This window comes from Sphaerodactylus townsendi, linkage group LG02 (genome assembly GCF_021028975.2).
Source record: "Sphaerodactylus townsendi isolate TG3544 linkage group LG02, MPM_Stown_v2.3, whole genome shotgun sequence".
In the NCBI taxonomy this organism is placed as follows: Eukaryota; Metazoa; Chordata; class Lepidosauria; order Squamata; family Sphaerodactylidae; genus Sphaerodactylus; species Sphaerodactylus townsendi.
The window spans coordinates 115,938,540-116,076,038 of NC_059426.1; the positions used below are offsets into that span (position 1 = coordinate 115,938,540).

Below are 137,499 nucleotides of genomic sequence, written 5' to 3' on the forward strand. Positions count from 1 at the left end.
GACAGTTTCTAACAATGTCTGCTCGTCCCTGAGGCAGGAAGAAAACTGGAGGACAAAGGGGACAAAGACCAACGGTCAAGAAGATGGAAATCAATCTATTTTTTCTCTCCCTCCCTGATTGGTGGATGAAGAATCACCCAGATATCCTCTTGCTCAATGGAGAACAGGTCATGCAAGCTCTGAACTCTGCACTGAATTACTGATGGGCAAGATGAGGGGCGACAGTGCAACAAATAGGTTGTAACAGCAGTTAGTGGGATGTGGTTTTATTTAACTCATTAAGAAATAGCACAGTAGCATTTCTGAAAGCAAAGCAACGGATTCTGCTATTTTAACAGCTGTAGCCGAGTCTTTTCTACAGCAGAAATCATCCCTCCACTGAGTGAGTGAGGCACCATTAAAAAGAAAATCTGAATGTCAAATTCTATAAATATTGACAGTTACAATCATTTGTTTACACTCATTAAAAATAGATGTTCTTCTCTATACAATCCACAGTTACACAGAGGAAATGTTGTCCTCAGTCACTGGCAAAGAGAGAAACTGGTTACCTTTCTCTGGGAGTACTTTTCATAGTTATATTGCCAAGATTCAGGGAGTACAGAGAAATTTAGTAGTAAAATGTAACATTTATTCAAACGTTCTGTAGAAACATTTCCACTGCCTTTTTGTTAAGCTAAATAGACCTAAATAGGGCATTTCTGAAATCAGTATTGAAAGGGAAACCATGTACCACAAAACCAAACCTGCACTGCTGCACTGAGGAGTGGGAGAGCTGTTGTAGACAAAGCAGAAAGTTTGTCACAAAAGCTTCATTGCATTTCCAAGTCTCATTTATGACACTATTTTACCAGTTGCATCCAACAACCACTAGCCCATCATTATTAGTGCATTTATTATATCACTGAAGTGACCCAGTAGGCCATAGTGTAATGCTTTTCTATAGAATGAAATTAAGATTAGGGCATCAGTTACAAAAGGGATTGTGCTCTGAAACCGCACAAGAAAAATATAGCTTAGTAAAAACCACAAGCATTTTGCATCATTTCAAGGCACAGCACAGTGCAAGCAAATGATGATTTGCAGCTTTAAAATATTCAGCCCATTTTCTCTCTGGTTTGACAGGGATGCTAATTCACTCGTTACAGCCCTACTTGCAATAAGTGTTTGCAAAGGAATAAACTGAAATAACCCAGGATTGGGGGTGGGGGGGGGGGAGACTGCAGAGCACATGGACAAAATTCTCTCATGTACAATAGCGCTCTATGGTGGGCTACATTTATAAAGCAGTGCACACACAAAACAGTGGTCTGTGAGGTTTCTATATAAATTAAATTGGTAGTTTGGGTACAGTTGAAAGGTTTGTTACAGACAGCACTATCATCATTGTGAAGAAATGAAAATGAGATGAAGCCTCTGTCAGTCATGGGAAAGCACTAAGATTTGAAGGATTACCACTATGAAGCTGCAAAATGACTTAGTTCAAAATAACCAAAAGTGGTGCATCAGGGAAGACCTAGAAAACACAAAAGAAAAAACCCTTTAAATTCTAAGGAGGTTCTGTGAATCAGAACATAACAGGTACACAGATGTTACACTGCATAATACATACATAAAAACAGCAATAGTTTCCAGAAATCTCCTGACCTTCATCTTTCACCAAAGCATCACCCACTTCACCAGCGATCAGGAAACAGTGTCCTAAGGAGACATTCTCAATCTTCAGGAGCAATCACAAGTCATACAAAGTCCCTAACTGCTTATGATTGGCAACTAAACTGGGAATTTGCTAGATCAAATCAGCACATTTAAATATTTAAGGTTCTAGCATGTACATAATGACAAAATGAGGAACAAAAAGTCATCAGAAGAATTCAGTCCAGTCTTGAAGGTGCGATGTTGAATTCATCTTTCAAGTTAAAAGTTAATATCAAAAGAGATGAAACGGCGTCCTCAGAGCAGATAGTCAGGAAAAGCCTTCTCCCCAAACCATTCAGGAGGCTCTGGCAATAGCAACCTGCAGTGTGCTTGCCCTTTTAATGACTCTGCTTTCAAAAAAAGCCTCAATGTGTACCAATCCACTGCGACTGCTGTGACTTCAGCCATTCACTCCGATCAAGGAATGCCAAAATGCTGGCATCTAGAAACACTGACAGACTTTTCCCACCAACAGTCACTGTTGCTCCCAGAGAGTTAATTCAAACTTTATTTACAAAAAGACACTTAAATTAGTTACTTCATGCCATGCGTCCATACAGAAACGGTTCAAGGATTATATGGAGAAATGCACAAAATAAAAAGAGAATCCACTGGAGAGCTTCAAAGAGTTAATAGCTAGGAAACATAGGACAACTTTACAAATAAAAACAAGTTATGAGAAACTGGGCTGACCCAGAGGATGTTTGTTTACAGGCCTGTACACTAAAACTAATACACAGACAAGTTTTCTACAGTTAAGAGATGCTCACAAAGAAGCAAAATATGTACAAAGACTTGTGCCACAATGACTTGGATCTTCCTCCAAGATCCACGATATTATACACATAAACCAGTTTGTATACATGAGGCCTACATGAGGCCACTTTAGCTATGAAGACTTCTAGTTTAGTAAACTAAGGCTGAACAGCTCTGCAACAGCCGTGCTCGCACACCCTTTCACTTGCGGCTGCTTTTTATTCTCTCCAGTCTTTTTTTCAGGTCATCAATATTGGATGCTGTGGAGGAAGAAGTGGTAGTTCCAGAAGAGTGGGTCTGATTGGAGTCCATATCAATGTGCTGGTATTGTTCTCGTGACTCACGGAGCTGCGAAAGCTTACTGTGGAGCATATCTGTGGAGGATGCAACTGTAGGAACCGATGGCTTGGAGAGCTGGGAAGTCAGGGGTGGTCTGTCTTCCTGCTGGGAATGGAGACACAATAACGAAAACTCATTCAAATGCAACAGTTATGCAAAACCAGGGAGGCTTCTGCTGCAACATGGGTTTCTTTTTCAAGGTTGGACTGATCCTTTTTAAGTATCACGAAATACAAACTGAATTTCACATTCCTATATTTATTATGACTTATGGCAAGGACGTAGGTAAGGGGGGGGGGGTTCTCGGGTTCAACCCCCCCATTACATGACCGAAGCTCCATCCCCCATTTGTGGGGTTTTTGTATTTTTTTTAGTGGTTTTTAGTTTTGGCCTGCAGGGGGCACTGATTTTAGGCTAGCAGCACCACAATTTCAAGGATTTGTTGGGAGACTCTCCTGATGATATCACCCAGGTTTGGTGAGGTTTGGTTCAGGGGGTCCAAGGTTATGTACTCCCAAAGGGGGTGCCCCATCCCCCATTGTTTCCAATGGGAGCTAATATGAGATGGGGGCTACACATTTGAGGGTCCATAACTTCGGCTCCTATGAACCAAACTTCTCCAAACCTGGGTGGTATCACCAGGAGAGTCTCCTACTGATACCACCCAGGTTTTGTGAAGTTTGGTCAAGGGTGCCCAAAGCTATGAACTCCCAAAGGGGGTGCCCTCATCCCGCATTGTTTCCAATGGGAGCTAATAGGAGATGAGGGCTACACATTTTATGGTCCATAACTTTGGCCCCCATGAACCAAACTTCACCAAACCTGGGTGGTATAAGCAGGAGGGTGTCCGGAAGATACCCTGAAATTTTGGTGCTGCTAGCTTAACAATTGCACCCCTGACAGCAGGCACCCCCCAAATTTCCCCAGATTCTCCTTTTAAATCCACCCCCTTCGGCATGGATTTAAAGGGAGAATCTGAGGACCCCAGTTTAAACATTGAAAGTGATGCTGTTTCGGGGTGGGGGATAATCCACCCTCAAAATAGCATCACTTTCAATGTTGTTTTAAGTGGGGACCCTAGATTCTCCCTTTAAGGTGGATTTAAAAGGAGAATCTGGGCTCTCTAGTTTAAACACCATTGAAAGTGATGCTGTTTGGGGTGGATTCCAGCATCACAGCAGCTGCCCATGGGGGGGGGGGCAGGGGTGCAAAACTCAGATTTTGCACCGGGCTCCATTTTTCCTAGCTACGCCTCTGCCTGGAGTGGAGGGCAGAAGGAACTGCTGGCTGGGAGTTCAGCCAGTGGGGGTGGAGGCGGGGAGTCTGCTGCCCCTGGCCTCGGAAAGCTGATTTTATAAGCACTGAGGCTAGGGGGCGGGGCTTGGGTAGGCGTGGCCACACCCCCAGGGTGGGTGGGGGCGTGGCCCTGCCCTGTACCCCCCCATAAAAAAATCTATACCTATGTCCCTGACTTGGCAACCCTGTAGGATTTTCAAGGTATGAGACCTTGGGAGATTTGCCATTGCCTGCCTCTGTGTCATGACTCTGGTATTCCTTGGAGATCTTCCATCCAAATACTAGTCAGGGTGAGAGGGTGTTTCTGGCCCAAGGTCACCCAGCAAACTTCTATGGCACGACTGGGGATCTGAACCTGGGTTTCCCCAGTCCTAAGCTGACATTTTAATCATTACACCATGCTGGTTCTCATCCCAGTACTTATAATATAATTCAAATTATGGAATAGTCAACTTGCTTGATACTCGTTCACAAATTGTTTTTTGTTTTAGTCCACAATTGTTTTTTCATCCCATACAACCTGCAACCATGTCCAATGAGAGAAGTCTGTTTGTACAAGCATATGATTAATAGCCTATGTATGCTAAACAGAATCTGAACAAAGACTGCAGTTGCGATACACTTCGTGCCTTTGATCCTACTGCGACGGTCACAAAACTTGCACTTCTCAGCTGACAATATCTTACTAAATGAATCAAACATACTCAACAAACATGTAATTCATTCAAAAAGTACTAAAATAATCAAGAAACAACAGCTTTCTCGATGTTTCTACTTTCACATGTTAAATACTCAATGGTGACTGCATCATGAAACCTTAGATTAAAAAGCATTCAGAGCCTGAGCTAAGGGAACAAACTACTCTTGCAGCAAGGCCAGAGTACAGTCACTGGGTACCAGGGACCAATTCCCCTGTAGGCAGACTTTCAGTGCAGCATCTCCCTTAGAACAGCTTGCAGCAGCTTTGCTCTTAAGGCCTATCCCATTACCACCAACATGTGTTTGCATTTATTTACTAACTTCAGACAGATGGAAGATCTGATTTTTTTGGCCACTGTACACACTTTGCCCATTACTCCCTCCTGTTCTAGAACAGAACAGTACTCTGAAAACCCTCATGTACAAATGAAACAATCAACGATTGTATTTATTATGGATGTCATGTGAACCACCCTGAGTCCCTTGAGAGATGGTGGGATGTAAGTGTAACAATAAACAAACAAACAGCAGTACAGGAGCCTAAGACAAGAAGCTTGACACAATTCAGTCACTAGTAGGAGACAATCATCCCACGGGCCCCTTCCCTCAAGTGCCAATTTATGGGATGTTTAGATACAGGGAAAGTAGTAAGAGTTACTGCAAGATCTGTGATCATCGACTGAGGCTCATGGGTTTCATAGAAGTAGAAATCAGCAAGCAAAAGTTAGCTAAATAGGAATGTTACAGGGGAAGCATGAAAAGCACCAGTTCAAGTCATAGGTCACTTGTGTTTCCTCCTTTCCCACTTCTTTGTAACATCAGAAGTGGCTTTCAGTCTAGCAAAAGCAAGTAGCCTAAAAGCAAGAGTAAAGGTCTCTATACCAACAGCAAACATGCCAGGAGGAAACAGTAGCCAGCACAGAACGGTTGGAGAGCCCACTGAAATGCTGTCACACTTGTAATACCTTTGCATTGTCAAGGCCACATCGTTGCCTGAGGATTTTTAGCCTTTCTAGGTAGACAGAAGGCCCCACCTCTTCACCATTTGAATTTCCTATTGATGAAGATACTGTATTGGTGGGAGCAGGGATACACGTTACCTCCATCTGTGGAGAAACCCCTGGAAAAAAGAAAATACAATAGCTTTAATCTAAGCAGACACCAAAGTGTTTCTTCAGGTCTGTACTGACACTGTCTTATTAACACGGGGACCACCGCTGAGTGACTCTTCCCACACTAATGATAGTAGCTCCAAACCAGGTGAGATGAATGGCTTCTTCTCCTACTTGCAATGTTTTATTTTCAGGAAGACATATGGCAGGGACACTTCCCACATATCCTGTGGTTTCTGACATTATGCTAGCAGTGATTCCCATGCCACCTGGGGTAATGCCAGAACAAATCCTTGTTAGCAGAAAGGTCTTTACACAAGTTTGTATTTAAGAACAGTTACATGTCTACTACTGTAGACATGTAGAACTGCAGCAATTCTGACTGTTTTCAGCTGCTGCACTTTTGGAGTCTACTTGCTTTCAATAGAAAGTTTTCATGAAGAGTTAATGAGAACTATTTCATATATTATATAGAAATAGTGAAAGAAAGCACCAACGACCTATTATTTAACGTTGTGTTTTCCTTGCTTCCCTGTAATTAGGATTCCCAACAGGCCTTGAGAGATATCTTGTGCTCTTGTAGAAACTAAATGTGTGGAAATAGGCAGCTGAAGCTTGCCATGATATGGGGGTAAATAACATCACCTGGAAAGTAACTACAGCTGTAAAATTTCTGGTAATTTTAAAAGTCAGGGTAAAAAACAATTATTAAAAAAAGATTTTTTGTGGGGGAAGAACTGAAATATATGTAACACTTAATGTTGTATCAAATCTAAATTTTGTACTAGTTTAACATAATTAAAGGATTATTCATAACTGGCATATAAAACTGCACACTTTTGGCATATTTATGGAATTTCTTGAAAAAAGAGTTACAATCTGCTGTACCCTATGTTACCATGGCACATTTTTGTCATCTGAGAGAGGTAGGAAAAACAAAAGTTGAAGGCAGAAAGCAAAGTCTGTAGTAAACAAAACAAAGTTGTATTTCAATAGAAACGATCATAGGGTAACAAAAAGTATGATTACTGGCACATTTGGAAATCATTAAACTTCCTAATACTAAAAGACTGTACTTTTTAATAATGTATTATCATTAAATACATTAATTGCCACAATTTACATTTAACCATACATGTGCATAGAATATATGCACTGTATGCATAGGAACAGCAGTCAAATATGAGGATACCCAAATCCAGAGGCTGGAATGGACAAGACCTGAAAACCTGAAAAGTGGCGAAAGTTTGCAGAAAAATCTGAAATTTTAAGAATACATTGGGAGATTTAAAAAACCCAAAAATGATAAAAGGAGTCTGCAGCTTTAAGCAAGAGATTCCCCTCAGTGGCCATTGCTAGGCAACCACAGATTCCAGGCTTGGTTCTGACAGTAAAAGGAAGGAACAGGGTACTTTCCAGGCCTATTTTAGCCACACTGGTGTCAAACCTGGCTACGGTTGCCAGCGCCAGGTTGAGACATTCCTGGAGATTTTGGGGTCAAGTCTGAGGAGAACAGAGTCTGAGAGAGAAGGTATGGGGGTTTTCCCAGGCAAAGGCTGTTTGGGGAGAGTGAAAGGAAAACCTGAAGGCAGAAGGTGAGATAAAGTTAGGGGGACTGTTGTGTGGGATGGAGATAGGGTTGCCTACTCCAGGTTAGAAAATTCCTGGAGCTTAGGAGGTGAAATCTGGGAAGGTTGGGGTTTGAGGAGGGGAGGGATTCCAGATGGGCATAATGGCATAGATTCCATCCCAAGGTTCCATCCCCAAATCTCCAGGAATTTCCCAACTTGGAGTGGTAATCTCTAAGGGAGAACTGATCTCTGTAATTCATAGATCTATTCCGATTCCTGGAAGATTGCCATACTCCACCTGGAGATTGGCAACCCTAGAAGAAGATAAGGAAGCAGAAGAGGAAAGGCTTTGGGGGCTTTCAGGAAAGGGAAAGAATAAATAGTGGAGGAGGAAGAAATTAAATGCCTCTTGTAAGCCCTTATGGGATCCTGCTTGTATATTCTAATAGTCAACTTGACTAAATCTTTGGACACAACTGCAGAGACTGGAGCTGTAAATGGACAAAACAGACCTTTATATAAACAAGAAAAAATCTCTAAGTTTGCAGAAATATTTGAAATCTAAAAATAAATGGCAAGTGAGTGGGCACAGCCCTTCTCAGTGACCTTCTAGCATTTGAGGGACCACCCCTCCTCCTCGTTATTATTTATTACATTTGATAAACCGCTCACCCCCAAAGGGCTCTGAGTGGTATACAAGGGCCACATAGCTCGATAAAACAATAAATTATAAATAACAACTATAATATTAAATCCTTAAAATAACAAAGCAGAATCATAGAACCTTAGCTTAAAAAAATTATATATTAGCGGCGTCCAGTCCCAAGGCTGGCGGGGGAGGGACCGCACTGCCGAAGATGGAACTACAATGCCAGCAGTGCTGGAGATGGCAATAATAACACGGTATAGGGCATCAGAGGGGAGCGTGAGAACTAAGCTCTCTCTATCCAGATAGCTAAAATTAAATAACGTGTGTAAGAGTATAAGGTGTATCAGCTTGAAGTTTTCTCTCAAGTACTGGGTATATTTGTAATTTTGCTTGCACAAAACTACACCATTTATAACTTTTAAATCCTATTATGTCAAACACTACAATTTTATATGCTAAGTTACAAATGATGCATTTCATGTTGTTAAAGCAGCAAAATTAGTTTAGTTTTGATAAAGGTAGCAAGCACTGCATGTATTTAAATTTTCCCCCAAATCCTGTCTTCCTCCTTCCCAATTTAAAATCCCTGTTTTTTTCCTCTGGCTTCAAAATTTCTGGAAAGTTTACATCTGTAGTTAGAGGAAGAGAATGGTCCATTGGATACTCACTGTGAAGGGCCCTTCTCCTGGTAGGCTAGGAGGTCATCTTGTATGAGTGTTTCCATACTCTTCTCTTAGGGAGGCAGGAACTAAAATTTCTTCACTTCCTGTCCCAGGTTCCAACTCCATTTTGACTCCAGTAATCAGACTCACAGAGCCATTAACTAGCAAACAACAACAAAAAACACCTGTGGAACAGGAAGTAACATGGAACAATATAATGTATAATATCTAACATGTCAACAAGAAAATAGTGAAGACTGAAAGTTTTAAGAGCAAGAACTGTGTCCTGAGGATGACGAGGAGAAGACCAAGATGGCCTCCTAGCCTACCAGGAGAAGGGCCCTTCACAGTGAGTATCCAATGGACCATTCTCCTGAAGGCAGAGGCCATCTTGTGAGGGACCTCCCAGAGCAGTATCCCAAATTAGGTGGGATCATCATCAGTCTCCCAGAACGTGCTCCAAGACCCTTTTACCAAAAGCTGTTTTGGCAGCAGCCCAGGAATGTAACCTGTAATTTCTGGTAAAGGATGAAGTAGAGGACCAGATCGCTGTCCTGCAAATCTCTTCTACTGACACATGCTTCCTGAGTGCCGCGTTAGTGGCTGAGCTGCAGATGGAATATGCTGTAATACCCGCCATGATACCTGCTGGAACTGGAAGATTTGAGCTTTATGCACCTCTATAATGCAGGCTTTCAAGGTAGAACTAATGGCCGCCTTGGACATCTGATATCCTATGTTCGGGGATGTTGCATTTATGAACAGTCTTTCCGTTTTACGTATTTCCTCAGTTCTGATGATGAAAGCCTTGAGTGCCCGACGGATGTCCAAGTTGTGCCAGAGTCTTTCTCTGAGGGGGGATGGCTGAGGGCAGAAGTTGGGAATGATGATCTCCTGTCGTAGGTGGAAAGACGATGAGACCTGAGGTTTGAAGGTTGGGTCTGTAAGCAGTACCACCCCATCTTGAGGGAAAATGCAAAAATTGAAATTAAGGACTGAGTGTAATCTCCATGAGGGGAATTGGTGTATCTGGGGAGATTGCATTTGGCTGATGCCCTTAAGGATCCATGTGATGTCTGGATGCCTGGAGGCTCGTATTCCCTGGAACAGGGGCCAGATGGTGGTGAGTGCAGCAATCTGTTGTTTGAGGGTGGAGCAGCGGAGTCCCACTTCTAGACCTTCCTGTAAGAACTCCAAGATCGTTGGAATGGAAAGAGACTGAGGCTTGTGCTTCTTCCCCTATACCAGCGCATGAAGGCCTTCCAGGAATAACTGTAAATTCTGGTTGTTGCCTGATGTCTAGATGCAAAGAGTGTCATGGTGACTCTGTCTGAATAGCCCTAAGCTGTTAACCTGCTCCGCTCAAACGCCCGGCGGTCAAGTGGAACCACTCTGGGTTCTGGGGCTAAAATGGCCCCTGAATCAGCAGGTCTGGAATCAGTGGTAGTGTGAGAGCTGGACCTGTTGCAAGTTCTTGAATGACAGAACCACAGACATCTGGCCAGTGAGGCATCACCAGGATCATTTTCACCCTTAAAAGGAATGGAGGAACCACATAGAGCAGTGCCAGAGGCCAGGTGGCATTGAGGGTGTCCACGGCATACGCCCTATGGTGGTAGTACCTTATCATAAAGGTCGGTAGTTGTGCATTCTTGTCCGTCGTGAAGAGATCTATCTCTGGTAATTCGAACCTGTTGATTATCATTTGGAAGACCTCCTGGTTTAATGACCAATTGGACTCCAGGACAGTCTGTCTGCTCAGCCAGTCCGCCATGATATTCAACTAGCCCTGAATGTGGTCTGCCTGAATGGACAGGAAATGTTTTTCTGCCCAGGAAAGGATTGTATACACTTCTTGGTGCAACTGGGAGAATCTGGACTCTTCCTCCCAGTTGTTGAGATAGATCTTGGCTGAGATGTTGTCCGTGCGTTTGAGAATGAGCTGGCAAACTATCTGACCTTTGAAATGTTGAAGTGCTAGGACGTTAGTGCAAGTTTCCAAGTTGTTGATTGGAAGAGTAGCTTCTTGTTTGGACCACTTGCCTTAGATAAATTGGATGTCAAGGGTGGCTCCGCACCTGCATACTCGCTTCTGTAAAGATGTGGATGAGTTCCAGAAACAGATAAGTTTTTCCTTACACCAGGTTCTCTCAGGATATCCACCATCGAATGCTGGCCTTCAGGGATGCTGGAACTGATATCACCTGGTCTCTCTTCTCCATAATTTTGGACCGGTATGGTCGCAAGAAATTTTGAAAATGTCTGGCATGCAGGTGACTCCACTGAACCATGTCCATGGCTGCAATGAACTGTCCCAAGAGGCTGGCATGTCTCAGTAGAGAGGAGTATTTGGAAGAGATTATAGCTGATATGTTCCTCTGGATGCCTAGAATCTTTTCCCTTTATAGAAATATGGAATTTTTGGAGATTGCAATCACTAGGTGCTCCATCTTTTGGGCCAGAACCACGGAGCTCTTCTCTTGATTCACAAAGAAGCCATGCTGTTGTAGGACCTGTAGAATGTGGTTCACATCAAGAATGAGACCATATGAGGATATCATCCAGGTAGGGATGGACGTATATTCCCTGTTGGCGAAGTAGAGTGAAAGATGCTGGAAGCACCTTTGAAAAGACTCTTGGTGCTGTAGCTAGGCCGAACGAAAGCACCCATAATTGGAAGTGATAGAGGCTTATTGCGAATTGGAGATAACGTCTGTTGGAAGGATGAATGGGAATATGGAGGTACACCTCTGTTAGGGTCCAGCAAGGTCAGGAAGTTCCCTGGTCTGAGGGATTCTGGATAGTGCACAGAATCTCCATTGAAAACGCCATAGTTGGATGAATTTGTTGACATATTTCAAGTTGCAAAAATTGCCACAGCAACTAAAGGAGTCCCATTGTCTCCAGGGAGTACGAGGACCATCCCTAGGTGCTCTGAGTAGTGTCCTTTGAGATCAGAAGGTAGTTCTACCGAAGGGAAGGATGTTGGTCTCTTGGATTTAACGAAACAGGGCATGGATTTTTTTGTTTTTTGGATTCTACTAGAACCTGATCTAGGTTATTTCCAAACAGCAAGCCCCCCTGGAACGGGTAACTGGCCACTACCACCTTGGAATGGGGATCAGTCTGCCAAGCTCAAAGCCAGGTATTACGCCAAGCTACTATTGTAGATACCATGGCCTGGGCTGTTAATAGGAGGGCATCAAAAGTGGAATCGGCTAGGAAGGATACCCCAGTCAGGATTCATTATATTTTTTCCCTAACTTCCTGTTCCTTGGGGGGAATCATGTCCAACATGCGTGTGATCCAGAAAATCACTGCCCTAGCCACCGTGGCAGATGGAGCTAAGGCTGTCATGGCTGTGGACAGCCATTCATGCGTCCTCCTAAGTGTGGCATTGTACCATTTATCCGACAAATCCTTAATGGTTCCATCCCCATTCTTGGACACCAACCTCCCGGTCTGCAGGGCTGCTACTGGCGCATCTACTAAGGACACCTGCAGCATTGTGCTGACATAATCAGGTACTACGTAAAGCTTCCAGGTGTTAGATGGCAAACCTTTGCTGGTAGCAGATTGAAGCCATTCCCTCTGAATGCACCGTTCAAAGAATTCAGGTAGGGGAAAGTATTGGGGCTTGTCCTCACTATGGGGGGAAAATGTATTCCCTTTGGGACATCCCTTGATGGGTTTGGAAGGGGGGGCAATAGTCCTCTACCAGTGAGCAGCAGTGCGTGTAGTGGTTAAGAGCACTCTAATCTGGAGGTGTACTCTAATCTGGGTTTGATTCCCCACTCTGCCACTTGAACTATGGAGGCTTATCTGGGTATTTCAGATTAGCTTGTGCACCCCAACACACGACAGCTGGGTGGCCTTGGGCTAGTCACAGTTCTTCTGAGCTCTCACAGGGTGTTTGTTGTGGGGAAGGGAAAGGAGATTGTCAGCCCCTTTGAGTCACCTTACAGGAGAGAAAGGGGGATATAAATCCAACTCTTCTTCCTTCCTTCCTTCTTCCCTCTTCATCATGTAAATCCAAAACAGCTATTGTTTTATATATCAAAAAGGACAGATCTTCAAACTTAAAAAACCTGGTGAATTCTCTCTCATCACCCTCACTGTAATCCTTATCGCCTGGAAAATGGAGGGGGTCCTGATCTGGAACTCTAGCTTGGTTCTCTTGGGTTGGCAAGGGAGAAGCCAATCTAGATCTAGGGGAAATGGGAGGCTGGTCAACCTGGGTCTACGTTCTCCCCCCGCCCCCCCCCCCGGCCGCATGTTGATGATAGTTCTCCACTTCATGCCAATCAAAGGGGCTACTCATGAGTAAAGGAGCCACAGCACCCATCTCAGCGCCCCTTCCGCTTCCCCTTTCCCTGGGAGGATCTTGCCTGACCAGAAGAGGAGCAGCTGACACAGTCTGCTAGGTGGTGACAGCAGGAGATGAAGCGTGGGCCATTGCCTCACTCTGGGAGTGTGAGCACTCCTGAGGGGCCGGCTGGCAATGGTCTTCCATGTGCTGCTTTTTTCTACATTTGTTTGGTGCTTGCTCCCTCTTGGCTGGCCCCTGATCCTCTGGGCGAACCTTGAGCCAACTGGCTGGCTGTGGGATGAGAGGTGCCTCTGCCCGTTGCTGCCCTTGTGCGTTTGGTAGGACTTGGCAAATCTCTCCCTTGGAGGGGAGAAGGAGCCGTCTGCCATCTTAGGAGATGCAAAAAAGGTGGGAAAAAGTAACATCATCGTTGCTCAAGCCGAATCCCCTCTCTTCCTAATGCCAGCGTTCTAAGCACCCTGGAGGATCCGAACAGGCAGGAAAGGAGGGGGGAGAGATGGAAGGATGAAACACACACAACTCACGAAAACACACGAAGACAATAAGTAGCTAAACACACAAGCGGAGCCCATGCTAAAGATTGCTCTTCCTTGGGAGGCAGGAAAAAATACTGGAGTCAAAGTGGAGTTGAAGCCTGGGACAGGAAGTGAAGAAATTTTAGTTCCTGCCTTCCTAAAACAAGGGTATGGAAACATTCACACAAGATGGCCTCCAGGAGAAGTTGCTGTCACTTCCCACACTCCTCAAGAGGGTCACTGAAAGGCAGCAATAGGAGAGCCAGCCTGCCCAGTCCCCCCCTCCCCAAAATCAGGCTATGCAAGCACGTGCCTTTCATCCTCCCATCACCTACTCTCCCCCCACTGCCCAACAGAGGCATAGCTAGGAAAAATTGAGCCTGGGGCAAAATCTGAGTCCCCGTCCCCCAATATGGGCAGCCGTCCTCTTCCACCATGGCCAAACAAAGTTTTTTTTTTTGTAACATAAGAACATAAGAACTAGCCTGCTGGATCAGACCAGAGTCCATCTAGTCCAGCATTCTGCTACTCGCAGTGGCCCACCAGGTGCCTTTGGGAGCTCACAGGCAGGAGGTGAAAGCAATGGCCTTCTGCTGCTGCTGCTGCTCCCAAGCACCTGGTCTGTTAAGGTATTTGCAATCTCAGATCAAGGAGGATCAAGATTGGTAGCCATACATCGACTTCTCCTCCATAAATCTGTCCAAGCCCCTTTTAAAGCTATCCGGGTTAGTGGCCATCACCACCTCCTGTGGCAGCATATTCCAAACACCAATCACACGTTGCGTGAAGAAGTGTTTCCTTTTATTAGTCCTAATTCTTCCCCCCAGCATTTTCAATGAATGCCCCCTGGTTCTAGTATTGTGAGAAAGAGAGAAAAATTTCTCTCTGTCAACATTTTCTACCCCATGCATAATTTTATAGACTTCAATCATATCCCCCTTCAGACGTCTCCTCTCCAAACTAAAGAGTCCCAAACGCTGCAGCCTCTCCTCATAAGGAAGGTGCTCCAATCCTTCAATCATCCTCGTTGCCCTTCTCTGCACTTTTTCTATCTCTTCAATATCCTTTTTGAGATGTGGCGACCAGAACTGTACTCCAAGTGCGGTCGCACCACTGCTTTATATAAGGGTCATCTCAAAGTCACCATCACATTATGAAACATGCCCCAACTCACAAATCTGGGTAAAAGCCAGATCCAGATGATTTTAAACAGATCCTCATGAATTCATATGATTTTTGCATTGGAATGAAATTAAACCACCTTGAAACTATAGAGCATGCCTTAATCTACAGGCAGCACCAAAACAATCATGCATCCCACGGTTCTGTGGCGCCGCAGTGGCACAAAAACCTGCTTAAAAACATGGATCCTCATGATTTTTGCAATGTCATCCCAAAATCACCAGCATATCACAAATCCAGCCATTAGCCACATGTCTGAACACAACAATCACACACCCCACGCTTTGTGGTGCCACTGTGGTACAAAAATCTGTTTGAAAAACATGGATCCTCATGATTTTCCCACTTGGTCACCCAAAAATCACCAGCACATCACAGCTCATGTCCCTGGCAACATGTATGAACACAACGATCACACATCTGATGCTCTGTGGCACCGCAGTGGTGCAAAAACTATGCTTGGAATACACGGATCCTCATGATTTTTGCACTAAGTCACCTCAAAATCATCAGCACATCACAGCTGAAGCCCCATGTCATATTCCTGAACACAACAATCCCACATCCCATGCTAGGGGTGGGGTGAGGGTGGCAAGGGGTGGCAGACGGTGGCAAGGGGAGCAGTCTGGCATGGCTGGACAAGGCCGAGGGGAAAGGAGGAGGGGTATGGGGGCGATTTTACGCCTCCTACGTGATGCAACGGCGGGTTGCCCAGGGCATTTGTCCCTACCCATCCCCATTATAGTTACACCTATGCTGCCCAATCACACCTCTTGTTTTTTCTTTATTCCTCTGCAGGATGGCGGGGGGGGGGGTAGGCTTGGGAGGACAAGTGCTTAGGAGCAGGTAGGAGTGGGAGGTATTTTTCTCCAAGACTGCTGGCAACCCCACATAAAACAGGGCAAGCTGACAGTGTAGTATAATTGCTAGAGCCTTCAATTGTACTTGGGGAAATCCAGGTTCAATTTTTTGCTTGCTATGAAATTCACTGGCTGTTCTTGTTAATGTGAACTGCACATTACTTTCGAAGCTCACAAGTGCCTATTCTTACATTACATTACAGCAAAAGTACAAGTTGCTAGCTTCCATGATAAACTATTATCCAGGACATTATCTTTTATTAGATTAATAAGCAGGCAGCCTCATCATATTGCTACACCATCTTTAGGTGAACAGTATTGGTGAGAGTACAACATGAGAACTGTTTGAGAAATCTGCTATTGGGAAATCCTATTTAAAACGAATCTACAATACAGATCTGCTTGAGAATACTGCCATGACAATGATACCATAAAAATATACAGTTCTCTCCTGCAAGAATAACTTGAGATAAATTAATCGGCCTAATAGGAAGTGAAACTTTATATATGGAGCAAAACTAATCCAGAAAACTGCATCATTTCATTAATACATTTTTTCCTATTAAAAATGGTTGATTGTAAAGATAACGAATTGAAGTATACTTTATTTTCTTAAATGACAGTTTATACAAGTAATTATGATCCACTAACAAATCCTGACCTACCCTTAAAATAACAATTTAAACTTTGCTACTCAGACTGGCCAGCCAATCAAAAATCCACTGCTCTCTGAACACCTTCCTCACCAGTTACTAGGCTATTTCCTGCCATGAACCGCTCACCTTGTGAGAACAAAAACAAGGATGGTCCTCTTGTGCACGCAATCTGTCAGTCAACAAACAACGTTCTTTATTACCATTTTGTAGCTCTGAGATAACAGTTTGCAGCTATTCCATAATATTATTTCATGCCTTGCATTTCAGAACACCAATCTGACTCCTTTCCTAAGAACTGTATTGCTACTTCTGTCAGTCACTATACTTGATTTTAGCCTACTAAGCTGAAGAAATTCTTAAAAAGTTGCACCAGAGCTGCAACAGGTCACTCCCCTGAAGTCCAAGCTGTCACACTGCTGTGAAGTTACCTGTAGAAGAAGGAATGCGTCCTTTGCCTTCCCTTTCCAGTTCAATCAGCCGGAGCCCTCTTTCCACATAGCTCTGGAAGAACTGGGAAGAGTTCTTGAGAAACGGCTCAATATCTGCATCAGAATATTTCTTTTTGTATTCGTATAACTCTGCCAGGCCCTGTCCAAAGAAAAGTTTCTGAGTTATCTATGCATACGTACAGAAAAGACAAGCTTACCTGATGTTTTCCAAGTAATCATCTGTAGATGTATATTTACCATCATTTCCCACTCCACCATTGTCACTTGGTACAAAAGCTCTTACCTCTTTAGTATTCTCCTTAGAGCCAATTTTCTTAAATATCTCTGCTAAAATATCATTCACTTTGGCCTTTGGTGACTTTTCATCCTATAAAACAAATTGGAGACAAGTTAATATGCATGTACCACTCAGAAGGACAAAAATGTAAGCAGCAGAAGCATTTGATGAGTAATGTTGGAAGGAAACATCCTTCAGACCTTCCACAATTTAAGACCAGAACACCTAAAGCAACACCTGTTTCTACATTAAAAATAGTATGTTAGTAAAAATAGTAGAGATGATATTGACGATTAAATTTACACAACATGAATATGAACCGGACAAGTGTGCACTGTGGGAACACACACAAAAGCTCTTTAATGTGTTAGGCCCTGACTCTAGAACGTTCTCTGGCTGACTGCTGTGAACTAAGGCTGCTTCACACAGACCATTTGCTCTGCCTGTCTGTCAAACTTCATCAGGGCTTTCTGGAACACCAATAAAATGTTATGTGCCTCCTGTTTCCTTTCCATTCACTCCATTAGTTTCCCTCCTTTATTTTAATTTTATTTTACTATATATATACCCTGCCCATCCCCGACAATAGCCAGGCTCAGGGCGACCCTGCCTTGATGTCTCTGGAACCAGGTTTGATCTAATTTTTCTGGATGGAAAGGTCTGGAGTGCTGAACTTCACTATCCCCACTGTCATGATTTCTGCTCCCCGTTTCTTCACATCTGACATTCCCCTCTCCATTTCTTCATGCTTGACATTCCCTGGCCAATGTTGCTGCTGGAAGGCTTTTTGCTAACCTTTTTCCTTTTAAAATAAAACATTGATTTTAAAAAGATCTCTGACAGGTAGGAATGGCAGGTACAACAGAATGGGGTTTGAAAACCCAAGAATCACCCAGTGTGAATGTTCCATTGCCACTGCAAATGCCTCTGCGTTTCCAGTTATAGTGAGTCCACAAGACTCATCCCTGTGTGGAAGTAGCTTGAGCAATTCCTTTCGTTAGTATGTTTAATGCAACTGTCTTGTTTTCACATTGCTGTATGTCATTGTCTCTCACCTACTCTAAAAATTCCTCTTGCTCCCATCTATCAAGAGACTGAATCTGAATTTCTGAACTACTTTCAGCCACATTTAGTTTGATAATTACATTTCCAGGAGGCAGCAAGGTAAATACAGAGACAGAATAATCAGGACATGCGGAAACACCACAAGCCAGAAGATGATGCTCTGAAAGAGATAAGCCCCTTAAACCCCTTACTCCTGAGTTTGAGAAACAATGAGGCAAGAAGAGTTTGTTCATTGCTAGAAAGCAGAACAATCTGGACCCCTCCTGCACATGCAGAGTAATGCACTTTCAATCTACTTTCACAATTGTTTGCAAGTGGATTTTGCTATTTCGCACAGTAAAATCCAGGAGCAAAGTGCATTGAAAGTGAATTGAAAGTGCATTATTCTGCATGTGCAGAAGGGGCCTTGGGGACTGCAAGGTGACTGTTTAAGTGGACTGCATTTATTAATGCATTCTGAGCATTCTACACCACTAGGAATGACCTGTAATACCAGAGGGACTGGTGCTATGCAATGACAGGAGGCAGTTCAGCCAAAAGACAGCAGGCACCGTGGCAAGCCTTGAGTAGTGGAGATCCTATCCATCAATAAATGTTTGCTATCATTCAATGAGAAAGTCTGCAGTCAGAAGTCTGCAGTCAGCAAGTAGGCTGTGCTGGAAACCCAGAAAGCTAGGTTAGATTTTCTATTTTAAAAGGTTTTTTTATATTCTGTACATTGGTGAAGGTTCAGAAACAACAGTTTACTACAGCAAAGGAGGTAAGCATCATAAATGACAATGAGCTTGATCCAAGGCTTCCAAAACAGAAGCTCACAGAATAAAGTTTATATCCTTCTCCTGCTGCTACCTCATTTATTTCTTAGCAACTTTTGTTCCAGCTTGCCTAGGGCCCACAAAAATGAGGGAGCAATTTCAGCAACCCCCCTGCCTTTACTGTAGCTTATTTGTGTCAGATTGCATGTCATTCTAGATGGTCCTTCAACCATCAGCAATGAGGAAGGAGGGGATCTCACAAGGAACAGCTGAAGGAAAGGGGAGCAGTAAAAATTGATTCCATGAGCAAATATTTGAAATCAAACCAATACATGGAGATAAGAAAACTCTACTATATTCAAGGGTTTTGACAGAATCGTTTAGAAATTAAGCAAAAACAAATCTAATAAAGCCAGTACATAAGAGAGATAAATAGGTTATTTGTCTCAGTACCTCTGGGTAGAAAGGTGGCCTACAGTAAAACAAACAAAACAAAAAACAGCTGCATCAGTGTTCTGAAATTTTTGTATTGGTTTTGAAGGAACCCTTAGTACGTGCAAATATCTGTGATGTACTAAAAACAGCAGAAAGTTGTTAACAATCTTCCTGGAAAAGTTTCAAACTATTATTAATATGCATCTACAATAGTCTAAAAAGAAATGTGTTAATGCTGGACAAATTAGGAAATGAAAATCATATCACAAGCTTTGACTTGCTTTCTTCACAGTATTTTTTTAGGATACAATTTCACTAAAAAGTATTCAATTATTTTATGTAAACTTAATTTTATAACTAGTGACTTAATTTCATCAGTTTCTGCAGAGACTAACAGAAGCAAATTAAAATATCCCACTGTGGGATCTGGTTTAGGCTCTAATTCCTGGCTGGAGCTCATAACAGATTCTGGCCTTTTTAGCATATGTGCACTATAATCATAGCATCCGGTTGGCTACAGACCCAGCTGGCATAAAGAAAGCTCAGTGATAACGAGAACTCTTCAGTCTACAAAAACCAACCTATCAGAAAAGAAGGAAGCAAATGTTTTAATTAAGGAGACACGAGATGCCTCACAAATAAGAACAGGCCTTCCTAGTAATTCATAGTAATATCACTGTGCCAGGTTTTCTTGGGAGTTTAATTTTACACAAAATTTGCCATTTTAAACGGCGAACTACTGAAAAGCAAATTACAAGCCACAAGCAACTGCACTCTAAGCAATTTCCCTGTCCCCATATCTGAAGGCTACAAATCACGTGAATAAATTAAGATGAGATTAAACTATGATTCAGAAACATTGTGCCTAATAGACAAACCTAATTTACATCTGGGGCCATATTAAATAAATATTACTTACTATCCGAGAAGCTCCTTTTTCTGTGCCTTTATCTGTTTTACTTCCAGTTTGGTCCAGGGAGTGCTTCATCACTCTGCACAAGTGAGCCTCCAATTCAGACTCATTCTTATTATCGATCATTGTCAGATGATCTAGGATCTAAGAGACAACGTCAACCTTTAGCAAAGAAATCTTAGATATCCCAGAGGAGCAACAGAGTGTGTGTGTTGGGGAGGGGGAAGGCGCTCTCACCTTGGGTCCTTTCAGCTTGCACAAGGTGTGAATCAAGGTCTTTAATGTCCGAATGGGAAATTCGCTCTTGCACTGCTTCAGCTTCTCTTTTGGAAATACTTTCATGAAAATATGGATGTCCAACATAATTCGGTCCAGATTGATGGTGTTGATAGTTTCAGGGAGAAGTCTCACCATCCTCCATAAACACTGAAAGGAGGGAAGAGAATATTTATAACAAAAACCAACTATTTAAGCCAAAGCAGTTCCTTCTCCTAGCCTGGGATTGTTGATGCTGAATTTGTTTCTTAGTATAAAATGAACGTTTCTGAGCAAACTTGGTATATACTCACAGTCCACTCAAACTGCACTGCACTTCTTTATAAAAGAGCCATTCAGATTGAAAAGTCTAATGCTTCTATTTGTGCAACAAAACAAAGCTACCCATATTAGGCTATAACACCATGAAGATTTATATTGAAGCATGTAGCCAGCAGCTACGTTCTCTTGAGGAGAGCTTAGACTGCCTTTGTACAGCGTGTGCTCATGTTTCACCAGCACAGAATTGTTATGCTAAACATCTGAGTTCATTTTTATCACAGTTTATCATAGAGACATGTGGACTCTTTTCACTCATGTGGCAGAAAATTTAAAGAAAGCCTCAGACAAAATAAGATCTAGTATGCACACTCACCTTCATGACAAGTTCTGAGAATTTCGGAGAGCTTGCTGTTGCTAGAAGACTGTCTTGGAGCAGAACAAGTAGGGCACTGCAGGGAACACACACAGCAGCATTAACTAGACCATCTCCACAGATACACTGAACAAAACAGAACTGCTTTGGTCAGGACTAATTCAGTTTCTTTCAAACTACAGAATATTTTGCACATTATCAGCCACGATTTTTTGGCAAGCGGGGGATCTTTCAGATAACATCTCATTTCCCTTTCATTTCCTCTTCTCCTTCCTTCTGTCCTTCCCACCCACCAGCCCTACATTCATCTTCAGTTTTCCCTTCTTCCCAATCCCGGTAGCCTCTTCCTGGGAAAAGTCTGGCCAAGTAGTGCAGTGCCATCCACTGAGCCGAGTCCAGTTTTGTGGTGGAGACCCTGCTTGATTGGCAGAAAGAAAAGATCCATAAAGGATTTATGGATTGTTATATTTGCAATTTTTAAAGTTTGGGAAGAATACAGAAGTAAGATGATAATAAAAACAGCAAAATGGATTTTCCCTCATGAAGCGGTGGTTTTGGAATCCAGTCGGAAAGGAGACTATTTGAGGCATGAAGATGGGACAGTGGGAACCACCCACAAGATGTCCTCCAACCCAGGGGAGAACAGATATAGAAACAGAAAGGCTCAAAGAAAATATGTTAAAATGGGCTCAAGATTCAGGTATGGTAATTAATTAAATGACTGGGATAAGATTTGAAAGGAAAAAACTGAAATTTACATGCTGTACAAATTTAAGAGAAAAAAATTATAAGATGTTTTATTGATGGTGCTTATATCATAAAGGATTGGTTAAGATGTATAAAAAGTTGTCTGAGATATGATGGAAATGTAAACAAGAAAAAGGAACATTTATGCACACGTGGCAGGACTTCAAGATAATTTAAAAATGGTGTAAAGTTTACAAATTAATGAAATATATCTTGGGCTATAATTGCAAATTTAAACCAGAAACTTTGCTATGGAATCTATTAGACTCAACCATGGATAAGGGAAATAAAAATTAATCTCTGCCTATAGTTGAGCAAGCCAAGCCAGGGTGGCAACAACAAACTCCCAGTCAATCCCCAACCAGGCTCCAGGAAACAAACTGGTTGAATTTGTGGCAACTAACAAATTATCAGTGTTAATTAAATACCAAAATCTGGAAAAAATGTTAAAGATTGGGATCTAGAAGTTAATTTTTTTTAAAGGGGAAAGAGAATACCAATATCTGTCACTTATCTAACAATATTAAATATAGAGAATGGGTGGTTGCTGCCAGATCTCCTGCCTCCCTCAAAAGCCAAAACAACCCAGGAAAGAGCCCTGCCTCTCCACCTTTTACTGACAGAAACCAAGCCTAGATTGCTGGCAACAGTGTTGCGGGTGCCTAGAAACAGTCACTGAGGGCATTTTCTTAAAGCTATAAGTGGTTCATGTATTATTTTGGATCCCCACCCCCAAAGATTTCAGCACTTACTCCAAACCTGCATTTTTCAGGTTTGTAGAAATATCTGTCTTGTCTGTTCGCAGTTCCACTCTCCAGATTTAAGAACCTTCAGATTTGGCTGGGTTGACAATTAGATATATTGACACACCAAACTTAGTTGACCATTCCAGGCTAACCACTTACAGCTGTAAGAAAGCACTAGTCAGACCTCTGATATTAGCATTTACCTCAGTATGTTGGTTTGGTCAGATTTCTCCAGGACTTTAACCACCAAGAGGTTTACAGATCTGATAACCTGCTGGCCTTCCTCTAGGTCTTCAATCCTCGAATCCAGCATTAAGGTAATAAGACCATGCATCAAGTCCTTCAGCACTCCAGCAGAGGCCTCCCTTGCCAAACTTTCAATCTGGAACAGCTACAAATTAAATTCAAGGGTTGCATATCAGTCTCTTTGAGATAAGCCATTAAAGTTTACCCCAAACTCCATTTTCAAAATGCTCTTTTTCCTATTCCTCTTAATAGCCATTAGCTATTGTTCATGAACACTGAACTGGCAAAGATGTTACATACCACCTCAATTCAAATCCTGTGCTGTCAAAGGAATGGATGGGTAATTAGCCATTGAGTGAGATCATTGTGTCTAGCTGGTACTATCATTTCTTGTTACCTAAGCCCTAAGGCAATGTAAAATGATATATCGTAGTGTTGGGTGTTAAATACCAAATAATATATTATTAAATAACTAATAATTAATACAGAACTATAATTTGCTTTTTTTGTCTCACTGAAGTCTCTTTCCCAAGAATTATGAAAAGCTGTTTAATATCCTGCAGTTGTCTCTCCACAAAAACACCATGCAGTGTTTATATCTGAACAGCTCACGTCACTCCCACAATATAAAATCACTAAGATTAACATTAATGGATTTATCTTCAATTGTAGATGCTAGAGATAACATAAACAAATATTATTTTATACCAGCAATTTATCTCCTTGCCAGAATCCCATGTCTGTCCATGGGAGAAAATTTATTGGCACATATTGGCTTTCTCAACAGAACCATGGAATTATCCAAAGTACTTAAGACATCAAAAAACTGGCCTGTTCCTAATGCTTGGATGAAGTTACACCACTTTAAAAAACTGACACAGCCCACAGAGGCCCTTGTCGGGAAGAGCTGCCTCCACAAACCACCTTTCATGTCCAAGCACTTGCACAGCAATCTATCCCACAGCCAAAGTATCCTACAGCCAATTATATACCTCCAATAGTGGACAATCATAGCCCCCTATAACACCACACAACTCCCCTGTCCCCAAACACTTATAACTATAATTATAGAGAACACAGTCCAGAACTTTATGACTCTAGCAAACTTTCATAAAGAGAATAACACCAAACAAGTACCTTGTCAACTGCAAGCACAGTTAGTGTTGGCTCTCTCCCTTGGCTGTTTGTACTAAGACTGATCACAACACTTACAGGTACTCTGCAGGTACTCTGTCAACAAGATGGTGCTGCCACTCACCCCACAGGTGAGGGGCAAAGAAAGCAAATCTGCAGTTCTGAGTGACTATCAGCCACTTCACTGTGGTCCACATTACCAGTGACCAAATACAGATGATGCCTATTGACTTGCAGGATTGGAGTCCCATGGAGCAGCTCCAAAAGACAGTTCCATTGCAACTCCCACAAAGAGGAAAATGTTGGCTCAATAGTTCTGATATACCCTCCCAGCATGCCCCATCTGAGCACCATTTGCAGAACTCTGGTGGCCCTCTGCTATCAATATGTGTACAGAAATGCATGTGCAGACGTTTTCTTTTTAATAAATGCTTTGTAACTTTTAATGCTGGTAGTGGTTCTCTGTACCACAGACTTGCATCTTTCCAGGCATGCTGTCTTAAAGGGCCCATCAAGAAGAAAAGGAGGAGCAGTCAGTTGGCAAGTGGCATACAAGTGCATTAAACTGTCCCCATTGTAAGCAGATTCTGAGAAGCCAGAGACACAAGCACAAGGTCAGGCCTTAGAAAGGTAACACTGGGAAGGGAACATGAGAGCCCTGCTCCTCTCAGCAGGTAGTTCCTATAAAGGCCAGAAGAACATAAGAAGAGTCATGCTGGATCAGGCCAACAGTAGCCATTGATAGTCCAGCCCTCCATTATTTTATCCACTCCTCTTTAAAAACCTTTCAAGTTTTTTGTCATGACTACATCTCTTGGCCGAATCCCCAAATGAACTATATACTTGCTTTTGTCTGTCATGAATCCCCCACCTTTCACTTTAGTAGATGACCCTCAGTTCTAGTATTATGGGAGAAGGGGAAAAAATTCTCCCTGACCACTTTATCTGCTCCATGCATAATTTTATAAACTTCTATCACTTCTCTTAAACTGTCCTAAGTGTTTCTGCCAATCCACATGGGGCAGCTGCTCTAGTTCCCTGATCATTGTATTTGCTCTTCTCTGCATCTTTTCAAGTTGTATAACAGGGTGGCCAAACTTGCTTAAGGTAAGAGCCATAAAACAAGAACAAATATTACATAAACATTTTCATCACTACATGTACATTTTGTTACAAACCTTTTATAGAAATATTAAGAAATGCACATACATTAACATTAAATGAAACTGCCAAAAATAGAAACAAAGGGTGTAAAAACAGATATTGCTAATGGTTCTCGTTTTTGGCTAAGACTCTAGATATCCGGTCAAAACATGGAGAAAAATACATAAATTAGAGATAGTTACTGGCTATTACTGCTAGTAGGAATATTGTGAGTCTCTGTCTTTGCTGTGAGCCTCCATCTCTGCTGTGAGCAAAGCTTCTCATTGACTACTGGAGATTTAATTGTGCAGATTTTTTAAAATGTTGCTTTGGCAGCAGTTGCCACCACAGCACAGGGATCTGCACTGGGTCACTGAAGTGCAGCACTGGCAATTATTTTCTGACTGACTACCTCTTGCAGCAGCCATTTTGTAGCAGCCATTCTGTTGTTGTAAAGATTAGTGAAACAAGACCTACCTTTGCAGAAATCATGTTGGTTTTTATTCAGCTGGGCTTGTCCTTCTATGTTTGACAATTTTATCTTTAATAATGCTTTTCATTAATTTACTTGGAAAATATTTTAGGCTAACCGGCTTGTAACTTCCCAGATCCCCCCAGAACCTTTTTTTAAAACTGGAAGTTACACTGGCCACACTCCAGACCTCTGGTACACGGCTGATCATAGGGACATGTTAGAAGATCAGCAGATTCATATTTGAATTCTTTGAGAACTCTGGGATAGACACCATCTGGTACAGGTGATTTGTTAATTTGCAATTTGTCTTTAAGTTATAGAACAGTGGTGGCGAACCTATGGCACAGGTACCAGAGGTGGCACTCAGAGCCCTCTCTGTGGGCATGTGCAAACAGAGTTGCCCCCTCCCCCCCCAGGCTGGCCTGGGCCGTTGGGCTCGATTATTAGCATTAAACCGAAGACCTAGTTTTGGGGAAGCAGTGTAGGTAACCCTGTTAAGCGCTGTTAAACTCCACTGATTTTCATGCAAAGAACTAAAGCACGACCTGGGAGTAAGCTCGGTTGCTGGTAATGGGGCTTGCTTCTGAGTAAACCCTCCTAGGGTCGTGATTCACCCATTGGAAGAGTTGCACGGTTGCTTCAAAGCAAAGCCACCGACTACCACCAAGCTTACTCCCAAGTAACACACGCCTCGGAGCCAACCGTTTTTTCTAAACTAAAACCTCAGTATTCAGGTTAAATTGCCGTGTTGGCACTTTGCGATAAATAAGTGGGTCTTGGGTTGCCATTTGGGCACTCGGTCTCGAAAAGGTTCGCCATCACTGTTATAGAACTTCCTCTCTTATCACTGCCTAAATTCTACATACCTGAAAATTCTACCCTCCTGAAAACATTCATTCAGGAACTGTATTTGCCTTATACCTTCAGCAGTGTAGACAGGTAAGGAGAATTAATTTAGCTTCTCAGAAATCACATTACCCGTCAGTATTTTAATTCCATTGTCACCCAACCGCTGAACTGCCTGCTTAGCCAGTTTTCTGTTCCTAATGTATGTAAAGAATTCCTTATTGTTGGTCTCTGTGCTTTTTGCAATATGTTCCTCAAATCCTGGATAAGCCTTCCTATTTCTGAAGGAAGCCTTTTTCACTCTAACAGCTTCTCACACTCTGCTTATTAGCCACACTGGTTACCTCCTAGACTTTGTTGTGCTTTTCCTGACCTGACTTGTAGTATACATTCTAACTGAGCCCCGATTTTGATGCTCCAAGTAACCCCCAAGCCTTTTCAAAAGATCTGACCCTCTTGATTGTGCCTTTCAACTTTTTAAAATCAGATTTCTCATCTTAGAGAAGTTTCCTCTTTGGAAGTCAAGCATGACTGTGCTGAAGTTCCCTGGTATATGTAAATTAAATCTGATGCAATTATGATCTGTTTTCAATCGGTTCAATCAACTTAACATCTTTCTAGGTCCTGAGCAGCACCACTGGGAATTAAGGCCAGGGCTGTTTCCCCTCTGGTCATTTCTCTGACCAGTTGTTCTAAAGAACAGTCACTGGACAATGGTTCAATGTTAATGTGCATTTTGCCATTTTGATGAGCATTTTTATCACTTGTATTAGGTCATCTATTTTTGCATCATGAGGGTATATGTATGTATGAACTAATATGTTGAATGCAATCCTTTTTATACTTTATTGCGGTATTTGTATTAAATTTCTAGTATGTGAATTATAATACTTAATCAAAAGATTTGCTGGACAGGAGTGTTAGAGGCATTTTTAAGACACAGAAAGGCTCAAACATGTCATAAAAATCTAAACTAATGCAGAATGAATTAGACGATCACTGGTTAAGGCCTTTGCCCACACAAAAAGCCTTACCGAAATCATGTTTCCAATTATGCAACTGTACAACTTGACTATCTCATCTTTATCAAGTTTCTCGTCAGCCATGTGTGTATTATAAATGAGCCTCAGTTGCATGAATGTTGCTATTAAAAACTGGTCAATGTGTCCAGACATAGCTTCCGCTTTATCTTCTTGTCTCAGGACTTCATCAATCTGCAAACAAAATCCCAAACAGTTATTTTTAAGCTCATCAGATACAGTACCTTGGCATATGTAAATGATAGCAGTTGCTGTACAGAGTTTTAATTAAAAGCCCATTGGTGATTCTGAATTATCTTGCTGTATTTCATTTTCTTCACAAATAAAAGTTGTTATACAGTTGGTACAGATGGTACTTTATTTAGTTTGTTTATAGACCACCTTCCTCAATGAGACTCAAGGCTGATTATAAAATGCGATAGTATGCGGCCACCTCAGTGGGAGTCTCAGTTTCCAAAATAACTTTCTACTGGCTTGAAAGTGATTGCATGACACTACCTAATGCCTCGGGATGATGGTTCAAAAAAGAAAGAAAAAAAAGAAAAAAGGTGACTGTCAAATGATTTAGGAGATGGGGTTGTTCAGTGACTTTCTGTGACCTTTTATCTTTACATTTCCATTAAGTGTTATATAATTACACCAATGTTATATTAGCTTGAAATAAAATTCCCAGAAAACTTGACTTCTTGGTAATGTTGCTATCAATCAGCTTCATAATACAAGCTGAATTTAACTCTCTCCCTATTAGGAAGAGTAGGCAGCATTATACCAATTGGGATTTGGTACCTTGTTGCCGAGCAGAAAGTTCATTACCAATTATTTCCCAATACTGACACCAATAGAAGGACAATGTTGCATCTGACTTAACGCCAAATACCTTCCAAGTATCAAGCAGAAAAGTAAAAACAGCTTCAATAAATGCAAGGAGAAAGAGGGAGGGGGCTAGATCTTTTAAAGCTAATATTCTGAAACATCAGAATATTAAGTAAACTAATCTGAAGAACTAAGGCACTTAAACTGCATCCTCAAGAGGCAAGGAGAGTCTTCTCTCCTAGCAAGTTGCTGGGTGTGATGGGAAAAAAGGGGAAACACCAGACGTCTACACAGATATTGAAGATATTTTTCTTTTGCCAGCACTTAACACTCTCCTTGTGGAGAACAGCGAGTCAGATGGCCCCTGTGCACTTGGCTTTGTCAACAGGGAGGTTCTGGGTGATGCTTGTGCCACCTGACACTTCAGCTCCACCTAAGGTGCAACTCATCATTCTCGCAAACTACTTGCTGGTCTTGTCACTGTTATGAGTTTGCCAACCAGAAGAACCTCCGCTCACCTGAGCTAAAGCTTGGATGCTTGTATTGATATCACCACTGGCTACCTGGGAGATAACAAAGTTGATGGTGGATGCTGTGTTACTGTGCATATCATCAAAATGTGGGGACACAGCAAGGATCCTGGATAACAGGAGGCAAAAAAGTGTTAGTGTCCTTCAGAGGTAACAGCTTCAATATGCGTTTCTCTAGTGCTTTTGAATCCAACTGAAATATTAGGCTCATTTAGATGACCAAAAGTCATTTTCAGTTCTTTCAGATCTAAGTCTTGACCCTACTTTTTACACAGAACAGCGGATCAGTAATTTGTGGCAAAACCAGCACACACCACAGATCAGACCAAATGAACAACTCAAGGACTGGGAATAAAAGCAGATTTCTCACTGCAACAGGATATTCAGGTCTCATCTGTGGCACATAATGCCAACTCCATCACTTCTTGGGAAACCAATGTTCTGTCCACACAGAGATTAGATTCACCTGAGAAAAATCGCTTGAATGCTTCAACTGGTGAAGTGTGGAGCTGCAAGACTACAAACTTATTGTTACTGAATAATATTTTTGGTAATATTTTTCCTTAATTTTACTAATTTGCTGTCCCGCCCTTTCCTGACTAACGCCAGTCTCAGAGCAGCTTACACACTCAGTTTAACTGCTTGTTTCACTTTAGTTTTTATTGTTTCTGTTTTGATATTATGTGAGGTGCAGGAAGCGTAGGAAATAGAATTGCAATATTCCCGATTGCCTCACCCTTGAGGAGTCCCATTTTTGGCAATGCTTGTTTCCCCATTTTGTACACATGGACACTTCAGTGTGGGCCTATGTTTGATAGGAGCCTGAATTAAGTGAATATCAAATAGCAGTAAGTCATGCCAAGAGAGGAATGCAGAGCAGCTCCTTTCTCAGCCATGCAAATACCCACCCTAAGAGGGATTCAATCAAGGACCAATTTCCTCTAAGGACCTCGGAGCTTCTTCTCAAATAATTTAATCTTAAATAACAACCCAAATCTCCAAAACAATGGGCCTATCCAGTAATTTCCTCCATATCTCAATGATCAGACAGGAAGATTCCTACGCTCACCCAATCACAAACCAAAGAAGGAAAAAAGACGCCAGGTGATAGTTTTAGTGCCATGAAAAATCCCTGTTTAGCTGTATACATTTCATCCGGGGGGGGGGGGGAAGGGATGATGAAGCTGACATATTTTTTCCTTCTTCAGTTTGCTGATAGCCCTATTTCTCTTTTGGACTTCGCCCATCAGGACAAGCCCCTTACCATAGATGACATTTTTGACACATGGGGAAAATTCTCCACCACGGTACAAAGAATCTTCTTTCAGGATAATTCACTTTAGGAAGAATGAATTTTATTACTCAGACATTCCATCACTAACACCCTTTCCCCTACTCATTCTCACCAAAAGGATGCAAGTGACCCGTCTGCCCCAGTTTCTGGACTCATCCAGTTAACCCAACTGCAAAGTTGGCCTCCTGCTCCTTTGCTCCATTTACCCACTTTGCTGTGTTTTCTTCCACTGCTTGGTCACTTTCCCCCTCCACACTGCTTCACTGTTGCTGAGGACAATCCTCCCCCCTTCTCTCTGAAATCTGGCTCCTATGTCATGTTTCCCCCTGTTCAAGATTCATTTCCCAGTAGACAGGTCTTTTCTAGGGAAAAGTTTTGTATCTATTTTCCTGCATTTCCTTTCTGCAGTTCCATTCTGGTTGACAATACTTCTCAATTAATCTTTTTCCTGTTTAGTAAATAAAAACTATTTCTGTTTAAGATTATCCCCCTTCAAATGCTGGTTTACATCTAGTCACTGGTATGTAAGATCCCAAGAATATTAAAGTACCCAAAATACATATTTCTTTTGTGCTAATAGGATGCCTTTGCATGTTACGGGTCCTTCATGTGTATGCTAATTTGATTAATACTTGATAATACAGGATCATTTAAATGCTTTTTTCTGCTACCACAGGAGCTTAAAAACTTGGTTTCATAGTTTACAAGACAGCTTCTAAATGTGGAAGAGACTGAAATACCTAAATGAACATGTGTATATTCACAACGGTCCCAAAGTGTTGCTCTCTTAGTTAACTCTACTCACTTGGGTTCTGGGATCAGAACTGGTTCCAAGATATCATCCAGTTTGTGCTGGACAAGTGCTGGCATTTCACATCGAACTGTACCATTATCGTTTTCTATCTCATCTAGATCCAGCTGAAACTCCCGTGGAACTGTGTGTGTTGATTCAGAGTGGCCACTCATATTACGGGCTTGGCTACAGAAATCAAGAAAGACATTATTATTATTATTATTATTATTATTATTATTATTATTATTATTATTATTATTATGGTTCTCCAAGCCATCTTCTCAGGTTGATAGTGGCAACTGCCCCTTCCCTCTCTCAGGCAAATTCTCCTGGAGTACACATTCAAAGAGATCCCTCCTCTAAGTTCTCCATAAACTGCAGAGAACTTCAAAACAGAAGGGTTGTTCTTCTCCCTTCCTGCTGGGATCTGTTTGCAATCATCTTGTCTGTGTGTGTTTGCGCTGCATGTGCGTGCTCACACACACCGGCAAGTCACAGTTGACTTATAGTGACTTCATGTGGAAGAGCAGGAAACAGAACCCGGTTCTCCAGATTAGAGTCTGCCATTCTTCACAATTACACCACACTGACTCTGTAATCATCTTTAAAGGTACACAAGGCAAGTTTCTTCTGTTCTCTGCTGTTCATGGAGAAAAGAGAAAAGGACATGTCTCTTTCCAGTAGTGAGCTTTTGACTAGGACAGGGGGTCTCCAAACTTTCCAGTATGAGAGTTACGTCATATATTTTACAAATATTTGTGGGCTGAAAAAAATCAATTTCAAATGAATGAATAAAATTTAAGTGAATGAATAAGTTTTACTTGGATCCTTTTTGTGATCAGCATGATATGATTCAGAACAAAAGAGAAATGTGACAATTACAAACAAACAATGCCATGCATGAACTGAAATTATAAAAACAGGAACTGCTCTTCCCCCTCACTTATCTGCTGGCCGGCCAGATACAATGGTGAACTCCATGCACTGCTTCTGGGCTCCACATGGAGTTCAGAGGCAGTATGTTGAATTGAACACTGGACCCAGGAGCTGGGCATTCAGCTCTGTGAATTCTGCTCCAGTGCTCCGCACGAAGCACGGAGCCAGCAGCTTCGCAAAACTGAATGCCAGACTCTGCAGTTGGCTGAATAAAATACTGTAGCGGGCCAGATGAGGCTAGTTTGCAGGCCCCTTGACTAGCAGGAGATTTCACAATTCAAATCACTTTTTCAAGGAAAAAGGCTTCATAGTAAATATGGTTCCATCAAGCACTCATCTCTAGGGTCCAAATCCATAGGCCAATTTTGCTAATCCTCTCCTACTTAGAGGGCAGTCTAGAATGGCATTGGGCACTGTCTTCATAGTCTTCAGAAGTGGTTTCAAGATCACATTCAGAACAATTTCATCATGTGAACAACAGGCTTCTCAAAGAACAGGACCTGATCGATTCAGTATGCAAAAGAGAGCACCCAAAACATTCTAGCAGCTATCAGGCACTGAACTAATTTCTGTAGTGTGGGTTTGCTGCAGAGCTCTACAACCTGAGAGATTTTAGTGCAGCTAAATTATTAAGGATCTCACAGAGGCAAATAGTGTCACCCAAATGTAAATAATTCAAGTTACTATCATACGTAGTCTTTATTTCCATAGTACTACACAAACATTGTTTCACCTTCATAACAGCCCTGAGACAGATCACTTACCACCATTTCAAGGAGGTATTAAGCAGAGAGGTAATAATTTCCCCAATGTTACACAGCAGTTTGGGTCCCATGGAAACTTTCCACTAATGGGCGATAAATGGGTCACCAATTCCCCCCGCCCAAATGCTAATGCAGCCATGACTAGATTCCCAGGAGCAATATTTTGAGCTTTGGAGAGAGACAGTGCAAGAAAGTTCTATTTTGCTAGCAGAAATGCCTTCAACAGTGGGATACTGGCCATCCCCACAGAAATAGGACTTATATTCTGAGATCCAGTTTTAATTTTTCCTGGACCTCAGAACCTGAAAGCCAGTGTGATAGACTGAGGTTCAGTCACTGAGGAGTCTCACTGTGTGAGTTTGAGCACCTTTGAGTTCATGGACTACAGTTTGAGTTCATGGACTACAGTTCCCATCAGCCCTTCCAGCACTGGCCATGCTGGCAGGGGCTGATGGAAATTGTAGTCCATGAACATCTGAAGATCCTCAGTTTGCAGACCCCTGTACTAGCCTAACCAATCTCATGAGGCTGAAGTGAGCATAAAACTCAGGAAGACAGAACCACATATGCTACTTTGGGGTCCGTGAAAGAAGGGGTTGAATAAAAATGAGACACATCTGAAGTAACCTATAGATATCGCTGAGTTTAAAAGTCAATGGCACTTATTCCCAAGCAAATGTAGAATTAGAGGAGAAAATTAAAGACAATTCCATAATAGCTTTGCTCCCAAGGATTCAGCAGTTAGTACTTACATCCTATAAGTGCGATACATAATTCTGTCCATGGAGAAGCAGTGAAAAAAGGCACAAGACGATTTAGAAAGCATTAAAGACACAACAAAACAAATGAAGAAAGGTTCAAACATTTTGCTTTACAGTATTTGCTATGATAGTTTGTGACACTTGCAGACATTGATGATTAAAAAAAAACACGCACACACAAAATAGCAAAGTATGTTGTTAGCGCTAACTGTGAAAATGTCAGACACATATTACATTTTTTCTCATTACATACTTGAGTTTGGAAGACATGTCTTCCACTGGTCCCTTCCGCAGCATATTGATATTGGCACTAACGCTCTGAATGCGCTGTGGTTTTTCTTCTACCTGCCTTGCCAAAGCAGCATTTGGCCTCTTAGCAGATCGCTTTATTCGCTCCTCCAACATGCTCATGTCTTTTTCAGATAGCTGTGCAAAAGGACCAATAATTTAGTCTGCTGTGATACTTTTGCTCTTAAATTAAGACTACAATGTCAAAGCTGCACTACTACTGTGAAATACCAGAAAGTCGTCAGTCTAAAATCAGCAATGGTTTGGACTCACAAAAATGGTCCTCGGAAGTCATGGGCTCCTTTCCACTACTGTCTCCCGCTCTTAAAAACTGAAGGTTTTCAGATCCCAAGAAACCTCTATTTGGTATACTGATGCATAGGCCTAAGGACCCCTCCCCCAGTTTGTTAATCTGTCTGATTCTGATAACAGTTTCTTGAAAACCCCAAAACTTTCAGTACCTAAGCCGTTCATGGGGGAAGGATAAGAGCCTGATTGCTTAAACCTTGTTTTCATAATGAACACAGCCCTAATCTAAGATCGTGTCTTAGTACAAAGACTCGTTACTATATTATGCAATGACTCATTGTGTACTTTTAGTATGCTATGATTTGTCCAAATACAAAGTAGGACCAGGCAGAGTATGGCACTAGGAGGGTAACACTGTAATTTGGAAAACACATTAAAAGGAGCCAAGAGAAGTAGCCACTCTAAAAGACTACTCAGATTTCAGGGACTGCTGTTTACTGAAGGTCACGGTGTTTTCATCAGCTGATCCTATGGCCTACAACTGATTTATTTTAAAAGACCCAACATTCATCTTTTTGGCAAACTCCCAAATTAACTTCACCCTCTCTTCTTTACTGTAAGCCTTTGGCTAATCATGCAGTAAATAAATATTCACTATACAATAATAAAAATAGAATAAATAACTAATCAATATCCTTCACGCAGTAATACCCTCAATACTGACATATAACTGGAAAGTGCTTATATAAGGAGACATTTTGAACCTTCCCCTTTCCACACTAGATCTCCTGGCACCTCCAAATCAAGTACTGAGGATCACAGAACCCTCAAACAAGCTCCACTACAGCACTAGGGGCAACTGCATTTTCCATATGTGTAGGAAGCTCAGCTTGAGTCTTGCTGTGCTTTGGCAACAGCAGACAACCTCACTTGTGCCATGGCATATTTATTTACAAGAGTCCTGTGACCCTGCTCCCAGCAAATAATTTGGGGGGCACATGGGTGTCTGCTGTAGAAAGGGACAGGCAAGTTTCTTTTACACATATAAGACTACACCCAACTCACTGTTAAGAGTACAAATAGTCATTAAAGACTAAAGTGACCCCAATTCAAAAGGTATTCACTTCCTTTGGGCACTGGCATGTAGTAGTAGGGGTGTGCACCATTGTTCCCTGATATTTTTCATGTCCAGCTTTTAAAAACCCAGACATTTTTGAAAAATAGGGAAGCTGACCAGATGTATTGGCTTTTTCAAAATTTGGTGGGGTTTTTAAAGTGGAACTTTCCAAGCCAAAGAGTTGAATGCAGGGATCAGCTCAGCTGATTTCTGTACTCAGCTCTGCACACGCGAACCTCCCCCCACCCTTAAAATGATGAAAGAAATGGCCCAAAAATGACAGAGAAAAAAGCCAGCCTTTTGGGGGATCCACATTTTGGCTTCCCTAAATTACCATCATTTTTGGCCTGAAAGTAAACCCCCCAAAAAGCTGAAACAGCTTTTTTGTTTGTTTGTTTATTTTCAGTTTGGATTTTTCCAGATGCGAAGCTCCATTCAATAAGAACATAAGAACATAAGAACAAGCCAGCTGGATCAGACCAGAGTCTATCTAGTCCAGCTCTCTGCTACTCGCAGTGGCCCACCAGGTGCCTTTGGGAGCTCACAGGCAGGAAGTGAACGCAATGGCCTTCTGCGGCTGTTGCTCCCGATCACCTGGTCTGTTAAGGCATTTGCAATCTCAGATCAAGGAGGATCAAGATTGGTAGCCATAAATCGACTTCTCCTCCATAAATCTGTCCAAGCCCCTTTTGAAGCTATCCAGGTTAGTGGCCATCACCACCTCCTGTGGCAGCATATTCCAATAGTTCTCTTTGGACACCATTTTTTACACAGGTGAGAGAACTTGGTTTTGTAGTACCATTCAAAACCACTTGGGTTGGGAATTTCATAGTCTGGAACTAATCAGTGTTTTTCAATTTAGCTATGATGCATAATTAATGACGCTGTCATTCACTGAATAGACTTTGCCATTCTGGGGGACTTCAACTACCACACTGAGGATGTTTCTACAGTTCTGGACAATTACCGTCCAGTTGCCAGTGTCCCCTTTTTAGGGAATGTCCTGGAGACAGTGGTGACTACTCAACTGCAGACATGCCTGGAGGAAGCTGACTATCTAGATCCATTTCAATCTGGTTTTTGGTGGGATTTCAGCACAGAAACAGCCTTAGTCACCCTGATGGATGACCTCTACTGGGAGAGGGACAGGGGGAATTCCTCCCTGCTAATTCTTCTGGACCTCTCAGTCGCTTTTGATACCATTGACCATAGTATCCACCTGGAGCGGCTCCATGGGTTGGGTTTGGGGGCACTGTTCTTCAGTGGTTCTTGTCCTTCCTTCGGGGCAGGCTCCAGAGAGTAGCAGTGGGGGGTTCCTGCTCCCAGCCTGAGAACTTCATTGTGGGTTCCCCAGGGCTCAATGTTTTCCCCTCTGCTTTTTAATATCTACATGAAGCTGCTGGGGGAAATCATAAGGGGGTTTGGAGTTGGGTGCCATTAGCATGTGGATTTCAGCACTACCTCTAATTCCAGCAGAGCCAGGTGAGTCCCTTCAGGTGCTGGATACTTGCCTGGAAGCAGTGTTGAACTGGATGAGGACTGTGACGAATGCACTTATACTGCATTCAGTTTCCAGGGTGAGAGTCTGCCCTGAAAGGGTTAAGCCCTGGCCAGCCCTGATTGGCTAGAGAAAAAAATGGCACGAATATAAATAGAGTCAGCCAGAGTGCTGAGGGCTCTTTTGGTTCTTTGTCTTTTGGTTAGGTGTGCCTTCGGGTACGTTTTGGCAGAGTGAGCAGATCAAGCAGAGATCTGTCACTGCTGTTGGTCTGGCAGGAGTCAGACAGTACACTCTGTAAGCTGAGGAAGCTTACCAGAGACATCAGGAAGCCCTGAGTTTGGTGGAGAGTGAACCACCATTCAGGTGTTTTGACAGGAAATCTCTGTCCAGGCTAAAGTCTGTCCTAACAAGTACAACATCAGTCTTGGGAGGCCCAATCCAGTGGCAGTGTGGCCAGTTTGGATGGTGGAAGAGGGAGGCTTGTGTGCCAGAATCCCACAGGGCATAGACTGGGGTGTGTTGTTTAGTGTGGTTAGGTACAGTGGACTACTGTCTGTCAGAAGAGGGAGTGTGATACTCTGGATTCAAACCTTTTTCCTGAAGTAAAATCTTTCCTAAATGACACCTGCGAGTGTCTGTGAATGTTTTGAAACTGAAGTGCCAACAACATCTCTGAAACCGTTAAGCTCTGGAACCATTAAGCTCTGAAACTATTAAACTCTGAAACCAACAAGCTTTAAAATCCTCTCAGGTTACCTGAGAAGCCTACATCTAAGCCAGTAATAAACTTTTTCCAGTTTGTTGAAGTTACAACCGTTCCAGTCTATTTTTGTCTGTGTGTGTTCCCAGAAAGAGTGGTGTCCATTTAATCAGTTTGTGGGCTATAGTTTAGATTGGTGGCAGCGAAAAACAAATTTATTAATAGGAAGGTTCCTGAAAACAGCTACCAGGGATCCTTCCTGTACCAGCTGTTAACGACCTCCCGTTACAAGGACCAACAAACTGAGGCTGAAACCAGATAAGATGGAGGTGCTGTGGGTAGCCGTTCTCCAAGTCCAGGAGCTCAGAGGGCACCCAATGCTGGATGGAGCAGTGTTGCCTCTGAAGGACCGGATGCAAGATCTAGGGGTGCTCTTGGATCTGCCCTGCCCCTGGGATTACAGGTGGCAGCAGTGGCCAGGAGTGCCTATTAGCAGCTCCGGTTAGTTCACCAGCTTTGCTTTTATCTGGACAGAAGGTATCTGGCCACAGTACTGCATGCCCTGGTAACCTCCCGTCTTGATTACTGCAATGCACTTTACATAGGGCTTCTCTTGAAGACAGTTCGAAAGCTGGAGCTGGTGCAAAATGCAGCAGCTAGGTTGCTGACGGGTCAACCTGGCCGGTTGCATATAACGCCAGTCTTGAAAGAACTGTACTGGCTTCCCATTTGCTATCGGGCCCAATTCAAGTTATTGACAATCATATTTAAAGCCCTACATGGCTTGGGTCCCCCCTACCTAAAGGAGCGCCTACGCCATGAGCCGGCCCATGCACTGAGGTCAAGTGGGGAGGCCCTCCTGGTGATCCCTTCCGCTGCTGAGGTGTGGCAGGAGGGGCTTCGTGGAAGGGTTTTTTTCTGTGGTAGGCCCCAAGTTGTGGAACAGCCTCCCTGCAGAAACTCACCAGGTGTCGACACTTTATGGATTTCAGCGCCTGGTTAAAACCTTCCTCTTTACCCAGGCCTTCAATGTGTGACCCTCAGGGTCCCCCGCATCAACGCCAGCTGAAGGGGGGGGGGGATGTGGATTTTTAATGATGCTTTTATTGACTGTTTTTAAAGGATGCTTTTATGGTCATTTTTAATGTTCATATTTTGAGGATTGTATGTTTTAATGGGCCTTTAACCACATTATTTAAGCCGCCCTGGGACTTCAGTGTAGGGTGGGGTATAAATGGAACAAATAAATAAATTCATTTCAGCCACTGGGCAGGTTTGCTTTGGCTGATGATCAGTCCCATCATGAGACCAAGTGTACCACGTAAATAAAAAAGGATTTAGAACATGTCTTCATTTTCCTTTACTCACGTTTCCAATGAGCTTGAACACCTGATCTCCATGTACATTGTAAACTGTTACAATGGTGTTGAGTGCAGCATTTCTGACAGTGTTGTCCCTGTCCCCAATGTGAACTGCCATTTCCTTTAAAGCTTTGCTGGGAGTTGGTTGACACACATTCATACCATATGATTCAACTAGACACCCCAGTTCTTCCAAGCACTCTGCAGGGGGGAAAAATAGTGGCATGCATGAACACCAAAGGCTATAAAATGTATTGTCTAAACTTATTTGTTAACTGAATTTATAACCCAGCCTTTCAGGGTGGGTCACAACAGTCAATTCTACAATAATAATATCAGATTTATACAATTCACCCGAGTCTTAAACATAATCAAAGAGAGGGAACAAGTCAAGAAGGATCACAGGAGGTTCTTACATGAAATAAGACGGGTGCAGGTATGAAAGAAAATAACAGGAAGGGAGAAAAGAACAGGGAGGGAAGGGAGGCGAGCCAAGATGGGCACCATTGCAGCTCTCAGCCTTAGGCCAACTGGCAAGTGATGAGCCCAAGTGGTAAGTGAAGAAAATGAATCTGCAAGGCTAGGTCTCTTTAAGGAACCATTTCACTTCTATACCTATCTGAAATCATTGTACTTATTTACCATGCAGAAATCATTTCACTTCACCGAACACACTTTGAAGTGCAGATTTTTTCATTGAAGACAAAGCAGCAATCTCTAGAAATGCTATGCCTGATTTATTAAGGGAGAATTAAGTAATTAAGGCCTGTATTAAGAATGTAATAATTGCATTGATTTAAGCACTGATGACCATAATCATGTATGGTTTTAAAGAGGGAATTAGAATAATGAAGGAGAGGTCCTCCAATGGCTACTACCCATGGTGACCAGAGGCAACCTCCACATAAAGCAGCAGCAAATCTCTGAATAAAATGCTAGGAAGTGGCATCAGAGCAACGCCTTCACTTCTATACCCTGTTTGGTCATCCTTCAGGGCAACTGGTTGACTGCTGTACAACCCAGGAAGACTAGATGGACCACAGGGGCTCTTCTTATGTTCTTGTATACCATGTTGTGACTTGGTGGGTCAGAATACAGTGAAATTAAAAACTGGAAGCAGCCATGACTCCCCCCTCCCCCCTACAGTGACACCAGGTAAGCGGGTTGCCCTAACAGTCTCACTCTCCTGTCAGCTGAGTGGCTCAAGACAGCAGCCCTGTATAAGACTATCTCCCACGACCAGCTGCTATGTGATGAGCAATAGAGCAGTAGTGTCATGAAGCCACCAAAGATGCCTGCTAGCACATGGTCTTCAAGTTTCTGAAAGATTTCACTGAAGCATTTTTCTTGTTTTACAACCATTTCCTTCAAATAACTGGCAAAACAGTTTGGTAGATGTATCGTAAGCAGACTCTGTAGCATTTGGTAATTTGGTAATCTGGTAATTTGGTAATCTGTAGTTTACAGTGAAGCTGCCTACCTGCCCGCTGTTTTGAGTTCTTCGACTTGGTCCCTTCCATGATAAAAGTAAACATTTTGCTGGCTGGACAGACAAGGCACATCCTATTCAGAATGGCACGCACATCTCGGCGGATAACATCTTTAGGTTCCCCAACCTGGAAAATGAACATAGGAAATTCTAGACTTAAAAAGCTTGAAGTTAACCACTAGCATTCCTACGCTACAAAACACAATGTGGAGGGGACCCGGGGGAGGGAGGGGATGGATAAATGGACTCCCGGAAGTGGTGTGAGGATATGCCAACACAGGTCCCCCTTCTGACAGCATAAGTGGCAAATATGCCAGTCCGGGTAGCGAATATGTTGGTAGTGGGGTGCCACATGGCTCAACGGTGCCTGAGCCAGGCAACTGCTGCTGTGTGGTTGCAGGTGGGAACAGTCTGGGGGCATTCCCGGGGGTGAAGTCAACTTCAGTGGATTTCCAAAGGGCTTTCAGACTGGGAATGCCTCCTCTGCCAGTCGCTGACTTATGACACCAAAAAGTGTGGTGCAGCCCCCTGGGATCTCTGGGGCTTTACAGGCAGCTGGGAATTCCTCTGTGGTTTCTGTTTCCCTCCCCACTTCCATAAGACTCCTGGACAAAATGCAAACCATATTTAAGACAAATTCTGAAATTAAAAAATACTGAGATCAGAATCAAGGGGTCATTCAATTCTGTCATATGAGTACCTTTAATACAAGATAAGGGATGAAGGAGTTTGCTTCATTCTCAGTCAGATGATATTCTTCTTGGTTCAACATAGTAAAAAGCAGCTTGAGATACTCCAAGGCCTTCATGAGGACACTTGTGTTAGTGTCAAAGAACCTCAAGGTGAGCCATTTTAGGATCAGATCCAAACAGCTAATAACACCATCCTTTTCACTCTCCAGGTGCTTAAGAGATAAAGCAGACTGAAGTGTTAGTTTCAGACAAAGCAGCAATTTAAAATAGAAATAAAGCCAAGATGCTGGTATTCCTGGCACTACAAGCCCTGCAAGATGGCTGCTTCATAATAGCTACAAACATTACTTCATGTAATTAACTTCATTCATACACCAGCTCCATAGTGCTTTAATGGGAACACTGGGAGGTGAATAGTCATTGCACTGTTCTTTTGAGAATACAACGTAGCACTCTAAACTGAGTAGGGTGTTTTCAAACTTACTTGCGCAGGGAAACTTCATTCCTGCAGTTCTGCTCTAATATCACAAAACCATTCTTCTCACCTCAACCATTACAGCAATTGCTTTGTTGTGATGCTGAAAATCTGAGTGAAACATCTCATCTTGTAGCCACTTGGCAATACAGGTGGACATCTGAGTCTTCAGTTGCTCAATATATTCATCACGAGGAGTCGTGAAGTTCCATTTCAAAACCTGAAGGAAACAAACTCTAATCAACACAATAGTAGAAACATGAAATCAGAACGTGTGTTATGCAGCTGATACTGCATTTTGAATCAGACTGGGGGGAGGGGGATACTTAAGTCTTGCTCCTTACATCTACCCTTCCCATACTTTTATCCCATAATCAAAAATATTACTTAGTTGGCAAAATTCAGAGCTTGGTTAAATGGAGAATATTTTTTCTGACAAATATATCTTTATAGATTTACACAAGACCAAGTATGTGCATCCTGTGTTGCTGTTTTGTTTACCTTCTTAGCAACTAATATCAGGTCACAATATTACATGCTCATAATAACTTTTAAAAATCCAATACACTGAGCATACTCCAATTTATTTGTAAATCAGTCCCACTGAGTTTAGGATGACTTCTAACAAGTTTACTTAGGATTGCAGTCCAAGGTCACATAGCAACTTTCAGGGTTGAACATGGGCTTCATTCAAAACACCTCTGCTTCACATATCCAGTAACACTGATATGCATAATACACACACTGATATGCATAATGCACACTTCCTATATTTACAGTAACTGGGAGGTCTATACTGAAAACTTAATATAAAAAGACACTTTGTTTTGATTCAAGATTAAAAAAAATTCACAACAGAATTTCTTTTCTACAATTATGGACAAATATTTTAGCTTTTTTACATAAAATATGCCCAAACTACTGTATGAGATCCAATGAATTATCAGTGTAAGGCAAACATGGGAGCAGATTTTTCCCCACCATTCTGTTACATTCACACATTTCAAAATTGTCATGTCAGAGGTTGAAGCAGCCCACAATAAGGGTAATACAAAACAAACAACATCACAAACCAAAATATTGTGTAGAGACTGAGATCACATAATTAGGAGGGAAACAGCACTTATCCCTCAAGTCTCCTTCTACTGATGCAGAGTCATGACTCAGTAATACCATTTGGGCATCTTAGTATAACATGTTAAATAGTCCACAGTGGGGAAGGAGGGAGGGATGCGCCTGCACAGCGACCATTAGATGAACAAATTACAGATAAGTGCAACATTGTTTTTCATCTGTGTGGTTCCCTGGTTCAGCCGGTTACATGCTTCCTTGGTTCAGCCAGTTCTCTGAACTACAGCAAAATGTAGCTAGCGGTTCAGCCGAACCAATGCAAACTGGATGAATCCCACCTCTGCTCGAAGGGTTTCTTTGTAAGTGGAGCAAGGACCAAGGAAAGGCTCCATTGCAAAACTGGTGCTTTGACTGGAGGGCACATATTATTCAGAAAATGTTTACAAAGCAGGTGCACAAAGAGAGACCAAGAGTCAACTTCCAGATGAAGAAGAAGAAGAAGAGTTTGGATTTATATCCCCCCTTTCTCTCCTGTAGGAGACTCAAAGGGGCTTACAATCTCCTTGCCCTTCCCCCCTCACAACAAACACCTTGTGAGGTAGGTGGGGCTGAGAGAGCTCCGAGAAGCTGCAACTTGCCCAAGGTCACCCAGCTGGCGTGTGTGGGAGTGTACAGGCTAATCTGAATTCCCCAGATAAGCCTCCACAGCTCAGGCAGCAGAGCTGGGAATCAAACCAGGTTCCTCCAGATTAGATACACGAGCTCTTAACCTCCTACGCCACTGCTGAAAGAAATTAACTTTAAATAACCAAACTTCAATTGAGGAACTGACCAAACTGACATTTTAAATAAAATATTCATACATGGAGGACAAATCACAAGATTCTGGGGTCTTCCCCTTTCGTGTAGCCCATTTAACAAAACTAGCCCACTTCTTGATGTAAGATTTCCTGGTGGAAAGTTTCCAGAAAGAAATCAAAATCTGTTGTAACCTGTCTGGCCACACTGTCACCACCCGACATGCTATGCTGTCAAGTGTACAGACTACATACCATGGTGGGCTGTGCTCCTTAACAGAAGCAGATCCTCTGCTAGGGGGAGAGTTTCCCCTCAAGACAGGCTCAGCAGTACAGAGTACCAAGGCCTCCTGCTCCAGCGTGCAGTGATGATGATGCAAGCAGCCCTGCCTGACTTGATCTTGGCTATGATTTTGGTGAGGAGAGGCAACAGAGAAACATGTAGAGGAATAACCCTCTCCAGTGAAACTGAAATGTGCCTCCCAATGAATCTATGTCTGCTCCAGCCCTGGAAAAAAAGGTATGGCAATTCCTGTTGTCAGCACTAGTGAAAATGCCTTCAATAGTCTGCCCCATTGCTGGATAGTGGGGTTTAGATATTTGACATTCATGGACCATTCATGATGTGTGTCCCACCCTGCTCAGGAAGTCTGCCAAAAATGTGCTCTCCCCCTGCCACTTGTACCACTTTCAGTATGGTAATGTGTGCTATGGCTCATTCCCACAGAAGTGTAACCTATCTGCAGAGCTACAGGGACTGAGTAAGAGAACAATGGAAAAACTTCAACTCAGAATTTTTTTGCAGATCACACAAAAAATGTCCTTTCTCTTCAGCAGCAGAAAAAGAACTAAGAAATAAATGCTCTTCCCCCTCCCTATCACATGATCTCCAGGTGAGAAAGGCAGACTTCGTCTACCGAGGGGGGAGGGGGAAGAACTCAATACTGCATATCTTTCGAGATTAAAAGCTTCTGAACAGTTCCCTGCAGCAGGTCTATACATGCATAGCCCCAATGTGGGACTGCACATGAAGACCACACAGATGAATAATAATGTTTCTTCATCACAGCCCTAGAGGTCAAATAATAGCCAGTTTCCCTCACCTTTAATCCTTTTTCCTCTTTCATTCTTTGCTCTTTCCCACCTGGGACGATAACAAACACTGGACCAGAACGATCATCATCTTCTTTCAGGTTGGACTTGCTTGGAACCTTCTTCCCCTGTATACCCTAAAAAAGCAAAACTCATTGATTCAAAACCAGGTTCAAATCTCCTAGCACTTGTAATTTTTACACAGGAATAAATCGCTGTCCCACTAACATGCAAGAATTATCATGGCTCATCTAGCAGTGATGTTAGAATGTGCACTGGAAAAATCAGGTGCATGTCTTAGTATTGTGAAGAGAGAACCTATAGCGCACATTAGCTTTTACAGCAGCAAAATCTGCCACTTGGTAAGTCCGCTAGTCATTACAAATGGTACCTGTTCATTACCTGTTTGATAGGCTTGATCTTTGTGAGACTGCTATTGCCTTTGGTGAGGCTCGTATTAATATCTGAATGCTGAAACAAGTCACAAAATGCTCAGTGATTAATAGCTATCTTTAATTATACTACTCAGTCTAGAAACCTCACGCTTATTCTGTATGCTGCAACACCATTTTCAATAACTGCTTCTGAGATATCAGTGCAGCGTAAATGAAAATATGGAGCTTTACCTGGGTATATAATCATGGTATCTTACAAATTCACTACCAAAGTTACTGAAACAACAGTAGTGATACATGAAGACGTGCTCTCTTCCTCTCTTCCATAGTGGTTAACAGCAGGTGTACTGTAATCTGGAGGAACCGGGTTTGATTTCCTGCTCTGCCACTTGAGCTGTGGAGGTTTATCTGGGGAATTCAGATTAGCCTGTACACTCCAACACATGCCAGCTGGGCAACCTTGGGCTAGTCACAGTTCTTCTGAGCTCTCTCAGCCCCACCTACCACAGAGTGTTTGTTGTGAGGGGGGAAGGGAAAGGAGTTTGTAAGCCCCTTCGAGACTCCTTACAGGAGAGAAAGAGAGGATATAAATCCAACTCTTCTTTTTCTCTGATCTTGCTAACTGCCCTGAAGCAGACCTATTAGATTAGAATACTGGACTTGCTATGAGTGCTCCTTCTATTAAGGTAAGTCAAGAACATCTCTGACTGATGGGTCTATCAGGATGCCCTCCTCTTCCAAATGAAAATGGAACCTTCATCTCTTAGGGAAATAGAACTCACTGAGCTCAATGCTACTGTATCTGAATGGACAAGCTTAGAAGTCCTATGGTTAACTCTGTCAAAACCTGCTATTCATCAACAACTAGTTTTCCAGGGAATGCTATTTATAGATTTTGAAATTCACAAGGGCCTTGAGGTCATTAGAGACCAAAGTAACAATTCATTCTTTAACAGCTTCCTCTGATTTAAAGCCAAGGTCTTCTCAGCATTAGGATGGTCTACGGATTTTGAAACTGTTGAAAGTTGTTCCTTCAAAATCTTTCACTTAGAAGCAATAAAGTCTTTAGCCAGCACACCTCCACTATACACCACTAGTAATGCTATAAGAGCATGCCAAGTTAGAATTTAAGCACAGGTGCCATTTTCAGCCTCTGACATCGACAACTTAGTACAAATTTGCAAAAGTGGCACACTTTTCTCAGTCTCAATTGAAGGTTTTAGCAGCACATCCTCCTTGACTGTTCACCTCCCAAGCTCAGAGTAAGGTGGCTGAATCTCCTAGCAATCCCCATTAGCAGAACACAATTGGAGGTGGATACCACAAAATAGTAAAATCAACAACTATCTTTTTAATGTAATTATTTTGAATGAAAATATTACAGCTTTGTAAGCTGCCTGATACCAGTATTAGTTTATTTTTGCATCATTGGGAATGATCAAGAAATGAATGATGGCTTTACAGGTCCTTACAGGAACAAAGGTGGCTGTAAATTGAGTCCCACTGTTCATCAAAAGGAAAAACTTTTACATGAACATTAGGGGTGTCAATTGACCCCGGGCGTGATGGCTGGGTCAGGGCAGGGGAGGTGCCTAAAGACTGAGCCAGCCTGCTGCTGCGGTGCCCATCTGAGCAGCCCCTGCCCCCAAGGCGCCATTTCCCCCTGATACACCTCTGATGAACATGTTCTAGTTTATGTTTTTAGATTTTACTAGCAACCAATTCAATCTATTTGGGGAGACCTTAACAGCAACTCAATCTCTCTTTAAGTGGATTTGCAGAACACTAGAAACCCTAGATGAAGTTCTCGCCAAGAAATAAGAGGGGAGAGTGAAGGTCAGAGTGCCTTTATAGTAAAGGTAGCGTGATGTGAAATTTGCTCAGTGTCGTCTTTACTCCAACTTACACCTTACAGTATGAACTCCAGCAGTTAGTTACATGTAGCTATTTCAGATGAGGATTAAGGTAAACAGGAAAAGTAATATCCAACTGTTGTGGGTTTTCCAGGTTGTGTAGCTGTGGTTTGGTAGTTTTTGTTCCTAGGTTCCACCCACATCTGTGGCAGGCATCTTGAGAGGCTGTCATGCCCCTAGAGATGCTCTCACTATTTTCTATGTTTAGGTCTCAGTTATACCCTTAGGTAGAATGGGCTTAATTGTTTTTGTATAGCATTCCTTGGGAGGGAACTTTAGTTAGACTGTATCCCTTTAAGAAGCCCTCTAAGGCAAGAGCACTACAGCATCTTTATTAGCTAGCAGTCCCCTTGATTCAGTTTGTTTTAGTCTCAGATGCCTATGGAAGCCTGAAGACAGCAATATCCCAGACGTATAAGATGTCACTGCTAGCACTAGTATAAGATGTCAGAGACCCATAGCATTTTGAGAAATTAAGTTCCAACAGATTGCAGGAAAACAGAGCCCAGATAGAGGACACCGGGGAGAACCCCAGAAGAGGCACAAGCAGAGCAGACTTTCTTAGAAGTAATCAAGAAAGAATAGGTGCCTGCAAACTCTTCAAGTGGTTTCAATCTCCAATTGTTTCCAGCATCACCAAGTATTCTTATTAGTCAGACTTCCTGGGAGGAGTTAGAGTCCTACATTTTCAATACAATTAAACCTTTCTTTTGAACTATTGCTCATTTGTCTATGGGTCTTACATTCTGTTCTGGCTAAGCACAAGGCACCTGTTGTTAGTTCGCTTGGTATATCACACTAAGAAGTGTTCTCCCCTCAATAAAACTAAGTTATTTTCTGCATCTGATAGGAACCCACTCATGAGTAAAGCTGTCCAAAGAGAAGGCCAGGGAAGGTATAATGAATTTGAATACACCCTTCCCCAAAATATACCATAGAAACACCAAAAGAACTCAGAAAGATTCCCTGTTCAGATGTAGGAAGGTTTTAATGTATCCTTCCAAATAATTTGGAAGGAGCTGGGCAGCAAAGCCAACACAGTTCAGATTTTTGTCAAATTCTGAACCAATGGATTGATCCTCCCTCAAGAATTCAGACAGATGTGCAGGAGGCTTCAAAGAACAACGACCCGAAACATTCTATGCCTTTGCATCGCTTCTTCTTGAAACAATATACTTTGTCTATACATTCTCACAAGTGCAGGAGAAATCTATGCTGTTTCTTCAAAATCGATCTGCTAGCACTTCCAACAATTTGTTTCTACACCAGCAAGAATTACTAGTAGATTAGGAAAATCATCAAAGGGTTCAGCACAACAGGAGGTTTGCCAATAGTTTGCCTGAAAATGTTTTGCATAACATCTTTTAAGAGGTGGCTACACCAGCAATGATATGGTTTAAAGGATTAAAGTAGTAATTTCAACACTCTTGAAGGAGTTCAGGCCAATAATCAGAACAGTTCTCTAGGCTATATAGAAAGGGGACCCCTTCGGAAAGGAACAAAATGTTCAGAGTTCTTCAGAACAGTATAATAATACAAGAATTTAGAAACTTGGGGCTTCATTACGGGAATCCCTTAGCCAAGGTGATAGCAAAGAGATGTTGCTCTATCTCCTCAAATTCTAACCAGAAGAATAATTTCAAATATTCACTGGGGAGGAAAAAAAGATCCACCCACATGAATCATGGCAAAGATGGTGGCCATTTCAACATATATTGACTTGACTTGCTTTCCACCACCCACAGAGCTAAGGACAGGATGGTCTGTGGACAGTACTACAGCATATGCAATTAACAGTATGTATCTCTTGCCAACAGGACACCACCCATGCAATAAAATACAATAGTTGAGAGTTTAAGCCCTTCCCATATTGTACCAAAGGTAGCTACTACGAATTAAGTAAACACTTATCTGACCCCTAACTGCACTGAACATGCCTCTGTGCAAATGCTACAGACTTGATGTACAATGTGTTATTTTGTTTGCTAATGGTAATAGAATTCATCCCACTAACATGTAAAATGAAGATGGATGAAGACTTGACTAAAGTATCATCATGACATAACTACCTAACATATCACGACTAAACAAGCCTCAAGGATCCAGCCTGTTCATCACTTCCATTGTGCTAAAGACATGTTATACCTTGGTTTTAGGGGCAGTTCCTCCTGCTTTGGCCTTTTTGGGATCAGGCTTGGTATCCGCAGAACTGGCCATAAAATCTTCACCAGAACCTTAAGAGACACAGTGCAGTAAGATCAAGATTAAAACAACAATACACAATTAACTAGGCAAACCGAAGGGAATTTCTCCAGTAGTTCAACTGACAAAAAACTACAAATCGATTATAAAACTGAAATGATTTCTGAAAAGCAGGAGTGACATGACAAGGGGATCTGCTTTTGAAGGGCAAAAAGCAAACGGTACCACCAGGCAATTCTGAAGCTCTCCAGAATGCCACAAGTAGCTTTTTGGTTCTCAGTCTTTTATTAATCATACCAAAAGCAAAACAGTCACATGAAGACAATACAGCTCCATAACACTTTGAAGCAGCAAAGGTTTTACCTAATAGGTATATAAAAAGTCAGCCTATGAAGTATTTAAGATTGAAGCGGTGTTCATATCCTACAGTTTACCTTCAAATTCTGCATGCAGCTAGTAAGACTGTCTTTTACTTGACACTCTAAAAATGAGACAATTTAGTAAACAAAACAAATTACCTGATGCAGAGTGACATTTGGCAGGAGCTGCTCCTGAAGCTCTGGAACATGTCTTAGGCGGAGCAGGTTTGGCAGGCATGTTGGCTTTGGCTTTTTCAAGCATCGTCAGTACCTGGTCTTTGGAGGCTGGCTAGAGAGCAACAGTAAGATCTTTAGGGCATCTGTGTTGAAGCCAACTATAACAAGTTAACTGACTACCTGCTTATATATATAATTTTTTTTGCCGTTAAGTCGTCACCAGTTTACGGTGACCCCACAGAGACATCCAGAAGTCATTTGCCACTGCCTGCTTCTGTGCGTAGCAACCATGAACTTCCACTGATTGCTTCCAATCCAAATAATAACTTCTGAAATCTTATGAGATCAGACAAGTTTAAGCTATTCATGTCAGGGCAATAACCAAAAATATTTTCTCAGAAATTCTGCTGAGATTTCTTGCACATCAGCATTATTGCATTCATATTATACCTTGGTGACTATTAAAGGGGAAAAAATGAATTCACAGCATTTGCAATACCTTCAGCTTCCCAGTGGCTTTGGCCATCTTTTCAAATCCCAGATGCATCATAAAAAATGGCAGAGCATCCTGTGCCTTTTTACGGACATCTCCATTTCGATCCTCCAAGCAAGAGTACAGGTGAGGCACGCAAAAGAACAGGTCTGAGGGGACTGTACGGAGAGTGGGCAACTTTTCAGCCAGCCAGCCTAAAAGCTGAAAAAAGTATAAATCTTAAATTTTGCTTAACATCTTGGATATGATGAGTCAAACTCAGAACCATCAAAAATTGTACAGATACACTAAAGGGCCCCTATATTACAGCACAGCGCCTAACATTTACCAACAAGGCATGCAGAATTTATTAATTATAAATTTGATATCAAATATCTAAAAGTCCCAATTTCTGAATTGTAAGAGATGCCAAGAGATGACCCTCCAGCCAAGAGATGTTGTGCAATTCCATTATACTTAAATTTGTATTTTAAATGTTTCAGAGTTAATGGCTTGAGTGAAACTACCTAAAGACTCACTTTATATTTAACCAACCATCTCTCAAAAGTGATCTCTGTGCTAGAATGTAGATGTCAGCAGTTCCAGATCTGGGAGTCAGGAAACTGAAGGCATAATAGGGGGCAACAGCCCCTCCTCAAGACCTCTGTCTTTTCCACTGCAAGATCCTCTGGCCTTCTGATATCAAAGTTAGATATCTTGATTGAGGCATGTATTTTTCCAGGTTCTAGAATAACTCCCTGAATACTCCAGGGGAAACTGATCAAGAAACTTTTGACTGAAAGATGCCTCATCCCCAAGGCCCTGAATAATGTCCCAAGATTTCAGGATAATACCCAAAGGTCTGAGAATCTCCTACACAATGCCAACTTCCTTAGTAATTCATTCATAAGACCAGGAAGGGCCCCTAACATATCCCTGACTATTGTCATCAGGTCTAGGTCATGCCAACCAGCTTTACTACTAAAATCATCTGCAACCAGACCCAACTCCTAGCTTCGTCTCCTGGTATCACTTACAACAGGAAATTTAAACTGTCCCAAGGCAGCACAAAACCTGCCCCTTGCATCAATGGGGTCTTGGTTCCTCAAATTGCAACCATCACATTGCAAACCAAATTCTACCAGTGGGAAGCCAGATTCTGCACTTTTGATCCATAATTCTGCACCTTTTTGGGCAACCCTCACCTATCTCTTCTCTATGTCAGTTTCTCTAAATTAGCCATGTAGAAGTAATTTTAGTTAGCTATTTAGCTTAACATAATACAATTGAACACTAGGATATACTCAAGAAAATGGTTTTGACTGGATGTTTATTGGATTGCCACACTATTCTGCATCTAGGAATTGCAACGCCTGCATTAAATAATCCCAGGTGAGAGGCTACAACACATGAATAGTCCCAGATGAGATATCCAGTGATAACCTTCAGTTGCCATTCAGAGTAATTATACACCACATGCCTTGATTGTTAGAAATTATGAAGAGACAGACAAGAAAACAGAAGTAATGTGATTGAGAAAATACAGAAACTGAGATGCAGTCACTAGCACTAAGCTTTGGGAAATTAACTCCTGTGTTCTTGAATATCTAGTTCAACCCCCAGGTTGCTTCTGAAACAGCTACAGAAAGGAGAGTTCAAGAGCCCCATTTCTCCACACAGAGTAAGATTACCTCTTGCCTTAGGAAAGGGTTTTCTTTCTTGAGCTCTTCAGATAGGTCTTCACCTTCCAACCACTCTTTCATGCCTGTCTGTTCTGTCCAGGCATTTATAGTAGTTAGGGAAGCTGCTCGCACATTGCTCTGTAGTAAAAGCAAGATGCACGTTCTAATTATCAGTAGAAATAAGAAACAATCAGTTAGGAACAACTGGAATCTTTCACCTTTCAGGTGTCAAATGAATAGAACAAAAAATCCTCACTGGGAATACTTTTGGTACCCAACACATCTACATACTGGTCATTTGCCCAGGGCAAGCAGAGTGCACTTGGTTGATTATGCTGCATTCACACGAGAATATTCATTTACAAAATTCTTTTGAGATAGGAATCATACATAAGACTAAGTACAACGCAGGAATACAGAGGTGTAAAACAAGACTGGAAGTCACTTTTACTTTTATCAACTAGTGAAGTTGTAAGGCTTAGACTCTGAACAGAATCTTTCCCAGTAACAAGCCTACCAATGGGTCTTCACTGCTGCTCACAGTGTCTTATCACTGGGAACACGCATATCACTCCTCAGTGCTGCCCTCCAAAATATGTCAACCAACCTTACTGTCTCCAAGGATTGTGATGATGGAAATGCCCAGATTTTTTACATGTTGCTTGATATTTGGGCCCATAGCAACAGCCAGCTGCTGGAGGATGGACAATGTTTGCTGAACCTGTATGGAAAACAAAATGCACAAAAACTGACCACCTTTGTAAAGCATCTAGATTTTTAAACTAGAAAAATGGATGATCCCACCCTGCCAATTAAAGCTACCATCATTACTGAAATTAATACCTCCCAACTTCTGCACACTCAGAGAGCAATTTTTTAATTGTTTAGCCTACCTGTCCCTCCTGCAATTCTTAAGTGTTAAATTGCACTGTCTAGCAGAGGAATGGTAAGTCAAATCAAAGTATTTGCTTGAATTTAAATTTGTTTTTATCACACCTTTCCCCACACTTAAGGTCCTCAATGGGGTGAACTGTTAAGCAGGAAGGAGGGTCAAGAGCAGAACACAAAATGAAATAAAGAAGTTTTCATCTGCTGGCAGAAGATAATGATAGGGGAAACAGAATAAGAGTTTTGGTGCCACAACTGATAAGGCCCTTGCCTGGGGTACCACCTGGGTAAACTCAGGTGATGGGAGCACTCAAAGATGACCACAATGTTCAGGTAGGTTCACATGGGACTAGACAGTCCTTAAAAGTATGCTGATCCCAAGCAGTATAGAACTTTAAAGTTCAGTACTAGCATCCTGAATTGGGTCTGTAGATGAAACAAAACTGTAGTTCGAGGTCCCTAAGACCTGCTCCAGTAAGCATTCTGGTTACAGCATTCTATACCAACTGTAGTTTCTGACACTTTTCAAGGGCAGGTCCAGATAGAGAAAACTACATTAATCTAATCAAGTTGCCACCAGGGCATGCTTCATGGCATCAAGATCTTTTTTACTCAGGAAAAGCTGCAGCTAGCTCAGAAGTTGAGGCTGGTGAAAAGTGTTCCTGGCCTCTGGTCACTGCTGCTACCTGCTTATCTACTGGAAAAGGATGCCATTAAGTGTTTTGCTCAGCTTTAACTATCCTTGGAGTTTGGTCACAGAGGTAGGACTTCTTCAGTTTTATCAAAAAGAATAAATGGTCTCTCTCTTTCTCTGCTGCTTTTCTACCTATATGGCTATGCAGCAACAGGATCTGGGAAACTTAAAGCTTTTGAACTTGTATATTTGAGCCTTGCTTTATGATTTCCATCTTACCCAAGAAGTGAAAAGATGCAGATTTTGTTTTGCTTCTTCAATGTTATTTTGCTAAAACACACTATTTAAAAAGAATTATGTAAACTGTACCAACACTTTAAGCAAGTGTTGTTCACATACTTGTTTGAAAAGGGCCCTGTGCCCCAGGGGAGAATGGGGCATCCTCTCGCTAGCAGATGATTATTCTGGCTACTTTAGCAGGTGATTATTTCAGTCTGGCTACTTTTTAAGACTCTGCATACAAGGTTGCCTTCCTTCTCTAGTATAATTTAAGATATGCTGTTAACAACTATTAAGAAATAGTTCTTGAGAACAAGTTAAGATGGTGTAGGTCTGAGCTGACGGTTTTGCTCCTGAGTAATAGATTAGTGATTTCTAAAGATAGTAAAAAGGTAGTAAAAAGGTGTGATAAAAGATTATACAAGAAATGAGTGCAATATAGGAAAGCTCTGCCACTTTTCTTTTAGCATACCTTATAAGTATTTGGACTAAACAACAAACGTTTTCTGGGAAATTATATTCAAATAAGTGGATCAGCTTTTAAGTTTCCATTTGTTTTAAACACAAAAGGCCTATTATCTGTCATGGCCTTTCAGGACAAACAGAAGCACTATTAACATGTAGTTACAAAATCTGCCCAGCTGCGCTTTGGGACTCAGGCCCCAGTGCCATTACAAAGACTACTTTTGCTCTTGTTGGGCTTTCTGCAGTAGGATACTTTTTTTTTGCTCTGACAGCAACAAAGGAGAAGGTCTCTCTATGCATAGCCCATCTTTGACTGTACCAGTTACCCTGTTTGGATGGAAAGACTATGAACTAGACAAACTGGAAATAGTGGAGATGCAGAGTTCTCTGTTGAATAAAATATTAGAAGACGTTAAATATAATACTAGATAATACAATATTTCAATTCTGCTTAAAAAGATTTAAAGGGAACTAGAATTTAAAGGGAACTAGAAAAGATTTAAAGGGAACTAGTGGGGACTGGGAGGTATTGGCTGCAGCAAGTTTATTCTCAATCCTGACATTTAAACAGCATACCAGGATTTTATTGGAATCATTGAGACGACTCTTCAATGCAGGTGCAAGTTCGCCTATGTTTGGCTGAATGAATTTGGCTTCATTAATGATGCTTGCCACTTCATCTAGACCCTCCTTTCGAATTTTCCAGTTTTTATCACCAATCTTGGACACTAATTCAGAAGTGATCTTATCACTAAAAAAAAGGGAGAGTTAGCACCATCCATTCTAGATGTTCTTTAACAAAACTAAATATTAACAGCAGATTAACAGTAAATTCAAATAATATATATTTGTGAATAACTTACAGATGAATAGAAGGTTTAAGAGATCAGAAAGAAGGTAGGTCTTCAGCATGCCTAATCTAAACATACCTGATGTCAGCTCTTGGCAAGAGATCTACAACATCATTTCCTGCTTCCTCCTGATCTTCTCCTTCCTCGCCATCATCTCCGGTACCAACAGTGTGTCTGAAACTGGCTCGAGTTGGAGCCGGTGCTGTGTGTCCTTGCACCTGAAATGTATAAAGAGATCAGATGTCTGAGGGAGATAAGTGTAGTTAGGTATTTCCCACTCAGGCATGCAAGCTAAAGCCAAAATGCAAGCCTGAAGGAAATTTGCCAGATATTCAGCACAGCAAGGCACTTTGCACTTGAAGTTGTTGCCAATCCAATTTGGTATATCCCACCAAAGTTAACCAGTGCCTTTCACCAAACAACAGATAAAAAATCAGTTATCTAGTTAGCAAACATTTGGGCTCCTTTCTAAATGATGTTAACTGAAGATGTTTTTTTACAAACTGACTTAAATGGCTATTCTGCTTCAGACTCAATACTCAGTGAAGTAGTTTGAAGTGCTATAATTTTCTTGGTTTGAAAGTGTGTTGCGTTGTACCATATACCAATGAAGTCAGAAAATAAGCATAAAAACTATATAAGGACAAGTCATTGATGTACTGAAGAGAATTAGGGTTTATATATTTAATGTTGTGAAAAGGTGGGATAGATATCACATCAGTACAAATGAGATAAAGCAAATAACTGTATTTCTTTGCTCACATTTTGAAGACAGAAGAATTTTTATACTCCTAACACCCTGCAAAACTGCTGATGAAAGCCTTTACATTCAAACTACTAATGTTTATTAAGTTGTTGATGTTACTTCAAGCTAGTAAGTGTTCATTTGAATCAAGTAAAAAAACTTGCAGCACTTTTAGAGAAGCTTACTTTTTCAAACTCTGCATCTATTTGAGACAGAAGGGCAGGTTTCTCATCCTCAAAGAACATTCGTAAAGAAGGGCCCACGTAAAGATACAGGACACCCAATAAGGTAATGGCAGATGTTCTCACAGCCTATCAGATAAGAAAGACAATAGTTTTATTCCGATCTAATTAGACATTGTTGTGATGTTAACTTCAAGAGAGCTTTTTTACTCACTGGATTTGTAGCTGCAAGAGCGGTCTTAACATTGCTGATGAAAGCCTTTACATTCAATCTAAGAGAAAACACACAAAGATCATTAGCTGAGAAAGGCCCATCAACCAGCATAAACACCACATACAGCAACTACATATCAGACAACTACTTGCTCACCCTGGAATAAGACACAACTAAAACAGAACCCAAGTATAAAATAAAGGCGTTCAACTGGACTGTCCCTTCAGATCAGGGAAGTGCACTTTTCCTGCCGTCTGCAATCAAATGTTTCTAAAGGCACAAGATTTAGTTCCAGTTCTCAAAGGGATGATACATTTATGTTTGAGCCGCACCATTTCAGACTGCAAGTGACAGATCACAAGATTTCATGCTCTTTCATATAACAAGTAAACCTGAGGACATTTCTATTGTTTATTGCAACCTTCCCAGAAGTGAGTCATCTGTACTGTGCCCCATTGCTTTCTCATAAGTCAAACATGAGCCAAAAAGTGTACATCCAGCAAGTCCATTATCACCACCACTGATCTCCTGCTTTTTGAACCATCTATTCCCTACAAAACTGCCTATTACTCTTCTTCTCAATACTGGGGGGAGGCATCAAGTAGAAAAAGGTTAATGAACAAGCTGATTCAATTGGAAGCTGTGCATTCATGACAAGTTGCCTTATATGGTGATAGCAGCTTACTCCATCTCTTTCAGACTCACCCTGAAAATCCAAACTCCTTAATTGCATTTGAGAGCCAGTTCAGGGTTTCTGATTGGTTCTTTGGATTCTTCTGAGAAAAAGCCATTGACATTACCTAGAGCGAAAGCAAAAAAAAAAATTAATCTTGCCTACAAAGTCTAATAAGCAAGTTGCTTACTTTCTCATTCAGCTTCCTGTACATTCCTGGTTAACACTGAAAGAAAATTACTGTTAAAGACACAGCTAGAGTTTATCTAGCTCAGGGTTAGGGAACCTGCGGCTCTCCAGATGTTCAGGAACTACAATTCCCATCAGCCCCTACCAGCATGGCCAATTGGCCATGCTGACAGAGGCTGATGGGAATTGTAGTTCCTGAACATCTGGAGAGCCACAGGTTCCCTACCCCTGATCTAGCTATAGCAGACTGGCACCAGAGTATATAAATAACCAATACCAAACATGATTACTTTCATTCTACTGTAAGCATTTATCACACCTGTTCAGCAGTCCAGGGTAGCTGGCAGGTCTCTGCTATTGCAGTCAGTGCTTCTTTTGCATTGTTGCCACACTTCACATCACCAATCTTATCCACAAGACCGTCCAGCACAATTTGAGCTGATGTTTTGGAGAAGGTTCCCTTCTGAGCAACCAAGGCAACTATGTGAAGCTTTATCTGCATCACCTGCAAAAAAGAAGTACCAAACATTAGCAACAAGCTTATCTTAACCCTGGGTTAAACACACTGGGTTTTACAGACTCAAAAGCCATGTCAATAGAATAAGTTACAGGTTTTATTACTGTTAATGCTACAGGCTTTTAGATGATTTATTCTAATGGCTAAGACTACTGAATTACCTGAAAGTTAGTCTCCTTCCATCCAGGTTTCTTGGCCAACATCCTTACTAGAGCCTGGCATGGCATTTCAGTTTTGTCCATCAGTTCAACAGCCTTCAAAATTAACACAAGACAGTTTAACTCCTGAAAGTGAAAGAGTCAAAAAAGGCTTCCTTGTTCCTAAGACCAAAGGGAATTATAATACTATTGACATACTGAATAAGTGAGGGGTGCTCAGCCTTGAAAGTGAGAAAAATTAGTTATACAGTACAAAATCTTGAGGGTTTGCAAAATGGCAAAGCACAGGAGGAGGAAGCGTATTCTTTTCATAAGAAACACAACAAAAAAGTGGAGGAGAATTAGGAACGAATATTGATTTTATCAGTGAAAAAATACACAGGACCGGATCATATCTGTTTTCTACCAAGAGAGCTTTCCACTTCAATCCCTGCCAAATGATGCTGGAGATCACAGGATCCTCAAAGACATTACAGACTTCTTGTACATGGTAGCATCTTCGTATCAGTGTTTTATAGCTATAAGAGAATACCTCTCAATTTCAGATCACCTTCCAAAAGGGTCATATTCTTAGGATTTACCTTCTGAAACTCCTCCATACAGGCGAGCCTCTCTTTCCAGTTGCTGCTATCCAGCTGCTGTATGCAAGAAGCTGGTAGGACAGCTGAAGCCTTCTCTTCACATACTTCTATCTGTTAGCAGAAAATAATTCATTCTTTGACAGCCGACTCTTATGACTGTGCTAAGTAAGAATTCTCCACTCTTTCATTAGGATAAGAATAGATACAGATTTGTTAGAGGGCAACACTATAGATAATAATCACATAATGAATATTGGACAGTATTGGGGCACTCACAGGTCTGTTTTCAACAACAGATATTGCAGATTTGCAAAACAGCTAAAATTGTCTCACTTTTCTTCTATTAAGTGATGAACTGGAGTTCAATTGTCCTTTAAAAAAGGCTACTTAGGGAGACTCAAATCTACGAGGCTGGTACAATAAGTTAGGACATTATACATTTTTGTGCTTCAACTGAAATTATTCTTCACCTTCTCATCAACTCTTTAAATATAAATGTGTCTCCAATAACTTGATTCTTTTGTTAGAGAAAGGTAGTCTAAAAACATCTTAAAGAAACAGCTATCTAATGGAATGACATTTTGATTTGATTTAAGCACACACACATCCTTTTATAGTGGATTCCAACAAGCAGTGAAGCATTTACCGAGAGCTCTGGTTCAAATATCTCCTTCATGTCAGCTCCCTTCTTGCCTTTCGATCCAGCACTTCCTACACCACCAGCTGCAGCTTGTTTCCCCTTCTTGAGTGGACCACCAGCCTGAGGATGAAGAAGAAAGCAGGACAAAGCTGCTTGCGTCAATTAAAATTGAGAACCAACTTAAGGAAGCTTTGAATACTGACCATGCTGTATGAATCTTCGATTAAGTTTCTTGGATCTTGGAATACCTTTCAATGTTTCAACATATATGCATGGTTGAGGGGACCCCCCATGTTAGCAAGGACCGATGAATATAAGTCCCTTGTCAAGTCTCAACCAGGTCAAGCTAATTTCTTGCCAGGGATTCCAACATGGAGCATTTGGTCTGATGCTGATGTTACTGCAGCAGTGAAAACTACAATTGTCAAGGATAGATTTAATTGCAAACGCAGGAATTGAAGAACTCTGAGCAGGAAATAAGTTTTCCTGTTACAAAGTAAACACAATAGCCCAAACAAAGTAAACACAATAGCCCAAACAGGGTGGCCAGGCATGGATTCTTGCATATTGCAGGGAGCAGGCTTGTGGAGGTTCAGGTAACACTGCCTTTATGCACATTTTGAACTGCTGCTGATGGATGGCCCCCAGTTTTAATCAAGTTTGGTACAGACTAAGACTGTACACATACACATCAGAGATGTAGTCTGCCCCCCAATAAAATAGTGCAAAAAGTGTTTTGCTCTATTGCAGATGGGAGGAATATAAGTTTCTTGTATAGCAATAACCCTAAGAATTTAGTTTCTGCAATCATTGAGATGCAGACCTTGCTCAATTTCAGTACCAGATATGGATGCCAGCCGCACCCTCCTCAAAAAGTATCATGGGTATGCTAATTATTTCTTCTCAATAAAACTCAGATTTCACAATGCTCAAGGTGTCAATACTTCTTCCAAACCTATATTAAACATGTATTAATGATTTCTTCTTAACGGTTTCTTGTGTTGGTCTTTGTCCAGATTCACCATGGCCCTTTAAAGCTGGGCATAAACCAAAAGCCAGAAGTGCTTCAGAGCAAGAGTTAGGAGAAGGAAGGTTTCTTCCTTCAGCTGCCTTACTGCAAAGTTCAGACCAAGGTGAAAATGAAATCCATTCATACGGACATGTATTTTAAGTGTAGGCTTCAAACATACACAGTAATAAAGATGTTTGTCACCCAAGTTGTAGTAGAGAGTGTGTTAGTCCAGAATAGTTTCTGGACCCAAATTAGATAAATTAAAGCCTTCACATTTGAACAGATGAATGTCAGACCCTGACTCTACACAGTTTGACAACAGAAACTCTGATTTTTGCTGAGACTGCAGAGGTATAAATCAGGCCGCAGCTTTGCATTCCACGAGGCATTAAACCACAAGTAGCTGAAAACAACTGGAAACTAGATCTTAAAGTTCAGAGAAATCTTTTGGGCAGAGGAAGAGTGTCACTGTGTAACTGTTTGTAAGAATGTAGCAGCACTAACCACCATCACTTCAGACAGTTTCCCTTACCTTAGCAGAAGGTGCTTTCTTCAGCGGACCAGATTTGACCACATTTTCTTTTGTATCTTTATCTCCTGCAGCTCCTGAAAGAACAGGAGCCTTCCCAGACACAGGCTTGCTCTCTTTTCTATCAGTTCCTCTACCAGCTTTACCACCACCAGCCAACTCCACTTTTTCAGCACAATCTTTAATCTGGTGGACAAAGGATGACCAAACACATAAAAGTAAGTCTTCAGTACATAACCATTAATCACCTTTAATACCACAGATCTGGAAAGTGCTTTAGATACATTAAAAGTTACCCTATTGCCAATATACAAGGCCATTATAAACCATTAACTTATGGGCACTAAACATCTTAGATTTCAATATTTGCTTTAGAGTATACAGGTGACATCTTAAAGAAAATACAAATACAAAGGAGACACATTTTCAAATTACATTTACCAAAAGTTAAGTGACTAAAAAGTCAATAACAGTTTATCTAAAACATCCGCTTCTGACTAAGCTGTTTTCAGCAAAACCCAGAGTTTGGACCAAGGTCACAAACATCTGATAGAAGCTCAGACTCCAGATGCTCAAGGCACCAGAGGCCAACTATTCACAGAACTCCCCTAATGTAGCTCTTGAGAAGATGCTGGGAATGTTTAGAAGTTCAGTGTCAAATAGTAAGACTTACCCGATCAAGTTTCAGTTTATCAACATCAGCTAGGAAAGGGTTCACAGCTTTCTCTCCTGCCACCTTCAGGGCAGTAGCCAGGGCTTCAAATGCAGCATCTCTAACTTCAGGGGCTGAGTCATTAATATGCTGCAGTCAAAAACAAGGAAAGTTATGAGATAGCCAAGCTTTATGATCTAACCAGATGTATAGTTCACATTAAGTCACATTATAGTTCATATTCAGATTAGCCTGTACACTCCCACACATGCCAGGTGGGTGACCTTGGGCTAGTTACAGTTCTTCTGGGCTCTCTCAGCCCCACCCACCTCACAGGGTGTTTGTTGTGAGGGGGAAAGGGCACGGAGACTGTAAGCCCCTTTGAGTCTCCTACAGGAGAGAAAGGGGGGATATAAATCCAAACTCCTAAGTAGAGAGTTCTTTTCTTCTGAATACATTCCATAGCTTAGTATTTTGAGGCATCTTGGGAAACTATTTTGATTTTTACAGCTTATCTAAAGAAAGCCAGCATGGTGTAGTGGATTGCAATCTAGCAAACCAGGTTGATTTCCCAACTCCTCTACATGAAGCCCACTGGGTGTCCTCTCAGCCCCACCTACTTCATAAGGTGTCTGTTGTAGGGAAGGGAAGATGACTGAGAATCCTCAAAGGCAGAGAACGGTAAAGACTCAAAAGTAGAGAAAAGTGAGCTATAAAACCAACTCTTCTTCTAAATAATTAGCGTAACTCAAAACATGTGCAAACCAGTTTGTACAACTGACAGTTATTGCAATAAGAGTATATGAAGATCAAAGTTCAGAAACATTTAAGAGAAGAATTTGCATACCAAGCATCTAGAAAAAAAATTATAAAATGAAAAATGAAGCGTTCTTATTCACATACCATTTTCTGTGTTTACAAAAACTGAAATATGGTAAAACATATTCTGGAAAGCTAGCTATTTTGAAAGTGAAATAGCAAACACTCTAAAAACATCTTTCCTTAAAGGAGAGTTTACTACATTATAGAATCTAAGACAACTCTCAACATGTTTTCCAGGTACAACTATGCATCACACTCAAGAGACAATTGTAGTAAGAACTGAAATTCTTCGCCAGTTTACTCGAGCTCTTCTTACAAGCTGAGAGCAGTAGCTCAACCTTCCTTTTCTCACTTTCCAAGGAAGTGAAAACTTCCTAAACTCCTGTATGGAGCAACAAGAAGTCTTCCATAACTCTTCTTACGTTGCAGCGCAGCACAAGAATGACTATGTAATTATGAAGAAAACATAATTACTTTCAATCCAATGCATGCTTCTACAACATCATTCCTATTGGGTGCTCTGCTAAAGTAAGAATGGCTTTTTGTGTTTTCATTTGGTTTTTACCTTGAGTAGAGCAGCACAGAATGGTTTCAGCAGGCTTTTGGTAAGGGTAGCTGGAGTGCAGTGACGAAAACTTCTTGCAATGAAGAGGGACGTCTGCTGCTTGATGGTTGGGTTTTTGTTATCCATCACAGCCAATATGTCTTCACTAAGGTTTACTAATGTCGTCTAAAGTAGATGGACAAGCAAGGTTAGGTGTTGTTGAAGAAGTCTGCTAATCTCTTTCAGAAAGACAACCTGCCACATACTTACTGTAAGGAAGATGGCATCAATGGCTTCCTGCAAGGCTTGCACCACCTGAGGCTTTTTTTCCTTGAACTTCTCTAATATTGTCGGGACAACCTATGAAAAATTAACCAAGAGGTATCACAACAGGTTGGAATGGTGGATTCCCTTCTGTGCTCCAAGAGAATGTGTAAAAAAAGAAAAGAAATGTTCTGCAGTAGGTACAAGCGAGGGAAAGTTCTTCTACTGAGCTGGTGCTATATTAAGCAATGCTTTGATGAAAATCTGCAGGTCAGAGAACCCTTTAAAATAAGGTCAGATGTCAGAAGTGGTGTCTCCTTTTTGCTGAAGGGTATAACATCTCCTATGTAATCCAAACAAGTCTAAGAACTCCATCAATGTTTTTGGCAAAAAGAGCAGCCCTTTAAAAAGAAACTTTTCTGACACATGTAGATGCATGACCTCAACACCAATATCCCTCTCAGTTCCAAAAAAGGAACAAAACACTGGACTAACTGTGAGGATTTCTTCATCAGTAGATGGACAAGTACTCTTGAATGATTTGTGCCCCTCTCCTTGCTCCATAGGCAGGGCATACACTATTTTTTTTCCAATGGCTTCCACTATCCTGAAAAGGTCACTGAGCCCTTCAGTTCATGTCTTTCCAGATTTCTGAGGAAGACAGATCCACCTCTAGCATAGCATTCACAGCTAAGATCAATTTTCCCCCAAGCCCAGGAACTGGAGATACTGTTGATGTCAGAAGAACAGGACAGAAAACCTCCCAGTCACCCTAGGGAGTTACTCTCCAATTTCTTGTGTCAACTAGGGTGGGGGAAGGATAATTTCCAGTCTACTGATGAAAAGAGAATAAACCCTCATGGCAGGACCTATGTTTTGGTCTTCATCAGTGCAGAACAGTATCCTTGTATGGGATACTGAAAAGCTCTATTATCTCACATAGGCATCAGCAGAAAAGACAGGAATTATTGAATAACTATTTTGTGGGATCACCTCAGCTGAGGGAAATGTATCTACTTGGTACTGTCTCAGAAAAATAGAGGTCGATGCCTAAGTAGCTGGTTTCTACAATAGTTGCACTGGTGGAGAAAGAAGTAGAAACAAGTCACCCTCATACAACAGGCAGTGACTTTTGGGGGCAGTGGAAGATGATCCATAGCATAAGCCAAGGAAAAACACACTTTTTTTCAGTTAGCTGTGGCTGATCAAGATGCTCTCTTTCCCATGGTGCTGAAGAATAATGAACCCAAACAGCTGAAGGGATCTATCTTTTTAATGTAGATTTACAGTGCCCTCCAGTCATCAAATGTCTGCCAGTCACATTCCTTAGGATGACTGGGATGGGGACAGAATGAAGGAGGATGAATCTCCTGATCCTTCTGGAGTGAAGAATTTAACTTCAATATAAAAAAGGGGCCAGTGTGCAAGGTCACCAAATCTTCCTGAAAGGAACATAGTTAATCTCTGATCAAAAGGACAGTGAGTTCTGAAATCAATATTTTGGACTTAATCACGAAGGTGTCTTCTCTTCAGTGGGGCAAAGTCATACAGGCTCATTAGGTCCTTTGTTCAAGAAGTGGGATGAAAATTTTTGCAAGGGCTTCTTGATAAAGAGGGCTGAGTCTCTCCAGATGTCCCAAAGCCATGCAATTTTTCTAGCTTAAATTATTGTACCCTTTTCACCTCATCATAGTTGTACTTCTAGGAGGATACTGGATGACATCTCCCTTCACAGTACGTCCAAAGTGTCATTCTCCTTCAGTGGGCTACAGTCATCCAGGCTAGTTATATACCAAAGTTTTAACCGGGGAGGGAATACTTTCTGTCAGAATCAGAGCCAATGTTCTACCTTATTCCTGCTTCTGGAGCACTTGTGGCAGGACACTTCTCAGGATAGTGAAAGTCTTTGCAAAATGTTTGTATTTGCCCAGTCCATGGATCAAGTAGGTGGCATAACCCATATAAGGATACTTTTTTCCACTGATGGAGAACCTGGTGCTCTCAGAGAATTATGCTGTGGCTGACTTCATTAGAAATTTAGCAGAAGGAAACTTGTACGTTCCCAGTGTCAAATCCTATTAAATCTACTCCTCACACAGTAGTTTTAAGCCTTGTTTTGTGATCCAGTACATGAACGTGATTACTCACATGACCTGCATACTGCCCAAATTTCTTCCTGAGACCCGTAGCCAGTCCAGCAAGGCATTTTGCAGCCAAAGCAACCAACATTACATTGGTATCCTTTCCAACAACCTGTAAGGGAAAAACAACCTTATAATTCAATATTTTAGAATATCAATACAAGAAGCAGACAAATCACGTTAAAGATGACTCACAGTGAACTTTTGTAAACCAAGAGGCAATAAGAGAGGGCTTCTGCACCCCTTCAGCCAATTCCAAGATATAAAATCTATGTAAAGAGTACTCCCATATACCTTAGACCAGGGGTGTCCAACTCTGGTGCTTCAGATGTTCAGTCCCTCTGTCTTAAACCATGTTTCTTTTTTCAGATTTATTTGTATATATAAAAGAAACATCACTTACAAAATGCCACTGCATTCCCATACAGACCATTAAAGAAGACAGTGCTCATTCCACCACTTGCTGACAACCACATTCACAATAACACATTTACTTCCCATCCTGCCAGGAGACTTCCAGATCACAGAGGTTCACAGTTTAACTTGTATTCTACTGGCAGAAGCTATTTCAAAGTGGAAACCTCCTGGCAATCATAAGCTCCACTAAGCAAGTTTCTTGCCTACTTTCCTGAAACATTGGGCATGTGTCACAGTAGAAAATGGTGCTCAGAAGAGCTTCAGGTGGCACGTTAAACAGCCACAACTCTCCCAAGCTACTGAGCATCACGACCAGCCCTAGTCAGTGATAAACTGATCACACATAATCAAAAATTCCTTTTAATTATGAAGTCCAACTCTGAGTGCTTGAATTTGTATCTAAAAGGTCTAAGGGAATGGTAGAGTTTCTTGCCTTCTTAAGTGCTTTCACTAAGTCTGCATAATCTCCAGCTTCTAGTTTGGGGTTTTTCACCAGCACTTCCACAGCTTCTAAAGCTTCTTTCCTCTCCTGCCATTTTTTGGCCTCCTGAAATACAAAGCATTAAGTAAATATTCAAAATTAACAGAACTTGGAAAAATTGTGCAAAGTAAGTCACGACACATGAAAACAGGTAGAAACAACAAACTCATCACATCAATATGTTTCTTTGACATAAGCTGGCATAAAGATGGAAGAAGAATGGAAGCCATCATCATCATTAAGAGATCTGAGACAATGAATCCACTGACAGCCCTAAGATTGAGCATGGGGTGGATATCGCTATCTATTGTTGGAATCCTAAATTACTAAGAGTAGAACCCAGGGATCTCTAGGAGCAAGGGACGGGTTCTAATCATTCCTTTCAGAAGACAGAGTCTACCTCCTGGTGGTAAACAGGGGAGAGAGGGCAAGATAGAAATACTATGACTGGGGAAAGAGAACTGAACTTGACTGCAGATCCAAGCCTTATAATAGCAAATATTCACTGGTCAACTGATATCTGCTCCTAAACAGCCAAGGCATAGGTATTATTGGTATTATTATGAAATACAGACAGTTGTATTTCATAGGTGTTATAGGTAGAAACATGTACATGTTTAAGGGAATAAATGATACTCATCCTTTTGTATTTTGCATGTAGTCTGGTTACAATGTTGTTTGCCTTTGTGGATATTATATATAGACTAACCCCTTGTATGGTTTGTAATTGTAAAATTGGTATATAAAAGGACTATCAATTGCACAAGAAGAAAACTGTACAGAATGTAGTGGCTATAGTTCAAACAAAAACTACAGAAGGTTTAAGGTTTAACTGTATTATTGCTTACTATCTTGTCGTAGAAATCTTTCGGAAGTTTGGAAAGAATTTCCACAGCCTCCAGGAGTTCATAAGCATCTACCTGCGGAACACCTTCATCACCATCATCTCCTCCTGCAGAAAAAAAAAATAAAGCCAGATAAGAGGTAGCTTTTCTACTACACTACAATCATCAAGGGAGGAAGAAATATTAACTGCACAAGCAATGACATTTCTGGAATAACAGTCTGTTTTTAGGTCTTCTTACATTTTCTGACAAGTTTAGTTTTACCCTAATCAACAAGGCTCTCAAGAGTGAAGTTTCATGTCAAACATTACCTCCATCTGCATCTCCACCTGCTGCCTGTTGCTGCTCAAACTTTGCTTTCATTTCTTGCTGAGAACGGAGAAATCTGGTCTGCTTGGGAGCAGATGGGGGTAGTTTGACCCATTCTTCTTCCAGTTCTTTTAGCTGCAAAAATCAAAACAGACTGTGAAATTGCAAGAAATACAAACCATGTAGACTCACTGCTGCTTTCCCAAGTTGCAAGTAAATACTGTTCCTTGTGCCGTGAGACCAGTTGCAGACTGCCTGACAAACTGCAAAGTTAGCTAGAGGTAAAAGAAACAGAGTAAGGTAGCTTGTTAAAATGCAGTCAACCACTATGTGTGGTTGACAACAAATAACCATAGTGAGAACTTCATAGCTGCATTCTCCCATGACCATATAACAAGTTTTACAATTATCTGAGCTGCTCCACATATATGTCTAGTAGATGCATTTCAAACTAATAGTTATTATTTGCTAACCTGAATATACAAAACTGCTACCACAAAATTATATATGATTTTATAAACTCTAGCAAACTATGAAAAAGTTAAAAGTGGTAAGTCTATCATGAAACTCCTGTGATTTCAATCAAATGAGTGAATTCATTATACAATTAAAAGATAGAGACAATCAGATCCAAACCCTCCATTACATGTAACAGCTGCTAGTGGACACCATCCCAAAGCAGCACAATTGTACAAGTGGGAGTTACGTGGGGATCTTTAACTCTTCCCCCACAATGCATTCCTCAGGAACAGATCTCCATTTAAGATATTTACGCAACTTTTTAAAAGCAGATGATTCATAAATAAATGTCCATTTTAACAAATACAACAACAGAAAGTTAAAAGGACCCTCTACTGTGACCAAAGTTTGACTGCAAACTGCAATCATTAAAGTTTGAAAAAACTGTTTTCCAAACATGCAAAATTATAATGTGAATGTTTCACCATGTGTATTTTTGCATTAGTCAATCATATCATCACTGTAAAAAAAAAACCAGTACGAAGAAAGGCTTCAATCTTGTTGCATGGGTGTGATTTAGTACATGAGTACATCGAATCATTTCTCACCATTATGATCTAACCTATACTGCCTGGCTGACTCAGTAGTAAAGTCCAGCCTGCAAACACTTGTGCACACATGCTTTAGTATTGCTTTGTCATGACTGCTCCCTCCCTTCCATATAGCTGCCCCAAACATCTAACAAGCATATTATTTTTTTAAAAGGTGCTTTTCCAGGCTGTCTTGAGTCAAGGCCCAGGTAGAGACTAGCGCACATCTGCTAATGCAGTGGATTTTTATTCACTTCAATTTACAAACAATGCAAGGTGACTGTATGACCTACTCAACTAGAAGCAGAACAGACACTGCAAATAAAGCAAACATGATTTTCAATTATGTACTTTGCAAGCATCAAATTATCTATGCTAATAATATGACCAGGAACACACCCATAGATTCCACAGTATAAAAATAGTATGAACAAGAACTAGACTTAGATGTCATCCTTCTGGAACAAAGTTTTCAGAAATGTATAGCTAATGGGCATCTTCCTGCTAAGCACGGAGGATCCAGAAACTTGCCAAGCTCACCTGAACAGAGTTTATATTCTGTAATGGAGGCCGAAGTGCATCCCGTATCCATCGATAGATCTCCACAGCAAGAAGTTTGGCTTCATCTCGAACAGCCTTCTCTCGAGACTCAAAAAGTTTTGGCAATACTTTGATTATTGGCTTCAGTGAGATTATTTTTGAACCATATTCACTGAAACATAAATATAATTAGTTTTACTATTGTACAATTATGGTATGCACCTACTCTGCATTCAAATAAGATATTATCAGCCTGAAGCTGCTCCATGTTGTACTATTGTGTAAAACTTGGAAAAAGGAAAAAGTGAGCCCTTGAAAATTAATATAAAAACATAAAATCCAACTTGGTGTATAAACGGGTCCTTCTATATTCCTCTCATATGGAATTTTTTGGATGACCTTCTTTTGGGTTGCAACTATTATCTATTTTTAGTAGGGTGGTAATATTTTCATTGTGCTATAAAAAGGAGTATGATGCAAACCAAAAAATCATCAACAGTTGCAGACTAAACTTGTAAGAACTAAAAAACATATACAGATTATCAAAATACTATTTTTCACCCCCCCACACAGAAGTACATAATTAATCTCAAACCTAAAATAAACTCCTGAAGATGGAACTTGTATTATTTTACTGAGTTTTATCCTAGCACAATTCACTCACTAAACATTTAACACACACACAATTCTTGTTCTTAACTACATTTAAATTATCATTCCACTGCTGACAAACGAAATATGATGGAATTAGTATGAAAAATATTTAGATGTACCCAGCTGATAGCATGCACTAAGGTGGGATTTGTTTCCTTTTTAAAATCAAAATGTCACAAATCGGGGGTGGGGGAGCCATTAAATGGATCAAATGCTTGCCTTGGCAGCACAACAAGCTACTAAGGAGTCTGATGGAGTAACGATTTCAGCAATCTAGAAGTCAGAGTGAGCATAATTGCTGTTTTTAAGATAGATTGCAATACCAATATCCATTAATGATCATCTCCTCCCCATTAGTATGGCTGCTTCTTTCACATGATCTTACCTTAGTGCCCTCCTTAATGTCTCTATACATGCTACTATGATCTTGGGGTTCTTGTTGTCCAAACCTTTTAGTAGCTCTTCTTGTACCACTTCCCCTTTTTCAATTTCAATAAACATAATGCATATGTCCATGCCTAGCTCCTTGGCTCTTGCTTTAGGCTGGTTGAACACTTTATTGACAACTCCAGAGACTACTTCGCCTGTTGTTCTTTTAAAGAAAAACACACATTAGGCAATACAATACTTTGATATAAACTAAAGTCAATAGCCCTATTAACTTTGGTAAGAATACCCTTTTCCAAACATCTTATTATACCACTAATTCCCATTTACATCTGCTTACATTTAGTGTTAGACTTTGGTATACATTGTTAAAAGATCTAAAGCATATACTTAACTAATTATTCTGATCACAACTGATTTTCTACATCTGAACAGTACCTAGCTTAATGGAACCTGAAATTAAAGTTTTGAAGTTCAACATATGAGTGATACCCACCCTAAGAAATGTACAGAAGATATCCCTGAAATATAGGTTTATCTTACATTTACATATTAAAAGCTGTTTCAAACTTTCATGCCATTCCTTTATTTATCAAACTTTCATGCATTAAACAATCCATAAGCCAAAAATATGGTAGCTGGATTATGTAGCCCTATTTTGTAAGATGAGTTAACTGTCAGAATGAAAAAGTTCCACAAAAATACTATGCTAGAACAAGAATGTAGTATTTTACAAGTCGAAGAACTAACCAACATTCGTTTGATTTGAACAGGATGAAGTAATTATTTGCTTAAGGCTCAGAAGACATAAGTCATGGCACACCATGACAGATTATCATTTGATATTTTATTTACAATCTTTATGAACATGTCTAAAGTACAAAACAGCACGCCAATAATTCAGTTACCTTAAGCATGCCTGCATCTTAAATGAATGTCCTGTTTATTTTCTTATAACCCCAAAAACATAGGTTTCATTTTAGAGTTTTAATCCATATGGCTCTAGAACAACTTTAAACCATGACAGTAATATGAACTTTGAGCACTTTATTTCAAACATGGTAGGTGTTCAAGATGCTCAGCAGAAAAAGTAAGCTTCCAGAATAAAGAATAACAGGGCAACAAGTAAGAGTACGTGTTTCACATCAATATTTCTAGAATCTCAAGAAGGATCAGCACCATTAATGTAAAACTTTCAGACCAACAGAATAGGCATTGTCACTGCAAATATTGATAGTCCCCTCCAAAAGAAACATAGTGAACAATAAACTTACTTCCCTGCTACATGTGCATTTTCAACATAGGCAAGTACGGCTTCTAATCCTTTCAGCTGAGCTACTGCATTGGAATCTACTACAAATTTCTTTATAAGTCCAAGGTACTTGGACCATTCAGGGCTTTTCTCGTCATCGATTTTCTCAAACAGCTTCAAAGCTTCTTCATAGCCATTTAACCTGGCTTTCCACAACTACAAAAAGAAGGCTCCAGTTAGAACTTTCTTAGTCAAACAGCAAGATGTTGCCAATGTTAGTTTTCTTTCATTAAAAACAAAAAAGCAGCCTGTGAATTTATAGCTTATAGATTTCTACTGGTATAGCAGCTAACAGAACAAAGCAAATAACTACTTAGAAAAAATGGCAAATATTAAAGGGAGGGCTTGCTAGCTTAGCACAAGAGTACAAAAAGTATGGAAAAAGCATAGTATAAAGTCACTCTGGCCTCATCTCTTCCATCAACAGCATCATAATTTATACCTCCTTCCTCTTATTCCGAAAATTATCAGAGCAAAACATTCAAGGAGGAAGGAACAATGAATTCAGACCTGCGTCAGAAAACATAAGAAGCATCCAAACACGTTTTGCATACTTATAAGTTTATGGCAGCACCCTAGCTCAGTTGTGATTCTTTGAGCACTAGCATATCTGCAGTGTAGCCGAGTTAGGGCTCTGAACCGATGTAAAAAGAGGTTGTTCAGGGGATGAAGACAAAGCTAGTCCACTCTTTGTGCCCTTTGGGCTTGGGAACGCTCCCTGTGACAGAACTGCACAAATAAGGCTTGGAAGTACAGCCAAAAACACAGTGCAGGGAAACAGAGTGCACTAAGAACTGAACAGCACTCTGACTGGTAGAGCAACCAGGTGACTAACAGTGGGAGGGGGTATCTCACTCAGAGGGAAAGGACTCAGGAGGCTTTTGGATTTGAATTCCTGCATGTTAACATGAAATCCCTTGGTTGTGTTTGAAAAAATCTATCCTGGGATGATTTCAGTCAGAGAGTGAATCTGACTTGAAATATATAATACATCAGCATACGCTGAAAGCAGAAAATACACATAGAAGAGAACTGGAAATTTATTTAGTGATCAAGGCTGAAGTAGAAAAGTGAGAAACTTTCCACAGCGACCATAAATGAAGGGTGAAAGAAATATATCTTTTGGAAGATAGAAGAAGAATTCCTCAGTCAGTTAGGAAGAGAATTATACACATAGGAGGATTCCCTATCTGGTATATTAGTGATCTGCTCAAGTTACTTCACAAGGCAGATTTCTAAAAAGTGGGTGTCTAACAGTGGAAAGACTGGTTGTGGTGGGTCTTCTGGGCTTTGTGGCTGTGGTTTGGCAGATCTTGTTCCTAACGTTTCGCAGGCATCTGTGGCTGGCATCTTCAGAGTTGTATCACAGAGAATGTTTAGTGGGGTATATATTGTCCATGTTCCAGGGTGGGGAACCAATCAGTAAGTGTTTGGGTGTGACTGAGTGAAGTCAGGAGTCCAAAGTCCATATGCTTTGTGGCTGAGCTCTCCCAGGTAAGTATCCTTACAGGTACTCCAGTTTCTCAGCCTGAACTTGAGAAGGTGAGGACAAAGTAATTAGTAAGCCAGGGACTGCTCCTCAAATCTCTTCCCCTCCTTGAGTGACTTGGAACCATCCCGGACATGGTGGCTCTCACATCCATATCTGGCAGCAAGTAGGGATAACTGGACATACAGAACTAATCCCTACTTTCCTCTGCCCACATGCACAAGGTGCTACCCAAATTACAAGTACATGTGAAGTCCCATAGCTAGCAAAAGCGCCCTTCTGCTAACGAAGAGAAAATGCATATATTATGGGATATTAATTGGCCAGATCTCAACCCAAAGATGGCAGGGCAGCTCCAGAAAGAAAAACTGATCAGACTGGAGAAGTACAGAGGAATGGGGTGGAAAAGTACAGAAGCCCACTAAAAGTAGAGCAGTCTAGTAGGGGTATAGATTTACAAGCACTGGGTCATTACTGGCCCATGTGGTAATGTAACATCATTACATTTCCTACAGACTTTATGCTGTGGTTTGCCACTGCTTTCCACAGTCATCTACACTTTATCCCCAGGAAACTGCATACTCATTTTACCAACCTCAGAAGGAAGGACATATGAGTCAACCTTGAACTGTACTACATTTCAATAAGTTCAATGAATAGAAGATTGTTTGGAGAACAGATCTGCACATGTAGCTAAGTGTGAGGACAGAGGGCTAGCAGTAAAATGAAAATGAAACCCTTTGACAGAATATTCCACAAGTCTTAGGATCTTTGTGTGTATGTCCTGAGGTTTATGATATTATTCTGTCCATGGAAGAAAATACCTATCACGGCAGCAGGCCATAAAAGAGTGGAAAAAAACATGATTTAAATCCAGTCTTACTAAGTGACTTAAATTGATTTGATTTAAATCAAATCCACCCTGGTACATAAGCCACGACAGCCTTTATAAAAACGTGACTTTGCAGCAAACCCTGAAGGGTCCACTTACACAGTTTATAAAAAATATACCAATGCAACCTTCTGTTTCACAAATGCCATCAAGATAAGAACAATAGAATTTTCCAGTATAGCCTGCAGTCTAGAGCCAAAGAAGCAAGTCAGGGACAAGGTGATCTTACCTTGTGTTCACATTTCTGATCGATGGGTAATTTCATCCATTCACTATCATCTGCCATGATGCTTCAGTTTGTTATAAAATCACAATAACTTCTGCAGAAGGAAAGGATGTCAGATTAACAACTTCGTGGAATAATGAGAAAAGCAAATTTATATTTATTTATTTATCTTATATTTTTGTTTATTTATTTATGGGATTTTTATACCGCCCAACCACCGGAGGGCTCTGGGCGGTGCACAACAAAATCAAATCATAATACACAAACAAGATTAAACAATTAAACGTTCATACAAATAAATTACCAATCCCTTTTTAAAAACAGCAGTTAAAATCAAAATTCAAAGAAAGTGTATCTAACCAATAATTAAATAGTCTCAAGGTATAGTATAAAAACCAACCCTTTCTTCGTCACTCCCAAAAGTAAAACATCAGCAGAATTTAGATAAAGCTTGGCATATTCTGTATGCTTATTTTTGGCATACTCCAAGCGCAAATTCTATACTCAAGTTCAATCCCATTTTTATCCCATCCCACTCAGGAAAGCAAATAGGAATTTCTTCCCATAATTTTATACTTGTGAACCTGTAATAAAATTAACCCAAGTTCCCACAGCTAAACAGAAGATCTAAACCCAGGTTCCATTACTCCAAGCCCAAAACACTACCCACAGCACAACATATACACTAGACTCTGCATTAGAAGCAACAGGATCAGTCCAGGATATCAATTTGTCCATCTATCTCTTGTGTGGGATATCCTTTGTAAAGAAAGTATATTTTAATTTATTTAATTTTTTATTGAGTTGACATAACTATAGCCATATTTGAATGATTTCTAGAATCTAAAATGTCTGGCTGTTCATTTATTTTAGAAAACGCTGCTGTAAGGATCTTCTGCCAAGGTTATCAGGACCTCTAAACAAGTTAATTGGGAAAGCATTCCTTCTGGTGTCTGTAGCTGCTTTCACCTGCGAACTATTGAGATAACAACCTTTATCATGGCTTAATTAGAAGGCCAGTACCATTGGTTCAAAAGTACCACATGGGATAGGGGTTTTTCTATATACCCTATATACTCATGTATGTCGACTTTTTCAGCACATTATTTGTGCTGAAAAAGCCCCCCTCGGCTTGTATTCGGGTCTTATACTCAAGTATAAACGGTATTTATATACAACTGTATGTGCTATAGCTGAAGCTCTTTTTGTGTAAACCAGGGTCCATTAGGGGGAGCTAAAGAGTTCAGATTTTCCATATAAGGAAGAAAAGGCTCCATTTCCTCAGAATTGTTAAGAGGCCTGTAGCTGCATCAACAGTACCACAGGACACAGCTAGAGAGGACTGTAAAGGACTGAGACCCTGCTAGTCTGTTTTGCATAGCAGGCCAGAACTATTATATGTTGATTATTGTTTCTGTATTGGTTTGCCATATTTCATTGTTATACTGCACACTATTGTTTATGAAACAGAAAACAGATTTAAAGTTTCTTATGTTGTAAGTCTGGTGAATGTTAAGGGTCACAAGGTGGGATCACATTCTCAAAGACTTGAACTCCTTTTCCATTTCTGATAATATCCCTCTTAAAATCTAAATTGGGTTACATTTTGGCATACAGATGAGGAGGAGGAATCCCGTTTTGAAGGATTTTAACTCTTGTGTTTTAGTTTGGTTGCTGATTGAGCTAAGGTTTTTGTACTTTAAAGTTATTGTTGATACCATATTGTTTTTGTTGACCCTCTTTTCCACTTATAGAGCTAGTTTACTGTTTTTCTTTGAAATAAATATTCAAAAACATTTAACTTACTGATGCCTCAATGTAATTTTATTGGTATCTATTTTTATTTTTGAAATTTACCAGCAGCTGCTGCTTTTCCCACCTAGACTTATACTCGAGTCAACGTTTTCCCAGTTTTTTGTGGTAAAATTAGGTGCCTCAGCTTATATTCGAGTCATCTTATGCTCGAGTATATACGGTAGTTTTAATATGCTATTGGAAGGTATCTCTCTTTTGGCTAGCTATTCTGTATTTCGTATCTCAAATCATCACTTTGAACTTTACATTCCTTTGAACTCTGTTCCTGACTTGGAAGAATACAGCTTGCTACATGGAACTAAGGCAACACAGAAATGAACCTCTCTGATTGGATTCTACTGGGACTTTGCTTTATCATTTTAGCCACTTCTATTTTCCAGTTTGTTTTTTGTACCATTTGCACCCGTGGTTATCAGTGCCTATGAACTCTTTTTAATTAATAAAAAATATTACCTTTATTTCTTGTTTGTGTGAAGTGTTTGATTCAGAGCAAGAGCCTACGCACAATCTGGTCCTGAGTGAGCTCTCGGGAACCTTGACACCCTTGACACCACTAAAGATGTGGACAGGATTCTTGTAAGTTTGAGACATACTACCTGTTTCTTTGACCTTGTCCTGGCTGCTTAAATTTGCTAGGAAGGGCAAGTTGGCACGTTGGGCTCAGGAGATACAAAACCCTCCCAAGAGACTGGGTGGCTGTTCCTGCCTTGAAGAGGGCAGTGGCGCATTTACTCCTGAAGAAACCTACTCTGTACCCAGGACAATTGAATAACTACCATCTAATCTCAAACATACCATTCTTGAACAAGATGACTAAATGAATAGTGGCTGGGCAGCTTCACAGATTCCTGAATAAAGCAAATCATTTAGATCAATTCCAATTTGGTTTAAGGATTGCTTATGGGACTGAAATGGCCTTGGTTGCCCTGGTGGATAACATGCATCAGGAGATGGTCAGGGGAAGTGTGATCCTGTTGAAATTCCTGGATCTCTTTACAGCTTTCAATACTGTCGATCACAGTATCCTTCTGGATCACTTTTCAAGACTGAGAGGCACTGTTTCATGGTGCTTTAGGTCCTACCTTGAAGCTACATTTCAGAGTATGGTCCTGGGATGGGGCTGCTGCTCTGGTCCTTGGTTATTGAAGTTCCCCAAAGTTCCATTGTGTTCCCCATGCTTTTCAACATTTATGTAAAGCCTCTGGAAGGGGTCATGCAGAAGTCTAGGCTGAGTTGCCACCAATATGCAGGTGAAACGCACTTCCATCTAGCTCAACCTGCAGGTCCCAAGGAGCATGCAGAAACCATGAATAGGTGATGGCTAAAGTTGGCTAATAAGCGGAAACTTAACCCTGACAAAACTGTGGTGCTACTAGTTCAGGGGTAGGGAACCTGCGGCTCTCCAGATGTTCAGGAACTACAATTCCCATCAGCCCCTACCAGCATGGCCAATTGGCCATGCTGACAGAGGCTGATGGGAATTGTAGTTCCTGAACATCTGGAGAGCCGCAGGTTCCCTACCCCTGTACTAGTTGATTTGTTTGAAATATCATGCTGGATGAGAGTTTTATGAATACCATGGACCATTAAAGACATACAGGACAGGAAGGATCAGTAGTTTGCTACTTTGTATTGTTATTTGAAGGCCCTGCTATTGAACTTTGTGTTGGAAGATGACAACATGGGTGGATCACCTTTGTCACCACCTTACTCAGAAGCCTTTGAAAATGTTCCAGTGGGGACAGTCTTGTGGAGGCCTCTCCTGCACTTCTCCCGACTACTCTCCTTCCTCCCACTCTGACTCAGAGATCTGATGAGATCTGGTGGAACAGAAATCCACGTCTGGTCCCCTGTGGGTCCTGGGGTAGTACCCATGCCTCCTCTTGCTCTTCCCCCTTCAGAAGCATTCCAATTCCCCCGAGGAGCTCTCTCCCGCATCACTGTCAACCTCTTCTCTTGGTAACCTCTGCTGTCTGCAACTCTCAGCGGGCTGCTCCTGGGTCAAAGTCACCTGAGGTGATGTGTTCCTGGCTGTATGCCTAAGGCTCTGAGAATTGTTGGTGGGGTTAAATGGGCAGCCATTTGTAGAGGTTGTGCTGCAGTTATCCACAAGGTTACAATTAGGGAAAGCAGGAGGGCCACTTGCAGGAATGATTGAAGTTGCTGGAGATGAAGGCCCACAGTCTCTACCATTACTGGGTGGAGGGGGTTGGGAAGGTAGATCCCAGTTGCCATCCTTTGATAGCACTGACCCCCCCCCCCCAGGAAGCCCCCACTGTGCCCAGGATTTTGTTGTAGTTTGCAGTGGGAAGAGAATGGAAAAACACGGCGATCCTATCACATTTGAGCTTCCAGCCACAGAGTCAGCCAGGCCCTAAAATGCCAGGTCTTGCTGTGAAGTTGGTCTTCTAGCCTGTGCTCCCCGCAAGGGCTTCTTATCTCCTGGACGTTCCAAGGCCAAGTTACTGGTGTCAGCTGTGGGTGCATGGCCTCTCCCATAGCAGATCTTCCCAGCCTTCCAGCTCTCTGGTGCTGTCCAACTTTGCCACACAGCGGGGCATGCTAGCAGCTCACTGTGCAGTCCTGAGTGGGGAGTCCAATGTTTCTGTAAATTTGCTAAGTTCCACTGCTGGTCCAACAGTTGCAGTGTTCAGAGAAACCACAACTGTCTTCTCCCCAACCATGCTGGGAGTCTCCAAAGAGGACTTATCCCAGCTCCCTCTGGCTAACTTGGAGGCAGAGTCCATGGTTGGGAGGGTTGTAACTTCCTTCTTCCATCTCCCTATCTCTTCTTCCATTCTCCTTCATTTTTATTTTTTACAAGGTCTCATGGGGCATAGCTCTGCAGCTCTTTCAGAAAAGGATAACAAAGCTGAAGAGGTCAGGCCCTGATTGCCCAGGAGGCTTTGCAAAAAAATTGAATAGCCCTGCCCGGTCAATGGGGATGGGAACCTAACCATACAGGTGATCGAGCCCTACTGGCAGAGAACATAACATCCTATAGGAATTTAAGACTTATGCTATTTTAGCATACTTTTAAAAATCCCTTCTCATCAGAGCTAGTATTACTCCAATTATACAAGATTAAGTTGGGGTAATATAAAGGGCAAATTCTTCTTCTGACACACAATAGACTTAATAAAAAACCCACAAGAGAAATCAAGCCATGGAATCCCCTCCTCAGGGAGATTCATCTGCTCCAAAATCACTGTTGTCTTCATCAGTGATTTTTTGTTTTGTTTTATATGGCACTCCTTCACTGACCTTCCTTTGTTTATGGGTTTAATTGAACATTCAATTCTATTTGTGAGTCTGCTGAAAGCTGGTTTTAATATTTTTGATGGTTCACCGATCTGGGCCCCCAAAGTTATGTAGAAAGGCAGAATGCAAATGTTTTACATAAATACATAAATAATAAAATATCCATTATTTTCCAGTGTGAAGTACTCTAATTTTCTGAAATCTGTTTTACTGTCTCTGCTTCAAGCATCTGTGCTTTCACAAAACATGCAATTCCAGAGCAATGCTGCATCATTTCATCCTATCACAACATGCTCTCTGCATAACAAACTCTAGGGACAGCTGAGATCCAGAGATCATACATCCAAGCTATGTAACAATTCAAAATGCTTCTGCAGTTGGTACAAATTATCACAGTTAATGTCTGGTGTCTCTAATAAGTAGATGGGAAATTATACCTGCAAATAACATTGACACAGAACCACAGAGAAAGATACTAAAATACTCAAATAGGCGATTTGCATTTGCTCCAGAAAATAGCAGGTAGCTTAACCTATAAAAAATTTTTGTATCTATGCAAGACTCATTAAGATCACGCACAATGCCATCCTAAGGAACCCACAGAAGGGTGTAAGTTTAGAAGAGGGGCTGTGGTTCAGCGGTAGAGCATCTTCTCAGCATGCCAAAAGTCCCTGATTCAATTCCAACCATTTCCAGCAAGGATAAAGTCATATATATTCAGCCTGGTGTAGTGGTGTAGAGAGGCAGACTCCAAGCTGGTGAACCAGATTTGTTTTCCCCCATCTCTATATGAGTGGTGGACTCTGAGCCCTTTGGGGGTGGGGGGGCCCCTAATTAATTAATTAATTAATTAATTAATTAATTAATTAATTAGGTGGTGGTGGTGGTGGTGATGATGATGATGGTGGTGATGATGGTGATAATGATGATGATATGGTGAACTGGATTTGTTTCCACACTCCTCCACATGAAATCTGCTGGGTGACCTTGGGCTAATCAGAGTCCTTTTAGAACTCTCTCAGCCTCACCTACCCCAGAAAGCAACTGTTGTAAGCCACTTTGAGATTCCTTTTGTTAGAGAAAAGTGGGTAAAAACCATCTCTCCTTCTCTTCCTTTTATAGGTCAGGGTTCCCCAACATGGTGACCACCAAAATCTGTTCTAGGGTTTGTCAAGTGCCAACAAAGTGGGAGAGGAGTAGTAGTACAGAAAGCAGTAGTTCAAAAACTACTGACATTTCCCAATTAAACTTAGTAGAAAAATTAGACAATTCATAAATTAGCTATTATAGTCATTGTCAAATGAGACTGGAACAGAAACACACAGGATGAATCCAAGGATATATCTAAGGGAGGGCCAAGTCAGCAATGAAAACACCTCTCCCCATTCCACTGTTTATCCCAACAGGAATATAAAGGGGGGAAATGTCCCAAACTTTCCAAAAAGAGGAATTTTTAAAAGGTCTCAATGTATCCATCTTCTGTAGCTATTTTATAAGAGCATTAAAAATTGAGGATATAGCTACCCTGTATTTAGAAAATGCAATTACTTTTTTGGATATAAATAACTGTTTCAGGTCAACAGTCTCTTTTTTGTCATCAAGTCATAGCTGACTTATGGTGACCTCGTAGGATTTTCGAGGCAAGAGAAGTTCAGAGGCGGTTTGCCATTGCCTGCCCTCATATCCTGATAGTCTTTGGAGGTCTCTCATCCAAATACTAGCCAAGCTTAGTTGGGTAAACTCAGGAAATAAACAGGGTATGCTCCCATGATAAACGAGCATCAGCACTTACAACTATCACATTATTTCATCACAAAGGAAATAAAACAACATACACCTGAAATGGTACAACACATAACTTTTACTCTTTTCAAATGCCAAAGTAAAGGCTAGAATATACATAAATTGTGGACTCCAGTTACCAAAAAAGTGATTTCTCCATATTATGATATGCCACCAACAAAGAAAAGGGACCCTCTTGGATGAAGGGTTTAAACTGAGGGCGTTTAGGCAAGCATGCTGTAGTGCAATACATAGACTGCAGAGAACCCAAAAGCCACCCTCAAATATCACGAGAAAAACTTGAGGAAAGGAGGAAAATGGTTCTTGTGATAAGGATCCACAAATTACATGTGAATGACTCCTGCAGAAATGGCAGCAAGTATATAGATAGGTCATTCTTTGGGCAACAGTGCATGAGTTCTCTCCACAGTTTGGGAGTGACTCTTTCCCACATAAAAGATCATTTGAAGCCCTGTACTGAGTTGTACACACACCAATTTGTAAGCATTAATATTCCAGGCATCCTAATTTCTGCTTTGCAATAATAGTCTACCGGTACTTCCACTGCCAATTACTAGAGACATACAATCTAAATTCCTTGATATTCATTAACTAAATAGCACATAATCTTTGGAGATGACAATGTGAACTATATTAAAACTGCTATTACTGGCAGACCAGAGACACAGAAACATACTAAATGGGGTTTTTTGCATCAAGTAACAGTTGACCCCGTGACAACCCCACAGGTTTTTCAAGGCAAGAGGCATTCAAAGGTGGTTTGCCATTGCCTGCCTCGATTTAGCAACCCTGGTATTCCTTGATAGTAAACTCGAAGAGAACAAATTCAAAGAGTGAATTGTAGCTCACTAAATTCCATTTATTAGAAATTAAAATATGCTGCTGTCAGATTTTAAAAAGTCTTTTAAATGCAAAGCAATTTGCTTCATCAGTTTTTAAATTTACAAAAGTTATCTATAGACTGCTACCTGAAGTGATTAAGCTTTTACACTGGCCAATCTGCTTCACACATCGTTTAAACGCAGCAGAAAAAGCTCACCAGGGTTCTAAAAACTTTACAAAACAAGGACAATAAGAAAGTACAGTGTCTGTAAGGTTCCAAAGCTTGTTGAATCCAACAGCTAAAACTCTTCAAATGTGAAAGGCTCACAATGGCACATTACTCATGGAACACTTGCCTCGGGCCTCCCCACAGCTAGTTTCAACAGGCCTCTGCTTCCTGGTTCTCTTAACTCCGTGCCCCTCTTAAAGGCACAGATATCATAACACTCAGGAGACCCAATACTATAGAGCTGATATCCTCCCCCATTCTCTTTCACAGATGCTCACACTCACTCTCTCTTCCAGCTGGAGACAGGCTTGTTTTAAAAAGAAGGCTTGTTTAAAACAAAGTTTTAGAAAGCCCTCCAGATCATCAGGGAGGGCAGAAGCAGAGTGGGGAAGATAGGGTGGAGCCAGAAACAGACCCTGCTTGGACTGCTCCCCTGTTACAACAATATGTTGATATATCATTATGGGTGTTTTAAAAAGAAGAAAGGAGCCAGCAACATGGAAGGGGAGCAAGGGGGAAGGCATGGACAGCAGTGCAAAGAGTGGGAAGGTTGGAGCTAGGCAGTCTGGCCATGGGCGGATGGAAAAGGTAGGGGGCAAAGCTGTGCTCACTGGAAAATCTCCCTGCTCTGGCGGTCAAGCAAAATTAAATTTGTGCTAGAAGTGGTCTCATTTTTCAGCGGGGAGACTAGAAAGTGAAAGTGGGACTTGAGGAAATACATCCATACAACAAATCTTGCTGTAACAGACATTTGCCCCATTGCACATCACACAGCAGTTACCTTGTGTGTAATCAGCCAACGCTAAACAGATCATTGGCATTAAAAGAGATGGCCTACAGTTTACTTGCAGTTTACACATTACCTTAATTTAACACACGGTTCATAAATGTACATTTCAAAGCAAGCGTAAGACAGTTCTCTCACAGTGCAAAGCTAAAAAACTGGTAATCACTACTAAAGCCTTTAAAAACTTGTAATCACTACTAAAGCCTAAACACAGTGCAGTAGCTATAAAACAGAAGTTGCAGGGATTTTATTTCGCAGTACTTTAACATTCCGAAAGCAACAAGTTTTTGTAAGGAAGGGGTTGGGGAACAAACTAGAAAGCTTCTGCACCGCCAAGCTTTCTCCTCTCCACAATTCTCTATGTTTTCAGGGGCATGGGCAGCCTAATCCCCCCCTTTTTTTCTTTTAAGCAATTATCAACTTTTCATACCTTCTAAGCACATTAAGTCCTGCTCAGATTTTTATATTTCTTTCCTTTTCCTTAATTTAATAACTCACATTTTTCTCCATATTTGGGGAGTACTGAAGTATGTAAGAAATCCTTGTATGTTTGGTTACACTGTTCATGGCATAAATCACCCACTTTATTGTTACATATCAGTAATTAAAGGTCTCTCTCACACACAAAATACTTGTTATATATTTTAAAAATTATCACATCTGTCATGGTAGGCACTTTATGAAAACTGGCTATATATGCAGCACAAAAAATATACAAGGCACCTTTCGGGATTTCATAAGCAAAAACTGACACGCCTTGGGCCCCAATGATTATTTTTTTAAAAAAGCTCTGTTCATGTCACACTATCACATCTCCCACCCATGGTTTGCAAACCTACTTCACAACATGGCTTGGAGGGAACTCCTGATTAGCACAAGCCAAAGTCCTGCTCAATTGAAACATCAATACAAATGATGAAATGGGCGGAGATCAGCAGTGGGTCAACCAACCTGCTCCATACTACTAATCACTGAGCAATCGTTCTGTGACATCTGAACTTAGCCTATGAGAAAGACCACAGAGGGAAGACAGCAGAAAATAATGGTAGCAAAAGATACATTAAACTAAAGCATACAGCGCTATACATACTAAGCTGGTACGGAATTTGTATTTGTATCATTGTCTCTGTGGTCACAGCAGCCTTAATTGTCCAGCTTTTCCAGCAGTCATCAGAACTTGGATGCTAAACAGGATTGGCCATGGTTAGTAGTTGGATGGGAAAGCACCAAGGAAGACTGGTGTTGCTATGTGAAAGAATGCAATGGCAAACCACATCTGTACATGCCTTGCCTGGAATATTTTATGGCAGGGTCACCATGAGTCAGGTACAACTCAACAGCACGTTGTTCTTCTCTGCATGGTCACTACTCTACAAGCTAGTGCACTTTACCACAGATATCCTGATCTGCTGCAAACAATGAAATTTTTGCTCAGTATTTCAATCAGGAGGTAAATATTGCAGATTTTAATAAGGTATCCATAACAGCCAAGACGTACCTCATCAACACAGCTTTAAAAAAACAAAACCTCCAATCAACTCTCATTTTATTTTCACAATCATTCTGTGGCATGTTAGGCAAAAAAACTAATAATTGATTCTGGGCCATCCAGCAGGTTTTCTGGCTGATCATGGATTTGAACTTGGAATATATTCAAACATCATGCACCCAGCCTTTCTCAGTGGTATAAATCCATCTTCCACAACAAACCACATTTCAAGGATTGAACTGACCAACAGCACAACCAAGTTACCTGAAATAGATGCTTCCATGTTCCCAGGGCAGCTTAAGCAAACACCCCCCACTATATTGGTATTAGTTTGCAGCTGTGCAGTGGGATGCTAAGCATATTTATTAGAAACTGCCTACCTACCATCCTGTACTCACGTATTTAAATAGTAAGCTTAATGAAATCATGTACCACAGATTCCCAAGTAAAATGCTTATCAATGACGTTTTGTAAACAGCCACAACAGTTAATCAGGATGATTAACCCCACACTTAACTTTTACCTTCTGAAATCAAGAATCAAGCTCTTGAATCTTCTACTTTGAAATAGTTTTCAACACAGCATTTGCAGTTTGCTGAGGAAATAGAATTTGGACATTCTAAGACCTTTTAACTAAGCCTTGTGGCACAGAGTGGTAACCTGCAGTCATACCTCTGCTCATGACCTGAGTTCAATCCCAACAGAAGTCAGTTTCAGGTAGCCACCTCAAGTTTAACTCAGCCTCCCATCTTTTTGAAGCCAGTAAAATCAGTACCCAACTCTCTGGAGGTGTAGTGTAGAAGACTGGGGAAGGCAATGGCAAATCACTTTGTAAACACAATCTGCTAGTGAATGCCATGATGTGCCATCCCCTTGTGGGTCATTAAGGACCCGTTGCTTGCACAGCGGCTACCTTGAAACTTTTTGAGTCCTTGTATTCTTCACTGGTAATGGCCTTCTAGAAGTTGTTCAGAAACTTGTAACCAAATAAAAGGAACTAATTGAAAATGTAAAGTAACACTTAATTTTTAAGCTATGTTAGGAAATGTCACCGGGTAGTATCCCTCTTTCCATTTCAGAATTAAACCATTGTTTACATTAATACAAATTAAAATCACCCTACTCAACACAAATCCATTTGCCTCTATTAATTTATGCAACAAAAAAATAAAGATGGAAGACTGATCTGATTCCCACTCTTATCTGATTCCCACTCTACATTTTCATCAAAACCTTACAAAAGCTGTTCAAACTGATTAAACTGAGTATAAATACTCAGGCCTCATCTATATAGTTTGGTATCAAACCCTTAATACTTAATGCATCAGGAAAAGTCCAAGGTGTGCCCAGCGAATAGACATTTCTTTTCTATGAGGTTAGCCTCTAAAATGCATGAAAGTGTTCAGTTTTGAATCACGTTCTTATGTACTACTTCTTTCCATAACATTTATTTCAATTTTTGAATGTTTAAGAGAAAGGGAATCACAACCTGGAAAGAGGAGGAAAGGACAAGTACCCCCCCCCCCATAAAATTTTGCAAACCGCTATTATCATTAATTTTTTAAAAAAATCAAAGGAAAACTTACTGTTAGACTTAAGAGACAAGACTGGTGTAACCACTCACGTTCACAAAGTATAGCATCACAAAAGAAAACCTTCGTTTCGGTATGCAAAGCCTAAATGTCAAGAATTGCTCCGGGGTCACAGCTTAACTTGAGGCAACCCTACACGCACCTCGCACTCAGGTGACTAACAGACCAAGGCAGGGGGCTCCCGAAAAGGTGTTCCTTCCCTCGAACCAAGATCACACAGAGCACCTCGATCCGCTGCCTGACCCCCACCCCCATCAATAACGCCCCCCCCCCGCCCGCGACAGGGCTGCAGACCGTTTCCCTCCCTGCTCTCGGCGGGGACCCATCTGTCCAGCCGCTGCAGCTCGGAAACGGTCGACACGGACAGCTATGACAAAACCATCCTCCGGTGAGGAGCGCCAGCCAGCCGGACGACGAGCCGCTGCCCGGTATTGGCTGCAGAGTCAAGCAGTACCAGGCCGCTCCCCCGTCATTGTTTAGGCCATTCGGCCGCTTACTCTGAGCTCCAGGCCGCCTCGCCGCCGCCTGTCCCGGACACTGGAGAACGACGACGCCTCACCCGGGTCAAACTAGGCCGAGCGCGCCCTCACTCAGCGACAGCGGCCCGGCTGCGGAGGGAGGAAAGCGGGCGGGCAACGGCATCTCCGGCCGGCAGGAGAGGAGGCACCTCCTCCAAGGGCGGGGCCCGGAGCGCTGCAGCCGCCGACACCAACCTCCGCCTCCCGCCGCACCTGCGAGGACGGCCTTCCCGGGGCCACGTGACCAACAAAGGCAGAGACACCCCCCTCGGCCCTCCACAGCACGCGCGCGCACCCCGCCCCCTCGCCGCAGGTCAAGGGGGCTCTTGTGAGAAGGCCCGCCGCCACTCTCCGCCAAAGCTGACGGGGAGCGCGGCTGGTAGGGCTGGCAGGCGGAGTGGGAAAGGCACAGAGCCTTGATAAGTGCCCGCCGCCAGATCTCATGGGCGGCTTCACTAGCGAGCCGACTGCCATACAACGCATCCTGGCAACACGTCAGTAAAAGGCACCCCCCATCAATTTGGACAAAATCGTATCCCAAAATAGATTCCTGCCTACAGAAACAGTCTATGGAGGTAAAAACGACTGCCCACACTCACTTGCCATACAGAGTCTGGTAAAACTGGCTGTTGTGAATTTACAGGACTGTGTGGCTAAGGTGGATTAGAAACACATCTTGCAGTAGCATAACTCCGAAGGTGCCAGCCATAGGCTGAAACTAGCAGACCAGGGCCACAGAGCCCAGAAAACTCAAAACAGCCAGTTGATTCCAATCATGAAAACCTTCAACTCCTGGTAAAACATTGGTAACGATTTATCAGCACCTGTTATTGTCTCAAGCTAGAAAAACCTATGGCAAAAGATGTAGACTGACATGGCCTCTGAAATCTCCTTAGCTTACAGTAAATGCGCATAGCTTCCTCTGGAAATGCAACACCTTGCCTCAGATTTACTTCGGCATTCCAGATATCCCTTCAACTACTAGACTGAGACATGTATCAACACTGCTTTGAAACACAATTCAAGGAAGAGACATATGGACAGCCTGACTTCCATACTCTGTTAAAATTTCTTAACCTTGCAGGGGAAAAAAGTTTAAGTTAATGCTTATCATTGTACTGAAAAATATTACAGCAACACTAACCAAGTGAAATTGATGCTGCTGCAATAATGTGAGTTATGAAGAGAAGATAAATACTGCATTATCCCTTTAGCATGTGAACTATTCAATGACCTTAGCAGTAAAAGACTAAAAGGTCAATGACAATTGAGCTCCACCACTTGTCTACGTGGTACCATATAGTAAGCATGCAGAAACCCAAGCAGAATTCTTTTCTACATACATCAAAAGGGAAAATATATATTAGCATGACTACCATTAGCACTTTTCATATTTCTGAAACTGTGAGATCATAATTTACTTTTTAAAAATAAAATGTATTTATTATTAAATTGCTAGATTGTCCCTTCCCTATAGGTCTAATCCTATAATTTACAACTAACAAAGTCAATGTGGTAACACAATTACAGTTTATTAAAGATTCCCAAAACAAGAGGCTTGGATTCAGATGGCACTCAGTCCCTCTGCCTCAACAGCTCCACCTACAATAAAGTTTGAAAAATACTATAAATAGATTATTAAAAAGTGGAACATAGAGCAGGGGAAGCCCAAGGTGGTAAAAATCACTGTTTCAAAATTTAAGGTAAACATCAGTTGCAGTACTGAGTATAGCATGGTGATGATTCTAATTGGTTTTCTCTGTTTGCTGGATTTCTCTGTTTTCCACTTGTGTGTGTACGTGTGTGTGCACCTTTAAGTCACAGCTGACTTACAGCAACCTTGGCAGCGTTTTCAAGGCAAGAGTGGTTCAGAGGTGGTTTGCCATTGCCTGCCTCCAAGTGAACTGATAGAGTTCTGAGGGAACTGTGATGATCTCAAGTTCACCCACCAGGCTTGATGTGGAAGAGTGGGGAATGGAACCTGGTTCTTCAGATTAGAGTCTGCTGTTCATAACAACTATGCTTTGGTAGTGTAACAAAAGAGCAGGCAATGGCAAACCACCTCTATTCGTCTCCAGTGTTGAAAACCCTACAGGATTGCCATAAGTCAAGAGCAACTTGACAGTACTTTCCACCACTAGTATTACAAAGAGTTCTGATGAAGACATTGAAGTACCATAATCGAAAGGAACTGCTGGGGGGGGGGGGGCGCTAATATGCAACAATAAGTGTCCTCCAAATTCACGATTGTTATTAAACCATGTTTATACTAACAAAATCCAGCAGCAAAAAGCAGAGGAAGCAGAATACATTTGATATATGTGAGAGAAAACAGAACAAGTTACTACATATGCGTACGTACATATTTTGACCTAATTTTAGTTGGATGCAAAAGGAGGGGGGAGCAAGAAATCCAGGACATAGCGATTTTTGCATCATACAGTATCAAAGCTTCTTTCTGTATTTCCAAGCTTTGAAGTGTATCTCATTCAGATGAAACATTTTAGACAGTAATTGTTAGCCTACTTGCAAGCAGTAGATGCCTAAGAATTTCTGTATCCAGAAATTTAAAGAAAATGATTCAAGTGCGGATCCACAATATTAAATATGAGCAAACAACTAAAAGTTTCTGTAACCCGAAATATAAAGCAAATAATTCAAGTGCAGATCCACAATATTAAATATGAGAACAGTTGATTATTGCTAAATGATCCAATTAATTATGCTAAATGATCCAATTAATTATTAATTATGAAGCTGCAAAAGGATACAGCACAAAACTCTACAATAATGTCTGGCTAAAGTTCAAAAATGTATTCTGCAGAATGTTAAGGATCAAAAGAGTTGTGAAATAGACCCATTACATTCTATGGGCTTTCCAAGTCTTGTAATAAGCCACATACACTGCAATTCGATGCATCTAAATCTACTGATTTCAAGTACCTCAACATTTGGATACCCAGAACTTTTCCATCTCTCCTTGAAACAAAGCACTTAATGGAAGCAGATTTTCGATCACAGAAGTGTAGCATTTTCATAGGTGGTCTTTCACTTCAAGACACAACTTTATTTCTTAAAATACTTATAACGTACCTATTCTTCAACTAGTCAAGAGGGCTTGGGAAGACTTCATTTTGTTTATTTTAAAAATTCACCCACCTTTTTAACATGTATCTTCAGAAAAGGACTGAAAATATTTTTACATGTTATTCTTGAGAAAAGCTAAAACTATTTTCAGTTTCAGGGTGCTGGTATCAAACAGCTAAGCACTTGGACAACAAGGACTTTTCTATCCCTTCTTGAAACATGGCAGCTATGTATGTATAAAAAGACAGCAACTGGATTCCAGCATTCGTTGCTCAAGAGAGAAAGCAAAGTTAACCTCTTTCAGTTTGGGAGGAGTAGCAAACAGCTGGGAAGAAGGGGATAAAATTCAGTGAGATCTGGAAAAGTGGGCAGATGTGAACAAGTTTTAATTCAATAAAGATAAGTGCAGAGTTCTACATCTGGGTAACAAAAATGAGAAGTACACATACTGGGTAGGGTCGCTTCTGGGTAGCAGTGTGTGTGAACAAGTTCTTGGTGGACTGCAAGCTAAATATGAGCAATCTGTGTGATGCAGTGGCAAAAAAAGGTTTGTCTAAATTGGATTGTCTAAATAGCAAGTTGTCACAGTCACACTGTACACCACACTGACTGCACCTGGCGTACTGTGTGTTGTTCTGAAGGTCTCACTTCAAAAAAGATTTGGAGACAGAATGAAGTGGTGCGAAGGAGAGAAATGAAGATGATCAGGAGCCTGGAGACCAAGCCCTAAGAGGAAAGGCTGAGGAATGTGGGAATGTTCAGACTGGAGAAGAGGAGTTTGAGGAGGGCCATGATTGTTCTCTGAAAGTATTTGAAAGCATGTCAGAGGAGGGCAGGGAGCTATTGCTGTTGGCAGCAGAGGTTGGGACTCACAATAATGGGTATAAATTACAAGTGGAAAAAGTACTGGATGGATTTTGGGGGGGCGGTTAAATTAAGGGTAGTTCAGCAGAGGAATCAGTTGTCTAGGGAGGTGGTGAGCTCCCTCTCACTGATAGTCTTCAAGCAGTGGCTGGACAAACACTAGTCAGAGATGCTTTAGGCCCATGGTGGCGAACCTTTGGCACTCCAGATGTTATGGACTACAGTTCCCATCAGCCCCGGGCAGCATGGCCAATTGGCCATGCTGGCAGGGGCTGATGGGAATTGTAGTCCATAACATCTGGAGTGCCAAAGGTTCGCCACCACTGCTTTAGGCTGACCCTGCATTGGGCAGGGAGTTGGACTAGGATGGTCTCTATGGACCCTTCCAACTCTATGATTCATTTGGTTTCAGAGAGATTATCTCAGAAATAGAGCCTCATCTACCATTTACATCTTACTGGAAAGGAGCACTACCTACGTGGGAGCACCTCAAGTTGCGCATTATAGTGGACTTTTAATCCGAGCAGATCCTAAGTGTCTGCAGATCTACAGGTATTAATGCAAGATCAGAGCCCCTCGGGGATGGGGCAGTATAAAAGTTTAAATAATAAATAAATAAATAAATCTACAGATATAAGTGCAGTCCACCATGCATAAAGTACAGGTACTAGGCACTGTATTATTTTCAGCAGACACTTCAGCACTCTCATGCGTTCGGTGGGGGCGTGTGTGTTCCTAAGACAGGAACCCCCGCCGACCACTGCCGGGCGTTGCTAGTGCACCACCAGACCCATCGCTCCATTAGCTCCAAGGGGGAGGCTCCACTAAAAGCAATGGGGCTGGCATTTTAATACCTCGGAGATCAGATCGCCAGAGACGTCGGAACTGGCATGAAACAACGATGGGGGCGACGCTCGACCCCGCTCGCCATAATGGTCGTTCCTCAGCCTCTGCATCCAGCAAGCGTCACCCAAACCTAAACCCCGCACCTTCGCACGCCAGTGAGGGGCTCTCGATGCCTACTCACCTAGGCCGAGTCTGGCCAACCAGTAAACCTCGGGCCGCTCCTCAGCCAGGTTTGAAATCACCAGCACAGGCCGCACCTCTCAATATCTTTCGTCCTCATTGGTCTTCGCTGAGCCCGCCTTCATTCCGGATCTGGGACTTCACTGGACAGTTTGAATCAGCCAACTGCGTCGCATGGCTGTCTTCCGACAAGGGGCGGGGCGGTGGCGTCTGTCTCGGGCAGCCTCTGGCCCTTCTTCCAACGATTGTTTTTCCGGCGTTTGTTCAGTGGGCGGCGGCGGCAGCGCTGGGCCGGCAGAGCTATTGCCCTTTCCTGAGAGCCTCTCCACTGAGAGCTGGCTGTTTGCATGCAGCACCGTGGAGACCGAACAGGGCGGTGCTGGACTGAGGCAGGGCGTGCTTGGGCAGGTTTCCACACTGCTAAAACGAAGGGAGTCTGGAGAATATGTGCCAGATCAGGCACATATTCAACAGGTAGAGCATCAGTTACACAGAGTTAGAGTCTTAAGAAAAGCCTTATTTTGTGGGTTTGTGGCAGAAACTTTCTGCCTATTGTAGATCAACGCGCAGAAGTTCTGCCAATGAAATAAAACAAACGCGCGCACACGAAGAAACGAAGTCACAGAAGCCGGCGAGGGGTGGGGGGGTAGAAGAGCCCCCCCCCCCCGATTGATCTAGCCCGCCTCGGCTAAACAGCAGGTGTCGCGCCTCCTCTTCCCGCACCCCGGCTGCGAGCCTCTGCTTCCTGCCAGTCAGAATTTGGGGTATGAAAGGCAGATCCAAAAAGGGGGGGGGGGAGCAGATCTAAAAAGTTTTTTTGGGGAATGCTAGAGAGACCAGAAGCGGGGGGGGGGGGGTGTGAGATCCAGATCCAGAAGTTGCATTGACCTTTTGCGAAACAGGAAACTACCTTACTTTTGCTGCTCCCAAATGAACCTTGAATCTCCACGGACTCAGTGCTTTTCATTGCAGTTTGTTCGCACATTCACCTGTGCCACGAGTTTACGGAATGCATGTGTGACCTAGGTCATACTTTTGTTAGCACGAGCTGGGTTCCCTTCAGCCCCTAGCAGGAAGCAAGGATAGATCATGCACAGACCCTCAGCTAATAAGCCACAGCCGAAACAAAATTAAAGAAATAATTTTATTCTGACCAACGTGGGTCTTTGTCAGCACCGAGAGAGCCGTGCTGACTGAACAAAATCAGGGTTTTTTCAAAGAGAAAACTTATACATTTCACATCAAACACGTCAGGATCCCCTCAATGTTCCCAAATAGCTGCTATATTACTCTGATTGCAAGAATTTACACCTCTGGCATCCCTGATTGCAGCATTCTTTATCTTTGGATGTTCTTTATGGCTGTCCTTATAGAAACAAAAGAGTTCTGGCAAAGCTCTGCTTTACATTTCCAGGTGTCAGAGGAATATTGCCATCCTGGCTGTTAGGGAGTACTCTGCCTATCAATGGATTCCATAGGTGTGATTTAGAGACAATAAGGCCTTCTTCCTGGCTGGACATTCCTTGGGGCCCAGGGCAGAGCATGTGTTAGGTCCTCTGCCGGTTTGCAGCTTATGGAGGCATCTTTTGGGCTGTTGGGGAAACTGGTGTTGGCTTGTTCCCTCAGACATACTTATTTTTCCTTTTGCTTGGTGACCAGGTAGCTAGGACCGAGTTTTGCTGGTCACACTTTCTAAGGTATTTCTGATGCAGTGCAGTTCCTAATATTTTCACTGTTCACCTTCTCCCCCATGGGTCTTCTGTATACTGTCTTTCTCTCAAGTGCCTACCAGCTTGAAAAACATATCCTATGGCAATATTTTGATTAGTCAATGGACTTAATGCAGATAACTAGTTACTCTTTGGCTATTTGAATCTAGCTAATGTTTACTAACAAACAGCATCATTAACTCTTTCATGACTGAAGGACTGACACTTGCATATACCAACAAGAGGCCCGAGATCAGAGCTAAGGGAGGCATCTTAAGGAGGATAGGTGGCATAGCAGGGCTACCCAAGTGTTCAGGTAGTTGAGGCCTTTACATGTCCAGAGGTGGGAGATGTGGCCTAAGGTCTGAATCAGGAAATCTAGGCAAGGAGCGCACATGGAGGTCTAGAGTGTTATTCATTGGATCTGAGAGTTATACAATTATTGTTGCTTTTGTTGTATTCCAAAGTGTTCCATTTTAATGAATACTTTAGATGACAATTTTGCTAACCATAATAATTCAGAAAACTGTTGGGATCTCATTGTTGGTAGGGTTTTAAATCTGAAATGCCTGTTATTTTCTGGGAAAGATGAACTTGAAATTCTTTACTTGGTTAACTTTGTAGCAGTGTTATAAAAGTTTTGGTTTGTTTGCTAAAATCATGTCTAAGCTAGGCAGTTAAAAAAAAGAGGAACTTTGCTGCATGCTTTTCTTTCACAGAACTGGTTTATCTTTAAATTGTTACCGCCACAGGAAAATAAACAAAATATTTTCCTGAGTCAGGTTGCCTGGCTACACTGGCTCCATGCCTGGACGCAGAGACTTGTGTGGTTCAGAAGCCTGCATAAGGCTCACAGAGAACGTATATGTATGTTTGTGCCAATGTTATATGGTTTCCCTCTTGTTTATGCCATTCTAGGATGTAATAAAAGCCCCTCTTTAGTTGAATTTATGATGTGCCTGCAGTTTAGGACTTTAGTTTGACAAGGTTCTTCAGTTAGTTTAAGGTTTTGTTATTGTTAATTTAGGAAAGCCTTGCCTATAAGTATATGTGTTTATCCCTTAAGGTTTCCCTAACGTTTAAGTTTAGAAATGTTATTTTTGAAATTTGTGTCTGATGGCCAAAGCAGTGGCCAGAAAGGTTTGATATTAAGGGACAAGAAAGTTGACTCTGGAATGCAGCTTAGACCAACGCCCAGCCGATTCCTTGACAAAGACCTTATTTGGACTTGCAAATCGGATCTGTTGCCAGCACCCAAAGGTCCCCAGCCGTTGGAAGACGTCCAGGGACCACCATTGGACAGTTCGAACTTTTCTTTGTTACAGCGATTTGAGGTGGGAGCCTCAGGGTATTACTGAAGGGTACCGTCATCTGATAGAGGAGATAGCTGGGTGCGGCAGCGAGACCACCTGGAATTTTATGAATGGACCTTATCTGCTCTCCGTTCAGCACCATTGCAAGATCTCGCAGGAAGACGGCTAACAGTGGGATTTGGTAAGTGTAACTGTATCTTGCTTTTGATTTGTTTGTTTTGATTGGTGTTTTGGTGAGGGACTTGCCCCCTCACCTCCCACTTCCCTGCCCCTTTGCCCCCTTTGAAGTTTGGGAATAAAAGTTTTTGCACTGCATTGCAAGGGCGCGATTCTCCTGACCGAGTTGTGACCATCACTTGCAAATAAAATCCTTTTGCCTTGAAGAACGTCAGCTTCCTGCACCTCATTATGTTGCTGAGCTGAAATCACTTATTGTTACCCGATAATTTGATTAAAGTTTGTTTTAGTTTGTTCTAGCTTATGAAGTGACCAGAGGTGGTGGGGAGTTTTGTATCATTGCAGAATAGACTATTTGATGTTTCTGTTATAAATAAATGTTAAAATGTTCAACGTCAATAAAAATAAGTAGTAATATCAAAATAATATTAAATGACCATCTGGTATTCTGTTTTGTGTCAGCTTTTTCATCCCATATAACATATAAAACCTATTATCTAGCAATGTTATACCCTGGAGGAAAAACTGGACATTTCACCCCTCCCAATGTTTTTTTGTGTGTGTATGTGCACAATTTTTCAAGCAGAAAACGTTGAGGGTAAAAACTGCAAAGAAACTTACAGTAAGTAAAATGCTTCTTCTCCCATTCAGCACAGGATTCCATCGGCCATTTAGTTTACCAAGAGAAATCTTAGTAGGTGTTGCCCTTTAGTCTGGTTGTCAAATATTTTCCACTGCTGAAAGGGAGCTTCACTGAGTACTAAAGGAGATGAGATCAATGAAAACCCCCTTCCCCAAAAAATGAAGGAAACTTTCTAACCATCAGTTGCTTACAACCAGCCTAAAGCAGCCTGTAAGATTCGCAAGACCTAGGTAAGTTTCAGGGGCAGGGTGGAGGGTGGGGAGTGTGGGGAGACAACATGGGATAGCCTAGTTTTGTCAGATCTTGGAAGGTAAAGAGAATTGGCACTTGGAAGGCTCTTCAGTGGAAGGCAATAGCAAACCACTTCTGCTTCTTGCTCATCTTGGAAGCCTATTGCTGATGTTGTCATAAGTCAGGTGCAACTTGACAGCACATACATATATAGGTAAGTTTCAATAGATTGCCTCCCTTCCCCAAATAACAAACAACTGTGGTTAAGCAATATGTTAACTGTGGTTAAGCAATTTAATGTCAGACTGTTGATTTCAATATGTTATTTAACATGCAGGAGGGGTACTGCTGGTAACCTGAGAGGATCTTGGAATAGCAGTGCTAGGCAACCAGTGGAAGACCTCTAAGCCTGGTTTGTTAGCCCTGTAGACAAGTGGTTCACTATTACACAAAATAGAATGCTGGATGAGGTAGATTATTGCATATGTTCTAAATTAGCTTCTGATTCCGCAGTAGTTGGTCAGAGGTACCTTGCAGATAGGTAACATTAGGTGTGACTTCTAAGACAACAGATAAGATGGACATATAACTCACAGAAGTGTTTGTTCTTTTGGGAGTAAAGCTTCCTTGGACTATTTAAAAGGATTCTCATACCTTTTTGTTCCAGAACTTCTTAAACTTGCAAAAGGATGGTGAAATTCCCTGCATTACCACAAGACTGCCTTGTTTTACACTTCGAAATTAAAACAAAATAAATATATATGAATCTTATTTGGAACTTCAGAGGGGAAAACAGCAGCCTTTCTGAGAATCATGGCTGCTAATCACTGTTGTAACTTTCATAATAGCACAGTTTTTTTGGGGAAGTGACAAAATTGATTGCTCTCCTGTACAAACTCACTATATCCCATCAAACACAGCAAGATACAGTAACTATGCAAAAACTCTTAAAGGATAGAAACCAGGAAAGATTTTTTGTTTCTCTTGCTTGTGCTCCTGAAACTCCATTCTAGCCTTATGGTAAACTAACATTCAGTATTGATTTATTATAGCATTCTTCACAGCTGGAAAATGTAGTACAATTGGTTATTTTAAAATTATTTTATTAAACTTAATACCTCACTGTTCTCGGACTAATGGCCAGGCTCAGAGCAGCTAAAACATCAAAATATATCAATAAAACAATTCACAAGTTAAAACAACATGCAAACATTAATATCCTATCATATATCATGATTTTGCTGTTAGATGATGTAAAGGGCTAATAAGCATCCAGATACAATCAATTTAAACCCTCATATCCCACTTTAGTTACATTTATACCAAATTGAGGGAGGAGGGGGTGGATTTGGGAGGCCAGCAAAGCTCAAAAGAAAACTGTCACGGGTCTCAACCAAAAGCCCTATAGAACATCTCTGTCTTGCAGGTCCTGTGGAACTGAACTAAGCCCCTGGTCTCAGCTGATGAAGAGTTCCATCATGTTGTGGCCATGGCTGAAAAAGCCCTAGCTCTGGTTGAAGCCAGCCAGACAGACATTCTTGGGGTCAGCGACCACTAAGAGGTTACTTCCAGCAGAGCATAATGCTCACTGGGAGCAATACCAGGAGAGGCAGTCCCACAGATACCACAGGCCCAGATCACTCAAGGCCTTAAAAATTAAAACCCAAACCTTGAACATGATCTGGAATTCAACTGGTAATCAGAGCAACAGGTCAAATGTGTTCTCTTACTGGGGTTCCTGTAAGATCCTTGCCACTGCATTGTGGACCAGTTCCAGAGTACTCCCAAGAGTAGGCCAGCATAGAGCTAGTTACAGTATCCAGCCTGGAGGTGACTGTTGTGTGGATCACTGTGGCTAGCTAGGTCCAAACATGACAGGTAAGGGACCAATTGTCTAGCCCAATGAAGGTGAAAAAAAGCCACCTTAGTCATATTTGTGACCTGGACCTCCATTAACGGAAGTAGCCGTATTAGTGCTACTCCATCTAATTTCGGCTACTGCATCTCATTTAGTCTTATTTCTAAATATGGGTACTCTGCTAATTTTGTCTAATTGTGGCAGTTGGTTGTTCTACTTCCAGCTCCATCAGTCATTTACAGGCCTACAATATTTGATTACATTAGCTTTCAGATATAAGCTAAGTTTAAGACCGGGTCTAAAGGTGAAAAGTCTCTGATTGCAGTCCTCAAATCACCTTATTTCAAGTGAAAGGGACCTAGAGGTTATCAACGGGGGGGCGGGGGGGGGCTTCTGATAAGTGGTAGGTACAGTTTTGTCAACTGTGGATAATTGTTAAAGTAGAATAAATAAAAGTACTCTCTCCCAGTTGTGGATGATACATCAAGATGCCAGAACAATAAGCCTATTGAGGTTATCCGGAATGGAGTGCTGCCAACCGCACAGCTGAATTCTGTTTCTGGAAATGAGAAGCACTCTACTGTTGCCTGTTCCATACTATGGCATCAGTTACACAAAAGGATTGTAGTACAGCTGAGGGTGAATTGCTTGTTCTGAGACAATTTTTAGAGTGATAGAAAGGTGTAAGTTGAGATTGAAGGAGCAGTTTTGTAGAAGATATGAAACAGGTGGACTGATGTAAAGCAAAGTGATTTGAATTATGATTTATCAGAAAAAAGAGCAATTTAAGTCAGTCTTTGCATTTTGAAATTAATATTTTTCCTGAACAAGTGAACACACTAGATAGTTGTTTCAATACTTTGAACACATTGGGTTAGATCTTTTCCTTTTGGAGAAGGCCTTTCCCACCTTCCACTGTATCCTACAGCACTGAAATAGAAATGCAGATCTGGAAGCATCCCCAAGGGTCACCTAGAACAACCTCCTGCACAATGCAGGAAAATTCACAGCTACCTCACAGTCATCAAATGACCCCTGGTCCATGCCTAGAGGAAGGCAAAAAAACCTCCAGAATCCATGGGCCAATCTTGCATGGAGAAAAATTCTTCCTGACCTCCAAGTGGCAATTGGCATTATTCTAGGCGTATAATATCTGAGCACTGGTTCATCCCTCCCTGCTTGCCCACTGATGATCTGCCTAAATTCATAGTGATTCACAGAATCAACATTACTGCCAGATGGTCATCTAGCCTCTGCTTAAAAACTTCCAAACAAGAAGAACCCACCATGTCCCAAGAAAGGCAGTTCCACCACTTTGCCAGAAAGTCCTTCTTAATGTTTAACTTAAAATTCTTTTGATTTAATTTCAACCTGTTGGTTCTGATCCAACCTAGGACAACAGAAAACAGTTCTGCTCCATCTTCTATATAACAGCCCTGCTTACCTGAAGGCGTGCCTGCACCCGTATGTACCTGCCTGGGCACTGAGATCACAGGGGGAGGCATTCCTGGTGGTACCTTCCCCCACCAAGGAGTGGGGGGTGGAGGTGCATGGGAGGGCTTTCTCTGTGACTCCAGGCTCTGGAATAGTCTCCCCTTGGGGATTTGCCAGGCATCTACCCTTTATGGCTGTAGGCATGTGGCGAAGACTTCTCTTCACCTGGGCATTTGGCTAAGCTTTCCTGAAAGATCCTCTACAGCCGCTGGTCTGGGGTGGGGGGTAATTTATGATGTTTTATCATCTTATTTTATTGCTTCTGTTTTTTAATGATAGCTTTTACTGTATGTTTTATCATTTTCACTGTATTGTGAGCTACATAGATACCTCAATATAAGGTGGGATAAAAATATTTACAAATAGGATGGCTATCATAGCATATCTTAATCATCTCCGCTTCATAAACATATCCAGTTCCTTCAGTGTTCCTGTCGCAGTCTGGCTGGCAACTGACTGGAGCAACAGGCAGTTCTAAGCTAGGGGCGTTTTCGCAAACACTTTTTGTTCCAGAATAAAAGCGAACCGCATTGATTCCTTGCCTTTTTAATGTAGTTTCGTTGCTCGATGGCATTCGCACATGGCCCTGTAGTCACGCATCTTCCGCTTGCTTTGCAACTCCCGTGTTTTTGCATCCCTCAGGAATGCGGTGCAAACGACGAATCTGATAGGCTGGCGCGCAGTCCTGGGGCGGTACGGGGGTGGGTTAAACGTTCCTTGCGTCACCCGTGGGGGCGTTGCCTCGTTGTCACGTGAGAACGTGACGTGGGCAGGTGAAAACCCTGATTGGCCGCCGTTAGCTCGATACATCTCGCGTTGATTGAGACGTGATCTCGTCTCCATTTTATATCGTAGCCTCGAGTTCTCGCGTTACCAAGGAACCGACCGAGGTATTGCTACCTGGTTAGGAGGTTTCCCTCACCAGTTGTGCCCCGCTTTGGCTACAGAACTGCTTTGTGGGCATAATATCAGATGGAAAGCAATCAGGTCGCCATGCCTCCTGACACAGAGGAGACAGAGCTGCTTCTTCTGGTTGTGACGCTGCTGTGCCACTGGACGAGGGTTGTGTCTGCAGCGCAAGCCTTCATGCGCGCCATGGTTGTGCATGAAAGTTTGCCGCAGGCTTCTGCACTATTGCCGGACAGTGGGCGCAGGGCGTGCGGGTCTCGCCGTTGGGTTGCCTTGGCCGCCGCCCCAACGCCGCGCTGCTTCTGGGTGTACCCGCACCGTAGCAGGGACTGGTGGTATAACTGCGTGTGGTCATCATGGAACGATGAGGAATGGATCAAGAACTTCCGCATGAACAGACGAACGTTCCAGAGGATCGTTGACAGCCTAGCACCAGCATTGAGGCGCCAAGACACACGCATGCCGGCGGCGTCGCCCGTGGAGATGCGACTGGGGATGGCCATTTGGTATCTGGCCAGCCCCCACTCCTTCACGGAGGTCGCGGCGGCAGTTTGGAGTGGGCACCACCACGCTTCGAGGCTGTCCATGAATTCTGTGAAGCCGTGAAGAACATCCTGTTCAAGAGGGTTGTCCGGTTTGCGGATCCAGTGGAGAAGGTAGGCTCACAGTAGGTTTGATAGTGCTACCAGTCGTGCACACCCTCACTTTTAGGGTGCGTGTCTCTTGCCTCTGGTGGGCCTGAGATACAGGTTCGAATTTTCTGGAGTTTGATTTGACAAAGGGCAGGCAGTGGGGGCCACCTATTCCTCTTTCTTTAATTTATTCGGAAATGGACGGGGGTACGAAGGGCAGGCGACTCCTATGGGGGGTTGGCTTCAAAGACGTCATCGGGATGCGTCTTTGCGAGGTTCCGAGCCCAGAACGCACCGTCAAGGAATTGTGGGTATGCATATCTAATTTTGAAAGAAAAAGGGACATAAGAACATAAGAACATAAGAACAAGCCAGCTGGATCAGACCAAAGTCCATCTAGTCCAGCTCTCTGCTACTCGCAGTGGCCCACCAGGTGCCTTTGGGAGCTCACATGTAGGATGTGAACGCAATGGCCTTCTGCGGCTGTTGCTCCCGATCACCCTGGTCTGTTAAGGCATTTGCAATCTCAGATCAAGGAGGATCAAGATTGGTAGCCATAAATCAACTTCTCCTCCATAAATCTGTCCAAGCCCCTTTTAAAGCTATCCAGGTTAGTGGCCATCACCACCTCCTGTGGCAGCATATTCCAAACACCAATCACACTTTGCGTGAAAAAGTGTTTCCTTTTATTAGTCCTAATTCTTCCCCCCAGCATTTTCAATGAATGTCCCCTGGTTCTAGTATTGTGAGAAAGAGAGAAAAATGTCTCTCTGTCAACATTTTCTACCCCATGCATAATTTTGGCCACGGAGCTTCAATCATATCCCCCTCAGTCAGCCTCCTCTCCAAACTAAAGGGAGTCCCCAAAATGCTGCAGCTCTCTCCTCATGAGGGAAGGTGCTCCAGTCCCTCAATCATCCTTGTTGCCCTTCTCTGCACTTTTTCTATCTCTTCAATATCCTTTTTGAGATGCGGCGACCAGAACTGGACACAGTACTCCAAGTCGCGGTTAAGCACCCACTGCGCTTTATATAAGGGCATGACAATCTTTGCAGTTTTATTATCATATAAGCATAAGCATAAGCATTTTATTGTCATTGTGCACGCACAACGAAATTTACAGCAGCATTCCTCGATGCACACCATTTCAGCCTCATACACTTTCCCACTCATGCAATTTCAGACTCATACATCATCATCCTCCACCCATCCCTACATAGCCCCAAATACATCAATGAGGCTTGAAGCCCGTAGTTTAGCATAGCCACAGCTCTAGAGTAGAAGCTGTCTCTAAGCCTCTTTGTCCCTAGTTCATGAGGGGCCCTGTATGCGTCTGCCAGATGGTAGCAGTTTAAAAGAGAGAGTGTGCTGGATGAGATGGGTCCCTTAGAATTATTTTGGGCTTTATTTTAGCACTTCGGGCATTATAGATTTCTTCCAAGGAGGGAGGGCAGCCGATAATCCTTTGTTGCGGTATTGATCACTTACTTTGGAGCGCCTTCCTATTAGCCACTGTGCAACTGGAGGGAACCATACGCAGATGCAGTAAGGATTTAAAGGACACATCTCTATAGCACTTTAGCGGTAAAGGACACCAGAAGTTTTTCCATCTAGTTGTTGCTTCCTTAAAAGGATCTCAGAAAGGAAGTACAGTCTTTGCTGGGCTTTCTTAACCACAACGGTGGTCTGTAGCCTCCCCAAGGTCAAATCCTCTTTAATCATAGCGCCCAGGAATTTAAAACTAGCCACCCGCTCCACTTGATCTCCATTTATAGTCAAGGGGCTGAATTTCTGGGCTATTCCTTCTATAGTCCACTATGAGCTCCTTTGTCTTGTTAGTGTTGAGAACCAGGTTATTTTCCCTGCACCATGAGAGCAGTCGGTCCACTTCATTCCGATAGGCAGACTCATCCCCTCCAGAGATGAGCCCCACCACCCGTTGTTGTCATCAGCAAAATTTGATAATGGAAGTGTTTACTATGATGAACAGGAGTACAATCATATGTATAAAGGGTGAACAGTAAAGGGCTCAACACACAGCCACCTGTAAGTTCCCCATATTTAGAGTAAGAACTGAAACCGATTTTCCCAGTCTAACCCTCTAGGAGCGATCCAGATCAATGAAGTCCCTAATCCCACAAACAGATTGAATGTGAGAGTCCAAGATCCACAAGTTTTGTCACTAGTCTTTGTGGCGAGATTGTATTAAATGCGGAACGCTAAAGGATCCGCAAAGAGCGATTCGCACATGAATTCCCCTGCTGTTCCAGATCGTCAAAGCTGTGTGGAGGCTAATGGCAATGGCGTCCTCCGTTAGATCTATTAGTCCGATATGCGGGAACTTGATGTTTATCAAATGTTATCTGGAAGGCAAGAACTAATATGCCCTATGGACCAGTCTTTCAAAACCCTCCGTGATGATGGGGGCGAGTGCCACTGGTCTATAATCCTGTAGCTTGTCAGCAGGAAATCTCTTTGGTAGTGGAACAATGGTGGAAGCTTTCTTCCGAACAAAGATGGAATGGTTGTGGACTGGGATAAAGAATAGATTAAAGATCCCGAGTAAAAACACTTCAGCAACCAAGTTGGTTAAGCGCCCATTCCTTTAACACCGACCCGGGGAATACCATCCGGTCCAGCAGCCTTCCTTGGATTACACAGCCACTCAAAGCTTGCCTCACCTCATGTTCCTCCACAGTGAGGGGTGTGAGCTGCTTAATCACCTGGTGGCACAGTGATGATCAATCTCCTTCCTGATAGACCTGTTTCAAAGCCGGGCAAAAAAGTGAATTTAAGCTCCTCCGCCAGAGAAGAATCCCCATCCACAGAAATGTCATTGTTTGGTTTATGGTTGGTAATTTGTTGAATTCCCTGCCACACCTGCCTCATGTTGTTATTATTAAAATAATCTTCAATTTTTCTCTTATAACTCATCTTGGCTTGTCGAATGCCTCTCTTGAGACTGGCTGAATTTTTATCAATTCCTTTTCTAATGATCCCCAGCATACAGTTTGCCTTTTTCACAGCTGCCATGCATTGAGTTGACATTCCCATGGAACTATCAACTAAGACGCCTAAATCCCTTTCCTGGTCTGTGACTGATAGCACTGACCCCTGTAGCGTGTATGTGAAGTTTGGATTTTTTGCCCCTATGTTGCATCACTTTACATTTTGCTACATTGAACTGCATTTGCCATTTCTGAGACCCACTCACACCCTAGAATTTATCAAGGTCGGCTTGGAGCTCTTAGCAATCGCTTTGTGGTTCTCACCACCCTACATAATTTGGTATCATCATGCAAACTTGGCCACCGCGCTTCACCCACCGCTACTTCCAGGTCATTTATGAATAGGTTAAGAGCACTGGTCCCCAAAGAAAAGCGGATCCTTAGGGGACACCACTCCGACATCTCTCCGGTATTGTGAGAACTTCCCATTTACACCTTACTCTTTGTTTCCTGTTTCTCAACCAGTTTTTTAATCCATAGGAGGGACTTCCCCTCTTATTCCTTCATTGCTTGAGTTTTTCTCCAACAGTCTCTGGTGAAGAACTTTGTCAAAAGCCTTTTGGAAATCAAGTAGACAATGTCCACCGGTTCACCCCTGTCCCACATGTGCCTGTTTACACCCTCAAAGAACTCTAGTAAGTTTGTCAGACAGGATTTGCCTCTGCAAAAGCCATGCTGACTCTTTCTCAGCAGGTCTTGCTTTTCTACATGTTTTATAATGTTATCTTTAATGATAGATTCTACTAATTTACCAGGAACAGATGTCAAACTGACTGGCCTGTAATTTCCCGGGTCCCCCCTAGATCCTTTCTTAAAGATTGGTGTGACATTGGCCTTCTTCCAGTCTTCAGGGATGGAGCCTGATTTCAGGGATAAGGTGCATATTAAAGAGTGAGAGAAGATCCAGCAATTTCATGCTTGAGCTCTTTAAAGAACTCTTGGGTTGAGAATGCAATCTGGGCCAGGGGATTTGGTAGCATTTAGTTTATCAATGGCTGCCAAGAACTTCTTCCTTGTCTACCACTATCTTAGCCCTAGTTCCTCGGATTAGCCTCCTAAACTTGGTTCAGGATGCAGGAATGTTCCTCACCTCCTCTTCGCGGGTGAAGACAGATGCAAAGAATTCATTCAGCTTCTCTGCTGAAAATCTCCCTGCCATCTTTTAGCTTGTACACCCTTTGTTCCTTTGTCATCTACTTGGACCTACACAGCTTCCCTTGCTGGCTTCCTGCTTTTGATGTACTTGAAGAACTGTTTGTTGCTGGTCTTGATGTTCAAGGCCATGCGTTCCCTCCTGTAATCCTTTTTTTGCCTCCCCTTACAGCTAGCTTGCTTCTCTTTTTGCCACCATTTGTGTTTCCCTCTCATATTCTTCATCAGCCAAACTGGACTTCCATTTTCTAAAAGACATTTTTCTTTTTTCTGATAATTTCCTCAACCTCCTCTTGTTAACCATGGTGGCTTTCTTTTGGACTGGGTGCTGCCTTTTTTTTCTAACCTGTGGAACACATTTCAGCTGAGCTTTTATAGCTGTGTTTTTAAATAACCTCCAAGCATCCTGGACTAGTTTTGACTCTCTTGATTTTCCCTTTCAGCTTCCCTGCGCATACTATCCCCCTCATCTTTGAGAAATTTCCCTTTCTGAAATGAATGTAGCTACATTAGTAGTTGCCACTTGTTAAGCATGCTGAGATACTGAATCTGACAGCATTGTGGTGGCTGTTCCCCTATCGGCTCAACAACACCGACTTCCTGCACCAGGTACTGGGTCCCACATAGAATTAGATCTCGGATCACCTCTCCCCTGGTTGGTTTCCACAACCATCTGCTCCTAAACCACAGTCATTTAGCATATCCAGGAATGCTCTCTCACCCCACCATGACCTGAACATTGCATTTTTCCAGTTTATATGGGGATAGTTAAAATCACCGATTACCACTACATGTTTTTTTTTTTTGTTGGCCTCTCTAATTTCTTTTTCCATCTCAGAATCCTCTTGTGCACTTTGGTCAGGGGGGTGATAATATATTCCTAATATTAAACTGTCCTTCACACCTAATTATTGATATCCACAATTGATTCTGTAGGGGAACCAGCTCTACTTGCATTGTCTATTTTATGTGATACTATGCTCTCTCTTGCTGATGTAAAGGGCAACTCCACCCCCAATGTGCCCTGTCCTATCAGCCTCCCTATAGAGCCTGTAGCCTGAGTATAACAGCATCCCACTGGTTCTCCCTCATTCCACCCATGTCTCTGTAATGCCCACTATATCAAAGTCCTCCTTATTCAAAACTCACAGCCTCTAATGCTTCTACTATTAGCATAGAGACACCTGTATACCCTGTCTCTGTCCTTAACCTGGGATTTATGTGCTTTACCCACCAAGTCTTTTTGTAGACACTCATCACTTTGTCACATGCACATTGCTATGTTCACCAGCTTGTATGTGGTTGATTTAGAAAAACCTCCCTCTCTGTCTGCATCCCCATAGATACTGTATTCCGAACCGAAGTCACCTCGGCTCCTGTCGGCTTTCCCCCAGTGATCCCGGTTTAAAAGCTGTTCTGCCACCTTTTTAATGTTGAGCGCCAGCAGCCCTGGTTCCTCTTTGGTTAAGATGAAGCCCGTCGATCCCGTTTGTACAGGCCTACCTTGTCCCAAAAGGTTCCCCCCAGTTCCTGACAAATCCCTGAAACCCTCTGCCTTACACCACCTTCTCATCCACTTGTTGGGGCCCTGTATCTCCAGCACCTAGCTCACCCTCTTGGCGTGGAGCGGGTAGCATTTTGGAGAATGCCACCTTGGAGGTCCTGGACTTCAACCTGTTCCCTAGCAGCCTGGTTAGCTTCCAGAACCTCCCGGCTACATTTCCCAGTATGTCGTTGGTGCCAATGTGGACCACAACTGCTGCCTCCACCCCAGCACTGTCTAAAAGCCTATCTAGACGAGGCGTGACATCCATAACCTTTGCACCAGGCAGACAAGTCATGGCATCGCGGTCATCCATACTCTCACAAACCCAACTCTCTGCATTTCTGTGATCGAATCACCCACTGCAAGGAGCCCCCCACCTCCCGGGGGGGTGTATCCTCAGTCTTGAGAGGATAGCTGGTCACCAGTTAAGGGAAGGGATCCCATCCCCTAAAGGGAGACATCTTCCCCCACCTCAGACTAGCACCCCTCCATCCCCAAGGCCTTCATTTCTCCATGACATCTGAAGAGATGTCACTTGCTTAGGGAAGTGGGACTCGACATTAGGTCCCTGAAAGCCTTGTCTGTCACCCTCTCTGCCTCTTTCAGCTTCTCCAGGTCTGCCACCAGCTTCAAGAGAACGCACACGTTCCTTGAGTGCCAGGAGCTCAGTACAGCGAGGGCACACCCACGACTTCTGTCCCTAGTGGCAGATAATCATACATGTGACACTCAGAGCAAAACACTGGAAAGCCCCCCTCCCCCTGCTGGCTTTCTGCCTTCATATCTGATTTGTTTAGATATTTAAAAATTTTAGTCAGTGCCCCCCTGGAGCTATCTGCACGTACTATCTGTCAAATATGTCCTTATTAATTTAAAAAACAAAAAAATTAAATTAAAATTGCAGAATTAAAGCCCCACCTCTCAGGACAAAAGCCCCACCTCTTAGGACAAAGAGGAACAAGAGATGAACTCTGTTAACCCCTGTTAAGCCCTGCTTCAGATTCAGCTTGGCCACAAGGGAAAGAGATAACCCTGTTAAAATCACACTGTTTTAAAACCTGTGGCCTTGAGCCAAGCCCTCCAACATGAACACCAGCAGGTCACTCATGTCTTCTGGCCAAGTCTCTTCTGCTGCTACTCCTCTCTGCTGGTTCCAGAGACTGAATTAAAGCCCACCTCTCAGGACAAAGCCCCACCTCTTAGGACAAAGAGGAACAAGAGATGAACTCTGTTAACCCCTGTTAAGCCCCACCTTCCAGATTCAGCAGCCTTACAAGGAGAAAAAGAGATAACCCCTGTTAAAATAACACTGTTTTAAAAGCTGTGGCTTTGAGAAAAGCCCTCCAAAATGAACACCAGCAGGTCACTCTGCTCTTCCTGGCCAAGTCTCTTCTGCTGCTACTCCTCTCTGCTGGTTCCAGACCTTTGGGGTGCGCTCAGGTCAGAGAGGGCAAAACGGTTGCACATTCTGGGGGTCTGTCATTGGGAGGAAGGGCTGGGGAAGGTTCCACCCTGGGGCAGATATACTTACCGTGATCGCAGGGGTTGAGGCAGATATGGCGTTCAGAATTTGGTGTCGCATTTGAGTATCTTGGGAAAATGCCGCCCACTGAAACCACTCCTTAAGGGGCGGTTTCGGCTAAGCGCCTGGCCTTGCACACTGCATTGATACAGCTGCCAGGCGCTGGGCAACCACAACCCAGAGCAGGTTTGTGTGTGAATTTGGTCTTGACAGCATCTTTTTAAACTGGGGCCTGTCCTGGCAGTGCTGCGGTACCAGGACGGGCCCAGATTTTAATCCAGGGAGGGCCATTCAGCCAATTGGCCCTCCTGCCTTTGCTGGTTTAAAAATAGAGAAGAGAGGAAATGAAGAAACTTCAGAACAGGAGCTCTGATGATGAGGGAAATGGCATACATAGCAAGGGGCATGCTCGCAGAGAGTAGTCCCATAACACACTCATGTACTTTCAGCGCTGCTGCTGTTCAGAGACACAGAGCAATGGCGCCATGACACTAACTGTCTCTTTTTTTCCAAACAACCTCCAGGTTATGTGCGGATTACCAACCTTAGCTTCCCACAGTGCGTCGGAGCAGTTGATGGGTGCCACATTCAGAGTCTACACCCATGGGACGCCCCTGCGGCCTGCATCAACAGGAAGAGGAATTGTGGCCTCCATTGTTCTTATGGCTGTTTGTGATGACAACGGACGCTTCTTTGAGGTGGACATTGGTCACCCCCGTAGAAACCCTGGCAGCACACATTTTCAGAGGTTGCCATTTCACGCGGGCCATGGACAGGGGTGCCTTCTTCCCAGTTAACCCTGTAATGTCCATTCCGCGGCGTGGCTGTCCCACCGTTGATTTTGGCAGATGGGCGCGTTCCCCATGCCGGAGGTGGCTTGTAAAGCCATTCCTTCATCCGCGGAACGCGATAGAGCGCCTATACAACAGAAGAATGAGCGGGGCCAGATGTGTTATTGGGCGTGCCTTTGGGCGATTAAAGGGGAGGTGGAAGTGCCTGTGGCACAAGTTGCCCATAAGGGTGGAGAGGGTAAATTCCCTGGTTGCCACTTGTGTTGTTCTCCACAACCTATGCGAAGCGGAAGGCCATGACTCTCCGGAGAGTGAATGGCGGACTGGCCCCCTGCTAACTCAGATGGAGGAGCAGCAGCCCATCATAATTGACCAGGGTGAGGATCAGCATCTGGCAAGGGGGAAGGCGGTGAGGAATGCCCTGGCAACCTACCTCTACTGCAACTGCCCTGTGCAACAGTAGTCTCCTCGTTGCATGGGCATCCGTTCACGTCTAGTCCCATTGTTGTGTGCGCTAATGTGCACAATGTGTATTCGTTTTGTCATAATAAAGTTTTTTTATTGATAAATCAAAATTACACGCCTGCGGTCTCTCAATTCTACCACACATCTCCCCCCCTCTCCACTCACACTGGGAGAGAGCATCCAGGTGAACCACCTTTCAATTATTAAAAGAAATGTCTCATGAGTTGTGTAGTGAGGAGACGCAGTTGCAACCCAACCCGGGAGGGAGCCGTGAAAAAAAAAGATGCAGTGGTTTGTGCCGAGGGGTGGGTGGGTGGGTGGTGCATAACCTCTCCTGGAATTCAATGCTCCCTGCTTTAAGCTCCCGCTGATAGGATCGCCCAGCCCTGATAGCCTATAAACGCGAGCGGGAAATTGTATTATCAATAGTTGTGTCTGGGAACATTGAGGCCTTAAGTAAAGGCTATTGCACTGGAAGTTCGCAGGACACTGCCTGCATTCCTGTTAGTAACGCACGGATGCTTGTTTGCTACAGGAGCACTCTAACAGCAGTTTCACAGCTTGTGCGCTGGAGGCATGATGGACAGGAAGTTCCGGGGTTATCCATGCACCAGCGTCACCTGGATTTCCCGTTAGCTCACTAGACTGCCCTTCACAGAAGCCTGTGCGAACTTGTTGGCCCATCCCCCTCTGGCACTTCTGCCGCCCTCAGTAACAGTGAGCACTTAATGGTCCGATATGTCGTCCTCTCGAGGTGTGAACTGGTCACAGAAGAAGGGAGGTGGAGGCGCATGATACTGGCCGTAATCCAGCAGGGCTGGCGCCAAACCTGGTGGGGAGCGGTAAGGCTCCCAACAGGAAAATCTACTCTGGCCTCCAGCAAGGCCATGGCAAGGAGAGGACACAACAGGGAGCCCAACTCAGATACAGAACAAAATGGAAAGTGCTCAAAAAAGAGTTCTTAAAGCTGAGAGCTGCCTGCAGTGGCGAACCAAAGCTGTCAGCTGGGAGGCCAAAAGCACTACTCCCTTATCAAAGGCGGAGGCTTGGCTGAAGCGCTGGTGGTCCCGAGCGAACATCGGAAATGAAGGGGGGTGAGGTTGGAAATTTTCCACATCATGCTCTTGCAGAGACAAACCAGTTTCTGGGTACAAATGTACCAGCTAGCTTTTAATCTGAGCACCACTGTGAACCGAAAACCAATATTGCACCTGCAGACTCATCATGGAAACTTCATTTCAGGAAAATTTGCAGCTTTAAAGATAAAATGCAATGTCAAAGATCGCGTTGCATGTGCAGGTGAGATTGTAGAGGTTAGCTTGAAGGAGTGTGGACTTTTACAGAAGTTTTACAGAGCACTCTGCAGTGGCAGTGGGTCTGCTTGAGCAAAAAGCTTTGAGGAGTGATTGTGTGCACGCAGCAAATGTCGCGCTTAGCAATGAACTTTCTGCAGCGGTGGCTTTGGAGGTTAACGAAGCCAGAAGCTGAGACCACTCTAGGGGCGTGGTCCCCCCCCCCCAACGATGTGCAGCTGGCAGGATGTGAAGCCTTACCTTTTGAATTCCGGGTTTCCATGCACAAGCCCAAAATAGGACTTGCTGGGTTAATCTTTGTAGCCACCCCCCAGCCTTTAATAGCTTTATTCTGATTCCAACCACTCCAAGTGAAGTCTCTCTTGAGAGGGTGGGCAAGTTGAGAGGGAAATGTGATGCCCTTTGAGCATGCTGCTGCAGTAGAGGAAGGGGGCCCATTTGGTGTAAGAGGTTGCCAAGTTGTGCAACTGAGAAAGGTTGATGTGTGGAGTCTAACCCTAACATAACAAACAGAAGAAGAACTTTAGAAACTTCAAGAAAGTTAAGAAATTGGGGACCTTGGTAATGCAGTTTTGTAACGCTTTACCCCTTGGCTGCAGGGGAGGCCTACATGCTGGCCTGCAGTTCAATGGAGGGTGGGACAGGGAGAGGTTCGCGGAAATTCAGTGGCCAACTTAGCTGCCCCTCCCGCTTTTACACACGCAGCATGCATTGCATTTCCAAGCAACCGTGGGAGGAGGTGGTATAAAAGTGCGCATTTTCGCTGTACACACGGACAGCAGCCAGAACTGCTGAAGGTGTGATAGAGCGCAATTTTAAATGTTAGGATGTATGTGGCCATCTGGAGCTTAAAGCCATGCATCTTCCTATTCCCTTCAGGAGCAGCTTCACCCACCACCAACACCAAGGAGGAGAGGAGCGAGGGGGGCCACCCAGCTGCAGTGCAGTGGAAGATGAGGGAGGTAAGCCTACTTGTCACCCAGAGTGCCATGTTCTGGGGGGGACCCGGGTGAGTGTCGCTGATTCCAAGCGTTGCCCATGTTTCTTGAGAGTTGTGTACAGCATCTTCCAATGCTAACTGGCTTCTGCAATCTCTCTCCATGTTTTAAGCCAGGAATGTCCTACTGGGGACTCCAGGGGGGGGCTCTGAGAGCACAGCAGAGGCCCTCTGCTTCAGAAACCACGGCAATGTGCAGGTTGGCACTCAGACAGAGCCATGTCGCTGGATGCCAACTGTGAGTTTAGGAAACCGGTGGGGGTGGGGAATAAGCGGCTTTGGCGGCAGCAGGAATGATCTGCATGGAGCGGGATGGTTGGCGGTACTTGCCAAGCTCTGAAGGGGAAGGGGGAAATGTGGACACACACACAGAAACCAGACCTCAGCGCCTTGCATCATCTAAACTTTTCACTGTGTTACATCTTCCACACTCTTCAGACAAGGATCTGGAGGCGCGAGGCTGGCTGTGGTTGAGAAGTGGATGAACAGGAGGAAGGGGGCCGGCCAGGAGGCATCCTGGAGAAGCGGAGGGCTGCAGAGAAGGCCGGGCAAACCACATGAATGCGGTATCCAGCGAAACAAGTTAACCAAACTTCCCTAACCCATCTCCCGCAGACCCCTCAGTTGTCTTTACTTTTCAGGTATTGCTTAACTCACAAAATAAAGGCAATGTCAATTCTCACAAATGTTCGGGCCCATGGTTTATTACTAAGCTTGCTGGTTACGATCTCTGAAAAGCAGAGGATTGTTGCCTTGTCATGACCATCCTCTCTCCTGGCAACCCGACCAGAGAGGACAGGCATGTGTAACGTTTATAAAACATAAAACAAATTAAACTCCTTGATGCTTAAACAGCCGCATCGCTAACCTATGTAAAAGCAGGGGGGGGTCTTGCCTTAGGTGGGTGGGAGGCAGACAGAGAAATAACGGGGTGGGGGATGGGTCCCTCAGTAGGAATCCACATTCTGGCTTTGGGTTTCCTCACGCAGCTTGTGCATTGGCTGTGATTCTTGGCAAGCCAACTGGAGTGCCGCGCGACAGCTCAGAGGGTCTCCTCAACCATCAAGTGAGGTCCCTCCACCTGTGATGGGAGGGGCGCCCGTGGGCGCCCACACAGAGACTCCAACTCGGTGTCCTCAGCCAGGAGTGGGAGTAAGTCACCTCTGCAGCATCTCTCCACTGAGATTTGCAGCTGGGCCAGAAATTGCAGAAGTGGGCAGGCACTGCTGAAACGCTGGGGCGAGGCAAGGTGTGATGCGACCTCAGGAGCAGAGGTAGCCCAATGAACCCCCCAGCACCCCTGCCACCCGAGGAGCCCATGCGCTGCAGCAAAGCCCGTCCTGCCAAGGTCTGCATTATGTCCCGTTCCCCCTGTCGATGGCCAGCCCTCAGCGATGACAGCTCGCTGTTTTGCTCTGGCGCAGCTCTGGCATGAATGATGCCACCTCTCCTTTCCCGCCTATCCTCGAAGCCCCTCCTCTCCCATCGCCTGAAGCCTCTCCCTGCTCCACCTCATGGCTCTTTGCAAAGTCAGCGGGAGCACTCCAACACGTCGCATTAACGCCGCCTTTCAACAGTCAGCCTTCCGCTTCCTGGTGAAGTCAGTCTCCACTGCATGGTATCATGGGTGTGGAGCCTGTAAAGAAGAGGACATTGTTGTGCAAAGAAGCAAAATTCGAATAGCCAGGTTATGGAAGGAACTTTTATGAATCAACTGTCATCTACCCTAGGCTGCATGGAGGGGAGTACACACTCTCTTGTTGAGCACATGAGCAGATCTGGCATAGGTATCCCTGGGTTTTGCAGAGAAGCTGAATCAAGAACCCTAGCATTTACATTTGAGACTCAAGCCAGTGCAGGGAGCTCAACAGACACGGTAATGAGCAGCTCAGTTTTGCGGTATAGGGTCTTTTCTGGAAGCGTGCAAATGGAGTGGGTGTCCGATGCTGCCAGAGTGTCTCTATCACAAAAAATCGCTGGGGTGGGGTGGGGTTTGTTTTTCAACAGCACCTTCATTGGCACCAGAACTGCCAGCAATAGGATGAGTCAAGGACATCATTCATGTCACCAGAGGTGTCTGCAAAGAGAGCTGCCATGAAGCGAGAAAGAACATGAGGGCGCACTCATCACTTTTCTTCCTTCTGGAAAAGCACTAACTTGCTTGTTGTGCTGTGAGTGCTGCCTGCTGCAGGAGTGTTTGGGTCAGCACAATCGGTTCCAGAATCACACCATCCTGGCAGGGGGGGGCAGACACTTGCGCAGCACTAACATCCAATGGCTTAGGAGGCTTCTCATTGTGAGGTGGCCTCCACATGCTTTCTGGAAAAAAAAGGCGTGACACACTGCCCGTGTTGGCAGTAAACCATGGGTCTTCAAGCCACGGCCATCCAGATGCTCATGTACACCACGGCAGGGAGAAAAGCACCAGCAAGCTTTGTAAGGTGGCCGCGCTCCCTTGAACCGTACCGTATGAACATATGTTTGGCCAGAGTTTCAAGACCGCTGTTTCAAACAATGCTCCCCCACACCTGCATTTGCAGGGAAAAGGGTCGATCTGGTTATCACACACAGGTCAGAAAATCAAATGTTCCCCACCCATCCCCACACCCAAAACTAGCATGTCTGGTGCGCTGCATGCAAATGTTGCAAAAAGCAAGCAGCGCATATCTGTGCTTCAAGCAGAGCAAGGCTGGAGAGCTAAAGGGGAACATGATGATGTGAAACTCCTCTGCCCATCTCCTCTGCTCACAGCAAGCGCGCACAGTGATGCACAGGCAAAGTTCCACTTGTGCTCTTCGTGGCTGGTCCACCCGCCCACATCCCCCGGCACACATTGAAGGGTAAGGCCGCGTGGTGCAGAGTGTTTTGAGGAGGCACCTGCCCGCCAAGGCCGTGAGGGACCATTGCTCCCTGCATCGTTCTCCTGGAAGGAAACCATTGAAAGTGCACTGCTGTTTTGGGGGAAATTCCATCATGAGCAGCTGTGTTCCTTAACCCGTCCCCACTTTTGGTGCACTGTGATGGAGGGATGTCGTGGGAACCCCACAAAGCATGGCCTTACACCAGCAGGTTAAACAGCCAATGAACTCACCACTCATCTGCGACATAGGGATCTGCGTGGCATCGTCCTCAGGAGAATTGCTGATTTCAGAGGTGGACACTGTTGGCGAAAAGCGTAAAAGTTCAGTAGCTGCGTGCAGAAACGTTGGGCAAAGAGGAGCGAGGGGACAATTGAGGATTCACCCTGAAGTCCGCAGCACTGTGCGACAACAGCGACAGCGGGAATGCAAGCATTGGCCACACACACACACACACCCGCACATCCGCACATTACCGTGAAATAGGACATGAGCGGGGACCACGTTTAAACAGACCCAGAAGTGAAGTGTGCAGAGTCTGGAGTGCCCCATCACAATAGAGGCACAACAGAGCAAGCGCTGCATCCGGGGGTATCGGAGGCGCAGGAAGTATAGGAAAAGCTCACCCCTGGGATGTAGGGGATGGGGTGGGAAACCTGCAGGGGTCACCACGTGGTCTATGGTCTCCAAGTCTCTGCTCCCCACGCCTGGGTGGAATCCCTGCGTGGCGACGCTGTTCTTTCAGAAGCGGTCACCACGCGACTCTGTAATAGCCCGGAGCTGATGTGGCGGGGTTGATCGGTCCTATCCCCTGGCAACATCTGCTCGAAGCTCCTCATAGAAGCGGGCATCGTCCCGAGGCCCATTCCCTGAAGTGTTGTTTGTGCTGGTGTATCCGCTTTAAAGTCCCTTTTCAAAGTCTTTGCTCTTCGTCCTGCACTCCAACAAGCGGACGTCCTGTTATTGCCCCCTTTGGCGCATTTCAGCCTGCCACCCTCTCAAATACGTCCCAGAGTTGGCGGTAGGTGGAACTTCAGCGAGCGCTGAACTTCCTCTTCCCCACACGGCAATGAGGCGTCCTTCGTCTCGCTCCGTTGCCGCCATGATACGCCTACCAGGACCCTTACCCGAAATGGCGGCGGATTGTTTTGTCGCGGCGTCGAAGTTCCCTCCCATCCTGTTACCGACAGAATGCTCGAAAGCGTTGCACCTTGTAACGGGTGCAGGAGACGAGCTGAACGAGTCACCCGTGCTGGAGCCACTGAGGCCCTCGGGTGGAGTCAGAGCTGCAAGCGCTTTTACATGACCGAACAGGACGAGGGGGGAAAGTCGAGTGAGATGCAAAAGGAACAAAGGAATGTGCGCACGCAGCAAGAACGCCCCGTCACACTCCCATTGGATAGATCAAATCATGCGTCAGCACGGCTGTAAACCCTGCGCTGCCAGCTTCTGATCCACTTTCGCTCCTTACTTTTGTTTTGCAACTAGGCACCACAAATTGGGAAACTATGCGTTTTCCAAGAAAGTTGCACAAGTATCGAGCAACAGGAAAAATGCGGAACAACGGCTGGAATGTGGAACAGAAAGGGGGTCGGGACACATTTCGGCTTAAGTGTGTGCAAAAAAATGTGTGATACGGCGACGACCTCACATGCCAGATCTGCAACATACAGTGTGTGCGAAAACGCCCAAGGAAACACAAATGCAGGTCAAACAGTCCAAGATCAAGCATGGAGGAATCAAATACGTAGTCTAAGAGGCAGTCCAAGAGTCAGAGTCCAAGGCAAGTTAACAAGATCAGGGTAGCAGGTACAGGAACAAGTCCAGAGCAACAGCAAGCCCAACAACACACCTTGCTTCTGTAGAGAAGCAGCTAGCAGCTAGCCCTTGTTGCTTTATACTCTGCTGGGGCCAACAGCTATACTCACCTAAGAAGCTGGCAGAGATCCTGTGGCTGACTTACAGCTTACAAGCAGCCAATCTAGCAAATCTCTTGCACTCTGTGAGCTCTGCATGCAGTCACTGGCACTGCTGCTCCAGTGGAAGAGGGGAGGGCTGAGGGCTGCATGCCCCTGGTGCCAGTGGAACCCTCTGGCGCAGATGGCGCAGGCTCAGCATTCTCTATTGGTGGAGCTGCAGGGCTTGCCTCGCTTTCGTTGTCAGCTGACTCCTCCTCATCAGTCTCGCCTGCCAGTTCCTTGTCACTGCTGTAGTCTCGCTGAGGCACAAGTGGCAGACCACAACACTTTCCTCATAGGACTTCTTCAGACCCACAACCTTCACTTTCTTCGTCACCCTTCTCTGGACACATTCCAGCTTATCAACATTCTTTTTAAACTGTGGTACCCAAAGCTGAACCCTGTACTCCAAGTGAGATGTAATCAGAGCAAAGTGATACTATCACTTCACATGATCTGGATACTATACTTCTGTTGATACAACCCAAAATCACATTTGCCTTTTTAGCTATCACATCACATTGCCAACTCATATACAGTGTATGATCTATTTTTTATTGTATCATTTTAATTTTACAGTTTATAGTAATTTCCTTCTTCATACATTTTCAAACAATACTTTTTCCCCCTTTTCTCCCTCCCTCCATTACTTCTTCTTCATAGTTTTATCACACAAACAGCAGTAAGTTCATTCTCTGTAGCCTCTTCCCCCATATTTCTTCATTGACTCGAGCTTCTTTCATCCAGTCCACGTATATTATCCATATCTTCAAAATTTCATTCTGTTTATCTTGCCACGTCTTATTTTTGGTTAGTATATCGAAAATATCAAGTGTCACTTGTTCCCAGATATATTCTAACCATTTCTGAAGTGTCCATTTTTTCTACAGTGTATGATCTAAAACCCAATATCTTTTCACATGTGCAACTACCAAGACAAGTCTCTCCCATCCTATGATTATATTTTTCTTACCTAAATGTAGAACGTTACATTCATCTCTGTTGAAATTCATTGTTAATTTTAGCCTGGTATTCCAGCGTGTCCTGATCATCCTGATTCTGTCTTCTACTGTACTTGTTATCCCTCCCAATTTATCATCTGCAACTTTAATGAGCATCTCCTCTGTTCCATCATTCTAAGTCATTTATAAAGATGTTGAACCGCAGAGGGCCCAGGATAGATCGCTGAGGCACTGCATTTGTCACTCCTCTCCGAGAGGATGAAGAACCATTAACAAACATTCTTGAGTGTGATCTGTCAACCAATGACAAATCCACCTAACAGTAGAAGGATCCAAACCACATTTTACCAACCTGCTTAGAAATTAACTTTTTTTTTAAAGGAAGAAGGTTGGGGAGCTGGAAGGTCCTATATATGTAAAGTGGAAATATAAATATAAAAACATTGCTGCCAGATCTACACATACCGTAAGCTTCTGTAAAAGGTTTTAAAAGCTGTATACAATTTTCATCTATATGCTATGCGATCAAATATTAATACAGTTGTAAGATCCTTAATCCACTTCTTTATAAGAGATAGGTATTTATTTCTCATATGCCCCGTCCAGGATTGCCTGATCTTGTCAAATCTCAGAAGATAAGCAGAGTTGGCCTTGCAGGGAGTATCTATGGAAAATAGCACCTTGGGCAAGCACTGAAATTGTACCTCTGTCCAAGCATCTTACACTCAATCTTTTAGATAATGTTATCTCACAGAATCATCATGGGCTGGAAATACCAGGGCCAAAAAGGCAACCAAAGAAGAAAGAGGGAAAAATGAGTGATATTAGCTACCTCACCCTAACTAGGTCAATGTGTGTCCAGGTGATTGAAGACAGAAATTTCTAAATGCTATAAATGACTGTGCCTTACTATAAATGAGGTGTGGTAATTGGTAACCAGAGACCCAGCTTTGTCTTTCCCTTGAGGTTCATCTGACACCCACTCCGGTGTCTTTTAGGCACCAGACTAAAACGTTTCTTTTACTCATGCTTTAATCTGACTGATATTTTAAAACTTGTTTTACACTCTGTGTGTAGCCTGAGAAGTGTCTTATTAAATTTGTTTTAATGTGCTATATGCTTCAGGGTGTTTTGTGTTCTTGCTGGGTTTTGATACTTCATTGTTACAATTCTGTGGTGTTCTTATTATGCTTTACTTTGTAAATAGCCTTGAGATGCTATATGAACAGGTGGTATAGAAATCATCAACATAAATCAATAAATAAAGGAAGTGACCACAGACTTAATCATGAGTTGTGCTTAGGATCTGGTAAAAGATTAAGAACAGGGACCACAGTGCTTTTATGCTCAAATAACCAACATAACATTGGTGAAATTGCAGGCAGGCAGGGAAGGCACCTGCGCCCCCTTAAAGTGCTACTTGGGGCACACACCCTGCTTGCTTCAGTCTGGACATACCTCTGTGGCCCTGGTAAGTAGTAGGATGAGAGACCATCAAGGAATACCAGGGTTGCTGTACAAAGGAAGGCAATTGCAAACCACCTCTTTAAGTCTCTTGCTTTGAAAATCCCTCAGGGTCAGCATAGGTTGACTGTGACTTGACAGCACTTTATATACACGCATGCTGTATTACAAGTCTTTTAGCTGTAGTGAGGGCACAAAGAGTCCATTTGCATGGACCATTGGTTAACCTCCGAGAGATGGACAGGTAAATGTACATAAGCTTCATCAAAAATCAACAAACATTATAATACAGAATTGATGTGAATAATAACTTTTCCCCAGAAAAACTAAATGACTGAACATGTGATAAAGGGATATATCCTGTGAGTTGCAACACCAAGAATTAGATACTGCACCTGGTCCTTTATATATAAAAAAGAAACTATGGTGTCCAGTACATCCAAAACATAAAAATCCATAGAAAAAGCAGATATACAATTTAAGGCTATGTCACTTGGCTTGGTGTTACTATTAATCTATAGCAATTAACATAATGACTTGTCTGTCCATTTGTTCATAACTCATCAGAGTAAAGCTAGAAGGATAAAAATTGGCCGCCAGCTTCAGGATGAGTGCAGGTGTTCCAGAGCGTAAAATGAAAGGCATGGGAATATCTTGGCCCAGGTTATTTCGAGACAATGCTTCCTTGCTGTTTGCAATGAAAGCTAAGGGTCTCTGTTTTTGGCAGGCAGAACTCATCAGACAGTAATGTTACTTATTTGAAAATTGATCAGAATTATGGAAGCTGCAGTGCCAAAAATGAAAGGAATTGGAACACCACGAACCAGGTTATGATATAATAACTGAGCTTTTAAGTAACCTGTCATATGTCTCTAATAATCAAATCCTCCAATCCACCATGGAAGTTTGCTGGGTGATACTGTCAACCAGACCTATCTCATAGGGTTGTTGTGAGGATAAAATGGATGACAGGAGAACAATACAGCTTGGAGTCCCAACTGGGGAGAAAAAGTAGGGATGACATTTGTTTCAAATCTAATTTTGCCTACAGTTTACAGGAAAAAAATGATGATGATGATAGCTACTGCTGTTGCTTCATGAAGTATTATTGCAACCCTTTGGGCAGATGGAAGAACTGATAATTCATTATTTAAACTACTGTTAAATATTGTGAACACAGTGAGCAGACCCCTCATATCTACTTAAGCCACCATAATTGTGTAAAAGAGGCAGAAACAGTTTTCTTCCCTCTTTCCAGATAAGCTGCACCTGCCAAAAGATGCCCTTCACATCTACTCCATTTGCACAATGTGTTCCTCTCAACATTACTCCCTTTATCCATGTGTCTAATTTTGTAAATTTATATTTATATGCACACATATATATCTGCCAACATAGGATACACTTCTTCTATCTGATGAAGTGAACTCTAGTTCACAAAAAATTTCTGTCATAGTAATTCTTTTATAAGTGAATCCGTAAGAAATCTGTTTCAGCTTACTCTTGTAACTTTTCCTAGTACAAAATCAGGAGTAAACTGGGTTACATACCTGTGTTTCCCTGAAAATAAGGGAGGGTTTTATATTAATTTTTGCTCCAAAAGATGTGCTAGAGCTTATTTTCAGGGGATGTCTTTTTCCCCCCCCTGTTTTTCCCCCCCCCCCCCCCCCCCGTGACCAGATCAGCTGGGCTGGAGAATCTGTAACTAGGGCTTATTTTTGGGGTAGGGCTTATATTTCAAGCATCCTCCAAAAATCCCAAAAAATCATGCTAGGTCTTATTTTGGGGGTAGGTCTTATTTTTGGGGAAACAGGGTAGAGGTGCTGGATGAGAAATACTGGGAGCACTGGGATTGATTTCATTGCCGTTAAAAAAATTACATCATTTGACATATAGCAAAGTACCCTTTACAAAAGGCTATTAAATCTCCCACCAACACAATAATAACCGTAGCAAACCAGTGCCTGAACTTCTATTCCACATGTATAACCACTAACACAGAGTAATATTCAATTACCATGCATTTAAAGGGAGCAGGAGGGGATGATGCAGATTTTTACTGAGAACTGGATGTATCCTTTTAGCCACGATAAACACAAAAATGTCTAGTTGACATTTAAAAGGGAGATGAGTCTATAAGAACTAGCAGAAGAAGGATGTTTCTTATGTTTATTCAAAAGTATTATTCTAGTGTTGCTCCAAGATTTAGGAAGGGAGTTCTCTTGCAGATATCTCTAATTAAACATTTCAGTTAAAGGTTCTACGACTGCTGTGGACCTATAAAATCCTGCTGTTAGACCATCAGAGTCTGTCTTTTAAAACTTTAATGGTTTCTTGGAGATTTATTAGGGAACTAAATTTTTCCTATCTTCTTAAGATAATTATTACATTTTGCTTTAGAAATCTTCAATCGTATTAGGCCAAGGTTTATCTTTTTTGGTAATAATTGCAAAATGCAGAAGCTGTTTCTTTATTATGTTTAGCTAGACTTTGTTCCGTCAAGAAATACTGGAGGAATGATTTGTTATTGTGTTTTCCTGGGCCATGTAATGTGCCAACAATATATCAGCTTTGTTGCCTTTTTCAAAATAATACTGTTTCCTAAAAGAGATGGACTTACTTGCCTCTCTGATAATAATTAATTTATTATTATTAATTCCAACAGATTCTACTAGCAATCTTGTTGATGTTTGACATCTTCATCTAAATACTCTTTATATTTAAATTCGTATAAAAATAAATCACCTTAAGCAATTTTTCATTCTCACATCATGATATGTTTTCATATCATGCCTCTCATTCTTTGCTGGCATCCCAGATTATTTGTAAACTAGTCTTAAGTACAATATTATTTTTAAAAAATCTTTCCAATTTCCTTTTCAGGTAACTGACAATTTATGCCTGTTCCAATAGCAAATTGTCACATCTCTAAAGATGGGTATGTTGATTCAGATTAATTGAACAAGTAAATGCAGTATGAAAAAATTGCAGGAACAATTTGGATATAATGAATAACTGATACTAAATTAGGTGTTATAATAAAGTTTATTCTTTGAATTAGAATAAAATGTGAAATTGCTATTTTAATTACAACTTCTCCACACATCAATCAGTTGAAGTCTTTCAATCTAAATTTTGAAAAATGTGGGTAATGTATTAGAAGATATGGGGGGAAGGTTAATCAAATTTGGGTCAAAATTCCATTAAATCACCACGACAATTATCTCTTCAGAGGCAAAGTACTGTAATTACAGTCTTCAAGCTTTAAAAAAATAGCTTTTTAATGATGTGCTAGGGGCATAAACACAAACTAATATTACATTTGTTACAATGTTCTTTTTATAATTAGCAGCATAGTCCTGGGAGGCAAAGGGCCATTTATGCTGGTACAGAACTCCAACACAGCTGTGTTGCATCTGTGTCTTAGTAGTGTATTTTTTGTGCAGGGCTCTGCACTGGCATAAAAGGGGGTAGTTCAGGGGTTGAAGACTAGTTTAGTGCACACCCTGAGCCATTTGGGGTTGGGAATGTGTTGGGATTTTGCAAGTGTCTGTCACAACTCAGTTATAAAAGGGCTAAGAGCAGCAGTGGCTAAGAGCAGGTGCACTCTGATCTGGAGGAACCGGGTTTGATTCCCAGTTCTGCAGCTTGAGTTGTGGAGGCTTCTCTGGGGAATTCAGATTAGTGTGGGCACTCCCACACATGTCAGATGGGTGACCTTGGGCTAGTCACAGCTTCTCGGAGCTCTCTCAGCCCCACCTACCTCACAGGGTGTTTGTTGTGATGGGGGAAGGGCAAGGAGATTGTAAGCCCCTTTGAGTCTCCTGCAGGAGAGAAGGGGGGATATAAATCCAAACTCTTCTTCTTCTTCTTAACTGTTTGTATGTAAACGAGTTGCTGAAGTTACTATTTATGACTTGATCTATTGATTAGCTATTGGTCAGTGAGATAGTAATTGCTTTCATGTTGGTAAGCATGTACATCTGAAGTTTTAAAGTTAACTCTGTTTCTTGAGCACACTAGCACCACCACGAGCATGAGACAGCAGATAAATACCAAGATGTAACCAAACATACAATAATGTAAATGTGTAACAGGAAAGAAAGGATTTCTTATTTTGCCTCCATAGTTATAGTTAGTAAACTCATATATTAAGAAAATGGAGAAGCTGTGTCTTCTGTTCTACTCTGCTAATATAGATATATACCCAACAGAACACTCCCTTTTAATGGCCATTGTAGCTATTTCTATGAGGCCTCTCCACCGGCACAGTCCTGCCTACATAATCCAAAGCCATTTAAGATGTCAACTAAGTGGCTAATCAATGGATAAGCTCCCTAACACTAACCATACCCCCTCCTCAGGAACCAGTGGCAGCCTCCTTGACATTCAAAAAATATTGACAGAGCACACCACAACTCAGAAGGTAGGGTGTGTGGCAAGGGACACTGTCTGACAGTTACCTTCTGTGTGAACTTAAAAGTGAGAGGCAGGAAAAGAACAGAGAACTTAGCACAATAGGGGGAGCACTTTGCACCAATACCCTGTGGGGAAAGCAAAGTCCACACACTCTGTTGCTGAGTTCTCCAGTAGGCGTAGGAAGTCTGCGATGGGTATTCCTGTGCTCTGCTACCAGGAGGCAGGATCTTTTGAACGAAGTGCTTCCCGTTGACCCCGGTGTCAGGGTTTGTTCCCCAGTTGACTTCCTGCCTTTACAGGAGTGCAAGGCTTTTTTCAGAGCTCCTCAGCAAAGTTCTAGAGCTCAAACCTTTTTTAGCTTCCCTTATCCTTTTTTCTACGTGTGTTTGTCTCCCTTCTTCCCCCCCCCTTTTTTTCATTACCACCTCCCTTCCATCTCGTGTCTTCACGAGGGAGCTGGGATTGTCAGCAGCCTCTCTCTGTGGAGAGGAGCGGCAGCCATTTCGAGGCAGCCTCTCTGTGGAGAGGAGCGGCAGCCATTTCGAGGCGCCGCCTAACGCTTCTTTTGGCGCGCAGAGTCCTCGGCTCGTCAGCGCCTCAGCCGCTTGTTTTTTGGCGCGATCAACACCTCGACGCGCCGGCGCTTTGCACGGGCACCATTTTGATGGCCGCATTGCTTTACCGCGCAACGCTCAGAGGGCTCCTTTTCAAGCGGCAGCACTAATCGGGCGGCAAAAATGGCAGATGGACGTTTCTCTCCCGAGAGACAAACCTTTACACGAACGGCTGCTGAGTCTACTCGTGCATCAACTGCCAGAGCTTCCTCCACCCAGTTAGAGGCGGGCAGGAACGCTCTTTCAGGAGACGCAGTCTCTCAGTCCAGCCGTCAGTTGCCCCCCTCCGGGCGCTCTAAATCGGCGGACCAACCACCCCGAACACAAAAGGGCTCTGGCTCTAAACGCGCGGGGGATCTTGTCACCACTCGGGCGAAAGGCGATCAAAAAACAGAAACATGTCGAAAATGAAGGGCAGCAGACAACTGAATCACGGCAAGTAACTGTCTCAGGTGGAAATACTGATGTGGGGCATTCCAACCCCACTGCCTTGCAGGAGGGAGGGCAGGTCAACCTCTCTGAGATTCCAGATGCCTGGAGTTCTATCTCCCCCCTGCAATTTGCTAACTTGATTATTCAGCAACTTAATCATCCACAGGGTACTCCTGTACATGAGCCGGACTGTCCAGCCAGGGCTAACCACCCCTTACAGGCCCATCAATCAGACAGTGATGCAGAAGTTAGTGAGGGGGAATGTATAGAAGAGGAGGAGAAGTTTTCTGACACTGAAGAAACTCAGGTCAAACCAAGTGATCAGACCCCAAGATTTTTCAAGATTGAGGACCTGCCTTTCCTCATATCTAAAACCATTTCTGCCCTGGATTTGCAGGACTCTGCAGAGGCAGAGGAGGTTCCCAATTCCCAACAGCTTAAGCTTATCAAGGGCAGACCCAAGGGGAACCAGGACTATTTCCCCCAGGATGGAACAGATAAATCTTGCTTCCCCATCCCAGAAGCCTTTGAAAAGCGCATCAGGAAAGAGTGGCAGAACCCTACAACCAGCAAAAATGCCCCACCCTTAGCCAAGAAGCTTTACACCCTCCCAACTTATGTACACAAATCTCTACAAGTTCCCTTAATTGATGCACCCATCGCCTCCATTCAATCAGGTAGCTTAGTCTCTAGAGACAGGGATGGTTCCATCAAGGACCCCCAAGACAGGAAGGCAGACGTCCATCTCAAGAGGGCACATGACTGCCTAGCCATGTCCATGAAGGCACTCCTCCCATCTGCCACAGTAGCTAGAGCTCTTCTGGCTTGGATCAAGAGAATTTCCGAACTTCTCCCACCTGAACACAGAGCCATTAAGGAGGGGATTGATAGGGTCAGAATAGGTGCCTCCTTCCTAGCGGACTCCACCCTGGACGCCCTGGCCATGGCAGCCAGATCAATGGCTCATTCTGTTGCAACCAGACGCACCATATGGCTGCGTTCCTGGAAAGCAGATGCTCTGTCCAAGGCAGCAGTTACGGGCTACCACTTCCGGGGGAGAAGCTCTTCGGTCAAGAACTAGACCAAATCTTAATTAAAGACAAAGAGGATAGGAGAATACTCCCACGCTTCGTCCGGCAGGACGGTTCCTCCTATAGGGGCTCCTTCAGATCCTTTCGTGCCTTTCGCTCCTTCCCCCGTAATGGGGACAGAAATAGGTCCAACTGGCAGCAACAATACCAACCAAGTGGGGCATCTAGAAGGGGATCCTTTTGTCCCTTCAGAAGAGGTGATAGATTTTCCAAGTCCGACAAGGCAAACAGACAATGACTGCACACAGATCCTGGTAGGGGGGAGACTGTCCCACTTCAGTCTACAATGGGAACTATCACCTGCAGATGCCTGGGCAAGGGAGGTAGTACACTCAGGTTACACCATAGAGTTCCTACACTTTCCAAAACACCGCTTCTTTCCATCCCCTCTAAGCTCCATCCCAGAAAAGAGACGCAGAACTCTGAATGCAATACAACACCTACTCTCCATACAAGCCATCAAACATGTACCTGCACACCACAGACACATGGGAGTGTACTCTCACTTCTTTACGGTCCCGAAAAAATCAGGGGACTGGAGGGCCATCCTCAACCTTCAATATGTAAACCAACACGTGAGGGTCGCCAAATTCAAGATGGAGACGCTGCACACCATCACAGCATCCATCAGAGAAGGAGAATTCCTCACTTCTCTCGACCTCACAAAGGCATACCTACATGTCCCCATCCATCCAAGTCACAGAAAGTTCCTCCGCTTCTCGGTAGACCAGGAACACTTCCAGTTCAGGGCGTTGCCGTTCGGGCTCGCATCTGCTCCCCGAGTGTTCTCCAAAATTCTGTTACCTCCCATAATTCACTTACGTCAGCAGGGAATCCATGTCCACCCTTATTTGGACGACATACTAATTCGATCCAACACCAAATCCAAAGCATTGGCAGACGTCCAACTAGTGAAACACACTCTCCAACAATTCGCCTTCCTAATAAACGAGTCCAAAAGCTCACTCAGACCCACACGCAGAATGGAGCACCTAGGTCAGGGGTAGGGAACCTGCGGCTCTCCAGATGTTCAGGAACTACAATTCCCATCAGCCCCTACTAGCATGGCCAATTGGCTGATGGGGCTGATGGGAATTGTAGTTCCTGAACATCTGGAGAGCCGCAGGTTCCCTACCCCTGACCTAGGTGTAATTGTAGACACAAGATTAAACTCTCTTTTCCTCCCGAGGCCCAAAGTTCAGAGAATCCAGAAAGAAGTCTCTCTTCTCATATTCAGAAAACAACTGTCCCTAATGCACCTGGCGAGCATCCTAGGTCAGATGATAGCGGCCATCAATGCCGTTCAATGGGCAAGGATGCACTCAAGACCCCTACAGGCCTTTCTACGCCAGTACCAATGGGACATCACCCACACATTGGATAAACAGATAGCCATTCCTCCCTCTCTGAAATCCAAACTCACATGGTGGACCAGACAACACAATCTCACCCAGGGGAAGACCTACCTAGTCCGAGAATGGATTCAAATCTTCACAGACGCCAGTCTAACCGGCTGGGGGGCCACCCTGGGGTCCCAGATGGTTCAGGGACATTGGTCACAATCGCAGAAAACCCTCCACATCAACCTATTAGAGACCCGCACGATCCTCCTAGCTCTCCTCCACTTCAAGGACCAGATTGCTCATCAACACGTGTTGATCAGAATGGACAATATAGCTGTGAGGGCATACATAAATCATCAAGGAGGATCCAGATCCCGTCTTCTCCAGAAGGAGGCAGACAAGATCATGGACTGGGCCGAGGCAAATCTGTCACTGCGGATTGGCTCAGCCGACAAACCTTGGACAATGCAGAATGGGCACTACTACCAGAGGTCTTCCAGCAGATAATGAGTTACTTTCCCACTCCAAAGATAGACCTCTTTGCCTCTCCAAACAACGCCCAACTACACCAGTTCATGTCCCGTTACTTCTGCCAGGCAGCAATGGCAACCAACGCCCTCACAGCTCCCTGGCCTCAGGAGACCCTTTATGCCTTCCCACCCATCCCCCTCCTACCAAAATTCCTGAGACAGCTGTTTCAGGAACAATTAGTGATCCTAATAGCCCCATACTGGCCGCGCAGACCATGGTTCTCCACGATCCTAGAACTAGCAGTAGGAGAGCCGATCCCCCTGCCCTCCAGACCAGACCTACTCACACAGGGCCCAGTGTGGCATCCGGACCCGGACAGGTTACATCTAACCGCATGGCTATTGAGAGGGCAAGGTTAGAGAAGAAGGGTTACTCTACTCAGGTTGTACAGACCATCCTAGACTCTAGACACAGGTCCACCACCAGAATCTATGACTACACCTGGAAGGTGTTTACATGATGGGCCTCCAGTAGACAGGTGAACCCTGAAAACCCGGGGCTGGCTCACATCTTAGAATTCCTCCAGGGAGGGGTGCAAGGGGGCCTTAGAGCATCAACACTCCGCAGGCAGCTGGCAGCACTTTCCACGGTTTGGCCCAAAATTAAGGGCCACCGCGTCTCGGTACACCCAGATATCCTGCGGTTCTTGAAAGGAGTCTCCCAAACTCAAACACCAAAAGTTCACAGGTTCCCCTCCTGGAACCTACACACGGTACTATTGGCGCTCACCAGATCCCCCTTTGAACCAATTTGGACAATATACCTCGGTTGGTTGAGGATGAAACTCTTATTCCTTGTGGCATTAACTTCAGCCAGGAGAGTTTCAGAGATAAGATCGCTTAACATCTCCCCCGCATGTTGTACAATCCATCCAGACAGGGTCACCCTAAGATCGGACCCTCCCTTCCGACCCAAAGCTGCTTCCAGCTTTCACCTAGGGCAAGAGATAGTGCTCCCAGTTTTCTATCCCAAACCTGCCAACGATAGGGAAAAATTGTGGCACAAATTAGATGTATGCAGATCCCTAAAAATGTTTCTGCTACGCACGGAAGATATCAGAACTTCCAACAGCTTATTCATCAATGTGACTCACCCCAGATTGGGTGATCAAATGTCGGGTGCGGCAATAAGCAATGCCATCCGCACCTGCATTTCGGAGGCTTACGCTTCCACCAAATTATCAGTCTCGACTGGAATTACGGCTCATTCCATCCGTTGTGCTGCCACTAACGCAGCTATTAGACAACAAATACCAGTTGAGGAAATTTGTAGAGCGGCCATCTGGTCCTCATCATCTACTTTTGTCAAACATTACAGGTTGGATTCTTGGTCTGCAGTCCAGACTGCCTTCGGCACCAAGATTCTGGACCTGGTCAAGGAAAACTGAATTTCCCACCCAAGGAGCAGGGACACTGCGTTGTATGTCCCATCGCAGACTTCCTACGCCTACTGGAGAATCGGCTATTGGTTCACTTACCGTGAAGAGCCTTTCTCCAGTACGGCGAAGAAAGTCTCGGCCCTCCCTCAAAACAGTTTTCCGGCCAGGACAGAAGTTCAACCTCTAGTCAGTTCCCCAATAGTTAGGGGGTTTATGTTAATTAGTTTGTTGAAGATTGTTTTTCTTGAGTGTTGTTTGTTCAGACTACGTGGTCAATTCGCAACTGGGGAACGAACCCTGACACCGGGGTCAACGGGAAGCACTTCGTTCAAAAGATCCTGCCTCCTGGTAGCAGAGCACAGGAATACCCATCGCAGACTTCCTTCGCCGTACTGGAGAAAGGCTCTTCACGGTAAGTGAACCAATAGCCGATTCTCCCAGTTCAGAACCCTTACAGGTACTCTAGCTTCTCTGCCAAGATTCGTTGAGACGGATGAGCACTGACAAGTAAACCAGGATCTGCCCCCCTCCTTAAGCCCTCAATTTCCTTTTTGTTTGGAGTTGTGGCACCCCAGACAGGGTACTTCTCAAACACATACTCAGTAGCTTGCTGGGCCAGTTAGATGCTCTGTGCTAAAGCACCCAACCGCCACCATGCCCCTCATGCACAAGGGGGTATAATGCATGAGCAATGAGGTGCAATAGCTGGTAAGGGAGATTTAAAGGGATTCTTCCACAGTGGCTAGCCGCTCTGTCTCTTCAAACTGGCTTGAAAAATGTTTTTTTTTCCAAACTGGAGAATCTGGCTTCCCCCCCTCTAATCCCTCCCCTCTACCTTACTTACCTTTGCTGGTGTCTGTTGGGCTTTCTGTTGCGGTCTGGGAGGTTGCATAAAGCCTCATATAGATTTTCCTAAACTCCAGCCAAGTTTAGCTGCTCCCTAAGGGGTGGGCGGGGGTGTGTGACATTTTTTCTTTAAACTTTAACATAGGTGCTGCTGCAACTGTATAGAGCAGCAATGTGGTAGCAGTCCATTGCAGCATTGGAGGGGGGGATTGTAGCAGGGGCCCTGGACAGGGTGGAAACCAGCAGTCAGGGGACTGGAGGCACAGGGGGAGAGGGAGAGAGCTAAACCAGCCTAGGTAAGAAGAGAAGCGGGACTGGGCAGTTGAGCTGTCAGTCAGTGCCCCACTACCTGCCCCCTTAAAGGAACCATAAGGGTGGCTTTTTTCTGGTGGGACTTGAAGATCGCCTGGGAAGGTGACCCATCACCAGTCTGAAGAGATCAGTTTCCACAAATGGCCCTCTTATAACAGGACATCAAGTAAGATTGCTTAACTAAGATACTTTATTAAAATCTGAACCTAGACTAGAAGTACATATTTCTTCAAGACAGACTGCTTCCCCTTCAGCTTCTTGTTTTAATTATCTGATTTTCAAATTATGGCTCCTACACTTATATTCTAAAATTTCTGTAATTCTTCTTTATTTTCCTCTTGATTTCTTTGATTTTTAAAAATTTCTGTTCTTGATTGATTTATTATATCATTGCTTCAATTCTGAATTGCTTCCATAGTATCTGAATTTTTAGTATGATGGGTTAGTGCTGCTTATGTGTGTGTGTGTGAGAGAGAGAGAGTGAGGAAAGTGCCATCAAGTCATTTCTGACACATGGCGACCCTATGAATCAATGTCCTCTAAAATGTTCTACTGTTAACAGCCTTACTCAAGTCTTACAAACTGGGCATCATGGCTTCTTTTATAGGATTAATCCATCTCATGTTGGGTCTTCCTCTTTTCCTGCTGCCTTCCACTTTCCCTAGCACTATTGTCTTTTCCAGTGACTCATCTTCTCATTATGTGACTAAAGTACGAAACCTTGATTTAGTCATTTTCACTTTTTGGGTGATAGTTCAGGCTTGATTAGGTCTGGAATAATCTTGTTGATTTAATAAAGCTGAATCAGTAAAAAACCCGAAAAAAGACCAGTTTGGCTTTTTTGGTGGGTTTTATTTGGCCCCAAATACAAGCCCCCACAAAACCCCCTATACTCAGAAAATCCGATAAGCCGAATATTCAGCCATTTAAAGTTTAAAGGGATTCTTCCACAGTGGCTAGCTGCTTAGTCTCTTCAAACTGGCTTGAAAAATGTTTTTTTTTTTGAACTGGAGAATCCAGCTTCCCCTCCCTCGAATCCCTCCCCTCTACCTTACTTATCTTTGCTGGTGTCTGTTGGGAGTATTGGGCATTCTGTTGGGGTCTGAGAGGTTGCATAAAGCCCACCCCGCCTGCATTGCTAAAGCAGAGCTGGCTGTAATCACTCTATCCTATCCTTTCCTGGCTGTACTTTGAATGCCCTGTTAGTTTCTAGGGCAACAAATGGGAGTGCTCCCTAGAGATTTTCTCCCAGTCAATGATTGGCATGAATTTCTGCAGGGAGCTATAGCTCCCTGCAAAGTTTTGCATCTTTGGATAGAAGGGGGGAAGGGAGAAATAAGCTGGGGCTTCAGCAGCATAACTGCAAAGGGCAAACATCACTGTTTGGATAATAAGGGAAGGTTCTATTCCCTGGATATTTCAGATCTCTGGATGGGTACCTGACTGGCCAAGTGTACACTGCTGGTTTCTGGCCAATCCGTTGTGTTCCTGACTGAGATTGAGTGATAGTTCAAGATTTCCCTATGCAGAGCAGGCCTGCCTGGAGAAGAAGATGCCAAAGGATTTGCTCAATTGACTCAATATAATTTTGTTAAAAGTATTTGACCTTTTAAATTTTAATTACTGTTTGTTTAACTTATTTCTAAGTTAGGCTGGGATGTGGGGTGGGATAAGGGGAGGTTGAGGGTTCAGGCCCAAATGCATCCAGGCATAGTTTTTTGACCTTGTGTTTTTTAAAAGTTCTGCATTTCTGATTTAAGGTTGCTGTTTTGGTGGTGTTAAGGTTTGTGGGAGAATTTTTAAGCTTCCAGTTAAATCTCCCCTACCCTGCCCAACTGACATGTTTTTGCATTTGCTTCTGTTCTTGTTTTGGTTGGATTTGCTGCTGTTTTAAGATTTGTTTATTAGGGTTTCCCTCGGTTGAATTGCTGTGTTTGCTCTTTTCCCCTGGTGTTTCTTTGTTTGCTGTTTTTGGGGTGTTTCCTTGCAGATTTTTTAATTGCCAAATAGTATAGTTTTAATAATTAAATTTTGTTTCCCAAACTATTTTCCTTCCCACTGGTTCTGTGTCTGCTGGTTTTTGTTTGGATTTCTGGCTGGCATTGTTGTGGGTTGGGTGGGCCTGTGGGTATCCCAACATTACTTTATAGGGTTTGTGTGTGGGGGTGTGTGTGTTTCTCTGCTGACAAAATATGGAGTATGATTGTTGTGGTAATATTTCTGGGTTCTCTATATTTCAGCCACAGTTTCCCCAATTTTTAGATTTAATTAGAGGCAAAAAAACCAGAAAGTCTTCAACAGTGTTGCTTTTACCTCTTCTAAATCAGTCCGTCATTTCTCTAGTTGAGTTAATATGTTTTTATTTCAGTTTTTGTGTTATCAAATTCCAAACTTATATTCAAAGGCTAAACAAGGGTTCCCTCATGCCGACAGTTGTGTATGGGGACTGATCTGTTCTGGTGAAAAGCCTGTGTGTCGGCCCTCCCATTCGGTGGGGAGCTCCATAAAGGGTTTGCGGGCTGGATTGAGCTTCGATACCACATGCCCAGGCGGGGCCTGCTGGTCACTTGCCCCCCCAGTTTCATCTACAGGCCAGCACCAAATGGCTCCCACAGTCTTGCTGCTCCTAGTTTCCCCCCAGCAATCAGGCCTGGGGGAAGGATATCACTAGGAGACAGCAAGGTTGTTGCCCAGTGGTTGGATCCATCCCCTATGCTGTGCCTCTGCTTCCTTAACCAGCGTTCAATAAACAGGCTGTGGTCAAATTTCATTCCACCAAAAAATGATTGTCTAGCACTTTGTTGTAGGGGGCCCTCGGCCTTCTTCTCTCCTCTGGCAGCAACTGAAAATGGATGTCTCTGAATGAACAGATGAGAGACTATGAGCAACTTGGAAGTTTTCTGGGGATCACTTTCAAAACAGATTCCATCTTCACCGTGTTATTGGCTGAATGTTGTACTTATTGTGTGGTTTGCCATTTTGAGATGCATTTTTATCATTGTATAATTGTCTAAGACATTGTCATATTTTTGCTTAAATACTGTATTTTGTGCTTATCTGTTTTTGTAGCAATTTGAGTGTTGATATTTAGGAGCCATTGTGTCATACAGTAAATCTTTTTGGTACGTGTGTAAAGTGCCACCAGGTTGCAGCCTATTTACAGCTATCCAGAAGGATTTTCAAGTCAAAAGACTAACAGAGCTGGTTTGCCATTGCCTTCCTCTACCTGACAACTCTGGTATTTCTTGGTGGTCTCCCATCCAAGTACTAACCAGGCCAACGCTGCTGAGCTTCTGAGATCTGACAAGATCAGGCTAGCATGGGCCATCCAGGTCAGGAAATTCTTTCTGCACTCTTTGCTTTGATGTGATTTTTGCATATCTTCAGAACACTAGTATTTCTTTTTCCAATTATGCTGTTATATGCAGCTTTTTTGGGTTAATATCCCTGAAGTGTTCTGTAAGATAACTGGATACCATGTCTATTAGGGATTTTTCAAGAACAAAATAGTTTATCTGAACCACAAGAATAGAAATGGCTGGAAATTGGAAAATAGCCATGGGTCATTGAGTTCAGTGTTGGTATGAGAAAGGTTGGGAAGAATCACTGACAAAATTAACTTTTCATACAATGCATGAAAAGTTACTTACACTATGATAAATTAGTTGAAAAATGGTCAATTTTCTGTTCTGTATTAAGGTAAGCCCCAATACTGCTAGATCAACTTCAAATGTGAATTTTGTTGGGATGGATACTGTATCTATTTAGCAGTAGATATCAAGTGCTTTCCAGTTTTTTCCCCCTTGTTTTACATTATGACTGTATGCCTAGTTTATTATGATTTATTTTGCTATAAGTTTATTTAAAATCTTGTTAGTCTATTTGCATAACTTTATTTCTGAGAAACTAGCTTATTCGTTTTCATTTTAATATTTGCTTTTATCTGAAAAACTAAAAATATTTTTTACAAAGTATAGAAAATATACCTTACAACCAATACAATTTTAAACTTGCAGATTACCAGCAGAGACAAAGCAAACAGCTTTGAGCTCCACATGAGAAAATGGCTTCATCTGGCTCTTTGCTCTACTAAGGAAGGAAGCTCCTTCCCTTTTTATCATCTGCGGCCTTTTACATCTTGGGCCTTTCCGTTCCCTCCTCAGAGGGACTTTTAGATTGCCAGACGCGATGTTTTGTGCGCTGTTTTAAATGGTTTTAATGTGAAATTTAGAGCCCTAATTTTATTATATTGTATGTATTTATTGAATGTGCTCTTCTTGTTATTTTAGATTATATCAGTTGTTGTACACCACCCAGAGCCCTCTGGGGGTGGGCGGTATAGAAGTCGAAGAAATAAATAAATAAGTTAATGACAAACATCCCAGAGCTTCTGAAATTACTGGTATTAAACTTTGATTAAAACTTATCATAAGCAGGAATAGTCCCACCATTGAATTCCCTTTACTCTGACGGGGAAGGGGTTTGGCTCAGGGGTACAGCATCTATCGGTTTGGTATGCAGAATGTCCCAGGTTCAATACCCAGTATATCTTGTTAAAGCGATCAGTTAATAAGTGATGTGAAAGACCTCAAAGACCCAAGGGAGTTGCTGCCATTTTAAGTAGACAATACTGATATTGATGGACCCAAAAGGTGTGATTCAGTATGAAGTGGCTTCATGTGTTCATATGTATCAACATTTTTGGGTAGGAGGATCATGGCTCAGTGAGTTCATCAACTTGACATACAGAAGGTTTCTGGTTCAATACCCAGCATCTCTAGCTGATAGGTGATATGAAAGACCTCTACCTGAGACCCTGGAGAATTGCTGCCAGTTGGAACAGACAGTAGTTGCCTTGATGGACTGATGGTCTGATTCAGTAAAATGCATCTTCTCTCACACTACTCCCAATCCTGGTTTTTTGTAAAACGAAATGTGTTTTCATGGAAGTCTGTTTGGTCAGGAGAAACACGTGCACAATATTTTAAATTCACAACTCAAGTCCAGCAGAGTGATTAAGAAAAGCTAAATTTATATTAAATTATCATCAATTTCTAAAATATTGAACATAGTGGTTAAATAACTCCAGAAAAACCCAATCTCTCCAGTAAGTAATGTTAAAACCATTACAGAGGAATGCAGGGGATTACTGCCATTAGCTCAGGACAGACAAAAGAGAAAAATATGCTTTTTTTACACAGTAAATCAGTGCTCAAGAGATTGTCCCCACTTCTGATCTTTCTACATTCTGTAAACTCCAAGTGCAATGAGAGATTTTGCTTTTTCAGCACACAAGTTAAGAACCCTATAATCCGAGGCACTGGCCAAAGCCTACTTGCACATACCAGAATAGGGAATATTATCTTTGTTTACTTCACAAGGGGGACTCTATTGTAGTGCCACTGATCCATTTCCCTGCAGCCACTATGAACATACTGCTGGGAGTGGAATGGAGGAATGGGATGTGTGTGTGTGTGTGTGTGTGTGTGTGTGTGTGTGTTTGAGAAAAAGCAACAGCATATAGTCTCAGGATTGGAATGTGCAATAGCAGGCCCACTTTCCTAGACGACGAGAGTGCTTTCAAGTGGAGGTTATTTTACATAGCTAGGAGACATGTATAACTCTCAGCTTAAACACCCATTTCTGTTGTTCCACAAAACTCTGAAGGGATGATTAGCTTTCTGTCTCCCAGTCTCCATCTTAAAAACTCAACATGACTTCTCTGTGCAAGACTGCCTGTGCTTTCCCCCTCAGATGTCAGAAGCCTAGCTTCATCCTTCTTAGATCCGTCCTAGATGCAAAGACCCTTGCTTTTGCCCAAGTATGATTGTTTTCCTTGCTGAGATTCAGCAAACAACTCTCTCAATCTGAGAAAGCTTCAGTGGACAAGACCACAAAAGCTTGGTGCCAACTAAAATAAATAAATAAAAATCAACTATTTTCCTCTTTAGAAGTAGACAAAAATCATGTCATAATACATAACTCTTAATCTCAATCCTGCATTCCTATGAAATTTTCATAGGAATGCACATCAGTCAGGGTTTGACAATTTAATTTATAATCCCCATGTAGTTGAAAAAGCATCAGGTTGTAGTAAGCAAGATTTTCCGTCACTGTCTTCTTTTCGAAAGAGAAAATTGTAGATTCTGCTTAATGAATGAAAACTATTTGATTTTCATATTAGCACTCCATGGAACACTCTCCTCTGCTACTGTATTTTTATGGGAATGTGCAATGAAAAAGCTGCAGGAAAAGTACTCCACAGTAGAAAAGAAAAGCATAACTGGAAACACACATGGAGGAGCTAATGTGGTGACAGAGTTGGACTGGGGAAGATTTAAACTTAGACATGGATTCAAATTTCCATTCTGGCATAAAACTTAATGAGCATCGTCTCTCAACATAATTCACAACAGCCCTGTGAAACTAGCTAACACCACTGAAAGCCGCTGTAAGTTCCTAAGAAGAGGGTGGGATATTTGTAGCCATTTGCTGTATGGATTCACGTATTTTCATCATTTGAGAAGGAACAGGTGTATCAAAAATGACTTGCCAAAATCACTGGAAACTTTTACACAAAAGTCACCTTTCCTAATTGACTGTGCAGAAGAAGCTCTTTGAATGTATTTCCTTGAAATGCAGAACACAAAGAGGGAAGATTTTTAATTTGTGGCTTCCCTAAGATAAGAAAGCATGTTAGGTTATCCCTGCCAGCTAAAAGTTATTAAAGGTAAAACTGTCAGACTGGTCATACCTGGCCCAAGACTGGATGCCTTGAAGTTGGCCTACATAACTGCTTCTCTCAAAACAATATTTATTATTATTATTATTATCTATTATATTTGTATGCTGCGCTTCCCCTTGCGGGTTCATGGTGGATTCCATCATAGAAAGTACAATAAATACAATCAGTCTAAAAATTTAAAACCAGTAACTTCTAAAACTGATGGCAACTAAGATCTTAGTGTGACAGTAGGAAGATAGGGAGTAGAAGAGAAAGAGGCCAAAAGATGGTGGAAGCTGTTGATTACTGCCTCAACCATAAGCCTAACAGAACAATATTGTCTTACAGGGCCTGTGGAATTGCATCGTCCTGCAGGGCCTGGGTCTTATACAGAGCACTCTACCAGGCTTTGGCATGACTGAGAATGTCCTGGCTCTAGTTGGGGCCAGCAGGACCTGTTTCAGGCCTGGGATCACCAGTAGGTTGTTATTCGAGGACTGCAGTGCTCTTCAGGAGACATATTGAGAGAGACGGTCCCTTAGATATGATGACCCTCCTAGACAGTTTAGAGCTTTAAACATAAGCACTGAAACACTGAACCTAATTTGGTATCCCACCCAGAGCCAATGCAGCTGCAGTGGCACTGGTTGAATGTGCGTTCACCAAGGGGTTCCAATAAGAACCCGTGCTGCTGCATTTTGCATCAGCTGGAGTTTCCGAAGTAGGCCCAAGGGTAGCACTGCATAGAGCAGGATGCAAATGCAATAATCCAGTCTAGAGGTGACCATTCCATGGATCACTACAGCCAGATCTGTTTGAGACAGGTAGGGCTCCAGTAATCTGACCTGATGAAGATGATGAATGCCAGGTGAGAAATCTGTGTGACTTGAGCCTGCAGTGTTAAGGATTCATGAAATATCAACTGAAAACTCTTGACAGATAGTGCAGCTGACAACTACATGCCATCAAGAGTTGGTACTCAGCCCCCCCCCCCATCTGCTCTTCACATACCCAGCCATGGGACCTCCTCCGATGGATTAAACTTTGACCAGCTCTCTTTCAGCTATGGCCTCCAGGCAGCTGGTCAACACATTTGGGGCAAAGTCCCATCAGCAGATAGAGCTGGGTGTCATCAACATATTGATGGCATCCCAGTCAAGCCCACAGATTAACAGTTCTCTAATACATGGGCCCTAAATGGCTGATATAAGCCCCTTTTGCACATGCAGAATAATGCACTTTCAGTGCACTTTGTAGCTGGATTTTACCGTGCGGAATAGCAAAATCCACTTTCAAACAATTGTGAAAGTGGATTGAAAATGCATTATTCTGCATGTGTGGAAGGGGCCACAGTTGGGAAAATTAATGTTGTATGTGTAAAATACATTTTAGAGCCAGTGTCATGGTTAAAATGCTGGTCTAGGATCTGGGAGTATCCAGTGCAAAACTTCAACGAGTCGGGGTGGGGGGGGTGCACTCCAGGCACGTGCCATTGGCGTCACCTGGGGGTAGAAAATCGCTCCCAGACCCCCCTCCCAAAGGCAGGGTGGATCGGGGCGGGAGTTGCGTGTGGGAAGGTCATGTCCCAGGTGCAATTTCCTCTCCCTCTGTTCCTGTTTGTATCCCCACTCATGGAAGGTAGCCAGGTGACCTTGAGTAAGCCATATACTCTTAGCCTAACCTACAGCATAGGGGTGCTGGTGTGAGGATAAGATGGAATAAAGGAGAACAATGTACACTGATTTGGGTCCCCACTGGGCAGAAAAGTGGGAGTACAAATGAAGTCAAATATATTTTAAATTAACATTAAAATGTTATGTTCACATGTTTTGAACTGTATATATACAATGTTTATACCACAGAATGCATGTTAGTGAATGTAACCCTGATGATGAAAGAATTAAGCAAAGAAGCATACAGTCCTCCAAAGAACTTTGAAAAGATGAAAAAAGTTGTAATCAAATGGGCAGCTTTGAGAAGGAAAAGAGAATCCCCTTGCTGGTGTTCATTGCTATTTTTTGTTGAAATGGTATACCTCTCCCCTAGCTGAGCAAGGAACAAGAGATCACAGAATGGTACAGGCTCAGACAGCTTATGCCATTAATCACAGTGATGTCCCAGACATTCACACCCCAAGCAGTACTCATTGAATCATAGGAGAGGCACTTGCAAGTTGGGGCATGGGGAAGTGTTGCTTCTTTCCTGGAGACTAAATATTGCCTGGCCAACAGTGCTGGGAAAATGTGACTTCCTTGCAATGGAAGTGCTATCTTGCCCAGTGAGGTATGGCTGCACGTATCATCACCTGACAAACAGATTTTCTGGAAAGGCACAGTTTCTAAGCATCAAGGTCTCCTTTGATAGCATGAGAATAACGGGAACATCTTAACTATGATGGAAAGTGTGTTACACAGTTGAACAATGAACAGTGTGCATCTTGACTTGTTACTTGTCTGTTCTCTCCTATCTCCACATGTTTATTAGCTATCAGTTGTACACACCGC

At 42.8% G+C, this 137,499-nt stretch overlaps 1 protein-coding gene and 1 non-coding gene across 11 annotated transcripts; both read right to left on the reverse strand.

The window, feature by feature from the left end:
- Positions 1-250: 250 nt before the first annotated feature.
- CKAP5 (cytoskeleton associated protein 5) lies at positions 251-90,398 on the reverse strand. Of its 10 annotated transcripts, XR_007243480.1 has the most exons (47): positions 90,305-90,398; positions 73,014-73,104; positions 70,366-70,559; positions 69,090-69,296; positions 68,051-68,222; positions 66,464-66,596; positions 66,156-66,259; positions 65,260-65,373; positions 64,417-64,521; positions 62,275-62,364; positions 62,026-62,190; positions 60,660-60,788; positions 59,990-60,172; positions 58,452-58,565; positions 57,806-57,916; positions 57,228-57,320; positions 56,869-57,054; positions 56,393-56,487; positions 55,688-55,745; positions 55,477-55,602; positions 54,625-54,764; positions 54,272-54,446; positions 52,037-52,150; positions 51,439-51,567; positions 49,775-49,969; positions 49,258-49,387; positions 48,683-48,771; positions 44,632-44,700; positions 44,241-44,366; positions 41,340-41,489; positions 40,803-41,006; positions 40,094-40,229; positions 38,621-38,814; positions 33,651-33,823; positions 33,389-33,412; positions 30,949-31,122; positions 28,838-28,958; positions 27,501-27,680; positions 22,826-23,013; positions 21,130-21,205; positions 20,457-20,645; positions 20,226-20,363; positions 17,058-17,141; positions 16,754-16,913; positions 5,754-5,908; positions 1,648-2,898; positions 251-1,516 (listed from the first exon to the last, which is right to left on the reverse strand). XR_007243480.1 is itself a non-coding variant. In XM_048483821.1 (46 exons), exons 2-46 carry the CDS (start codon positions 73,068-73,070, stop codon positions 2,656-2,658), a joined length of 6,189 nt encoding a protein of 2,062 aa, XP_048339778.1. In that variant the 5' UTR covers positions 73,071-73,104; positions 90,305-90,398; the 3' UTR covers positions 251-2,655. The 10 variants fall into 10 exon arrangements, 9 of the variants coding, with proteins under 9 accessions (XP_048339778.1, XP_048339773.1, XP_048339775.1 ...); XM_048483821.1 differs by having other exon boundaries at positions 251-2,895; XM_048483816.1 differs by having other exon boundaries at positions 251-2,898.
- Positions 28,667-28,778, reverse strand: LOC125427621. Its single transcript, XR_007243738.1, has one exon. It is a non-coding gene; the product is annotated as a small nucleolar RNA SNORD67 (small nucleolar RNA).
- Positions 90,399-137,499: the final 47,101 nt, after the last annotated feature.

Bases quoted from the DNA above. Each gene is read 5' to 3' on its own strand.
- CKAP5 (XM_048483816.1), bottom strand. From the start codon at position 73,070: ATGGCAGATGATAGTGAATGGATGAAATTACCCATCGATCAGAAATGT. The intron at 51,568-52,036 runs GTTGGTTGACAT...CTTTTACTACAG, and splicing joins CAATCCTTGGAGACAGTAAG to AGCAATGTGCGAGCAGCTTC. The intron at 20,364-20,456 runs GTGAGAGCGCCT...GTTGTCTCTTAG, and splicing joins GCAAGCTGAAAGGACCCAAG to ATCCTAGATCATCTGACAAT.